At 40.5% G+C, this 144179-nt stretch overlaps 3 protein-coding genes across 6 annotated transcripts; 2 read left to right on the top strand and 1 right to left on the bottom strand.

The window, feature by feature from the left end:
- Positions 1-4351: 4351 nt before the first annotated feature.
- On the bottom strand, positions 4352-37871 carry Hsdl2 (hydroxysteroid dehydrogenase like 2). Its single transcript, XM_038347422.1, has 11 exons — positions 37763-37871; positions 30717-30880; positions 29514-29612; positions 27592-27706; positions 24798-24901; positions 23516-23614; positions 20039-20233; positions 15675-15746; positions 9337-9621; positions 7439-7567; positions 4352-5225 (listed from the first exon to the last, which is right to left on the bottom strand). The coding sequence occupies exons 1-11, from the start codon at positions 37777-37779 to the stop codon at positions 5113-5115; spliced, it is 1392 nt and encodes a 463-aa protein (XP_038203350.1). The 5' UTR covers positions 37780-37871; the 3' UTR covers positions 4352-5112.
- LOC119826269 (40S ribosomal protein S27-like) lies at positions 32889-33352 on the top strand. The gene has a single exon (XM_038347423.1). It carries the CDS (start codon positions 32940-32942, stop codon positions 33192-33194), a length of 255 nt encoding a protein of 84 aa, XP_038203351.1. The 5' UTR covers positions 32889-32939; the 3' UTR covers positions 33195-33352.
- A 24258-nt stretch (positions 37872-62129) lies between the features above and the next one.
- On the top strand, positions 62130-143569 carry Ptbp3 (polypyrimidine tract binding protein 3). Of its 4 annotated transcripts, none has more exons than XM_038347402.1 (15): positions 62153-62280; positions 65096-65129; positions 87558-87633; positions 98971-99140; positions 106546-106692; positions 117106-117270; positions 122618-122728; positions 123878-124052; positions 127695-127772; positions 130374-130513; positions 130748-130781; positions 133747-133839; positions 134870-135086; positions 138238-138315; positions 138446-143569. In XM_038347402.1, the coding sequence occupies exons 1-15, from the start codon at positions 62273-62275 to the stop codon at positions 138576-138578; spliced, it is 1659 nt and encodes a 552-aa protein (XP_038203330.1). In that variant the 5' UTR covers positions 62153-62272; the 3' UTR covers positions 138579-143569. The 4 variants fall into 4 exon arrangements, with proteins under 4 accessions (XP_038203332.1, XP_038203330.1, XP_038203329.1 ...); XM_038347401.1 differs by having other exon boundaries at positions 87558-87642; XM_038347404.1 differs by lacking the exon at positions 65096-65129 and having other exon boundaries at positions 62130-62280; positions 87558-87642.
- Positions 143570-144179: the final 610 nt, after the last annotated feature.

Raw genomic sequence — 144179 nt, 5'->3', positions numbered from 1 at the left:
CCAGAACCACCGCCCTGTAGAGCCTTCAGTCGGCAGGAAGTTTACTGTTTTCTATGTTTATGCTTTGTTTCATGTCTTTCAGTTTTGGGTACCCTTCTGTAAATGGACCCAGAATCTGTGAGAGTCTGTTGATGGTCTGAGCGGACACACATGAAAGGACCCAGGCGGGGTACCCGAGAAGACGTTCTGAAGCCCATCTGTACGGGAATGGATCCCTCTGGTTTATTTGGGTCCCAGGACCTGACCCTTCTGTACAGGATCGAATCCCTCCGGTTTCTATAAAAAGACTGAGCATGTCGCACCCGCATTACGGCATGGAGCCAGCTTCTTCATGCCTCCAGGTACCAGGAAGACTCTGTATTGTTCTGTGCGCTGTTTTATTTTTGTCTTTTGTCTGTCCTCTTTATGAATTATGAGACAGATATAATGAGACAGACTCAAAGCACAACTTCTTTGACTTTGATGTTAGATCACTTACAGGACTTTAGAGATAGGGCCATAATCATAGGGGTAGAATTTCCTTAAAGGGATAAAACAACCTCTACCGTGTTAAACATTTCACTGAAAGAAGGCAGCACTGGCCTGCAGTGTGGGGGCAACAACGGCAGGTTTGCCATATAAGCATGGGGCTGCAGGGCAGCACACTTGTGTGGGTGGGGTGGCTGGGCTATGCAGCCTTGTTATGACAATGTAGCAAGGCTGCCAGCCACAGCTTGCCAGGGGAATGTGTGCCCAATAGGAATTCAAATGCTAAACCGATAATTTGGGGTTAATTGCTATGGCTAAAAAAGTTAAAAACCTTTTGCCCCCATGCTGTGTGCTGTGGAAAGGGGGCAGCACACTGATGTGGGAAGTCCTTTTGTATATGTGTTGCTTTTATTGGTTAATGAATAAAGAAGCTGCTTTGGCCATGCTGGTGGGTGGGGGTTCCTGCAGTGTCCCCTGGGGATTGCCGGCCTCAGCTTCTGTCCAAACCTGACCACAGTTTGGCTCCATGTTGTGACGTGTAGCCAAGGCCTGTTTCAGCTCCACCAGGGATACTTTGGTCATTCAGATACCACGGGTTATAAATATCATTTAAAGGAGTCGGTATTTAAAGTTAATTGACCATATTAGGTTAATTCTGTGTGGAGGCCCAAAAATGTGAGGCTATTTCCACCTTGTCTGAAGGTCGGAGAGTTTCAGCTTGCTCACAGTTGTTGAAAACAGCTATGGCTACTACACACTGTGACCTAAGGTATGGCTACTTGGTGTTTTGGACATTAAGATGCCCCATACAGGTAGATCCTGTCCACCCTGACTAAAGGTCAGAGATTTGGAACTTACTTTTGTTCCTTTAAGGCTATTGTCTGTTTCTACCTCAAAGGTCCCACCTTGATTTAGAGAGTTCTGCTCTCTCGAGGTTATTGTCAACAGGTGTGGCTAATATCCAGACCTTGTGTTTCAGGTATAGAAAAGTAGATCTGTATCTGCCTCAAACAAAAGTCTAAGGATCCAACTAAGTTCCTACTCCCTTAGGGAGATAACCCTGGATTCTACCCAGGGAATGGTTTGTCTACAGAATATTTTTGTCTAGGGTGAGCATTGCTTGTCTTGTTCAGGCAACAGAACATTTAACTAGGAATGAATGGTCAGCTCATTCCTTGTATCATGTGAATGCAGGGTTTTTTTTTTTTTTTTTTTTTTTTTTTTTTTTTATCTTACTCCTACCTTTTGGGGTCAGGGTATTTAAGCAAATGGAAAATGAATGGGAGTGATTTTCCGTATTCACTGAAACTCCTCCCATTATTGTCCTACGTTTCTATTTTAGTATTTTCACTCACATCTTCGTTCTCTTTAATTATTTTTCTAATCCCCCTGCTCCTACCCTCGTCAATGGCATCCTCGTCAAAGCTGTCTCCAACAATTCTGATTGGAAAATATTGTCCTATTGAAAAATTTGCCCTGTTTCTTGAGAAAATGGTGTGTGTTTGTTTTATTGAAAAGTTCTGTCTGTGTTTTCTGGTGTGATCACAAGTTTTATTGCAAGCAGAGAGCTGGAACAAATGGTTCAGACTGTTTTGCTGGCAGCAGCCGATCACCACCCACTGCTGCTGTGGCTGCATGTAGGGTCAGGGCTCAAATTTTCTTTCTGAGCTCAGGTCATTGTATTTGGGTTAGCAGGAGTCCAGATATCTTTTTGATACAGATAACAATAAAACCGTTTTATGCTGTTTCATTTTGTTTATTGTTTGACCAACAACAAAGACCAGCCAAAATCTTTACCTTGCTTCTCTGCCTGCCGGTAATTCCTGCTGGCTTGTCAGCACCTGTCTCAGGACCCACGGGATCACATCCTCCACATTTCCTCTCTGACTCACCTCTAGTCTCATAAGTTGCATCCATTCCTGGGAGAATTTGAGAAGAAAGCAGTCACCAGGGAGAAAACCTTCTTCAGTGCACTGAGATCTACCGTGACATAAGAGCAAAGCACTGGCCTCCGCTCTCAAGTCCCCTCTCCCATCCCAGGCCTGAACAGACACACTCTCCACAGACACAGGGCCTCTTCTGCAGGCCCCTCCCACAGCTGTTGTGCCGCTTCCTCATCGACTGAGAGGCTTGGCATTTTCTTGTGGAGCAAAAGGGATTCCTCACCTCTTCCGTTGGAGTCTTCCCAGTTCTGCCTTTCACGGGGTGTGTCTGGTCCACATCATCGTCTTTGTCTAGCTGAGCTGTGAAGATTGGAGTTGCTGAAAGGAGAAGGGGCCAGCACTCAAGGAAGGGACCAGGGAAGTGAGCAGTGAACTGATAGGAAAGCCCATTGCTACTCACAAGCCAGGACTTCTTCTGACTCACCCTGGGGAGGGCTGCAGCAAAGGATTCTCCACTCCCCAGGAAACCAGCTCTTCAAGCATTTCCCCTCCCTCTGGCCCTCTCCAGCCACACTCCTGCTCCTCCGACAACTGTCATCTTCTGTCTTCACAGGAGAGAGTGGCCTACCAACACAGGACCTTAGCACAGGTCTGACTAGCCTGCGGGATGCAAGCAGACTTCCTACCCCTTTGGATAGCCACAGTTGCTGTCTACGACCTTTGGAAGAAAAACTCAGTAGGCATTAAGCCAGAGTAAAAGCTATCAACTACAAAGCCTTTGGCAGCAGGAAGCTAAAGAGACATAGGAAAAGGAAAGTCACACAAGGTTCAAGGCCCAAAATCCTAAAATCCATCCACATAAGAAAATGTCCCCTGCAGGGACACACGTACCCAGCCAGTGACTCAAGAACTGGCAGGTGCTCTATGCCCTTGCCTGCAGGAGAAATAATTTGGACACAGCATCTTTGCTAGAGTGCTGGTGCAGGTAAGTGGCTCAGAAGAGGACAGTGTGACGTGGAGCTGCTATCCCAAAAGTGTCTAGGACCTCAGAGAACACCCAACCCATTCCCTGGGAAGCCACCATCTTCATGGAATCCTTATTGTGGGCCAGGCCCAGCCACCTCCAAACCAGAACCACCTGGAGCTAGACTTGTGAGGGTCTGAGCAAACATGAAGGTAAAGAAGTTTGCCACATCTGAGCTCAGGCTATAACTCAGTGGGAGAGCACTTGCCGAAGGAGCGTGAGGCCCTGGGTTTGATCCTCAGCACCACAAGAAAAGAAAAAAAAAAAGATTGTCACTTCACTGACTCTATCTGCGTTCGCAGATTTCTCCTTTTTAACACCAAATTTGGCCAAAGCACCTTCAAACTCAGGAAGTCAGCTATACTACCAACCATTTTATCCAAAACACTTAAACTTCCCCTGCCCAAATCAAACAAAAGCTCAGTCTTCCATGACTTAGAGCTTCTATGAAATTACAACCACCAAAGATGTTTTCTAGAGCCAAGCCCCTGGCAGGGCACACAAACAGCCCACCCTGAGGGTTTAGCTCACCTTCTATGCTTTTCGAAGGGCGATAAACATTTTGATTGGGGCTGTAAGATGGCTAGATACACAAAGGTTCTTGTCTCCAGTCTTGATGGCCCGAGATCCCACATGGTGGAAGGGAAGAACTGATTTCTGACTCCACAAAGCAAAGAAGGGATGGAGGGAGAAGGGAAGGTAATTTGGGGGTTTTTGTTTGTTTGTTTGGAGACAGGGTTTCTCTGAGTAACAGCCCTGGCTGTAGACCAGGCTGTCCTCGAACTCACAGAAACCCACCTGCCTCTGCCTCCCGAGTGCTGGAATTAAAACTGTGTGCCACCCCGCCCGGCTATATTGTTGTATTTTTGAGACTGGTCTACTGTGTTATACAGGCTAGGGTATCTATTTTTAACATTATTATTACCACCACTATATGGGCCTAACAGTATGACAAGAAAAAAAAAGGCACAGAGAATGAAAAAGAGATAAATTCATCTTTATTCGAAGGTAACATGATTTAAAGAATCTGTTTTTAAAAAGCTGCTAAGGTAGTAAGCAGAGAGAACTACTACCTGGCATAAGGCATACTCGCAAAATTAATTCTATAAGTTAGCACTTGAAAACTGAATTTAGCTGGGCATGGTGGCTCCTGTCTGTCATCATAGCACTAAGGAAGCTGAGGCAAGAAACCTGCCCTGAGTTCAAGGCCAGCTGGGTAACCCTATCTGGAAAAAAGAGGGAAAAGCTAAAATTTTAAAGATATCTAGAATAGTATCAATAGTATAAAATGCTTGTTATAAGTTAAACAAAATTTCGCCTGCAAGTATTATACACTGACAAAAGTCCTTTTTTAAAAGGCCAGGGCAGTGGATAAGAGAGAGATTCAGTTCTTTACCCAGCTCTTTGTGAAGATAAGTGAACTTCCTTTTACATGAGAAGTTTTGTAAATAGCTAATTCTATTGCTTGATATATAATATCGCAAGAAAAGCATGAATGAAATAAAGGCTTACAGGGAAAAACTGAAAAAAGAAAAAAACACAATATATTGGGATGCCACTTAGTGAGACTTACACGTGATTGGTTAGTTGTTTTAATTACAATTTCAAGTCTTATAGATACAGAAATTCTACTTTTTCCAGAACAAACATATGTGTTCTTATAAGACAGTGGAGGAGACAACAGATTTTTAACTGTTGAGCTTTTTACTTCTAGGAGTCATTTTCGCTTCTTGCCCTTCATAGTCTGGCATTCATCTGGGTCATTAGCTTCTCCAGTTTGATTGCTAGGGCCATGTTTCCTTTAATCTTCAGTTTTCCTGACATGAATGCCATGGTTGGCTTCAGCTTCCCTAAAATGAGAAATGAGACAGAGAATGCAGCATTAGTGCCCTAAGTGGTGTGCCACTTCAAGAACATGCATTCTAAGAGGGACCCCAGAACACAGAAATTCCTATTACAGCATTGCATACTACTACCCAGGGAATCTCAGCTCCTGACTTGGATGTTAATAATATCCTGTTATATAAAAGACAATGTAAGAAACAGTCTGCAGAAGGCCGGGCAGTGGTGGTGCATGCCTTTAATCCCAGCACTCGGGAGGCAGAGGCAGGCGGATCTCTGAGTTCAAGGCCAGCCTGGTCTACAAGAGCTAGTTCCAGGACAGGCTCTAGAAACTACAGGGAAACCCTGTCTCAAAAAAAAAAAAAAAAAAAAAAAAACAGAAACAAAAACAAAACAAACATTTACTGAGTATTGCCACATAATCTCTGGTAAATCAAAAATAATAGTTTAGATACAGCAAACTACTATAAATGACTGGAAGCAAAAACTCATGAAGATGTTATAATGTACAATTTTAAAAGATCAAATATAATAATCATATAATTTTGCTTTATAAACATGTGTGTACATGTGTGTGTGTGTGTGTGTGTGTATGTGTGTGTGTGTGTATGTATATAGGATGCTAACCCAAATTAACTGATCATCTTTCAATGGTGTAGTAAAAAACGATTGAACAATTGTGCTTTCTTCTTTCTGGTGTTGTTTCTAATTTTTGCTCGATGAACACTTAATACTACTACAAAAGTTAAACAGAGTAGGGAGTGGTTTGGTAGGTAGAGTACTTGCTGCACAGCTGGAGGACCTGAGTTTGAATCCCCAAAACCTGTGTAAAAGTTGAGCATGTCTACACACACGTCTGTAACTCCAGAGCTGTGAGGACCCGAGATAGGACTGCTGGGGTTTGCTAGCTGGCAGCCAGCCCAACTCCAGATTTCAGGAGAGACCCTGTCAGAACGGAATATGTAAGAGCATGATAGAGCAGGGCCCCAGATGTCCTCATTTGCCTTCTCCATGTGTGTATATGTTTGGGCATTTGCACCTGAACACACATACAAATAATAGTTAAACTTTGGTGATTGGGTTCATATATGATGTAGCCCCCACTAGTATCCCTTAATCAGAACTGGAAAACAGAACTTTGGAGGCTCAAAATGTACTGATACCGTTCAGTAAGATTTAAAAAGAACGAACATATGAGTTTAACACTTTATAATTCATTACATGAAAGATTTTACATTTGAATATTATAAAGTCTTGAGAGTACTGTTCCTAATTTTTTAAAACTTGTGCTAACTTGCCAGTTTGAATAGTGCTCTTAGAGAAGAAAACAGAACAAATCACTCTTAAAATTATTTTGGCACTTGATGTGGGAGGTCCTACTGTGTATGTGTTGCTTTTATTGGTTGATGAATAAAGATGTTTCAGTCAATGTCTCAGCAGAGTAAAGCCAGGTGGGAAATCTGAACAGAGATAGAGAGAGTAGGCGGAGTCAAAGAGATGCCATGTAGCTGCCGAAGGAAAAGGATGCCAGAACCTTACCAGTAAGCCACAGCCTCGTGGTGATACACAGATTAATGGAAATGGGTTAATTTCAGACATAAAAGCTAGCTAGGAAAATGCCTTAGCCATTGGCCAAATGATGTAATTAGTATACTTTCTGTGTGATTATTCGGTTCTGGGTGGCCAGGAGATGAAAGCACGGTCTCTGTTTAGAGGCACTTTTAGAGCTAACTGGGCACAACATAAAATCATACAAAGGATTCCCGGGAACAGAGATTCCACAAAAGTACATGAAAAAGCTGACTCCCGGTTCCTTTATGGCATCTGGTGAGGCTGAAGCAGAACTTGACTTTAATAAGGGGGCTATTGATGAGTTCTGAGCCTCCAGTGACTACGCTTTGAAAGTACAGTACCTTAGTTCAGATAGTATTCTACCTACTTAGCAATCCTTTTTAATTATCTATTTGTTCCCAACATTACATTATTAGCTTCTCAGTGATGAGAAAGGAAAGATCTACCATCAATCTTCCATTTGTCAGATGAGGTAAAAGAGGCAGAAGAGATCACCTAAGAGCAGCCTTCCCAAGACTATATGCTTTTCAGCACAGGTAGCACCCACTGCTAGGAACATTTCTGAACCTTCATTATCTAGAAAAAGAGAGAGTAGAATATCCAAAATTCTCTACTTAAAACAAGTAAACTAAGAGAGTTGAGAACTTACCTGAAAACATTCTGACAAAGTCATCGGTGGTCATACTCATCACCACATCTGCCCGGTCGGAGGGCTCTCCATGTCCAACTTTCCCACCCTTACTCTTCAGATCGAGAAACCATGTGCCACCATCCTCACCTGCACAGATAAATGCAGAAATAAGCGCAATCATCCCTCAGTGTGAACAACCTGCTAACATGCTGGCCCTGGCTAAAATCCTCAGGCTACCATCCAACTCGGCACTTACTATGGTTCAAGTGCTGTGCTAGGTTCTGCAGACATTCAACAACAAAGAGAAAAGCCAGGCTCTTCTCCAGAGAGGAAACAGAGGTGGTGTGGGCATGTGCATAGAGGAGCGGAAAGCTGGAGCAGTGGGATTCACACAGAACTCACAACAGTGCTTAAGAGGAGCAGGAGTGAAGGAAATGGCTCCGTGTTTACTGGGTATAATGTTCAGTTTGAAGAAAACAGGCTGTGGAGGTGTTTCTAGAAGAAGTGGTCAACAGCCTCAGAACCTGCAGAGGTGCTACAGGGAGGGGCATCAAACACCCGCTGGAGGCACAGCCATCATCTAGGGCCATGGTGAAAACAAATTCTGTAGAGCAAAGAAAAACTGAAGGATCCATGTTCAACAGAGTAAGCTGCGGGTAAAGGTAAGTATGGCTCTGAAAGAAAAAGACAGGGCGCACAGTTTGGGATTACTGTTACATTCTGCTTTAATAAGAGACTAGAGCTGAGAACATTAAAATAACTGCTGGAAGGGACGCTGCAGGGTGTACACGTTGAAGAAGAGTCGGCAGAACAATTCCTGAGGAGGCCGGAGGAAATGGGACCTAGACCCCTGACGCTGCTAGAGGCACCCAGGAACTACTTTCTGTCACCATCTGTCATAAATAAAGACACTCAGATGCCCCCTACCTACTGGATCAAACTCTCCATCTGAGGAAGAGTCCAGTACAGTTAATCAAGCTTGGGATCTGAAGGAGAGAGAAGCTGTCCCACTGGGGAGAAAAGGAGGGCCCATGGCTGACTTATATCTGAGGACAGGAAGCTGACAACAGAGAAGTCTAAAGTGCCGGCTGCTTAGACCTATCTGAAGAGGGAGAATAGATGATCCCTACAAGTCCAGCTGATGTCGCTGCTTTGATTTTTGCCCAACAAGACGGGGCAGCCTTGATGCAATTGTGGGGCAACCAGACAGTTCAATGCATCCACAACTAAGCCTTTGATAGACAAGTCATTAAATAAGCACAAAAGGTTCAGCAGGTTTGGGATGTCAGGGAGAAAAAAAGACTCAAACAATAGACTATGAGTTCAGAAACAAAGAGGAAGTAAAAAGAAGGGTAGATTAAGATGTGACAGAGAATAGCATAAAGAATGACAAAGTATGCATATAGCGGAACCAAAATAGCTCTTAAAACTACTACTAACACGTGTTACTTTTATTATATGGGAAAACATGAAGAGTTGTTGATTTGGTTTTTTGAAACAGGGTTTCTTGTGTAACAATCTCAAACTCAGAGATCCTCCTGCCTTTGCCTCCCGAGTGCTGGGATTAAAGGCATGCGCTACCACAGTCTGGCTTATGTAGAGGCTTTCATACTGTACTCATACTGACCTAATTTAAAGATAAAAGTGGTCAGCTGCCCACAACTGATAAATTATTGTATTACATTACCTGTTACAATGTGTATGTCCATCTAAATATTATTTCCTAGGTTATATATGCCAAAGAGTTATTTAACACTGGAAGTATACACTGTGAAAATGTATTCTACATGTTTCCATATAAACAAATATAATTCAAAAATTACAAATCGATAATTATTTGCTAACAATCCAGGCACCAAAGGCTGGTTTTCTTCCCACTGTTTCATAAAAGCCCTATCGTCAGACACAGTTCTCACCTGAGAGTTCAAACTGATAGACTGCTTGTGTGGCTTTAACGACCTCATCGCTGAGAGAGTCCTTAACAATTCTAAATGTTTCTTCCACAGCTCCAAAATGTGGTTTAGGTGGTTGCAGTTGCTGCAGCAGTGGAGGTGGACGCTGCGGCTGCGGCTGCGGCTGCGGCTGCGGCTGAGGCTGCGGTGGTGACTGCGGCTGCGGTGGTGGCTGTGACTGCAGCTGTGGCTGCGGTGGTGGCTGCGGCTGTGACTGCGGCTTCTCTTCTTTTACTTCCGGCACGGGATCTGTAAAATATAATTTACATAAACAGCCTTAAGGCCTTAGCAGTGTAAGGTCAAACACAAAATTAAAGCAAGACAGACTTGCTAGCAAATAGCCCTATTTGATCAAATGATTTTAAATCCATTAAGGCATCTAAAGGCACAAATCTAACTGATGGGAAAAGCAGCCAACCACGTCAAGACACGGCTGTGAATGCTAAGACGGTATCTCTCTAAAGTGAAAGGCTGGCTTTTAAAACAGGTTACAAACAACCAAACCAAAGTCACTACTAAACAATACCATGTTCACACAAAGTAATTCCAATTTAAGGGATATTAATCACCCTTTTGGCTGGTCCATCTGAGCTATAAAACGAAACAAGAAAAAAAGATGCCATGGTAAGAAAGATGAAGATCTGCAAGACTTAGCTTCAATTAGTGGACAAGTAAATATTACTTTGTGAGTAAAATGTATTCACCTAATCCTTCCCCCACATACTGAACCTAAGTTCCATCCCCAAATCCTACAGGTGACAGGAGAGAACCACTTCCACGTGTGCCATGCAAACTGGGCACTCATGTGTGCATGTTTATATGCACATGCACGCACACACAAACACACACCCACAAATAATTTTAATGTACCAAAATAGGCCTGCAGATGTATTACTAGAACACTTGTTTAGAATGTGTAAGGCCTTGGCTTTAATCTCCAGAACAGGATACACACACACACACACACACACACACAAAACCTAGATCCACACACAATCTGCTGTATGAATCTAGGAAGTAACTCTACAGAACACAGAATCAGCCTAATAAACACAGGCCTGCTTGTGCTTTGGCTCAAGAGAAACCTCGAAGCAGGAACAGGTCAATCTATTTAAACAAAGGAGAAAGGCACTCACATATTTAAGCCTCTGGATTAGAGTCTGAGCTTACCCTTCTGTTTGACAGATGCTGCTTTTTGAGAATGATTCAATATTATTCTTCCTTCTCATCTTTTAACTCCGAGTTCAAAGCTTAAAGCTCTCAAAGGAGAAGAGCAGAGAGTAGAGGAGGGTGAGTTCTGTGGGGTAGGTCAAGTCTATTGGAAGAGAGCTGGGGGTGAGATTCTGTGGGAAAAGGAGCCCAGATGGGAGAAGGAATCCTGCAGTGGTACATATCATGGAAAGTACATGCCCACAGCTAGGCTGATAAAAAATGGGAAAGGCAGGATCTAGAGAGATGGTTCAGCAATTAAGAGGACCTGGGTTGAATTCTCAGCACCCACATGTTAGTTTACAACCACCTGGAACTTCAGTTCCAAGGGATCAGATGCCCTCTTATGGTCTCAGCAGGCACTGGGTACACATGTGGTATCTACAGATGCAGATAGGTAAAACCTCATACACATAAATGGGAAAAGCAAGAAGAGGATTTTCCTTAGCAGAGGCGAAGATGGGCCTATGCTGGCCTTGTACCATGGTCCTAGCTCAGAACCTACAGAGAAAGGAATTCATTAGAAGGACAGAGTGGAGCAAAAGCAATGACTCTGCCCCTGCCATATCATTACACTAGCTCTGGGGTATCTCCCACGAGAGAGCAGACCAACCAGAACGAAACAGTAACGATGCTGTGGAGACAGCATCACACTGGGGCAGGAGGAGATTATGCTGTGGAGACAGCATCACACTGGGGCAGGAGGAGATTATGCTGTGAAGACAGCATCACACTGGGGCAGGAGGAGATTATGCTGGAAAAAAAAACCAAGTCTATTTATACAATCAGTTCATTATAAAACTCAACAGTTCCTTCACATGAAAGCTATGCTTATGATGTGTTGTCTCAATTGTGACAAGCACACCACCATGGAGGATGGTGGCACCGCATCAGGCATGGGGCACAGACGGCCATCTGGCACCTTCCTCTGATTTTGTTGTGAACCTGAAGCTTCTCCAATACCTCGGGCCTTACAGACACACTGTGTGGAACAGGCGCTGAAGCCGTGCATCACAGAGGAACAAGAGATAAAGTACAGAAGCAACTCTGACCCCAGTAACATGAGAAACAAAGTACAACAGTGACTGCTCTCAGCGCAGACAACTGAACAGAGATAAACTCCAGCCAGGCAGTGGTGATGCACATCTATAATCCCAGCACTTGGGAGACAGAGGCAGGCGGATCTCTCTGAGTTAGAGGCCAGCCTGGTCTATAGAACAAGTTCTAGAACAGCTAGGACACAGACAAATCCTGTCCAAAAAAAAAAAGCCTGTAGAGAATCTTGGCAAATTATTCTCCATAATACTGAGGATAAACTTGACAGGGTTTTTCCAAATACAGAAGAAAAATGCCATAATAAATAAATATTTAAAAGAAAATGGAGCCGGGCGGTGGTGGCGCACGCCTTTAATCCCAGCACTCGGGAGGCAGAGGCAGGCGGATCTCTGTGAGTTTGAGGCCAGCCTGGTCTACAAGAGCTAGGTCCAGGACAGGCTCTAAAAAAGCTGCAGAGAAACCCTGTCTTGAAAAACCAAAAAAAAAAAAAAATGGGCTGGAGAGATGGCTCAGCGGTTAAGAACATTGCCTGCTCTTCCAAAGGTCCTGAGTTCAGTTCCCAGCAACCATATGGTGGCTCACAACCACCTGAAATGAAGACTTGTACCCTCTTCTGGCCTGCAGGCATACACACAGATGGAATATTGTATACATAATAAATAAATATTTAAAAAAAAAAAAGAAAAAGAAAGAAAAATGCAAGAAGAGAGACTAACAAAGGGTGCCGCTGACTATAGGGGACAGGGAGAGGGTAGCCAAGCTAGGAATGCACAGTTCTGAGAACTTAGAGCAAATGAACATAAGCAATCAAAACTATAACTAAGTAACAATAAAGAAATAAACTAGAAAAGACCAAGTAGGCTCCGTGTTCCAGCAGGGAGCTAAGATAAGGAACAACAAACGGCAATAATGTGCTTGCTGGAAAAAGTAAAACTCCATTCATTTAAAACCAAGTGCAGTGTTTATACTCTCTCCTCTCCCTCTATATATAACATATATTTTATCAGATAAATGTATATGTGTGTGATATGAATATATATGTAAAACATACATATGATGTATGTGTTAATCTATCATATCTCTGTACATATACAGATACATTAATCAATATTCACAGAACAAATTATCAGTAGTAGATTCAAAAGAAATGTGAATCTCTAACCAGGAAAATGAGGGCTACACACAGAGCTTTTATTAGTCAAAATACACAGTTAACATGCAATAGATCTGGATATGCACACGAAAACCCTCTGGCAGAGGCAAGCTCCACCGCAGGCCAGATCTCTAACCACTGGCTGTGTAAGTGCACCACGGTGCCTACAGGAGATGTCCACTGTGCCTGCTAGTGGTGACGAGAGAGGACAGGCAGAGAGAGCAGCAGAACTCACTGCTGTCTGGAGCACTGTGTGGAGAAGAGGCTGCCAAAAGACAGGAGTGTCCCGACCTCTGGATGAGAAGAGCACTTTGGTAAAGGAAACTGCTAATGACAAATCTACCCAGTGAAGCCCAGGGTCAGTGTCTCAGATTCCACTCTTCTAGCCCCTCGTTCTGACTCCACAGTCACAACCGACGTCTGACTGATACTGTTCCTAGTGTAATTATGCCCAAAGGGAGAGAGCTGTTGAACACAGCAACTACACAGTTAGTCTCTGTGGCAACTCCTCATTATATATTAATACATGGCACTACTGGGCAACTTTTAACATTGTAAGGGACTTTTAAGGATTCAGGCTTTAGGAACGCCAGTTGTGTACACTGGTTAAAGACACAGGCTTTGGAATTAGAAAAAAGAGAATCTAAACCCTGGTTCTGCCACCTGAAGCTGTGTGAGCACAGCTCTGCTCAGGCCCTCAGTAGTAAACGATGTACACAAATATGCTGGGAAAGCACTCAGCACACTAAGGAATGTACGATGACCAATGAAATGCTTCTTATTTGAAAACAAGAACTTAGATAAACTCAGCTCATATGTCTCCCACCAGAAGACAGATCCAACCTTAGGGTGCTGGGTCAAAACCAGGGCTTACTAAGAGTTCTGGGTGACTTCTGCTATTCTGCAAGAAACCTTTTGAGAAAGAGATTGATATCTTGTTTCCTGGGTTTTTCCTCCTGGTAAATCTGGGATCTAACTTTTAAATCCAAAGTCCCTGGACTGTAGGGCTATGAGTCACTATCTTCCTTTCTATAGCTTTTTTTTAATTGTACAAAAGAAAAATTATCCTTTTATTACCTAATTTTTAGCTTCTTCAAAAATTTAGACAAGCCGGGCGGTGGTGGCGCACGCCTTTAATCCCAGCACTCGGGAGGCAGAGGCAGGCGGATCTCTGTGAGTTCGAGACCAGCCTGGTCTACAAGAGCTAGTTCCAGGACAGGCTCCAAAGCCACAGAGAAACCCTGTCTCGAAAAACAAAAAAACAAAAAAACAAAAAAAAAATTTAGACAAAGCATAAACACAGAGAAGATGTGACTAATCTGGAAATAAAGCTTGGCAGTAAATGCATCAAGGTCCTACAGACAGCTTAAAGGCACAGAGAAAATTTGTTCCTAGAAACTTTTGTTACAAAATGTTTCTTGTGATGTGTTTCACTAAACCACGGGTATAAGTATGCTAGATAGATTACAAGGATTAAAATGTAACATACACACACACACAGGCACACATATGCCAATAATTCAAAGCCCATTGTCTCTGAGTTACAAAAACAAAATGAGGGAAGCCCAAAACCTCCTTTGAAATGAACTCCCTAGCTGGGTGGTGGTGGCACTCACCTTTAATCCCAGCACTCAGGAGATGGAGGCAGGTAGATCTCTGTGAGTTTGAGACCAGCCTGGTCTGCAAGTTCCAGGACAGCCAAGGCTACACAGAAAAACCATATCTCAATGCCCCCCCCACAAAAAAAAATCAAGAAAAAAAAAGAAATTAATTCTCTTCATAAAGTATCAATAGCACACTGTAAAAATTATGTTAGATATACTCTAATACAACACATTTTCCTCCAAATACCAACATAAACTATTCAAAGACGGCTGTCAAGAAAAAAATAAAACTTGGGAACAGTTACAAAAACAAAACAAAAATCTTTTTTTCTAGCCGGGCGGTGGTGGCGCACGCCTTTAATCCCAGCACTCGGGAGGCAGAGGCAGGCGGATCTCTGTGAGTTCGAGACCAGCCTGGTCTACAAGAGCTAGCTCCAGGACAGGCTCTAAAGCTGCAGAGAAACCCTGTCTCGAAAAACCAAAAAAAAAAAAATCTTTCTTTCTAGACTTACAGAATTTTACATAATGTGTTTAACTTACAGACTAGTTAAGAGCAGTGATTCCCAACTGTGGGTTGCAATCCCTCTGGGGGCCAAACAACCCTTCCACAGGTGTCCTCTATCAGATATCTTGCAAATAAGATATTTACATTACGATTCATAACAGAATCAAAATTACAATTATGAAGTAGCAAAGAAAGTAATTTTATGGTTGGGGTCAATCACAACATGAGGAACTGTATTAAAGGGTCATAGCTTTAGGACAGTTGAGAACCTCTGGTTTAGAGATAGAGGGCAAAAATATTATAGCATCAATTCCATGTTTTACAAGAAACAGTGTTCATAATTTTCATATTTAAAATATGGTTTGCACAGACATGGCAGTACATGCCTTTAATCCCAGCACTTGGGAGGCAGAGAAGGGTGGATCTCTGTGAGTTCAAGGCCACCCAAGGTTATATAGTGAGACCCTGTATCAATATATATGTGGGTGTATATATACACATATATATTCTAGAATCTTGGTACTAGAGAGATAACTCAGCAATAACTCAGCAGTTAGGAACATTGGCTACTTTTCCAGAGGAGCCTGCTTCAATTTCCAGCATCCACATGGCAGCTCACAACCATCTCTAACACCAGTCCATTTGGGGATCCAATACCCTCTTCTGGCCTCTGCAGCACCAGGCATGCATGTGGTATACAGACATACAGGCAGGCAAAATCCTCATACACATAAAAAATAATAATAATAAAATAAAGCATGCCCTAGAATCTTACCATGGGATTCTGTTTTCTTCACAATTTCATCAGGATGTTCATCTAAGAAGAAATCTGGTAACAAGGGATGGCCTGAAAAATTAACCACCAAATAATGTTATAATAATTATGTAATAATCATGTAATAATTATTATACTATATTACATACAAATTTAACAATTTTAATTAACATGTATATCCTTTTTAAAAAATCCTTTTGTGTCAATGGAAAGGGTCCATAGGTAACTTGAACTATTTGATCTAATTTATTATTCTTTTCTGTAACTTACTTATCCTCCTCCACTATGACAAACTTCATCTTAAAATCTAATTTTTTCTTTGTTTTTCATGACAGGGTTTCTTTGTGGAGCCTTGGTTGTCCTAAGACTAGTTCTGTAAAGCAGACTGGCCTTGAACTCACAGAGATCTCTTTTCCTCTACCTCCCAAGTGCTGGGATTAAAAGCGCACGCCACCACTGCCTGGCTAAGATCTAACTTTTTGTTTCATTTTATTTTCTGACAAAGTCTTACTAGCTCTGGCTAACCTAGAACCAGGAAACTTGCAGCAATCCTCCTGCCTCTATCTCCCACCCACTGGAATTATATGTGACTAATGCCAGGTATGTATTTGTATGCAGGGAAATAAAAGTGTGCGTGTCTACATGTATGTGTGGTTTGTCTCTCTCAGTGCATGTGTGTGCGTGCGTGTGCGTGTGTGCGTGCGTGTGAGTGTGCGTGTGTGCGTGTGAGTGTGCGTGTGTGCGCGCGCGCGTGTGTGTGCGTGTGTGTGCGCGTGCACGTGCGCGTGTGCGTAGAGGCTGGAAGTCAGCATCAGTGTCCTCCTCAGTCACTTCCCACCTTATTTTTTACAGCTCTCATTGAATCTGGAGCTCACTGATTCAGTTAGACCAATGGCCCAACAAATCTGTTTCCTGTCTCCCAGCTCTGAGATCAGAAGTGTGCAAAACATACTCAGCCTTTTACTACAGCATGGTGGTAACAGTGGTGACAACGACTTCACGGTTCTGTCACCAAAGCTGACGTATAGGTCAGCAGAGTAGACCTGAAGAGCCAGAGAGAAACGTACATGGCTACAGTCCCCTGATTTTTGACTGGATCCAAATTCAAGTCCTCATGTTTCCACAGAAAGCAATTGACACACTCAACCTTTTTCTTTTGTTTTGTTTTTCTGGTTTTTGAGACACAGTCTCACTATGTAGGCCAGGCTAGCCTTGAATTCACTATTTCCCAAATGCTGGAATTAAAGGCATGTACCACACCTGGCTGGAGATCTGACTTGCACAAACTAACCTGTCACCTCTATTGAACTGCCCATCAATTCCTTAGCCCATTTACTGGCTGTGGGATTTAAAGATATGTTAAATTTTTGCAGTTCTTTCTATTTTCCCAGCACCATATGTTGAAGAGGTTGCCTTTCCGCAGTATCAATATTTAAAATTAGGTGACTGTAGCCCTGTGGATTTATCTCGAGATCTTCAATTCTTCTCCTTCTGGCCTAGATGGCAGCTTTTGTGCCAGGATCGTGATGTCTTTGTCAGTACTGTCCTGGAGCACAATTTGAGGTCAAGTGTTGTTATACCTACAGCACGGTTCTGCTTAGGGCCGATTCGGTTGTTGGGTCTTTTGTACTGCCCTATGAATTTTAGTACTGTACAGAGGAAGTACTGTACAGGGGAAAGTAAGGGGATAAAGAGATCGATAAGAACAAGCCACATAAGAAAACACCACATTTAATTCATTACTTTGTATCTTGTCGTTGTTTTGATTCTTTTTTTTTTTTTTTTTTTTTTTTTGAGACAGGGTCTTTCTACATAGACCTGGCTGTCCTGAAACTCACTATGCAGACCAGGCTGGCCTTGAACTCAGAGACCTGCCTGCCTCTGCCTCCTGAGTGCTGGAAATAAGGGTATGTACCACTAAGCCTGGCTGTACGTTATACTGCTCGCTGGTCTTCTGACTAAGATTAGCTCTAAAACAAAATAAATAAAACCTCTTAATGCAAAGCTGTTACTCACCTACAATCTCAGGAGCCTGCATCCTCATTGTACTTATGCCCTCATCCTACATCCCCTCCAATTAACTTCTTACTCGGTGTGAGAGCCAGGGCCCTAATTAAAGTCTTGTTCCCAGCATCCATGTATTTGGATCTTTTGTCTCTTAGATTTCTTTCTATCATCATGAAAACTAAGCAAAGCTAAGCTATTTGATTTCACTGGACCTCTCTTCAACTCACAGTTGTGGTTAGGAAGTTAACTATCTTAGCATTATCTTAACATAATGACACCTACAGGACGCGTATATGAAGAGATCTGAGGGTCACAGAGCTTTCAGAAGTGTAGGACCTCTCACACCTAGGGCAAGGGTAAACTAATTTTTGTTATACCCTAAAAATCACAGTACCTCATCATGTTTCTTAATTCTTGGAAGGATTTGGGCATGGGGAGGAGACAGGATCTTGCTATTCAGTGGAAGCTGGCCTCAAACTTACGTTCCTCTTTCCTCCACTCCCCAAATGCTAAGACTGAAGGCCACAAATTTAAAAATCTATATACAAAGACATATCTTAAAACTGAAAACAAGCCAGATATGGTGGTACACACCTGCAGTCCCAGAGCTAAGGAAGCAGAGGCAAACAGAATGAGTTGACCAACCTGAACTATATAGTGAGACCCTTACTCAGAAAGCCAAGAGCTGGGAATACAGCCCAAGGGTAAGAGTGTGTGCTCGCTCATGTGCAAGGTCTAGAGGTGGATCCCACAACAATGTCCACCGACACAAAAGCCCTAAGGGAATCGTTACAGCGTTCCAAATCCAGAGGACCTAAGTGTGTCTCACTCAGGTTCTTCCACGTATTAGCCATCTTCCCACAGGCTAGATGCTAATATAGCTTTGAACCCATTCTATTACTTGTAAATATTAACTACTAAATACCACATTGCCGGTCTGCCACACACACGATCCACACTTTCGCAGTTCTGAAATCCTGTACAGACAAGGTGGCACGCTGACACTGCCCAGCTGGTGCGGGGCAGAGCTACACGCCCAGTCCAGGCGGCTTCTACCTAGGGCTTTTCAGACTCAGTTATTTAAACTTTTGTTTTCTTCAGACAGGGTCTTACTCTGTAGCTCTGGCTAGCCCAGAATTTCTTTTGTAGACCAGGCTGGCCTTAAACTCATAGAGATCTGCCTGACTCTGTCTCCTGGGTGCTGAGATGAAAGGCGTGCGCCATCATGCCCTGCTGGATTCATTTTTATTAGTTGTGTACAAGAGAGAGAGACAGAGACAGGGACAGAGATGGGGGGTAAATGCATGTGAGCACCCACAGAGTCCAGAAAGGACGCAGGATCCCCGAGAGCTGGAGTGATGGAAGTTCCCAGCTGGGAACCACACTTCAGTTCGCGGGTAGCAAGCACTCTTCTGGCTGAGCCATCTGCCCAGCCCCCATGTCCAAGCTTTCGGTCGGCTACCACTGCTTCCCTCACAGAGCTGCTAGGAAGATTACATAGATAATTCATGTGAACATGCTCTGAAATGGTAGCCAGCTATTTAATTTAATTGTAACTGAGGGATAAAAAAATATAAATATGTAATTTAGTTATGTATAAGCTCAGGTTCATGAGTAACACTTAAAATACGCTTATGTACAACTAGAATTCCAAGTTTTTTGCTACAATCTCTATTATTTAGAATATATCATTTGTTTACTTATTTAGAGAAAGGTGTAGATTGCCCAGGTTGGTGGCATACTCCTGGGCTCATGCCACCCTCTACCTCAGCTTCCTGAGGAGCTGGGAGTACAGTGGCGACCTCTGCACCCTGCATGGTATAAATATATTTCAGATAAAGTAAAAGTTCATTATCATAGTCATCTGTAATTTCAAAGGAAGAGATTTTAAAGAGTGGGAGGTTCTGGAAATTCTCAAATCAGACAACTCTTTGTAAGGCAGACTTGATCCTGCATCCTCATGGTCTACGAGGTTGTGCTTAAAAACAAACATTTTAAAAGGGGTGGATTTTTGTTTGTTTGAGAAAAAGGAGAATAAAGAACTCTACTCCTGAATCATGTGTCACACGTGTCTGAATCTTTACTCAGATTTCTAAGACTAACTTCAAAATGTTCAGTTTCCTAATTTGGAAGTGGATAACTGAGACAACTTCTGCATCCTCCTGCAGTGTCAAAAGCTCGCTTCTATTTGTTTATTGCCTTTTAAGGTAGAGGTGGTATGGAGGTTTCCCTTCAGTGGAAGATAGCTTCTAACATAATATACTCATTTTATAACCATACAAACACACACAAAACATGTCCGTTGATTGCATAAAATGTGGGAAGACATTATTACTTTAAACAGCCATAAGCATTACCTGGTTTAATTGCATAGACCTCAAAATCGTTTATTCCTTCTTCTTTTAAGATATTTTCATCAAGAATAAAGTTGCCAGTAAAACTTTTTGGCCTTTTGAAAATGGAGTATGCAGCATCTGCAATGATGTCAACTTTTCTACACTGGTTTTCAACGCCAGACCCTCCAAGCATATCCATAGCAGCGGTATGTATGGCTGTGGAGAAAACATGGACACACGATTCAATGTCAAAGAAGACTATGGAATAATAAGACGATACTCTACTCAAAATTGCCAAAGCAAATTTCTTTCTCAGATGATGAAAAATAAGGCCACGATAAGGAATTCGCTAACATTCTATAGACAGAACCAGGGAGACAAAGAAACAAACATGTCCCTTACTCAACACAGAACCAAGGAGACAAACAAGCAGATACGTCCGTTACTCAACGCAGCCTGCACCTGCAGAAATCCTTCATGAGAAGCACAGCAAACCTCCTTAGAGTTCTCATTTAGAATGTTCAAGAATTTGTACAGCAGTCTTGGGAGTTTAAAAAGCCAGGGAAGGCTAACAAAAACAGCTGGAAGTTGGGCGAGTGGGGTTTTTATACCGACTGGGCCAAGATTTTTGGCAAGCTACTGCGACCCTTTGAATCTTAACTTCCTTTCTCTAAAATATGAAGCTCTCTTCCCAGTGTTTTCGTCTCTGCTCCTTGCATTAGAAAACACATATTTCTTATTTGTTACGGTACCACCAGGAATGACAAGGCTGGAGGTGACTCTCCTCTCTGCTGCCATTATCAAACCAGCAGCTACATGGCCACCCCCGCCTGCATAAAATCTGCTCCAAAGTGGACTGTCCTGTTTCCACCACTCAGATGCAGACCTGCCAAGAGTTAAGAGGCAGCCACTCCCTCTACTCAGCAGAAATTGAAAAGATCTTGTAAAAAGAAAAAAATCACAATTGAAAACAACCTAGCTGAGAGCCCGCGACCCTCCTCTGGCCCCAGCACTTCTCTGCAAATGCTAAATCCATCAGAGGCAAAGTCTACAGCCAGGGGCACAGCTACCAGCGTGGAGGAGCAGGGCTGAGCCCAGCCAAGCCAGCAGGCAGCTGGGACACCGCTGCTATACTAATATGTTTCCTGGTGTCCATCCCACTAAGTAGGATGAATCCCTATCTCCTTGAAAGGCAGTCAGGGGAGATCACTGATGGTTCAAGTTATATAAACTTTACACAAGAGGGAATGTGTTTGTAAACGCAGACACCTCACCTCCAGCCTGGAGCACAGCTACTCTCTTGAATCACTTTCATTTGCCTTCACTCATGAATAATGCAGAAGTCTAGCTAACCGTCCAGCCTCCTGTCTCTAACTCACCCACCATGTCAGACTAAATGTCTACATAAACACCAGATGACTTTACTGCTCCTACCCCCCTGTGCTTATTACCACTCTCCTTTTAAAATCTTTCCAATAGCTCTCTACTGAATCGCTTGACACTGAAGCTGCCAGGCTAGGGAAGGAACTCTAATAGAGTACTTGCCTAGGATGTGTAAGGCCTGTGTTTAACCCTCTGTGCCAAGAAGGAAAAAAAATCAGGCTGCTTAAGTTGACATGCTAGACCAAAGTCTAGTTCACCCATTCCCACCCGCTCTACCCAGCATTCCAGTGAACCTGAAGCACTGCAGATGCTCAAATGCCATGGGAAATGACAGCCCACACCCATTATGCACACATCTCCTCAACCTCCGGGCAGTCCGTTATGCACACAGGTTTCCCATACTGCATGTGATTGTCTGTTGTTTCTACTGTCCATGAATATCTTGCCTAGTTTCCTTCCTGCTGACCCCAACGTCCCCTGGAGACCATCCTTCAATTTATACCTCCATCTGAAACTCTTTAACTCTTTAACATGGGCTGCAAGGCCTCCTTCTGTGTTTCAAGAGTGCTCTCTATGTGACTACTGTAGCAGTCATCATGAAGAACACAACTGTAAATTCAGTGGTGTCAAGGGCCTAATGAATCCAGTGGCTCCAAAGTGTCTAGTAAACCACCTAAAACAAATACCTCAGAGCTAGCAAAGACCTGATAATACCCTCCATCCTTCCTGTTATGCAATGTCTACCTATTCCACAAGCTTTGTACAGAAGGGCCAGTTTAGAGCTAGCAGAAGGCAGGCACACTGCACACTCTTTCATCCACTTACTACTCATCAACACTGAAATCTAGGGCTAGAGCGAGGGCTCAGTGGTAGACTGTACTGGCTGCTCTTCCTGAGGTCCTGAGTTCAATTCCCACCATTCACATGGCAGCCGACAACCATCTAGAACTGTAGTCTCCTGGGATCCAATGCACTCAAGTGGTGTGCAGATGTACATGCAGGCAACGCATTCATATATATAAAATACATATTTTTAAATCTACATCCTGTCACATGACTTGTTACCTCATCTCCATATGATCCATCCTGCTTCCCCCATTATCCATCTTCTTCCCAGAGTTCTCGCTCTGCCCAGAAATCCCACCCAAAACTCTTGCCTAGCTATTGACCATTCAACTTTTTATTACACCAATCTCAGTAATACATCTTCACACGGTGTACAAAGATCCTGCAACAATTAATCTTACTGTAGTCATTGTAGGTTCCAGTGAATTTTTTTAAGGTCTTCTCACTGTTCCTGGATCCTGATAACAGGCATTTCCATCCACAGAATTTTTGCATTGGCTGCATCCTTAAACACTTTTCTCTCAGCCACAAGGCTAGCTTCAATCACTTCCGAATCTTTGCTCAAAATCCACATTCTCAAAAAAGTGAAACTTTTTGAGGTATTAGGAGGTAAAACCTGGCTGGGTGCCTCCCAGCACTTATAGGCAGAGGCGGATAGATCTCTGTGATTTGAAGGCCAGCCTGGTCTACATAGTGAATTGTAGGAAAGCCAAAGCTATATGATAGAGAGACTCTGCCTCAAAAAAGTAAAATAAATGAATAAATAAGTTAAAACCTTCTCTCTTCAGTGCTAGAGAATGCTAATTTTACTGTATTTTTTACAAACAATATTACCTTCTGGCATACTGTGAAGTTCCATGCTCAAGTGAGTCTTCTGCCACTATCACCAGCGTATCTGGACAATCGCCAGATATATATGCCTAACTGCAACTACCACTTTTTCAATTAGTCTTTCAATCTGAAAAAATCTAAAAGAATTTGTTGAAACCATTTCTGTTGGCTTCCACGATACATTCTGTATGTTCTAGTGTTATGCTCCCATCATAGCTGCTGGCTAAAGAGTCAGCCACTTAGTCCAAGTTAAAGACTGTCATGCTGCACAGCGAACATCAAGATTCAGGAGACCTAAGATGTTTCACAGATGTCAAGGATAGGGCTGAGGAACTCGCTCACTGGTAGACACTCGTTCACTAAAGTGAGACAATGGGTTTGAGCCTGGTGTGGAGGAGAGGTAAAAATCAAATTAAGGGATTTCTTTTAAGTACAAACCTGTTTTAGGCCATAAGGCATTGACTGCAATTTCACCTCTAAATTCTTCTGCCATCCCAAGCACACACATAGACATGCCATATTTGGCAATAGTATAAGCTGAAAGAAAGCACAAAGAAAAATAATATAATTGAGAAACTAATCTTTGAGTGGAAACACCCAACTTTCTGCAGCTATTTTCTCCCTGGGAAAATTTTTGACAATTCTTTTCAAATTACAAAATACATAAGATAATTCTTTATGTAGACAAGAATGACTCTAAATTCCTGATTCTCCTGCCTCAGCATCCCAAGTACTGGGAGTATAGTTTACACATTGACCAAATATGCTGGGGTTGTTTGTTTGTTTTTAAAGACTTTATTGTTGTTAACTATGCATACATCTGTGTGTGCGTATGTGCCAATGCGCGCCCGAGGAGACCGGAGTTGTCAGGTGCCCCTGGGCTGGCATCACAGGCAGTTGTAGGCTGCCTGATGTGAGTGCCTGGTCTACACGGCAAGTTCCAAGACAGCCAGAGCTACACACTAGGATCCTATCTCAAAAACAAAGCAAACAAACAAAGAATGAAGGTGATTATTTACAGAGAAAGTTTCACTCACGACTCAACAACACATGTATGGTGGTGTAGCTTAACAGTGGAATATGTGTTTAGCACTTGTGAAGCCTAGATTTCAACTCCAGCACCATAAAATAAAAAGTAATCAGGGTCTGCAGAGATGGTTCAGCAGCTAAGTGCATATTGTTCTTGCAGAGGACCTGAGTCCTCATGTGAGCACCACGTCAGGCAACTCACAAGTGCCTGTAACTCCAGCTCCAGGGTATCTAATGACTTCCTGGCCACTAAGGGCACCTGCACTTACATTCACTCACACAGAGACACACACTCACATAATTTAAAAAATAAAGGCTTCCGATTCACTTAATTTCATCAACCGGAGTATAACTTCAGTCTTGCTCTCTACCCCAGAGCCTTCTTAAATGCGAATGAATTAGAATAAGAACTAAATATATGATATTACTTTAAGGGAGGTGCAACACAGAGAAACCCTATCTGGAGAAACCAAAGAAAGAAAGAAAAAGAAAGGAGGGAGGGAGGGAGGGAGGGAGAGAGGGAGGGAGGGAGGGAGGGAGAGAGAGAGAGGAAAAAAGGAAGAAAGGATTTACTATCTTGATCACTGACATTCAATATTAAGTATCATATCCAGACTGTAATTACATGATTAATACACTGATTAATTCAAAAAAATTAGCCAAACAAACTATCCCCTCAGCTAACACTTACCACAGTGCTGTTTGAACCACAAAGGATTTAGGTTCAGGGGTGGGCTGAGATTGAGAATATGAGCTACTTTGCTCTTTCTTAAAAAAGGAATACATGCTTTGGATCTGAAAATGAAAGAAAACACAAGATAAGTTAATAGCTTACGTTTTAAAGTACTTCCACAGCTGAATCTGCTCAGTGACCTGTCTAGTGCATCCTGTTGGTAGAGTACTTTTTTCCCAGAAAGAAGATAACAAATGGAACTGGTTTTCATGCTTTGAAGCCATGTTTCATGCCTGACCACATCATCTGCTTGATGGGAAAATCATATCCTTTCTCTATTAGCTTTATGCTCAACCGAGGATATCTTCAACCACAACTTCTCCCAAATTCTCCCACCCAAACACGCACAATTTCCAGACGCAGTTAATATACCTGTCAGACAGTCATAGGTTCAAATCCTGTTTCTTCCCCCTTTGTATGTCACTGGGTAAATCTGCATTCTAGTTTTTAGAAGGTTACTATAAAATGGTAATACCCACTACCAGCTAGGACTGATTAAAGGATTCAAATGAGATACTTCAGATAGGGCATATGCTCAACATGAAATAAAAAGTTACTATGAGTGACATCACATATGTTAGTTTATTTCACCGGTATAAAATGTAATATGCCTTTGAAAACAATATGGAATTCAAAGGTTTGGTTCTGATTATTGTTTTATCTTTTTTAGACAGAGTCTTAAGTCTTACATAGGTTAAGATGGCCTAGAATTCATTAAGCAGCTCAGTAGAGCCTTGAACACAAAACAATCCCACTGCTCCTGCCTCCTGGGTGTTGAGATTATGGGTATGTGTCCCTATAAGTGTTAATTTTATTTTTAATTACTTATTTAAATACACTGTTTATTTCACAAAAGATTTATATTCAATATTTTTATAATTGTTTAAGTATTAAAGTTATAACATCATATAGCTAAACAATATACTGTAGCTCAGTTATAGCCTTATTTCATATTCAAGAACATCTAAGGACATCAAGCATGACAGTACATGACTATAATCCCAGCATTCAAGAAGCTAAGGCAGGAGAATTGCAAGTTCCAGGTCAACCTGAGCTGCAAAGGAGACCTGGTCTGAAAAGTACAAGAGGAATTCTTGAGGCTGGAGCCACAGTTCAGCTGTAGAGCGTATGTCTACGATATATAAGGCACACAGGTCATGCCCCAACACTGAAATAAAAAAGGGGGTGAGAGCGGATTGTGAGCTAACCCGCCCTTCATTTATGTCAGTTTTTTTTAACTATTATTATTTCCAAATATAAAATTGTTACCAATTCTAACTTTTTTTTCCCTTTTTAGCTTTCTGAGACAGCATTTCTCTTGTGTAGCCCTGGCTGTTTTGGAACTCAATCTGAAGAACAGGCTGCCTTGAACTCAAGAGATTCTCCAGGGACTGGAGAGATGGCTCAGTGGTTAAGAGCATTGCCTGCTCTTCCAGAGGTCCCGAGTTCAAGCACATGGTGGCTCACAACCATCTGTAATGAGATCTGGCGCCCTCTTATGGCATGCAGGCATACATGGAGGCAGAATGTTGTATACATAATAAATAAATCTTTAAAAAAAAAGATTCTCCTATCTCTGTCTGCCAAGTGCTGGAATTAGAGGTGTGCACCACCACTGCTCGGTCACTGCAGTTTAGACACCAACTGCAATCAATGCCACTACAGATCGGAGGTATTAATTATATTTGTAGTGGTATTGATAGTAACCCTAACCAAAAAAAACCTTTTTTATTCCTAAAAGCATTTCACTTTTTCAAAGTATTTATTTATTCATTTATTTATTTATTATGTATACAGTGTTCTGCCTGCATGTGTGCCTGCAGGCTAAAAGAGGACACCAGAACTCATTACAGATGGCTATGAGCCACCATGTGGCTGCTGGGAATTGAACTCAGGACCTCTGGAAGAGCAACCAGTGCTCTTAACCCCGGAGCCATCTCTCCGGCCCAGTGTTTCACTTTCATAGAGTTGAAATGAGGGCAGGCAAACAATATTATAACTAATTTTCATTAAAACTAAAATTGTACCTCAACCAATCATAGGGAAAAACTGAGTCCATTCTAACAATAAGACCATACTTTGTAGTCAGAGGAAGGAGTTCATCTTGTTTACATCAAATGTGCTGGCTTTCCTGTGATCTGTTAGATAAAACCTTGCCAGCTGCAATTTGCTAACCAGCAGAGCCACTAATGCTACAAATCCACATCACACTTTTCATAACAACAAGCTCTGTCTTATACATCAAATTGAAAACTCTCAGCACTTAGACACTGTGCTGGCCAGTTTCTGTCAACTTAACACAAGCTAAGGTCACATGAGAGGAGGGAACCTGGATTAAGAAAATGACTCAATAAGATCAGGCTGTAACTAATTAGTGATTAACTAGGAGGGCCTAGCCTATTGTGGGTGGTGCCAGCCCTGGGCTAGTGGTCTTGGTTTTATAAGAAACAGACTGAGCAAGCCAGAGTGAGAAAGCCAGTAAGCAGCACCCCTTTATGCCCTCTGCACCACTTCCTGCCTCCAGGTTCCTGCCGTTACAGTTCTAGCCCTGACTTCCTTCAATGATGGACTTCAATGTAGACGTGTAAACCAATTCAACTCTTTGCTCACCAACTTGTTTATGGTCATCACAGCAATAGTAATCCTAAGACAGATACTAATATCATAAGCTTAATCATATGCCAACTAGATTTTAAGCTGTGCTGCTCTCTGGTCCCATCTGTTTATATGTAAGTTCTGGTTTCTGACTCACGTGAGGTAGGTTCCCCTCGTGTTCACATTCATCATCAAGTCCACTCTCTTTGTAGGAGTATCCAACGTGTTGGTCAAACTGATAGCACTCGCATTGTTCACCAAAATATCAATTCCTGTGTCCAAAGAAATCAGTTCCATATTGATGCAAGTCAGCGTTTCTCTCTCTCACCACACACACACACACACACACACACACACACACACACACACAAAACATTTTCTGTATGGCTTATCCCTCAGATAATTCAAAAATATAAACATACATACATATACATAGGTCTATAAAACACACACATATATAATTAGACTATATGACTGACCAATATACCAATGACAGATCCGGCAAATCTTTCAAAACTTATTTTCGCTGGCACATTGGAGATACAGCCAATGATCAGCTCCATGAAAAACTGCAAGGAGGTTTAGCATTTACAAGCTGTAGCCTCAACCCTTAAGTATCAGTCTTCTCTCACTGGCTCCAAGAACCTTGGGTCAAACCCTCTCTAGTCCTCTCTGACCTATGACCTTTCCGAGAATACTAGTCTCCCTCTCCACACAGCTCCTTTCTTTTTTTTCTTTCTTTCTGTTTTGTCTTGTTTTTCAAAACAGGGTGTCTCTGTAGCTTTGGAGCCTGGTTTAGAACTTGCTCTGTAGACCAGGCTGGCCTTAAACTCACAGAGATCTGCCTGTCTCTGCCTCCCGAGGGCTGGGATTAAAGGAGTGAGCACCATTGCCTGGTCAGAGCTCCTTTCTAAAGGGAAGGGCTCCCTTCTGGTCTTGGAAACTGAGGAAAGACAATTTTCTTGAGTTTAAGCCCCAAACAAGACTTTAGTGACTCATAACATAGAAATACAGACACACACACACACACAAAATAATTCCAATTTCTATACACTGTGTCCAGTTCCTACAAAATAATTCCAATTTCTATACACTGTGTCCAGTTCCTACAAAATAATTCCAATTTCTATACACTGTGTCCAGTTCCTACAAAATAATTCCAATTTCTATACACTGTGTCCAGTTCCTACAAAATAATTCCAATTTCTATACACTGTGTCCAGTTCCTACAAAATAATTCCAATTTCTTTTTTCTTTTTTCTTTTTTTGGTTTTTCGAGACAGGGTTTCTCTGCAGCTTTTTTGGAGCCTGTCCTGGAACTAGCTCTTGTAGACCAGGCTGGCCTCGAACTCACAGAGATCCGCCTGCCTCTGCCTCCCGAGTGCTGGGATTAAAGGCGTGCGCCACCACCGCCCGGCTTAATAATTCCAATTTCTATACACTGTGTCCAGTTCCTACAAAATAATTCCAATTTCTATACACTGTGTCCAGTTCCTACAAAATAATTCCAATTTCTATACACTGTGTCCAGTTCCTACAAAATAATTCCAATATCTATACACTGTGTCCAGTTCCTACAAAATAATTCCAATTTCTATACACTGTGTCCAGTTCCTACCTATATGCAATATGTCTTGTTTCAGTTATATGCTTAACAAAAATAACATTAGATGAAAATTTCAGTGAAAAGATAAAAGTTCTCTACTTCATTGAAAATTCTGCTATGCAGAGGGTGCTAATTAGATCTAAGGTGAGCATAACCATTTGTGACTTGTGACGCAGGCTATCCACCAGCAGGTTTCAGTGACTTAGGAATCCCGAATTGCAGGTTGCAACAAAAGAAAGACTACAGTCAGGTAACTTTCATTCCAGTACAGTATTCTCACTGCTTCATTTTACCGATGCTGTTAATCTCTAACTGGGCCTACTTTATGTAACATTTATCACAGATACACAGGTCTAGGGGGAAAAGCAGCATGCATAGGGTCACATACTACCCATGGTTTCAGGCATCCACTGGCGGTGATTACATCTATATTTTATCAATGTTCAGGAATTATTTCAGAATCCAGGGACTACCTCCAAATCTCTCGACAGCTTTTTCCACCGCACTGTTGATTTGCTGTTCATCTCTCACATCAACGACACATGGCAAGGCCTTTCCTCCAGCCGCTTCAACTACAAAGAAAACAAAAGAGCATGAAGCTGTTTGTTTTATTTTATTTTATTTTTGGTTTTTCAAGTCAGGGTTTCTCTGTAGTTTTGGAATCTGTCCTGGAACTAGATCTTGTAGACCAGGCTGGCCTCGATCTCACAGAGATCTGCTCTGCCTCCCAAGTGCTGGAATTAAAAGCATGTGCCACCACTGCCCAGCTGCATGAAGGTGTTTATAATTACACCTTCATCCTGATGCAACATCAGTAAAAAGAAAAAGCTCCCCATTTTCAGCGAAATCGAGATACATTACAAGGTCTTACAATCACAACAGACAGATGGACTAACCCAACCACCTGGGGCACTTCAGACTCCAGGCATCAACACAGTGCACACACATACATGCAGGTAAAAACACTAATGCACACAAAATAAAACACATCTAAAAAACATCTAAAAATAAAATGTTCACCCCACCTACTGTCAAATGTCTCCACCTCACTCCCATTCTACCTCCACCTCCCACCCCAGAATAACTGTCCTCAAGAAATGACTTCCCAGTGCTGGGAATGGAACCCTGGACCCTGGACCTCCAACTTACAGTCTCAGCCCCGAAATATGATAAACCTAGATAAGATTAACTAGAATCTCTCACATTGCTCAAAAGAGGTAGAGGTGAAAAAACACTCAGAACTCTCTTGGTAATAAAATTAATACTTCTTTAGGCACATTTTTTTTTAATTTTTAAGACAGGGTTTCACTATATAGCCTTGGCTGGTCTGGTTCTCACTATGTAGAGCAGGCTGGCCAGGAACTCACAGAGATCCGCTTGCCTCTGCTTCCCGAGTGCTGGGATTAAAATGTGCACCACCATTTATTTAGTTTATTGCATGTGCACATGCTATAACCTGCAGAAAGCCAGTTGTCTCCACAGTGTGGGTGTGGGGATCTAGCTCAGGCTGTCGGGCTGGGCAGCAAGCACCTTTCTTTACCTGCTGAGCCGTCTCACCAGCCCTAAACACAGTTATTTCTAGAGTAACTTTCAAACAGCTTACACTAAACCCTACATCAAACTATGTACTGAGACCACGGTAAGAGCAGCCGTGCGATGGCAGTCATCACACTCACTTTCTTCAGCAGCAGTGTAGATTGTGCCTGGGAGTTTCGGGTGTGTCTGGGTGGTTTTCGCAGCAATCACAATATTTGCTCCATCCTTCGCTGCTTTCAATGCAATAGCTTTGCCAATGCCTCGGCTTGCACCCGTGATAAAAATCGTGCATCCCGCTAGCTTCCTAAACAGAGCAAAGGTGACCTTATTAGAAACTTTACTGCTTTATCTATACCAGCTTACACACATTTTCATGATTTCCTGATTACCCCCAACCCACCTGACAGATTAGAACCCCTCTATATTTCTACTGGACACGACAATAAATTATTTATGACAATTGCAGTTGGCCAGTCTTAACTGAGATCTGACAAACACAATCTGCTCAAATACAAAGTAAATCTTGAAATAATTACAGAGTGTGAGGTAACAGGTTAGTGTACCATACCCAGCTCTTTTACAGGGGAGCTGGAGATTTCAATCAAGGTCCTCAGGTTTACCCAGCAGCCCCTTTCCCCACGGACTCATCCACCAGTCTGAGATCTTGTTTTGCTGTTGTTTGGAGACAGAGTCTCATGCAGCACAGGCTGGCCTTGAGCCCCAAGTGCTGGGATACAGGCAGGTACCACTATGCATGTCAACAAGGCTTATTTGTGAGTGACAGGTTTACACATAAAGTTTTTTTTAATATTTATTTATTTATTATGTATACAATATTCTGTCTGTGTGTATGACCGCAGACCAGAAGAGGGCACCAGACCCCATTACAGATGGTTGTGAGCCACCATGTGGTTGACTGGGAATTGAACTCAAGACCTTTGGAAGAGCAGGCAATGCTCTTAACCTCTAAGCTATCTCTCCAGCGCCTACACATAAAGTTTTATCCTTCACATTCTATAGTACTTTTCTAATTTTCTACAATAAATACATAACACATGATCTTTAAAAAGTTCTCTAAAAATAGTAGCTAGAATGGAAAAAACCAAATGCGGATTAACTAATGAAGGATGACTATAAGTGGCTTACCCCACAATGGAATAGTGTTCAGTGGTGAAATGAAGAGATTGATTTTTATGTCTTACTATATAAGTGTATCCACCTCCAACGTTGCCTTTTGGTTCACAAAACCTAGTATTTACTAGCTGACCTTTTACAAAAAAAATGTACTATCTAGGATTTTTGCCTAATTTTTAACTCTAAATAATAGATTCATAAAATATGTGATTCTGTTTAGAAAGCTACTCATATGACTTAACTATACTTATTTTTCAATACATGAATCCACACATGATACTATAAGTTAGCTATTCTACCGTCAGCAATAGTGCTATCAATGTTGCTGAATTCATCTGCTAGTCACTTGTGCTAGTGTCTCTAGAGCGCGCGCGCGCGCACACACACACACACACACACACACACACACAAACCAGTGAAACTGCTCCCTTATGAATTGGTTTCTTGTCTCAGTGTGACAAAATTCCTTTTTTTCCCAAGAATGTTTATTTTATTGATTTTATTGAGCTATACGTTTTTCTCTGCTCCCCTCCCTGCCTCTCCCCTTCAACTTTCTCCCATGGTCCCCAGCTCCGAATTTACTCAGGAGATCTTATCTTTTTCTACTTCCCATGTAGATTAAATCCACATATGTCTCTCTTAGGGTCCTCATTGTTGTCTAGGTTCTGGGATTGTGATTTGTAGGCTGGTTTTCTTTGCTTTGTGTTTAAAAACCACTTATGAGTGAGTACATGTGATATTTGTCTTTCTGGGTCTGGGTTACGTCATTCAAAATGATGTTTTCTAGCTCTATCCATTTGCCTCCAAATTTCAAGATGTCATTATTTTTTTCTGCTGTGTGGTACTCCATTGTGTCAATATACCACATTTTCCTTATCCATTATTCAGTCAAGGGGCCAATACTCCTCAAATTGTTCCACACAATAGAAAAAGAAAGAACACTGCCAAACTCTTTTTATGAGGCTGCAATTACCCTGATACCCAAATCACATAAAGACTTACTAAGAAAGAGAATTACAGACCAATCTCACTCATGGACATTATTGGAAAAATACTAAGTAAAATGTAATCCATCATATACACAAACTGAAAAATAAAAACTACATGATCATCTCGTTAGATGATGAAAAGCTTTCAAAAAATTCCTTTTAGGAAGTTGTAGCTGAGCACTCGCCAGCAAGCACCTCACCTCAGAGATCTGGAGCGCCGGTGCTGGCCGAGCCGTCACCATGCCTCTGGCTAGAGACCTTTTACACCCTTCCTTGGAAGACGAAGAGAAAAAACATAAGAAGAAACGGCTGGTTCAGAGCCCAAATTCTTACTTCATGGATGTGAAATGTCCAGGCTGCTACAAGATTACTACAGTTTTCAGCCATGCTCAGACAGTGGTTCTTTGTGTAGGTTGTTCAACAGTGTTGTGCCAGCCCACAGGAGGAAAAGCCAGGCTCACAGAAGGCTGTTCGTTTAGAAGAAAGCAGCACTAATCATCTATACGAGTCCTGAGTCTGCGTTTTTCACAGAAAGCCTTATCAAGTTTAGTGACTCTACCAAGACAATGTAACTGTGTTTGATTTTATAAAGTATACAGCAGTGATCTCCTATTTTGGTGTCAGTTTTTCAATAAAGTTTTAATTATAGACAAGTTCAAAAAAAAATTCCTTTTAAAAGCAATGCTGAGAGTTGGAGAGTTGGCTCGGCAGTTACGAGTGCTAACTGTCCTTTCGGAGAACTGAATAGGACTGAATTTGGATCCCTCTAACTCCAGGCTCGAAGGATCCGTCTCCCCCTTCTGGCCTCTGTAGGCATGCACAGACACACAGAAAAGACACACATAAAAAAATAAACATTTTTAAACAGCAACAAAGAGTTTCTTTAGGCTCCCAGTTTAAAGGGCTACAGGGCAGGGAAGGCTTGGTGGCGGGAAAGTGAGGCAGCTGGAGAGAAAGGAGAAAGCAACAGAGCAGCCTTTCTCCCTCTTGCTTAGCCCAGCCCCATCCCATACTATGGTGCGCCTCATTCTCAGGGTGGGTCTTCTATCTTCAGCTAACCCCCTTTTCAAACCCCCTGCAGACACACCCAGAGGCATGGCTCCTGGTGACTCTAAATCCAATCAAATAATTGAAATCAGGAGAGGGTGGCTGCCTCGGGTACACAGGATCCTGAGTTAGCCCCTGTAAAGGGGAGGGGTGTGTTGGTTATGCCCCTTCCCTCACAAATCAACCACTAGATCTTATATGGCACTGTTATGGATCAAAGAAAATCTCAAAGATAACCACAAATTCTGGGACACTCCTTCCACCGAGAGAAAAAGCATGTTTCCCAGTCCTGGATTCTGGCTTGACCTTCTAGCTTTTGTTGGACAAAAGACTATGATAAACCTAGCATGGTGGCACGTACTTTTAACCCCAGCACTCTGAGGCAGAGGCAGGTCGATCTGTGAGTTGGAGGGCAGCCTGCCCTGCAGATTAAGTTCCAGGACAGCCAAGGCTACACAAAGAAACCCTGTCTAAAAAACAAAACAAAAAAAATTGTTTAAAAAAATCTGGGCAGTAGAGACATAGGCCTTTAATCCCAGCACTTGGAAGGCAGAGGCAGGCAGACCTATAAATTCAAGGCCAGCATTGTCTACAAGGTAAGGGCTGTTACACAGAGAAAGCCTGTCTCAAAAGCCCAACCCCCCCCCCAAAAAAAGAAAAGAAAAAAAGTTGAGGTCTAGGGTACAGGCCAAAAGGTCAATAGATCAAAAACACATGCATGTTTTAGTAAGTATGAGGCCCTGAGTTTGATACTTAGTGCCACAAGGGAAAAAATAAACCATCATGTTAGACACGTGACACAGAAATTCCAAGCTGAGCATGATGATACACACCTGGAATCCTAGCTCTTGGAATGGTAAGGCAAAGAATTACCAAGAGTTCAAGACTAGCCTGGAATATACAGTAAGTTCCAGGCTAACCTGGGTTAGAGATTCTACCTCATAGACAGAAAGAGAGAAGGGAGGGGCAGGGAGGGAAGAAGGGGGGGGGAGGAATCACTGAGTTTTTAGATAATAATTACTAGATACCAACAGAGACCTGACTCCTCTAAATGGGACAAGGGAGGACAGGGTCTGGGAGCCTGGTTAGAGAAGATATAAAGAAGTTTTCCAGGCTCTCACCCATGTCAAAGGGGAGAACAAATATGCCATGTGATCTGTCAATAAGACCAGACAGGAGCTAAACATGTAGTGGCCTGGAGAGATGGCTCAGTCATTGAAGAGTTTGCCTCGAGTTTGAAGACCTGAATTCCATTCCTCACACTCACGTAAGAAGACAGCTGTGGTAGCGCACACTGCAGCAGAAACGTTGAGTTCAAGGCAAGCCTGGTCTACATATTGAGACCCAGGCCAGCCGGGACTACACAGTGAGACCCTGTATCAAACAAAAAGTTTACATAAACTACCAAAGAGATGTGTAGAGGCTGGCAAGATGGCTCAGAGGCTAATGAAGAGAGTTTGGCGCTTCTACAGAGGACCAGAGTTCAGTACTGAGCACCCACATTGGCAGCTCACAATCTAAACCCAGATCCAGAAAATCTGACACCCTCTTGTAGCCTACATGGGCATTGTATACTCATGCTACACACACACACATGAAAATAAAGTTAAAAATCCAAATAAAGAGATGTTTAAGGATAAGTACCCCCACAAAAATGTCTGCCAACTATTGATTTACAGGCTTATCCCTTTGCCTGTAACACAGCTGGACTGAATCCCAGTAGAATAAAGGGCACACTCGTGCTCACCCGGAGTCCAGGGCATTGGCAGCCAGAGCAGCAGAGGCAGCCAGATCTGTCTACTAGGCCCTCTAGCTGCAAAGATTAGGATAAGGATGCCAATAGCAAGGTATTAACAAATGCTTCGCTTACTTATTACTTACTCTGTCTACTCATATATTAGAACTATTTTAATTACACTAGTTTTATAAACTATTTTAAGATCTAGAAAAATCAGTTCACCTCATTTGAGTTTTTTGTTTGTTTTTGTCTTTTACTTTCCTGGCTCATCTTAAGTATTTAGTTTAGAAACTTTAGAAGCTGACACTGGCAAGTTTGGATATTGTACTCTCATTTTTGATTGCCTTTGATTGTGCAATCCTCTTGATGATGAATATCTGTCTGTCTGTTTGCTTTTTGTTTTGTTTTATTTTGTTTTGTTTTTCAAGACAGGGTTTCTATATAACAGCCCTGGCTGTCCTGGAACTCTGTAGACCAGGCTGGCCTCAAATTCAAAAAGATCTGTCTGCCTCTGCCTCCAATATCTGTCTTACAACATCAAACTTTAAAATATATATTCTCTTCGATCCAGCAATTTCATTTTCAAGAATTTATCCTAGGTACATTCATCTATGTATAAAGAGACAGAAGAAAGGAAATGAAGTCAGGCATGGTGTACAGACCTTTAATACCAGCACTTGGCAAAAGCAGGCAGATTTCTATGAGTTCAAAGCTAGTTTGGTCTACATAACAAGTTCAAAGACAGCCAGGACTACACTCAAACAAAACAGAAGAATATAATGGAAGCAAATATGGAATAAAAACAACAAAAAAGATAGTGGTGGCAGATGCCTTTAATCCCAGCACTGGGTAGAGGCAGGTGAATCTTTGTGAGTTCGAGGCCAGCCTGGTCTACAGAGTGAGTTTCATATAGGCTTCAAAGCTACACAGAGAAACCTTGTCTCTAAATAAATAAATAAATAACAAAATAACTGGAAGTGATTTAGTATCCAACAATAAGTAATAGGTTAAATACATGATGGTCTTCGATAAAAATATGCAACCATTAAAGAAGACAAGGAAGAGTTGCATGTACTTGAAACCTATGTACACCCCAAGACACAGCAGGTAAAAACAGCAAGCCTAAAATGGAGTTTGCTACTATTTTCTAAAAAGTAGGAGATGTTCCTGTAGGGTATACAAAATATGTTTATAAACGTAAAGATTACAAATATATCAGAAAGAAGTTGAATATTTAAGTTTTTTAGCTGTCTATATGTGTCAAGCTAGTTACAGAATGGGCTTGTCACTGGCTTAAGATACCCCAGCTTCATAGAACACAGTAGACTACCTGAGTTTGGCAAGGACTAAGAAGTGCGAAAGACACTGAAAGAACATTGCTTAGGGCTGGAGAGATAGCTCAGAGGTTAAGAGCATTGCCTGCTCTTCCAGAGGTCCTGAGTTCAATTCCCAGCAACCACATGGTGGCTCACAACCATCTGTAATGGGGTCTGGTGCCCTCTTCTGGCCTGTAGTCATACACACAGACAGAATATTGTATACATAATAAATAAATAAATATTTTTAAAAAAATAACATTGCTTAATGGGCATTGTTTTGATTTTCACAAGACTGAGAAGTCCTGGCGACAACCGTGTGAGGGGTTTCCTTTTTTTTTGGGGGGGGGGGTGAGGCGTAGACAGGGTCTCACTCTGTAGCCTTTGTTGACATAGCACTCACTATGTAGACCAGGATAGCCTCGATCCTTCTGTTGGGATTAAAATCTCATGCCACTATGCCTGGCTATTCTAGGGTAAATACACTTCACCTTACGTTAAAAGAAAAGAAAAAACTGCCGTCAAAGATACTTGTATTGTAACATTTTAACTCGCTGTTAACTTGAAAACCACTTTCAAAACACACCATTCTTTTATTATTCTACAATCGAGCATAGGGAACAAACAGAAAGTTTAAAGTTACTGTCCCAAGAGACCTTTCACCTAGAAGCTGAAAGCAATGCTGTCACCGGGCCAAGCAAAAGACAAGGCTGCGGCCACACAGGGGTGTCGGGGACACCGACCCTCGCGACCCTCCCTGTGGGGTAGCTAACCCCGCTGCGCCCCATCCTACACAACTTTGGGTTCCTGGGCACGCGCTGTCTCCGCGGGTCCCAGCGACTCGATCCTCGCGGCGCACCGGAGATCCGGAGCGCGCGGCAGCTTCACCGGACCTCGCCGGGGGGGCACGGCGAGCACGGGCGACCTCGCGACCCGCTCCCCACCCACCCCGAACCCCTTACCCGGTGTTGGGCAGCATGACCTTCCCAGCTCGGAGGACTTGTTAACAACGGCGGGACTGCGGCGAGCCGTGAGTGACAGGCGAACCCGCCCTCCGCATTTAGCCGCGCCCCCCGCCCCGCCCCGCCCCGCCCCGAGGCCCGCTCGGGAACCGGCTATCCCAACAAGATGGAGCTCGCTGAGTGCGCCTGCGCACGCCGGGCACCGGGCGGGACTTCCTACGGCTCCACAAACGACACCCAGGAAACCAACGCTCTGCGCATGCGCCTCAGGCGCCCCTCTCCGCCCCGCCCCTGTCCCGGGTCTGGCGATGACAATCAGTCTCTGCCCCCGACTGCTGGCGTGTCCCGAGCATCAGGCCTACGTAGGCTTTCCTCGGCAGTCCGCCGCCCGCTCGGGTCCGGCCGGATGGCCGATGGAGGGGCGCGCCGGGGACTGACCTGGGGGTGCTGAGCGTCGTCCTGCCCTGTCCTTCCCCGAGCCAACGCGCTCGCCCCGAGGTGCCTCGGGAAAGGTTGGGGGCGTCTGAAAAATGCTTTTGCATAAGCTGATCTGCGTCGCCTTTTAGCTGCCACCGAATCTGGACTTATCCCAGACCTCCAGTGTCTGTAGACAGGCGACGAGAGGGGACCTTCTGGAAGAGGTCTTTGCAAGGGTCACCCCTAAGAATTTATCGTTTATCTGGGCCACAGAAGCCAAATTTGGAGAAGGAAATCCTTAGTCCTGGAATAAGGTCGATTCTGGGATCCAGTTTCGCCTTGGAAGTTATACCTAACTCAGCCACCCTGGAAATAAAATTGTTTTGTACTTTGTAACGGTAGAAAATATGCTAAAGAGATTATCTGAAGCCTAGTTCAGGAAAACAGCTTAAGGAAAAAGAAAGTTGTGAAGTTTTTCAGTCATAAAACTGGTATCTTTCAGGGCAGTGGTGGCGCACGCCTTTAATCCAAGAGGCAGGAGGATCTCTGAGTTCGAGGCCAGCCTGGTCTACAGCGCGAGTTCCAGGACAGTCTGTGCCCACTAAGAAACTCTGTCTCTAAAACCCAGCCAGCCAAACAAACAAAAAATTGGTACCTTGTAAACCCACACCTCGACTTACATTATATTCACAAAATTATTTGTGCCAAATTTTATAGGTATATTAAAATGAAATCTTAACATTTTTATTATTTTATGTTTATGAGTGTTTTGCCTGTCTGCATGTCTGTACTCTTCCTGTGTGCACTGCCTGAAGAGGCCAGAAGTGGGTGTCAGGTTCCCTAGAACTGGAGTTACAGGCGGATGTCAGCTTAACCCTGAATCCTTTGGAAGAGCAGCCAGTGCTCTTAACTACGGAACCGTCTCTTAGCCCTAAATTAAATCTTTAAATTAAATTAAGAAGATAAATAACAAGGTTGGAGAGATGGCTCCATGGTTTAAAATGAATTCTGTGCTTGCTGAGGACCTGGGTTTGATTCCCAGCACCTGTGTCTACAGCTCCTGGGGATCTGGGGACACAAACACACACAGACACATAAAGATAGTCAGGCGTGGTGACATACACCTTTGGTTCCAGCACTCTGGAGGCCGAGGCAGGTGACACTATGTATGTAGTGAGAACCTATCTCAAAGAAATTAAATAAGTTATTGATTTAGTTAAACAATAATTAAACGGTTAAATCTACGGCATTAACTATTTTGACTAGTGTTAAAATGTGATTTAGAGCTACCCACAGCCTTCCACAGTAGTGATTAATGTAGTATACAAAGCAGGCATGGGGTGGGGCTGTGCTTCTACCTAGCCTTTAGGAGGCTGAGGTCAGCCTAAGCTGTGTAGTGAGACCCCCATCTCAAAACAGAAGCAATGCTGCAGGTGGCGAGTGGGCAAGGAAGACTCAGTCTTGTTAGCATCAGATAGGGGTTCACAAGACGAGCGGTTTCGGTTTAGACTTTCAGAGGATTTCTTCTGACTGCAGTGTGAAGAATGGTGTCAAAGAATATTGAGACCCGGAAGTCTACAATAATGTCATGAATAAGAAAAATGTTGGGTGATGTGGCCTCAAGCGCTAATGGTGGCTGGAAAGATATATATATATATATATATATATATATATATATATATATATATATATATCTTATATATATATTTGGTTTTTCGAGACAGGGTTTCCCTGTAGTTTCTAGAGCCTGTCCTGGAACTAGCTCTTGTAGACCAGACTGGCCTCGAACTCACAGAGATCCGCCTGCCTCTGCCTCCCGAGTGCTGGGATTAAAGGCGTGCGCCACCACCGCCCGGCTCTGGAAAGATATATTTAAGAAATGGAACCAACCAGATTTAGCTGATGACTCTACATGGAGAAAAGAAGATGGTGTCAGAGGTGACTGCCAGGTTCCTGTGACTATAGTGGCCCAAGACAGTAGTTCCTCAAAAAATTAAAGATCAAATTGTTGTATGACTCCGTCAACTCTAGCTCCCATAGTGACAGCCTTGGTGACACCTCTATAATCCCAGTTTCTTAGAAAAATGAAGGAAGAGAGTTAAAGACCAAAGCCCACCTGGGCTCCATAGCACACTCAGGGTTAACACTGGGTAACTGAGCAGGACTCTGTCGGAGAACTGCATGGTGAGATGCTGTCCCCAGACAAGACACACCATAAAATGTACAGCATAACACATGGACACTAATGTGAACAAACCATGGACTTCACAGATAGGTCAGTGTTGGATCATTAATTGTATAGACTATAACACACCAATTTGGGGTGTTAATGATAAAGAGGGATAACAGGTAAGTGATTGATCTTCATTGTCAACTTGGCTGAATTAGAAGCACCCTGGAAACACCTCTCTGAAAGAACAATCGAGGGTGTTTACAGAAAAGTTTGACTGGGAAGGGAGGACTCACTCTGATTAGGTGGCCCAATTCCATGGGTTGGGCTCTAGGACTGAAGGAAAAGAAGACAGTCTGAGTTCCGCTATTCATCTCTCCCTTCCTGGTTCTGCATGCAGTGACCAGCTGCCTTCCCCGACAGAACGGACTGCACCCCCAAACTGTAAGCCCAAAGAAACTCTTCTAAGTTGTCTTCACCCAGTGCCTTGTCACAGTGACAGAATACTAATGTGACAGGAAATTCAGACTTCCTTCTCAACAAAACCAACAAAAAGCTAGTAAGATACTAGTAAAGAGTAGGCCTGTAGACCAACGCAGTGGAATCAGCAGCCTAGGAATTCACCCCACTGTTGCCAATTGCTTTCATCAAGCATGTAGACGTCATTCATTTTGGGCCAAAACATCCTGTTCTGCAAGGTGTCAAGATAACTGGAAATCCACATGCATAAAACTGGAGCACACCTTCGTGGAAAAACCAGTGTACAATAGATCAAAGCCCTGAACACGAGCACTAGAGCTTCAAAGCTCTTAGATGAAGACACAGAGGTCAACGGTGGTAGCCTCGCGTCTGGCAATGGATTTTTCGATAGAGCAACAAAAGCACAAACAAGAAGTGCCAGACGCTGGGATCCATCAGAATTTAAAAGGCCTTAGGCAGAGGGTAATAGTTGCAGGACTGCCAGCCCACTCACTGCCCCTCGCCCTGTTCTCAGTAAAACCGATTTTCTCCCTACTGTGTTTAGTTTCCCCCCTTTTCCAATATTCACATGTGTGTATGCGTGCTCTTACATGTATGGGGGTGGAAGTGTGTGGTGCACATAAGCGTGTGTCTACATCCATGTGACGTCAGGAACGTTACTCCTTGAGACAGTGTCTCTAAGTCTTAATGTAGCGCACCACGCCCGTCTGCGCTCCATGCACTACCATACAGTTTGTGAACAGGGCAAGGAGCTGGAGATTGAAACACACAACGACACACAGAGACAGAGACACACAGAGACAGGTCATCCTTGATCCCAGAATGCCACAAGAATGCCCCCTTTATTGTGTACCAGAGCTGCTTATATAGAGATCCTTAACTGACAGCCACACCCCAGCCAAACGCACCAGAAACCACTCCCTGTCATCAGGAACTCCTGAGGGTCTCGTGTTCAGAGCAGCTGCAGGCTGTCTCAGAGCAGAGGAAAACAAGTTGTTTACCAGAAATTCAGGTTCTGGGGGGGTTCACAGCTCCCAACACCGCAAGACCATCCTTAACTTCACAGTGAGTTTGGTGCAGCCTAGTTACATGAGACCCTGTCTAAAATAAATAGAAATTGAAGGGACAATCGATAGAGTGGACAATCAAATTTATAAATCATCTATCTCATAAAGTACAAGTATCCAGTCGGGCGATGGAGAAAAGTGCGGTCCCGTTAAATATAAAGAAATGCACCCAAATACCACGAAACTGCATCAGTGTGCAGCTATTAAGATGGCTACAAATGAAAAAGAGAGAAGCTAACCAGTGTTCAGGGCATAGAGAAGTTGGAACTCTCAGACATTGCAGCAGAGAATGTAAAATGGTGCAGGAAGCAATAGAAAGTGGTGTCACAATCTCGGATAACCGCCTTGTTCAGCGTCCGGGCGCACATTCGAGAGATTAAGAAAAACACTCAAAACAACCGCCGCCAGGTGGCGGTGTTGCCTTAAAATTCAAGTATTATTAGCCAGGAACACTTTAATCTGTTAACATTGTGATAGATTTAGAGTTAAGGCAAAAACATGAAGGTATTTACCCTTTAAAAAATAAGACTAGCCGGGCGGTGGTGGCGCACGCCTTTAATCCCAGCACTTGGGAGGCAGAGGCAGGCGGATCTCTGTGAGTTCGAGACCAGCCTGGTCTACAAGAGCTAGTTCCAGGACAGGCTCCAAAGCCACAGAGAAACCCTGTCTCGAAAAACCAAAAAAAAAATAAAATAAAATAAAAAATAAGACTATGCCGTGCTGTGGTGGCACACACCTTTAATCCCAGCACTCAGGAGGCAGAGGCAGGCAGACCTCTGTGAGTTCAAGTATAGCCTGGGTCTACAGAGCTAGTTCCAGGCCAGCCAGAGATACACAGAGAAATCCTGTCCCAAACAGAATATGTATTTTGAGACAACAAAAAAGATTACACAAGGGGAGCTGGAGAGATGGCTCAGAGGTTAAGAGCACCAACTGCTCTTCCAGAGGTCCTGAGTTCAATTCCCAGCTACCACATGGTGGTTCAGTCATCTATTATGAGATTTGGCGCCCTCTTCTGGCGTGCAGGCATACATAGAAGGAATGTTGTATACATAATAAATAAATAAATCTTTTTTTTAAAATACACAAAATTTAAATCACTAAAAGAAATGTTTTGACCTCAAGCTCTCAATCTTCCTGTTTCTGCCTCTCAAGAACTAAAATTACAGTTACTGTGCTCAGAAAAATAATACTTTACCATTAAGTGGTCCTCCATCTGGAGGTTAACAACCACCTGTAACTTCAAATCCAGGCCACCTAAAGCCCTCTGTGTGTACCCGTGTGTGTGTGTGTGTGTGTGTGTGTGTGTGTGTGTGTGTGTGTGTGTGTGTATGCTCACACACACATGTGATTTTTGTTGTTGTTGTTGTTTGTTTGATTTTGGAGACAGGATTTCTCTGTGTAGTTTTGGAGCGTGTCCTGGAACTCGGTCTGTAGACCAGGCTGGCCTCAAACTCACAGAGATCGTCTGCCTCTGCCTCCCAAGTGCTGGGATTAAAGGCGAGGGCCACCGCCCGGCTGAAAATAAATATTTTTAAAAAGAAAAAAAAATATGTTATAACCAAGAGCAGATGTTTTCAGTGGCTTTGGGAGAGTCAAGGGTCTCTTGAAAACATTTTTCTTCCTGCATAGATAGGTCACTTTGCCCCAGGGTCACCTTGGAAGAAACCCCTGGGGGTTTAAGAGCATGGCAATTGCTTCTGCTATGGGACCAAACCTTCCACATAGAATCGTTCCATCACCACCAGTGGCTGCACAATAACTGTAGGATGGCTTCAACATTCTGTTTTCACTTGTATTCTTTCTGGTGGTATATAATTCCAACTACAAAGGGGCGTGAAGCTGGGAGTGGTGGCGCACACGCCTTTAATCCCAGCACTTGGGAAGCAGAGGCAGGCGGATCTCAGTGAGGACAGTCTGGTCTCCAAAGCCAGACCATCCCCACAGAGAAACCCTGTCTCAAAAAACAAAAAATTAAATTAGAAACAAAAAAACAAAGGAGGGGAGAACATCCTCTTCTAATACTAGTCTTGGAAGGAAATTATTACATTTTCCATCTCCTTTAAGAGTGAAACATTTACATTAATTTTGAAAGATTTTAAACCAGAGGGGAGATTTTATGTCTACCACACTGTCTTGAAATACATTTTTGTTTAAGATGGGGTCTTCCTGTGTAGCCCAGGCTGGCCTGGAAGTCACATTTCTCCTACTTCAGTCTTCCAAGCTCCAAGTGGCAGGCATACACCAGCGGGCCCACTTCTGATTGTATTTTGCTGAGTGTATCACAGATGTCTTTCCATGGTGACAACCCCAAACCTACCTTAACTGTGTGTGTATTAATAATATATATGCATATTACTTTCTGTGTATGTGTGTGTGTATGTGTGTGTGTGTGTATATACATGCCACCTATTTGTAGATGCCTACAGAAGCTAGAAGGCACGGGATCCCCTGGAGTTGGAGTCGTGAACTCCTCGACGTTGGTGCTGGGAACCAAATCCTGGTCCTCTGAAAGAGCGGTTCTGCTCTCACCCTGTAGGACTGAGACTGAGTCTAGCTGTCTCTCTGCCCCGCACCCCCATTCATTGTTTGTTTCGGTGGTGCTCATTCTAACCGTAGTGAATGATTCCTATGTGGTTTTGATCTCATCTCATGGATGATTAGCAATACTGACCATGTTTTATGCACTATTTGGCCATTTATATGTTCTCTTTTGAGAATCATCTACCCAGGTTTTTCACTTATTTTCTGATTAGATTTCCTTTCTCTGTTAAGATTCTTACATATGAAAATGAATCCTTGTGGTTTGCAAATCTTTCCTGCCATTCTGTCTGCAGTTTGGTCTTTACTCTGTGCACCATTTCCTTTTAGACGCTTCTTAGTTTGATGGAATCACGTTAGCCAATGACTGCTTTCATTTCCTGCGCTTGGAGGCTCATACCCCAAAGATCTTGGTCAAGAGCATTTCTCCTGAAGTGTTTCTCCTCTCTTCCCTTCCTGTGGCTGCAAAGTTTGGGGTCTTAAATTTAAGTCTTCCATCCCCTTTGAACAGATGATGAAAGAGCGAGGTCTAGATTTCTTTCCCATCTCTTTTCTCTCTGTGTGTCTCTTTCATTTTTGGTATGTGTTTATAGGGTGCATATATGTGATGCCCACGTGTGGTGTGCGTGTGCAGGTGTTCATGCATGTGCATTCTGAAATCAGGGTAAAGCATCAGGTGTCATTTTCTGCCACTCCACCTTGCCGCCTCCCCAACCCTATGCTGACAAGAAGTCAAAGCGGACCTCTCTGCTTGGTCACCAGTCTGAGCAGATGTAAGTTTAGCTTTCTGCATTCAATATGGCAGAGGTCTGGGGTTCATCATTCATCGCCCTCCGAGTGCAAAGCCACATTCCCACCGCTCCTGCTTTATAAAGGATATGTGTTTCTCTCACCACAGGGGCTGCCGAATTCTAACACAACATTTTTCTATAGCTGTTGAGATGGTGGGTAGCTCCATCCTTCACTCTGCTGCTGGAGTGGATGGCATTTGCTGGATTAAGTCCCCCTTGATCACGGCACGTGACCTTTTATGCATTACTGGATTGAATTTGCTAGCATTTCGTGAAGATTTTCCTTCTGCGTCTCTGTCCATTAAGAATTTGGTGTAGTTTTCTTCGTTTGGAGTACTATAGTCTGGTTTGGGGTATTGGGCTAATGTTGACTTTACAGTGTGAGTTTGGAAGGATGTACTCTCTTTCAAGCCTCTGGGATAGTTCGAGAAGAATCAAAATCAATTCTTCTTTAAACGTTTAATAAACTTTAGCAGTGAAGCCGTCTCACCTTGGTGTTCAAGACATCCTAGTCTCGTTACATTGTTGTTCTGTTTCTGTGTCCTATGACTCAGTTCTAGTAGGTTACATGTTCCATGTTTTCCAACTTCTTTACATAGAGTTGTCCCTACTGAGTCTTTCTATTTCTTATTTCTCTGGTTGCAAGTGTAATGTCTCTTCTTCTACCTCTAGATAGTATGTGTTGGGTTCTTTTCTGAGTTAGTCTAGCCAAAGACCTGCCCATTTCATTGCTACTTTCTTTCTTTTCTGTGTGTGTCTTTCTAAGTACATGTTCCTGTGCATGTTCACATGTGCGTGGTGTCCTATGTGCCTGTGCATGTAGCGGTCAGCTTTGGATATCCCTTACGAGTCATTCACTGTGTGTGTGTGGAGGGAGTCTTCCATTGACCTGGAGCTCATTGACTCTAGACTAGCTGGGCTGACCAGGGAGTCTCCCCCACACCCACCCCATCCTCTCACCCCATCCTCCGGCCCCACCTCCACCCCCGCTACAGGAACTAGCTGTCTGCCTCCCCACAGGCCATAGCTCAGGGCTTTTCGTATACAGGTACTAGGAACTAACTCAGGTCCTCACCTCCTGAGCTGTCTCCCCAGCCCCAGTCTTATTTCTTGAGTCTTGTCACGACGTCATGTACTTCTCTCTGCAGTTTCTCTCTTTCTGCTAAGTTCTGGTTTGGTCTTGTCTTTCTAGTTCCTTATGATGCACTGTTCGGCTGTGTCTGAAATCTTTCTCACTGCATTGTTGATGCAGGCACTTGCTCCTCCCGACTTCCTTCCTCTGCGTCCCGCTTTTTGTTTTCATTTATTTCTCTGGGTCCCAGAGGTTTCAATATGCTGTGTTTTCATTTTCATTTCTTTGAAGACATTTTAAATTTCCTTCTTTATCTTTCAAGGACTCATTCATTCAAGAGGATGTTGCTTAATTTACACATATTTGTACAATTTCTAGAGCTCTTCTTGCTGGCTCTTCTCTCTCAGAGAAAATAATGCCATGATTTAAATTTTATTGAATTTGCTGAGACCCAGATTATAGCCCAGCATACAGTCAGTCTGTCCTAGAGGATAATCCACTTGCTGAGGGGAAGGAAGTGTGAGCCCTGCCACTTACTCTGCAGCCTGCTGGAAGACAAACCATGCAGATATCTGTTAGAGCCATTTGGCCGATCATATAGTTTAATATTCTTTGTGGATTTTGGTATGGGGAATTATGTATTAATAGGAGAGGGATATTAAAGTGTCTGGATATCCTGTATTATAATTTGTCTCTTCCTCTATACCTAATGGCATTTGTATTCTAGAATTAAGTGCTACTGCATTCATTGTGTGCTTATGAATTTAGAATAGCGATTTCTTCCTGGTGGATTTGTCCTTTTATCATTTTATTAATTCATCAATGAAGAGCCAACTTCAACTTCATTGATTCTTTTTTTTTTCTTATTTTTAAGCTATGGTCTAATGAAGCGCAGGCTGGCCTTAAACTCACTATGTAGTTGGGAATGACATTGACATCTTCTTTTGTTTGTTTGGGGTTTCTCTGTGTAGCCTGGCTGTCCTGGAACTCAGACACATCCAGTTTTTTCAACAACATTTTTTTTTTTCAGATAGGGAGGGTCTCACTCTGTAGCTCTGGCTGGCTTAGAACTTGCTAACTTGGAATCACTGAGATCCACCTTCAGTCCTCTGCCAGGACTGGAGGCATGGACCACCACACTCAGGTCATCTTTTTAAATGTGATTTTAACATCTACTCTATCTGCGCAGTTATGATGACTCCTGTTCCCTTCTGATTTATGTTTGCCCCGTGATCTTTTCCCACCCCTTCCTTTTCTAGCTCTGTGTGTGTCTTTTCTAGCTCTGTGTGTGTCTTTTCTAGTGAAGACAGTTTCTTACAGGCCACATATCATCGCGTCTTCATTGGCTTGTGTTTTTTCATCCTTCCAGTGAGTCTCTCCCTTTCCACTGAGAAAATACATCTGTTCGTGTTCAAGGTTATTGTCGATGAGTAAAGACAAACGTCACTGATTTTCGTCCAGGTGGTTCTGCATGTACTTGTTCCTTTCTTGTGTCTCTGTGGTTTGGCGGTTTTCAGAACGCTGAGATTTGACTTTCTCTCTCTCTCACTGTGTGTGTGTGTGTGTGTGAGAGAGAGAGAGAGAGAGAGAGAGAGAGAGAGAGAGAGAGAGAGAGAGAGAGGGAGGGAGGGAGGGAGGGGGAGGGAGGGAGGAAGGGAGAGAGAGAGAGAGAGAATGGATAGTAGGTGCTTCTTTTTCTCTGTCTGTTAAAGAATTAAATGCAATGCAAAAACAAAATGTATTTTTAAGTGTCATAGACTCTCAACAGTGAGGGGTCTCAGAAATGGGTGCCTCTGAGGACCGGGGGTTTTGGGTTTTCATTTGGGTTTCTGTGTTCTGTCTGGTGATTTCCCTGGACTCACTTTCTGTATTGGTCCAAAGATGCTGACAAGCCCTTTCTACAACAGGGATTGGTTCCCTGTCTCGGTTCACAAATACAGAAGTAGGATCCCCTGTCCCGGTGTGTGGACACCTGGTAGTTACTTTTCTTTTTTTCTTTTTTTTTTTTTTTTTGGTTTTTCGAGACAGGGTTTCTCTGTGGCTTTGGAGCCTGTCCTGGAACTAGCTCTTGTAGACCAGGCTGGTCTCGAACTCACAGAGATCCACCTGCCTCTGCCTCCCAAGTGCTGGGATTAAAGGCGTGCGCCACCACCGCCCGGCACTTTTCTGTTGCTGTAAATACCATCACCAAAAGCAAATCCTAGAAGAAAGAGTTTATTTGGCTTATGGTGCCAGAGGGAGAGGGGATAAAGACAGGGGAGGAATGGCAGCAGACGCTGGAGCTGGAAGCTGGCTGATGGCATTCCCTCACACAGGAAGCCTGCGCTCAGTGATGTGCTTCCTACAACAAGGCTCCAGGTCCTAAAAGTTCCATCACCTTCCATCCTCTATTAATCCCGCTGAGCGACAATAAGACCACCCAATTTTGAGCCAAATTTGAAGCAAACTTTAATTAAATACTGGAAAGGATGATGGTCCCTGGCCAGGTCCATTCCTGATTTCCCCAGAAAATGGTGATGAGTCACATTTTGCAGAAGCTTTTAAAGGAAAACCGTAGGGTGACTTATTTCGCACCAAGTCCAGTCAGGGGAAAGCACACATCCTGACACACTTCGTGCCTACGAACCTCCCCTCTACCTGTGATCAAGCTCATCGGGTGCAATTGAGTCAACGAAACTAGTTGAGGGGGGGGGGGAATTGTAATGATTGTTCTGTCTCTTTAAGAGACAAGCCACGCCCACTCCCTCCCCCATCCACTGAGGAAGGCTAATCTTCAGCTTCAGGCCTGAGCTCTCTTTTTTCTGTCTTCCTCTTGGAGGGGCAGCTTCTGCCTCTCTTCCCATTCCCACTTCTCCCTTTCCCCCCCTTCCGCCCTTCCGTGTGTGTGTGTGTGTGTGTGTGTGTGTGTGTGTGTGTGTGTGTGTGTCTCTCTCTCTCTCTCTGTTTCTCCTCTCTCCTCTCTCTCTCTCCTCTCTCTCTCCTCTCTCCTCTCTCTCTCTCTCTCTCTCTCTCTCTCTCTCTCTCTCTCTCTCTCTCTCTCTCTCTCTCTCTCTCTCTCTCTCTCTCTCTCCCCCCCAAAGCAATAGCCTCCAGAATTTCAGGGAGTATCTTTCCTTGGGTAAGGGGCTTACAGGTTAGAGGCATTTTTGTTTTATGGACCTTTTAGGCACAGTAATTAAAACTTAAAACACAACTTTGGCTATAACTTTGATTCTCACACCTTCCACCAAAAGAGCAGCAAGGGTTTAAATACATGAGCCCTCGGAGGACATTCCTCTCGTAACCGACCCCACCCCCACCCCCGCAATACACTGACGTGGAAGCAGCTGTAATGGGTCTCTTGCACTGATGTATGAGTACACAAACAGTTGTTGGTGGCTGGGGTTACAGTTGGCCCCCAGCCCCCTCTTTTCTTTGTGGTGGAGCATGGACAGAGAGACTCATCTCAGGTAAGGGGAAGTGACCTACTTTCTGGGGAAATGGAAACTTACTGCTGGGACCAAAAAGCCACATAATAATAATAATTTTTTTAAAATCTCATGTTAACTCAAAATGTAATTAATGTTAACTCCTCATGCTAGGGGGCTACGGCCTTGTATGAAGACTCAATGTAGAATAAGGACCAATCCAGGCTGGAGAGTGGGCTCAGCGGGTAAGAGTGAGGACCACTCGTGAAAACTACTGAGTTTGTCTCCCAGCATCCATGCTGGGGAGGTGAGGGGCTCATAACCTCCTTAACTCCAGCTCCAGAGGGTTTCACATCCTCTGGCATCTGAGGTCATCCACACTCATGTGCATATGCCCACACCCATACACATAATTAAAAACAACATACATCTTTAAAAAAAAAAAGAAAATGAGAACCAATTGTGAGAGAGCATCAAACCTAGGGAGAGAGCGAAAGCCGTCAAAAGGTTTCCCAAACAAGTTGGGTGGCTCCACTTTCCCTCTCTGCCTTGTGAGGTTGTGAGGAAGAGGGCCCCCTAAATTGTCAGAAGAGCGGAACTGGACAACCCGCGCCCAGGAGTTTAAATCTGTTTCTGGCTGCCAGGGATCTTTGCAGAGTCGCTGACTTATCTGTGGTTAACTGGGGGCCATCAAAGGCTCTTTGTCCCTGAGGCTTGTACTCCAAGCTCCCACTAGGGAGCTCCAAATCTTGCTGAGACCTCCACTACACAAGAAAAGAGTTTTTCTGGATGGTGGCTGTGCCCTAGCATTCTGAGGCAGAGGCAGGCAGATCTCTGTGAGTTTGTGAGTTCCAGGCCAGCCTGGTCTGCAGAGACAGTTCCAGGACAGGTTCCAACGCTACACAGAGAAAACCTGTCCTGAAAAACAAACAAACAAACAAAAAAAGTCTTCACTTTATATGACAACAGCTTTAGCAGAAATTGCTAGTGACCTGTAGAAGTGCAGTCCGCAAAAGCACTGCCTCTGCTAGGCTCTCTTGCAACTAATCACGGTCATGAGACCAAAGTATGACTGAGAAAGAAGTTGGAAAGATTCTGGGGAAGCTTTGTTTTTCATTTCTTTTTTAAATGTGTCTGGAGAAGGGGCAGGGAAGAAGTGTTTGCAAGTGTTTAGGGGGCTGGCACCTGGGATCTTCAGGCAGGAGCCCCCCGGGTTGAACTCAGAGAGTGCCCATAGCTAGTCCAGCAACCCACTTGCTCTGGAGATCCCATCTTTGTCTTCCTGCTGCTAGGGTCATGGGTGGGCCGCCATGCCCACCTTGCATTTACCTGGGTGCTGGGGATCTGAACTCAGGTCCTCGCACTTGTGCAATAAGCCCTTTACCCGCTGCGCCATCTCTCCGGACTCAAGAAAAGTTTTCTGAAGACTTTTCAGCCACTTACGATACTGAGAGAGTCATATGCTCAACAGGATAAAACCGAAAGGAGACTGGGTTTGTAATGAACCAGCCTTGAATCCAGAACTGAACTTCTTCTGATGAAGTACAACATTAAAAACAAAAAAACAATTTTTTCCTAGTTACTCTGAGTTTTCTGTTAAATATGGGTGGACCCAATTCTTAACGGATACTCTGTCTCAAGACAAAAGGATCAGGAGACCACGAGCCATTGCCGGGTTCTTTAACACAGCCACACTCCCAGTGTTTTCCTCCGAGAACATCTCCTTCCTGCAAATTTCCTTCGTTACAATTGCCTTTCCCACCTCCATCTCCTGCTGTTCCCCACGCTCAGGGCTGCTCCCACGCCAGGGTCCAGCCTCCTTTCCAAAGTCAAACATTTTCTTGTCTGAATTACTAATTTTGTTTTGAAAATAACTAGCAAGAAAGTCCAGGGTGAGGATGTATAGCCCAACTTTCATTAGAGAGATTTCCACCTAATTCTTCCAGGTGCCCTGTCAGGAAATATTTATGGCAAATGTACCTGCATTTTCCAAAGAGAGATTTGAATTTTGAGAAACAGAATTACTGCATTTATATGTTGAGAAAGAAATATTTGACATTCCCTTGATCAGCGTAAGCTTCCTCCCTCCTCCATGAAGACCACAGGATAGTTAACATGTTCATTAACATGTCCTTTACCTTCCGGCTTTTATTTTTTTTTTTTTTTTTTTGGTTTTTCGAGACAGGGTTTCTCTGTGGCTTTGGAGCCTGTCCTGGAACTAGCTCTTGTAGACCAGGCTGGTCTCGAACTCACAGAGATCCGCCTGCCTCTGCCTCCCGAGTGCTGGGATTAAAGGCGTGCGCCACCACCGCCCGGCACCTTCCGGCTTTTAGATTGTACCTCCTGTTTGAAAGTAGTTTAAGAATCCAGCCCCAGGGCCTCTCCCTAGATCTCTTAATAGCCTGTAGTTTGCTACAGAGAGGTCAAGCTTTGGAAACACCCTGTATTTCTAGTCTCTGCCAAAACCTCCTAGGTGTCATCCTCCTGCTGCCTCCACAAAATGAAATTTTTGATTAAGGTCTTATCCTCCCTGTGTTTTGGAAGTCAGGCGGTATGAAGACCTAAGGCCCTGGTGCAAGTCACTCTGCTGCCAGGGGCGGTGGGAGGGAGGCAGGGAGGGTCGATTTTCCAGTTACATAAATAATGCATTCCCAGGGAGCAACATTCCAGAAGGGGTTCTGTTTTCCTGTGTGTGTGTGTGTGTGTGTGTGTGTGTGTGTGTGTGTGTGTGTGTGTGTGTGCGTGTGTTTTCTTCTTTTTTAGACTGACCTTTTGCTTATTTGCCTACTCAGGGTTGAACATTTGCCTGACGTCCTGTGGAATCGTCGGTGGTTAAACATTTTTCAGAGCCACACTGGGAAGGGAGAACAGCTAGCTCTAGGCAGTTGTCTCACATCCCAGGAATTTTTCCACTACCTTTTTACGTCAGGCTATTCCTTCAACAAAGGCAGGGCTGGAAACAGAAGACAGGTATATGCTAACCAACCTGCTTGGCTCTGTGCTAAAGACTTCTGGCAGACGATTATCTGGACGAGTGTGAGCCACTAACTAGGATGAAGGTTTTGTTCTAATTACAAAATAAAACTTCTATTTCCTGCTGGGTGTGGTGGTTCAAGCCTCTAATCCCAGCGTTTTGGAGGTAGAGGCAGGCTGATCTCTGGAAGTTTTAGGGCTGCCTGGTCTACAACACGTAGCAAGTTCGACACCTCCCGCCCAGGAAAAAAAAAAATAGATTTCATGCTTGTTATGTGCTCTCAGATGCTTGAAAAGAAATTATCCCCAACCCTCACCATAGACCAGTTATTATGGTAATGCTATTGTGAGCATTGTTAGGATTCAGGCAACACCCTGGCCAGTCCAGGGTCCTTGGCTTCTACATCACTACGTCTGTACACAGGTGCACACGGTCTCTTAAGAGACCAGTTCTGCCCATTCCTGCTCTCTCATTCCATTGCTCCTCTGAAGAGGCAGACTGGTCCTTGCTTCTTCTTCCTGTTGCTCTGTTTTTCTCTTTCTCTCTTCCCTCCCCGACTCCCTTTATCTCAAACTCCCACGTAAGCTCTGCCTACACGGCCTGTCTGTCCCTCACCCTCCGTGACCCCTTGGCCCGCCAAGGTCCCTCTCACGCCGTTTTACAACAGGCATCTGTAATATTTATCTACTTCATACCCCAGCAGACAGAAGGAATGCTGACTTAGCAAGAAGCTGTCTTGATACATGTATACAGGCTGGGAGGGAAGCAATTTTCTGGTACCGGAGAGCAGTTTTCCCCACCTTTGCTTCTGTGGAAAGATTAGGACCAGGCCTCAGTTTCTTGCCGGGTTAGCTCTAGGTAAGTTAGAAAAAGCTCACGGGCAAAGGCTGGAAGAGAGGAGTCAGAGGGCTTCAGTGGAAGTCATTGACAGCTGCGGAACGTCTGGGAAAGATGGCGTCCCGTCAAGGGGGTGGGGGGAGGGGGAATGAACCATGGCCCGAAGAGAACCGTCAACGGTAATGACTACAGGACACTGACACAGTACGCGCCACAGGCTATGAAGAATACTTTGCTTTGTGTCCCCAAATCAGGGAGAGCAATGGGGTTTGACGAGAATCCCCTCCAAAGGGTGGCTCAGTGCCATTTTTAGCAAGTGAGATGATCCTGAAGGCGCAGAGCAGCTTGGGAGAGTGAAGACTAGAGCTAAACCGTGGCGTCTGTAAATTAAGAACACCCCTGGGGGCCGTTCCCACGAGAGAGGTAGACCTGAAGGAGAGACAATGCACCACATGTTTCTACTTCCCAGGATTCGGTTTCCTGATCCATTATTGAAACGTGGACGTGAAGGGAGGCTGAAGAGTGGGTGAGCGGCCTGCCAAGCTGATCTGCCACTGTGGACCAGAGTAAACCCTAGTATACATTTATACTGATTGTAGTATAAAGACCCCACAGCAGAGAGTGGGATCTCAGCTGGTACCACACACAAGGACCCGAGTTTAAGCCTCAAATTTCTTTTCTCTTTTCTTCTTTTTATTTAAAGTAAGAATGAAATCTGGTGTGATGGTGTGTGTTTGTAACTTCCAGGGCTAGGGAGGCAGTGACAGGCGCACACCTGCGGCTCACTAATCAGCCAGTCTACCTTACTCCGTGAGTTCCAGGCCAGCAGAAAAACCCGTGGATATTAGGGTTGTCCTTTGGCCTACACACATGCCCACTCATATGCATGCATACCTGAACTCTCTCTCTCTCTCTCTCTCTCTCTCTCTCTCTCTCTCTCTCTCTCTCTCTCTCTCTGGATTGATCTTTGGAAATTTTCAAGTTAAGCTTTAGAAGCAGTGAACATATTTAGTACCCAGATCTTGTTTTGACAAATGACTGATCCTCACACAGGGGCAGGAAATAAACAAGATGACAGGGAAAGTCTTGTAATACCATAGAGTTAAAAGTCAAGAAGTGTTCAAGAGTAGCTGGGGACAGCAATTTGTGTCTGTGGTCCTAGGGCTCCAGTTAAGACAGAGGATTCCTTGGGTCTGTGAGTTTGAAACCAACCTGGAAATATTGAGAGACTAAAGAAAAACACACAGACATACCCCCTACCCCCATGGGAGTATATTAAGGAACAAAAAGGTCAGCTTAAATAGCTCCCACTGGCCAATGGCTAGAACAGTTTGGAAATTAAGATGAAATGGCACTAGGTTATAATATGAACGTCGCATTATAAAATGAAGGTCTGTGGCTATACATGCAAATTCATGGGGGAAGAACAACAACACATAACCCCAAATAACTTAGGCAAATGCTGTCCTTTCAAGGACAAGTGGAGAGCAATGCCCCATTCCTTAAGCATGAGCTGTGGACGATGATGTCTTTCCAGAGAATAAAATCTAGAAAAAGGATGGAGCCGGGCGGTGGTGGCGCACGCCTTTAATCCCAGCACTCGGGAGGCAGAGGCAGGCAGATCTCTGTGAGTTCGAGACCAGCCTGGTCTACAAGAGCTAGTTCCAGGACAGGCTCCAAAGCCACAGAGAAACCCTGTCTCGAAAAACCAAAAAACAAAAACCAAAAAAAAAAAAAAAAAAAGAAAAAGGATGGAGAGAAAAAAAACATAGTTTAAAAACTATATATTTTTTTCTTTTGAGACAGGGTTTCTCTGTGTAGCCCAGGCTGTCCTGGAATTCACTATGTAGACCATATGCTGGGCCTTGACCTCACACAGATGCTCCTGCCTCTATCTCCTGAGTACTGGTACCAAAGGTGTGTGAATTACGCCCAGTTAGGGGTACCAGTTTTAAGAACAGGAGGTCAATCTCTAAGTCTAATGATTCTTTTTTTTTTAAATTTTTATTTTTTGGTTTTTCGAGACAGGGTTTCTCTGCAGCTTTAGAGCCTGTCCTGGAGCTAGCTCTTGTAGACCAGGCTGGTCTCGAACTCACAGAGATCCGCCTGCCTCTGCCTCCCGAGTGCTGGGATTAAAGGCGTGCGCCACCACCGCCCGGCTCTAATAATTCTTAAAACATTAGTGTTTATCACTTGGACTACCCTCTGGTTTAAGCCCTAAAGATTTTCCTCTGAATAAAAATAAGAACAGCTGGGCAGTGGTGGTGCACGCCTTTAATCCCAGCACTTGAGAGGCAGAGACAGGTAGATCTCTGTGAGTTTGAGGCCAGCCTGGTCTACAGAGTGAGTTTCAGGATAGGTTCCAAAGCTACACAGAGAAACCTTGTCTTGAACCCCTCCCTCGCCCCAAATAAGAAGGATGATTATATTAAAAATCCTGGGCAACTCTGGGAGCCTTGTGGCATAGGATGACAAAATGACAGGACAGGGATCTCCTCCCTCTTTGGAAAAGTGCTTCAGAATGTCCAAAGCAAGTCTGGCAAGGGTTCGATACTCTACCTCCAGTGACAGGAGGTAACAATGTCTTCATCACAGGTGTGATAGACTTAGGAGTCCTCTGCACCAGGTGCTGGCCCTGTGGCTGACGTCACTAGGGCAGTTGATGGAGGAGAGTTATCTGTCTATGTTTCTTTTATTGGTTAATTAATAAAGAAAACTGCCTTGGCCCTTTAAGAGACAGAAAATTAGGTAGGTGGAGTAGACAGAACAGAATTGTGGGAACAAGGAAGTAGAGTGGGGGAGACGCTTCAGGCAGTCTCCATAGGGAGTCTCCATGCTTCTCCTCTCCGAGATGGACACAGGTTAAGATCTCTCCTGGTAAGCCACACCTCGTGGTGCTACACAGATTACTAAATATGGGTTAAAGGAAGATGTGAAAATTAACCAATAAGAGGCTACAGATAATGGGCCAGACAGTGTTTAAAAGAATACAGTTTCCGTGTAATTATTTCGGGTGTAAAGCTAGCCGGCGGCCGGGTGGAGGGACACAGCCCCACCGTTCCTTCTACAGGCAGTCACAGGAGGGCAAAATAGACATTACTCATGGTCATTTCAGGGAAAAATTTCTTAAGCAAACTAGAAGAAAACTACAAGGAAAAAATCATAAAGTATTTAAAACTGTCAGAGTGCACAGTAATCTGAAGTGAGCACACAGGAGGCACTGATGCCACCTCCTTCAATAGTGGGGAAGGAGTTTGAAGAAGGGCCGAAGCCACACAGATTCTGTATGTTTCAGCTATTATGGTTTCATTTGACAACCATAGTGAGAAAGTCTCAGGAGGAAGACCATACCGAAATGTTTTTTGTGAAGCCTTTGAACTTGGTATTGTATCAGCTCTGAGAAAATAACAAATTCTAAGGGAACAATCAGATAACATTGATCTCTTAAAACCATTGCTTTACTTTGAAATAATTGTAGTATACAGAAATGTTTCACCATTAATAAAAATCCAGAGATAGATATTGGGGTTCAATCTGAAGGTCAGAAAAGCAAGACAATCAGCCACTGGCTCTTATCTCTACCTCAGTCTGAAATGGCGATCTTGCCTCAAGGAATCTCAGAATGAGACTGTGTGAGAGCTGTCTCCTCCCATTTTACATTCCTCTCTAGTGCTGGGATTAAAGGCCTGCACCACCACTGCTTGGTTTCTACGGCAAACTAGTGTGGTTACTGGGATTAAAGGTTTGTTGGTGTGTAAGGCTAACCAGGATGTCTGTTTTACTTTCTGATCTTTGAGCAGGCTTTATTTATTGAAATATAAATGAAATATCACTACAGAGAAATTTAAAAGATAATGCAACAAGGCCCTGTGTTCCCTTGCTGCCCAGTTCCCTCTACTGGTACCATCTTTTTTAAAAAAATATTTATTTATTTATTATGTATACAATATTCTGTCTGTGTGTATGCCTGCAGGCCAGAAGAGGGCACAAGACCCCTTTACAGATGGTTGTGAGTCACCATGTGGTTGCTGGGAATTGAACTCAGGACCTTTGGAAGAGCAGGCAATGCTCTTAACCTCTGAGCCATCTCTCCAGCCCCTACTGGTACCATCTTAACTAGAGCAAATCATAAAAACCAGGAAACTGACATTGGCGTATACACATGCCTGTCCCTTTTACACGACTGGGTATCTGAAGCACCATGCAATCTTATCACGGGAAGATTTGTATAAGTACACTTCCCTTGCAAATCAGGATTCAGAATAGTTTTCATCACCGCAAATAGCCCCCTTGCATAGACTTTACAGTCACAGGCATCTACTCCCCGCCTCCTGATCATAATCTCTTCCGAACACTGACTGGTTTTTCTGCTCTACAATTTTGTGAAAATGTTATGGAAATGGAGTCACGCAGTATATAAGCTTTTGAAACTGGCTCTTTTTCCATTTAGTTTGATTTCAGAGATTTCCATTTTAAGGAACAGATGTTAATGGTTATTATTTTGGAATTGTCATGAGATAAAATGTTCATATAATGACCTTCTGAGACTCAACTAATGGCTAGTATTATTTCTGAACTATATTGGCATTTTTTAAAATGGCATCTTTTATGTCTTAAGAAGTCTTACCTATAAACATCAATGTGGGTTAAATGTTAACCATCCACTGCATAGGGGAATAGCTTAAGGCAAGTGTTCAAAGGTTACTTTTTGTGTAAACATAATAATGAAGGGGTGTGCCTCTTATCAGATAAACAAGTTTCAGGGGGGAAATTCTTAAGCAAACCAGAACAAAAACACAGGGGAAAAATTACAAACTATTCAGAACTATCTTTTTAAAAATATATAGGACTCTGCAGAGATTAACCTCTTTGGCACCAAGACAGAATATCATAATATAAAGTGCTTAAGTGTTTATTCCAAAATCATGTGGGTAATATTGAATCGTTCTGAAAACTCAGAACCTTCTGTTGAAATTACAGAAGACCTAAAAAAAAATGCAAACTCCATTCTCTCCTTGGGTGGTAATAATTGTTGTTGTTGTAGATGTGTGTACATGCCTGCAGAGAACAGGGGTCAGCATCTGGTGTTTCCTCAATAGCTCTCTACTTTATTATACATGCATACAAGCATACATATATGGTTTATTATTTACTTTTTATTTTTTTGAGACTAGGTTTCTCTGTGCAATTTTGGCTGTCTTGGAACTCACTGTGTAGCCCAGGCTAGCCTCAGACTCAGAGATCTGCCTGCCTTTGTCTCCTGAGTGTTGGGATTAAAGATGTGTGCCACCATGCTAGGTTGATAGGTTTATTTATTTTATGAGTGTTTTACCTACATGAATGTATGTGTATCACGTGTGCTATTACTCTCGGAGGTCAGAAGATGGCATCGAATACCCTAGAACTGGAATTACTGATGGCTATGAACACTGTGTGGGTATTGGGACTTCCTCAGGAGCAGCAGGTGCTCTTAGCCATCTCTCCAGGCCTTCTCCACATTGTTTTTGAGACAAGGTCTCTCACTCAACGAGCTCTCTGATTTGGTTTGACTAGGCCATCAGGACAGCACAGTGGCACTCAGATTGACACACAAGCTCACAGAGCTCAAACCTTTGAATTTAGGACACAGGGCCATGGGAAAGCAAAAGTTTTGCCTTGTTTTCTGTTATAAACGGTATCCACTTATCTATGCCTCTGTTACAAAACTGGGCTGGTGCGGAACAATTCTGTATCTGTCAATTATGTTCTGAATAAACGCTGATTGGCCAGTAGCCAGGCAGGACAACCAGACAGGAAGTAGAGGCAGGGCGATGAGAACAGGAGTATTCTGGGAAGAAGGAAGCTCTTTCTTGAGTCCTGCCCAGACCACCGAAGTAGGATGTGACCTGCCCTGCTGAAAAAGGTACTTAGGGATTTGTTAGATTATTACACAGATAATAATAATGGGCTAATAATGGGTTGATATAAGTTATAAGAGTTAGCAAGAAGGCCAGCCTGGTCTACAAGAGCTAGGTCCAGGACAGGCTCTAAAAAAGCTGCGGAGAAACCCTGTCTTGAAAAACCAAAAAAAAAAAAAAAAAAAAGAGTTAGCAAGAAGCCTGAGCTAATGGGCCAATCAGTTTATATCTAATGTAGACTTCTGTGTGATTCCTTGGGGTAAACAGCTGTGGGAACTGGGCAGCAAAGAAACCCCAACAAGCCGCCCCTCATGTCACACTGGGCTTGTTTAGGAAATAAAGTACAGCTTTGTTCGTTTTATTCAGGCATATAATCTTTTGATTATGGATTTTTTTTTTGGAATGACAAGTTGGTATAGATAATGAGTCTCGGGTCTACAAGAGCTAGCTCCAGAGCAGGCAACAAAGTGACACAGAGAAACCCTGTCTCAAAAAAAACAAACAATCAAAAAACAAAACAAAAAAAGAAGTCAATTTAGAAAGTATTATAAATTGGGTGGTGGTACATACCTTTAATCCTAGCATTTGGGAGGCAGAGGCAGGTAGGTAGGTCTCTGTGAATCTGAGGCCAGCTTGGTCACAGTGGTTAGCAAGGGGTGGGTCTGGAGATAAAAACAAAAAGCTTTTCAGGACTGCGTGATGGTACGACTCTTAATCTCAGAAGGATGGCCAGGCGGTGGTGGCCCACGCCTTTAATCTGAGCACTTGGGAGGCTGAGGCAGGAGGATCTCTGTGAGTTCAAGGCCAGTCTGGTCTACAGGAGGTAGTTCCAGGACAGGCTCCAAAACTGCAAAGAAGCCCTGTCTCAAAAAAAACAAAAAACAAAAATCTCAGGAGACTGAAGTCAGAGGATCTTATATTTGGATGCTAGTCTGAGTTCCATAGCAAGTTTCAGCCAGGCTGTTCTAGATATTAAAACTCGGTCTCAGACAAACAAAACTACTTACTGCTGTTTGAGTTTTGAAAAAAATGAGAAGCATTATATTTACATGCATATCTAAAAAGAAAAAAAGGAAACTCATAACACAATATACTCTAAATACAGCAATAGAAACACTCCACCGGCTGCTTCTCTTGATATTTTATTATTGTTTTTTTTGTTTGTTTGTTTGCTTTTTGTGAGCCAGGCTGGCCTGGAACTTAGGACAGACATAGTTCAAGGTGGCCTCAAATTCAAGTAGGAACTGCTGGCACAGCTATTTTTTAAATCCCACATAACAGGGCTGGGCGGTAGTGGCATATGCCTTTAATCCCAGCACTCGAGGCAGAGGCAGGCGAATCTCTGAGTTCGAGGCCAACCTGGTCAACAAGAGTTAGTTACAGGACAGGCTCCAAAGCTACAGAGAAACCCTGTGTCGAAAAACCCAAATAAATAAATAAAATAAATAATAAATCCCACCTAACAATGTAGGGTGGCAATGTTTCCAAACGTAACTTAATATTTAGATTTAACGTACAAAACATTTTTGACATCTTGAATAGGGGAACTGAAATTACTTTAAAAATGACATTCCTCAATTACAAACTGAAAGTGTCTACTATTCTAAAGTAGGAAATCAGGAAGGATAGATTGAAGTTGCTACTTCCTTTGAAAAGGGTGTGGGCGGTCCCCTTTTTACATTTCAGAGAGCTCGAGCCTTGGCTTAAATGGCTCGAATTTCAATGGTCTGTGACTTGGAAAAGCACTCAGTTTCACGAGCAGGTAGGCTATAAAAGTTATACGCATTATATATATTTAATTTTATGCTTTACGGATAATCTGTTTTTACTCACACTAGAGGAAAGGGCTTTGGTGCAAACGAAACGTTTTTTGGCTGTGAAATTCCGGAGATCACTCATATATTTTCATCTGAAAAAACAATAATCCTTTCCTATCACCTCCCAGCCCCCCCCTCCCCACGCCGCGCGGGAGGATGAATAAACTTATAATACTGGCAGTATAATGGCCATCCCATAACTATGCAATGAAAGTTTCATGTATATTTAGTATTTGAACGTTGGATAGAAAAGCACTCAGATTAAAACGGCAAAAATGAAGCACTTCGGTCCAGGGCAGTCTCATCTACCTAATTCCTTTCTCAACCACACCTATCCGGCCACTGCGGGTCTCAGAGGTTGACTTCCAGTCCTGGGTAGCCTGCTCTCAGGTCCCGGAAGACCACTGCCAGAGCCTGCTCCGTGGCCGTCGCGCCGGTCCCCTGCCGTGCCGCCAGCAGAGTCCCCCGCCCGCAGAAATTCCTCCCGGCTTCAAATGTCCCCAGGGGGCACCGAAGCTCGTCTCGCCTACAACAGTAAGCGTTCAGGCCCGGGCGACCTAGTGCGCCCGACTCCGGGAAGCCGGAAGGCCCGCGGGCTCGAGGGAGAGAGAGCCGCAAAGCGGGAAGCACAAGGCGCGCGTCCCCGAGGATGCGGGCGCGACGGAAGGGAGCGGGGGCGCGCAGGCGCGCCGAGTCACCGGCGGGCGGGGGCGGAGCAGGCGGGGCGGGGCGGGGCGAAGAGGCGAAGGCGGGAAGAGGGCGCCCTGGAGTCCAGCCGAGTCCGGGGAGGGCGTCGACGCCGAGGGGGCGGGGCCAGGCGAGGCGGGGACGCGCTCGCGGGCTGGGAAGGCGGGGGCGCGGCGCTGGCGAGAGCGTGCCCGGTCCCCGCCCCTGTTTCCCACTCTTCCTTCCACCTCCGACCGGCCGGAGCTGCGGAGCGGCTCCGCTCGCCGGTCCCCGGAGCCGCCGCTTGCTTTCCTCCTATCCCCGCCCGCGGCGAGCCCGTCAATCCCCGCACGACTCGCTCCTCCATCTGGGCCATGGATGGGTAAGTGCCGGGTGGCCGCTCGGGGGCTGCGCTGGCCTCGTTTCCTTTTCGGCGTCGCGTCCCGCCGAGGCCGGGGAGCAGGGCGCGGCGCCGGCTAGCGGAGGAGCTGCCCGGGGCCGAGCCCGACGGCAGGGACCCGGGGGGCGCGGGGCCGTCCGCCGCAGTCTCCGCTTCCTGCGCGCGGCGCCCCCGTCACGTCCGCCCCTTGCAGCCTCGGGGCGCCCTCGGGAAGCGGAGACGAGCCGGAGCCGGGGTGCCGGGCCAGCCTCCCCACACTTCCTCTCAGAAAATGGTGCGCGGCGCTGGCGGGGGCGGAGGCTGAGGCGGCCGCGGCGCTCGGGGAGTTGCTGTTTACCGGCGGGGTGGGGCGCGCGGCGGAGCTTTCCCCGGCGGCGGGCCCGGGCGAACGGCGACAGCCGTCTGGGCGGCGACCGGGTCTCGAACCGCGGTCGCGTGTGGGTCTCGGGACCCAGCGAGGTCTCCTGACTTGAGCTGGGAGATACGTTAACCATTTCTAAATACCGAGCGTCTGCACTTTGTCACTGGGGACGCTTCCTCCTTGCCCGCCCCTCCCCCCGAAACTTCGTGAATTCGCCACGGGCGATATCAGATATTGTGTAAGTGCAGTTTTCCGGACTCTTTCAACTGCTCCGTTTAAATGGGGTCCGTGACTAAAATTAAAGGAAAAAAGGATTTACAATCACCCTTTCCGAGTTGATAATTTCTCTTGGAACTCAGAGACATGGGGCAGGACCTGATGTATTTTAATAAAAGTGTTAATTGAAAGATTTTAGTAAGTTGGGGTTTCTATAATAGTGTTGTTCACCAATATAAATTCTCCAAGTCTATTAGATATTCTACCTCCTTTAATTTATTTAGTTCCTAGGCGTTTGAGTTGTTCTTAACCTCTTCCCCCTGCCGACTTTTGACAAGATTTCTGTAAACTGCTGGATGCTGTTTTTCAGTTAAAAAAAAAAAAAACGTAACTTACTTTTCGGTGAAAGCCATTTAACAGGTTGCCGCGTATTTGATTATTGCTTGCTACGTACTTCAGTGAAGACACTAGAATCTTCCAACAGTTTTTTGCCCTGCTTAGGTTTCGTTTATCTTAGTTTCACAATATCGTGATATGCACTATGTCATTTGAATGCAGATTGCATGCTGCTGCAGATATCAAAGTGCAATTTTAGATTTGATTTATGGTTGTGATGTTCTTGAAAGGATTCCCGTTTAATGCAGGTTACTTCGTGAAAGCTTCTTCCTCCTTGAGCATTGACTTCTCTTTACCTGGCCAATTCATGTGAAATCGTGAAATCGTTTCGGTGATTTATGCCATAATGCCCTAATGTCAGTCCGGAAGGGCCGGGAAATAATCATCAGAAGGTTCGACTTCGGGTTTGGGTAAACAAGTTAGCTTTACGTGCCGAGAGATTTACAGTTAAAAGGCTTGACTTTGCTTCCTTCTTGAGTGTGAAATGCAAACCCCTCCTCCTCTGCCCGCTCAGGGGTGGGGGCGGCGGAGTAGGAATAGTCAACCTTACTCAGCAACGTGCTTATCTGATGCAGAACATTAATTGCATAGACTTTTAGTCATCATCTGCTACTAACTACGTCTTGTTAAAATCACCTCTTTATTTGGCACACAAAGTAATAGGTTTCATTACGATATTTCATACCTACATATCATGGCGCTTTGCTCGTCTTGGCTCCTCCACGCTCACCTTCCCAAACGTACTCCTGCTAATAGTTTTAGGAATCTTGACATGCGTGTGGTATTAAAGCTAAGAAAGCACTGATGCAGATAGACGAGGTCAGAGAGGAAAAACGTTTGCTTTTTTAAAAAGTATAACTTAGCGGTTATTAGGTTTAAATTTTAGAAAAATAATACAAGTTTCAGAACTGTACAAGGGAAAATATAGGGTTATTGTTTAAAACATTGAAGTTTATACCACTTGATGCAGAGATATCTGCATATCTTTAGGAAATTATGACATTGATTAGTAACATAATACAGAACTTATTTAGCAAATATGGAGATAAACTGCTAACTGAAGATGTAGAAGAAATGAATTTTTGTATAGAATAATAACTGTATAGGGCTTTTTACACTCCTAAGGTGTGTAAAATTTCTGACTATGTGGATTGTGCGCTAGGCAAACCATCATATTTTCTCCTTGTGTGCTTTCTTTCTGTGTGTATGTGTGTGAGTGTGTGTGTTCATTTCCACCTAGGAGGAATAGTACCTTTGTACTCAAAACATAGTATTAATGTTTAACTTTTTTTTAAAGCAAATCTTACAATAAAATTTAATGTGTGAAATGATATATTTGTATTTATTCTAGCTATGGGAGACAGTCATAACAATATTTTGGTGAGTTTTGGGGGTGGTAAGATGCAGGTTTCCAAGATGGTTTTCTTGTTTCTAAACTCCAGGCCCAGGTTTTGCTTATTTAAAGCTTTATGGTTTGGTCACTCATCTCAGGGACTTGAAACGAATGAGCTTTGGTGGTTTTAGTCTTGGTTTGGATTTGTCAAAGTGAGATGAAGAAAGACATGCTTATTGTATTGACGCACAGCTGTACGTTCCTGCACACTAGAGAGTAATTTTTTTCTTGCACTGAGGTGTCGAGGCTTTGCTCTTGAACTCTGCTGTTGCTACACTGTCCATTGTTTTTTCTTTATTAACATTTCACAGTTCATTGTTTTTTTCGTTATTTATTATTATAATGCTTTTCCTTTTTCTTTAATCTTATCTGTCTTTTAAAACTTGTTCTCTAACTTTGTTTTCCATTTTCTCTTTACTTTTTCCATACAGTGTTGTTACAGATCTTATAGCAGTCGGTTTAAAGGTAGGACTCTTTTACTATCCTTTCATAATCATTTTTGTATTTATTTTTATTTTGTATTTTTATCCCCCCAAGTGGTGAAATAATTTCACCTGTTCACAAAATTGTCTTTTGTTCTGTGTGATGATAATCTTTACTTTTAACTCCAAAATTAAGTTAGCCCCATGGCTAATTTTGGATTTTATGTACCTTTCAGGAGGAACTATAGTAAAATTAAAAAAAAAAAAACATGTAAAGTTTAACTTAACTGTCAGGATTGTATTTTTTTTTTTTTTTTTTTTTTTTTTTTTTTTTTTTTTTTTTTTTTTTTTTTTTTTGGTTTTTCGAGACAGGGTTTCTCTGTGGCTTTGGAGCCTGTCCTGGAACTAGCTCTTGTAGACCAGGCTGGTCTCGAACTCACAGAGATCCGCCTGCCTCTGCCTCCCGAGTGCTGGGATTAAAGGCGTGCGCCACCACCGCCCGGCAGGATTGTATTTTTTTGTTTGGTTTTGTGGATAAAATTATCCCAGGCTCTGATTTATTTTTCTAATGAGTCTTTTTTTTTTTTTAAATCTTTTGTAGTTGTACTTAGAAATAATAAAATAACAATGTCTGGTTTTTGTGTGTTCCAACTGTGTGCCATGCGCTTTACATGTATTCTCAGTAATCATAGCGTTCCTTAAAGATAGGTAATTACTGGTCTGATTTTAAGGGTGAAAAAGCAAGTTGAGAAAGTTTGTTCAGGATGTGTGGATGTTCTGGTATTCAAATGCTTGTCTTCCCTTTCTGAAGATTTTTTTCATTTTACCTCATTGCTAGCAATGAGGCCTCTATCTAAAAGGTGGCCGTCTAGGGAACTCAATATTTTGTAGTAATGCTTTTTCTAAGGTACAAGTCTTTAGTTATACCAGAGTCCTCTCATTACTGTATTAAAAAAATACAAATCAAGTAAACAGTGCTCCTCAGTATGTGACTTTTACAATATAATTGTCTGGGAGCTGCTGAGATGGCTCACTGCTCCTGGGGATGACCCAGGTTCTGTTGACAGCACTTGTATGGTGACTCAGCCACCTAACTCCAGGTGCACATGCTTACCCAGGTGCATACACATACATGAAAATTTTAGAATAAATAAAATAATAAAAGATAATAGTCATAAAGTTTCCTTTGGTATTTTGGTATTTGATATTGATTTGGGAAATCTAGTTCTGTAGGCCACACAGTGCAGATTACTGTAGAAAGTAGAATGAAGTACTTAACCTTTGCATACATCTTAAATAAGCCAGGTTCATTTATATAGTTGTTTGATCACTTTTGAGTCTGTTTTGTTAAAGCACAAATCCTGCCACTGTCGCCCTGTTTCTGTACACTTTGCTAGCCAGTTCCATGTTTCTGTTTCTTTATACTTACTAGATCTGATGGTGGCGCTTACAGTGGTTACTTAAGAAATAAGCAAGGCAAGAAGCAGCAGCATTTAGAATGGGATGTCTGAGATGAGCATACTGGAAACTGTTGTACTGTCTTTTGGGGTTGGGTAGAGTTGATCTGCTTTGGCAAGCTTTGTGTATACGTTTATGAATAGGAAATAAATGGAGGGAGCCTTTTCTGGAACTACCCCCCCTCCATACAAATATTGTCTCATTTGAGAGTGATACTCAGAGATTCGAAATTAAGTCCTTAACTGTCTGAAGGTGCCTGTAGGAGAAGAGACATTTAAATGAATTGTTTTGGTCTTTAAAGATGTGATTTATGACTCTAGTTTTTTATCTGGCATATAAATACAGCAGACATTTTTAAAAGTTACCACTTAAATGTTAAAGAATTATGCTTGAAGAACCCATGTTTTTGTTATGGTGAAAACACATCCATAATAAAGGAAAGAAAATTTAAATGTTATGCCTAGGAGCCAGATGAGAATACAGGGCATGGTTTTCTGTCTGTATGCTTTGAAAGCAACAACTCTAAAGAGATAATAAGCTGATTAGTTGATTCAACAGGCAGCCTGAATGTGTGTTTTAAATATTCAATATTTATTTATTAAAATACTGTAGTCATGCTATAAAATCATTTATTATATGTACCTGTAGTGGCATTTCATTTGTATTTTAATAAATAAAACTTGCCTGAAGATCAGAAAAGTAAAACAGCTAGCCACTGACTCTTACCTTGACCTTCTTTTGTTTTTAGACATGGTTTCTCTGTGTAGCCTTGGATGTCCTGGAACTGCCTTTGTAAACCAGGCTGGCTTTAAACTCATTGAGATCCACCGCCCAGTTGTTATTTGTACTTTTTGGCAGAATTGTTCTTTCTTTGATCTCACCAGAGAAGTTTAGTTATTACCAAATAATGAACCATTAAGGCTTGCATTTCATGTAGAGTATATAAAAGATAAGCCAACATTTGCTTCCTCTGCTGTCTGAATATGACACAATAAATGACTTTAGTTAGTAGTAAGGATGAAATTTGGATTGTATTCCCTAAGTTTACTTTTCTGGATTAAAAAAAAATTAAATTATTTTAAAATTTATTTCATGTATGTGTTTTTCCTATGCATGTTATGTACATGTTACATGTGTGTCTGGTGTCCGTGGAGGTCAGAGAGGGCAATCTGGAACTAAAGTTGGAATGATTGTGAGCTACTGGAGTCTGAACCTGAGTGCTCTCTCCAGCCCACGGAAGTTATTTAGATTGTGGAAAAGACAATTAAAAATATTGTTAAACATAAAATTATTTTAGCAAAGGGAAACTAGTTGGGTTTAGGATGCATCACAAAGGAAAACATTTCTGATGTTTTCTTTACTACTGTATTTCCCAGTCTCTGATGTATTATAATCTCAAAAGATGTCTAATGCATGAATAACGTCAAATACACTTAAGTGGAAGACATGTTTACATTGTCAGGTGTTTAGGATTTCATATCATGGTATGTACTTGGATGTTCTTTGGGGGTTATTAATTTTTGTATCTTGGTCAAATTAAAAGATTACCTTTTTGAACTCAATCATGAAACATTTGGGGGGGGGGGTTGTTGAGACAGAATCTTGCTCGGTTAACCAAGCTGGACTTGAACCTTCTTCAGTTTCCCAATGGCTGGAGTCACAGAAATGCACTACCATGGCTGGCTATCTATGTATGTGTATATGTCTATATAAAACACACATAATTGAGAAGCGATGAGCAATGAGTTCTTATGAAGACACAATCTGGTGAAACGACACACATTTCAAGGATTTTATTATACCACATAAATCAGTGTCAGCATTGTAGGTGATTGCTTTTTCTGCGTGCCAAAGTACATTTTAAATTTCCAGCTTATGCTTCATTAGTACTAGCTGTCTAGTATTCAGAATCTTAAACACATTTCCTGTATTCCCTGTTATTTTGTCTTCCATATTAACTGTCATAGTCCTTTTTAGATGAGCATCCTATCTTTAGTGGGTCATTGAGTATAGAAAAACACATGCTTAAGAAGGACTGTAAATGGCTTCCAATAGTTACCAAGCCTCCTATGTAGAAAAGAACAATATAGCAGATTGAAATTAATTTTGAGGGTCAGTTTTCTTCATGCTTGTCATTGGGGGTTAACAAGCAGCAGCCCATGAGCACGTCCTGCTTGCCTCCTGTTTCTGTAAGTAGTTTTATTGGAACATAGCCATGCTTATTTGTTTCCATATTGTCTGTGGTTACTTTCACATTACAGTTGTAGAGCTAAGTAGTGGTCACAGTCTGCAAAGCATAATATATTCACCCCCTGGCACTTCACAGGAAGTGTTTGCTTACTGTTGTACATGACTCTTGGAAACGCAGAAGGCCTTGGCTGCAAGTTCTTACCCTTTAAAAATGAGATGTCATTTATGTAGAGAGCAGTTCAGTAACCTTTGACCAGTTTTACCACTTCACCAAAATGAGAGAATGCCGTTCTAAAACATCCCTGTTATCTCAATTCAGACACAGTCTAGGCAACTGTTCTGATTTTCTGATTTCTGTTAACGTAGATAGGTTTTACCTGGTTTTCTACCTCTTATGAATAGATTCATAGAGCATAAGCTTTCTGGTTATGACAGTTTTTTATTTAGCAAAATGATTTTTAGACTTTATCTCTGTTGTTGAATAGTAGGAGTTCTGTGTGGCTGTCCATCCTCTTTCATCTGTATTTTATTGTGTCTTAAAATTTGTTCTCATGTTGATGGGCACTTGAGTTCTTTCCAGTTTGGAAATATTACCAATAAAGTTTCTGTGAATGGGTGCGTGTGTGTTTAGCATACTGTTCTATCTCTCTTCTGAGCCCAGGAATAAAAGTGCAACTGAAAGGTGATGACATGCATGTTTAACAAAAGCTGTTTGATATTGTTTAATATTGTTTGATATTGTTTAATATTGTTTGATATTGTTTGGATCTTGAATGTTTCCCAAAGGTCTGTATGTTAAAAGGCTCGCTCTGTGGGGTAGCATTTTGGGGAATTAATGGAACCTATTAGATTTAGTCTCCTGAGAAGGTTTTAGGTTTCTCTGAGATTGTGGGATGTTGGCACTTTCCTCTTCCCCATTGCTTTCTGGCCTTCAGGTGAACTGTTTGTCTATTATGCACACATTGCCATTTCTACCTGGTCTTCTCATTAGAGACCCAAAACAGTAGTACATCTGCTTGATCTTAGACCAGAACCTCCAGACTGTGAGCTGAACAAACTTCTCTTGTAAGTTAGTTGTCCCCAGGTTTTCATTATAGTGATGGGAGCGCCTACTCATGAGCTGTTGAGCCATTTCCTAAAATGTCTGTATTTCACACAGCCTGCTTTATAGTAGAGGTCACATCTATGGCCATACTTCTTGAAAGTGCCTGATGGTCCAGTTTCGTTTATAGAGCTCAGGTTGTCTCTCATCCTTTGCAACCCTTGGTGCTGCTGGAGTTTACTTTTAGGCGCTCTAAAGGTTTATAGCCGAATAATTACTATCAGTAATATTTCATTATACTTGGAATTTTGTTATTGATTGGATAACTATAGTGGAATTTTTAGTACCCTTTTATGTGCTGTCTAGTGGTTAATTTTTTTAAAAGATTTTTTATGAATGTTTTGACTGTGCTTGCACACATGCATGCATGCTTGTGTGTGTGTGTATGTGTGTGTGTGTGTGTGTGTGTATGTGTATGTATACCACATGCATGCCTGGTGCCTTGGAGGCCAGAAGAGGTCATCAGATTCTCCAGAACTAAAGTTGCAGAAAGTTGTGAATCTTCATGTCGGTACTGGGAGTTGAACCCAGAGTAATGAGTGGTCAGTCCTTGAGCCATCTTTCTAGGCTGTCTGTTAAGTCTTCGGTGTTTCATTTTGTTCCTTTCTTTTCCTGTGTAGCCCTAGCTGTCCTGGAATTAGTTCTGTAGATCAGGCTGGCCTCTACCTGTCTCTGCCTCATGAGTGCTGGAATTAAAGATTTGTGCTCCCACCACCACCACTGGCTCTTCAGTGTTTCTTATAGACAAAATATAGCTTTTAAAAATCACATTTACTTACATTTTTATCTTAGGTAATTGTGTGTGCATGTGCCTCAGCATCCGAGTAGAGGTCAGAAGCATCCTGCTGGCGCTGATCTCACCCTCCAATCTGTTAAAATTACGTTACTTTCCTTTCCCCCTTCTCTTTCTTCCTGCCAGCTCCTATTTATTCCCTTTTGCTTTCTCTCAAATTCATGGGCTGTAATGTATTTTTTTCTTCGCCTTTTGGACATTTTGGTTTTGTCTCTCTTACTCATTTGAAATTGTCACATATTATTGGGTGCTTTGGGCTTTTTTTTCCACTCAGTATTTCAGTTTGGGAAATTTTATTGAAATATCCTTATCTTTACGCTCTGCAGTACTGGAACTAGGCTTGTAATCTATGACTGAACTTATACCCATAGCCTCTATTGAAATACTTTGAAGTTTATTGATTTATTTCTTCAGTAATATCTAGTCTAATGAACCCATCACAGATTTTATTTTTGGGGTGTGTGTGTGTGTGTGTGTGTGTGTGTGTGTACAGTGTGGCATACATGGGGGGGGGTCAGAGAATTTGTGAGAGCTCATTCTTTCCCTTCCATTATATGGGACCTAGGGATGAACTCAAGTCATCAGGTTTGGTAGTGTTTTTACTCCTTGGACCATCTTACCAGCCAAAGATTTCTTGTTTGTTTGTTTGTTTTTTTAGAAGATGTATTTATTTATTATGTATAGTGTTCTGCCTGCTTATATGCCTGGACACCAGAAGAGGGCGCCAGATCCCATTACAGTTGGTTGTGAGCCACCATGTGGTTACTGGGAATTGAACTCAGAACCTCTGCATGAGCAGCCATTGCTTTTAACCTCTGTGCCATCTCTCCAGCCATTTGTTTTTTGTTTGTTTTCTTTTTTTTCTGTTTTTCTTTTTTTTTTCATTTTTTGAGACAGGGTTTCCCAGTAGCTATGGAGCCAGTTCTGGATCTTGCTGTGTGGGACAGGCTGGCCTTGAACTCACAGAGATCCGCCTCCCTTTGCCTCCTGAGTGCTGGGATTAAAGGTGTGCGTAACCACTGCCAGGCTAAGATTTCATTTTTAATACAGTATGTATCTGTCTTTACTTCTTTCTGTCAGGGTCTTAGTATGTGACCCTAGAACTTTCTATGTGCACCAGGCTAGCCTCAACTTCACATAAATCTACTTAATTTTGCCTCCTAAGTGCTGGGGGCTGGGGTTGAAGGCATGTACAATTGTACCTGGTCAGTATTTTCTTCTAATATTTCTTTTAGAATTTACATATGTTTAAATTGTCTTTATTACATGTTTTCTATTTGTTTTTAGTAGAGAACTTTACAACATTGGTCATAGCTATTTGAAATCCCTTTTTTTTTTTTTTTTTTTTTTTTTTTAGATAGGGCTTCTCTGTGTAATAGTCCTAACTATCCTGGATCCTACTTTGTAGACCAAGCTGGCCTTGAACTCACAGAGATCCACCTGCCTCTGCCTCCTAAGTGCTAGGATTAATGGTATATGCCCACCACCAAGGGCTATTTGAAAATTTGTCATCTTAGTTTAAAAAATTTTTGTCCTAACTGGACATGGTGGGGTATTGTGCCTTCAGTACCAGCACTGGGTGGGGCAGGGCGGGGTAGACAAGAGGAAAGTAGATCTCTTAAGTTTGATGCCAGCTACATCTACACAAAGAAACTCTGTCTCAAAAGAATTTTTTTTCTTCTCATGATTCTGTTTAGGGGCTTAATACCTATCTGTGTTTATATTTGTTTACCTCTTAAGGTAACTTTTACATTGTGGAAAGCCAGATATATCGGAAGAGAAATTAGAGGCAAAAAGGTCCTTAGAGTGACAAGCTCTATGCTGATCTGTCTAGGAATTGAGTTGGGTTTGGTATTTGCCTAACCAAAAGCTTCAGTTTCCCTGTTGTCTTTGAGTCTTTAGAGCCTGACCCTAAAGCTCTTTCAGCTGTAGCCCGTTGCTGGTTTAGCAGAGCCTGAGATGTAGGGTCTTGAGAAGGGACACATTCGGAGTGTCCTTACATTCCAGCTTCCCTGGACCTCCTGCTCTGGGCTGCCTTAAATCCCCACAACCCTGTAGTTCAGCCAGGAAGGCTTTCAGGGAATAGATTTGAGGAACTGCCCTTTCTTCTTTGGATGGAGTAAAGATATTTACATGTTAGTGTAGGAATGCATTAGTCAGGGGTTTCTAAAGGAACAGACCTGCTGGTTTTTAGTCTCTGTTGGATTTAATACTGGCTATAGTAACAAGATAGATGAACTTGCCATTAAGTGTGAAGGCAAGACTTAGAAAGAAGAAAACTGCCCTTTTTTTTTTTTTTGGCTCAGTTTAGGGTGTGTCTTCCTGCTTCAAATCAGACTAAGAAAAATCCTTTACAGGAGTGTCCAACAGTTTGGAGTTTTATAAGTATTCAAGGGCTGGGTGTGGCGCCTCATGCCTTTAATTCTAGTACTTGGGAAGCAGAGACAGGAGGCTGAATTCAAGACCAATCTGGTCTACATAGAGTTTCAGATCAGCTCAGCCTACATTCTGAAATCCTGACTTAAAAGACAGCTGTGTATCTGACAATGTAAAGGAAGATTTTCTCATTTATTTGTTGAAAAAATTTTCTAGACTGAATTATTAGGCACCATGGTTGAAATCAACTTACCACGTGTGAGTTGGGCTATTCTGCTCTCTTTATCTGTTCTTATGTTAATATCACATGCTCCTAATATTAGCAGGTATGTAATATATCCCGAAGTCATGTGGTGTAGATCCTCTAAACTGCTCCAACTGTTCTAGGATATTTAAATTTTATTAAAATTTATATTGAGCTTATTTTCTACAAATAGGGTTAGACTACCTGGGTAACCATATGGAAATAAACGTATCTAAGCTGCTTACAGGAGAATTTGAGACTTATTTTAGACCTAGCCATAAAACTAATGTATAATACATGCCTGTGTATACACATATACATATACGCACACACACATATATACACACCATACATATGCATACACTAACATAAATTCCAATTTTTAAAATTGTAAATTTAAGGAAAAAATCATAAGAATAATAGAAATAACTTGTGTACCCCTTATCCATTTATTTAGCCTAAAAACAATTTGTTATAATATGGGGTGTGTGTGTGTGCGCGCACGTGCACATAAGTCAAAAGGACAACTTTGAGTCAGTTCTCTCCCTTTATGTGGGTTCTAGGAATGGAACTCAAGTGTGTCAGGCTTGAATCATTGGTTGCTCTTGTCTTTCCTTGCTGAGCCATCATCGCCCCTCTTAGCGAACATTTTCCTGTTCCCCCATTCTGAGTCTGACTCTTAACTCTCTTAAGGTGATTGCTAGTCTTTTGAACTGTAAAGCAGCCAATGTCATTTTTCTTTCACAGTCTGTAGTTTTTGGAGAGATTCTTTATAGTTTATTCCCCAGCTCTCCCACCTGGGACCTGAGCCAGGACTTCAACTGCTAGGCAAATACTATACCACCAATGTCAGTTATTGTTGCTTATTTGTTTTGTTTTAATTTTATTTTGAGACAAGCTCTGTTTAAGTTACTGAAAATGGCTTTGAAGTTTCACATAAGTGATTAATTACATTATTTCTAAGTACCTTATAATTTCCTTTTTTGTTTTTCTTTTTAACCCACCATGGCTTATTTAGTACTTTTAAAATTCTAATTTCTAAATACAATCTATTTTGTTACTACTTCTCATTCCTTCTCTTTCTCTTTCTCACTTTTCTCCCTTCTCCTTCCTTTGTCTTTCTTCCTTTCTACTGTGTAGCCCTAGCAGCCTGGAGTACAATCTTGTTTCACCTTCCTGAGTGCAGGCCTTGTAGTACTGTATGTAGCCTGCTTATTGCTTATTTGGTCACAGAAAAATAATCTCAGTAGATTCCTTTGGATGAAATTTAGACTTCTTTAACAAACTAATACAGGAATTTGCAAACTGGGAACAAAGAGCTAAATAGAGCTCACTGTCATTTGTTTTTATATGTTTTGCAAACTAAAATAGTTTTTATACATCTAAGAGCTAAAAAATAAGATTAATACTTCATAACAAGAGAAAAATATGTGAATTTTAAATCTTACTATCTACTTTTACTGGACCAGAATGGCTCATTTCTGTGTTGTACATGGTTTCCTTTTGTTCTTGCAGCAGCATACCTGAATAGTTGGCCCAAGACTCTTTATTATCTGGCCCTTGACAGATAAGCTTACCAACCTGATACAATATCTGTGCTACTCTACCTTCTTTGTGCATGTGAGATAAATGCTCTACCACTTAGTTATAACTGAAGCCCAAAATGTCTGCTTTTGTAAATGTTCTACATTCAGTATCTGTTAGCACAGATTATTGATATTATTTGTTTTCTCTTGGTCTGTCTATGTATGTATGTGTCTATACACACACAGAATTTTTTTGTTTTTCTTCTAGACAGAGTTTTACTGTGTAGCCCTAACTATTGTAGAAGTCGCTTTGTAGAGCAGGCTGGCCTCAAACTCACAGAAATCCTCCTGCCTCTGCTTCCCGAGTGCTGGGATTAAAAGCGTGCACCACCATGCTCGGGCCTCTTGTTGTATTTGTATGTTCCGCTTATTAGTCTCTAAGGATTTATTAAAATTTTGATTTTCATCTTTCAGTTTTGTATTGGCATTGTTTTCTTTGTGTTGCAACTTTTTGTTGGTAAGTGCTTTTACAGGATACCTCATTATTTTTGTGTGTTGGTATGAACGTGTATGTGCCTGTGTGTGTTTGTATCTTCATTAGTTCTTTTCTAGCTTGTGTTTATGTGTGTGTATGTGTGCTCCTGTGTGCATGAATTTTTGAGTGGAGGTGAGAGGTCTGTTGGATTTTTCCCCCAAGTTGCTTCCCACCATTCATTTATGTATTTGTTTATTCACTCATCTCTCTCTGTCTATGGTTTTTTGAGGCAGGGTTTCTCTGTGTAGTTCTGGAACTCGCTCACTCTGTAGACCAGGCTGGCCTCGAACTGGAGATCGCTGGCTTTTGCCTCCCAAGTATTCCTTATTTTTCAGTTTTAACTATGTGTTTGTGCGTGCGTGCGTGCGTGCGTGCGTGTGTGTGTGTGTGTGTGTGTGTGTGTATTGTACCTGTGCGCTCACACATGTGGAGGTATAGGATAACTGGAGTTCTTTTTAGGTTCCTACCTTTATGTGGAGTCTGGGGATGATAGAATGCAAGCTGCCATGCTTGTGAGGCTAATACCTTTATCAGCTAGCTGTCTCTCCAGCCCCACCTTGGCGGGGTCTCTCACTGAACCTGGAATTTACTGACTGTGCTATTGTGGTGGACTGGCCAACCAGGAAGTCCTAAGGATTCTTCTGTTTCTACCTCTTCAGCAGAAGGAGTATAGTAATGTGCTAGGTACTGTAGTAGACCCTTTCCATTGGTACTGGGAGTCCAAACAGATTGTCATGATTATAGCACACACACCTTCCAAGATGAACCATCTCCCCATTGCCTCCCTTTTCTTGCTTGCTTTTTAAAAGAAATTATTATTTTTTGTTATTTTTGTGCTTATTTTTTGCATTTATCTGTGCACTGCTTGGATACTCATGGAGGCCAGACTGGAGGGTAGTGAACTGCCATGTGAGCGCTGGAACTTGAACCCAGGACCCTCTGGAATAGCAACCCGTGCTAACTGTGGAGCCGTCTCTCCAGTTCCCATTTCTGTCTTTATTGAGTCACCTATTGCCTTTAGCTTTCTCTTTTGACTTGAATGTTTTTTTTTTTTTTTTTTCAACAAAATGAACGTGCTTTTGTATGGCAGGTCTTCTGAGGCTTTGTATTCTTGAGGGTTTTTTTTAAGCAACAATTTATTTTAAAAGCATCCTTCAAACATCCTTTCACTGAGTCTTTTGGTTCTTGAACCTCAGTCTGTAGCCATTTGTCTGTGTCACCCTCATATAAAGTGCTTGAAGCTGTCCTGCTTCCTCTGGGTTTTTTCTTTTAGCGTCTTAATTTCTGGAACCCATATATTCCTCTAGCTTTTGAAAATAACTATACAGTTAAATTTGAGCATGAGAGTAAGCCATTCATATTAATTTCATGCTATAGACCAAAGACCAGGTGCTTAGCTAGCACCATGAATATGAAAGACCACCACCCAAATAAGTTCTTCTATCATGAAATTGCAAAATTCCCTGAATGAGGATGTGATTCTGAAGAGTCCAGGAAGAAAGAAGTCAATTTTAAATACGTGAAGGTCTGGTTAGACTGCCAGTGGGACTGGAAACTTAGCAGCCACATTGCATACTCCATGAAAACAGTAACACCTTATAATTTTTTTGAGAAATAATTTAACCCAATATTGTAAGTCAGATAATCCTGTTTATATGTGTGGAGTTCTCACATTGGCACTGGCCTAGAAACTTGGCTGTGTTGACATTAGGGATGTGCCTAAGCAAGATGAAAAAACAAACTAAGAACAAGGAGAAAACGGTTTAAAAAAAAATGTTGAGCCACCCCAGAAGAGCAGAGAAAAGACTTTGGTAGACAGCTGTCTAGAATGCTTAGAAAGCCGTCACTCTAGACTTGTGCAAGGAAATCCTGGCAGAATGAATACTGTTATGGAAAGCTTGAAACAAAATTTGGTATGATATAGGATAAGATTATAAACAAAACCAAAAGTAAGGTCTTTAAAGATATCATGGAAATCTAAACAATTGGGGTAAGGAAATTATGGTTGTTAATGGGCCACGTTAGACTATGACCCGATGTCATGCAGTTAATGGGACTGCAGTAGTGCACGTGACCTTAAATCTAGGACCTTTTTTGTTTTTGTTGTCATGTAGCTGTTTAGATTGTGACATTGGACCACAGAAGAGAAAATGAACTGTATCAGGACTGGGATTCCTTAATAATAATGACATAGTTATAGAAGTGCTATTTCTTTTCTTTTTCTTTTGTTTTTCGAGACAGGGTTTCTCTGTAGCTTTGGAGCCTGTCCTGGAACTAGCTCTTGTAGACCAGGCTGGCCTCGAACTCACAGAGATCCGCCTGCCTCTGCCTCCCGAGTGCTGGGATTAAAGGAGTGAGCCACCACCATCCAGCTAAAAGTGATATTTCTTGATTTTCAACTTTGAGTCACTCTTTAGTCACCATAGGAGTGGACAGAGCCCAGAATGCTGTGATTGCAGAACAGAAAGTGACAATTATAATAATAAAAGTGATAGGCTGGTGGAAAGGGGTGGGAGATTGCCACCTTTAATAGCTTTCTCTTTCACAATGAGCATCAAGAGGTAATGTTCAAATGACAAGCAATAAAGATATATATTGTTAAAGATAAGAGGTGGCTAGGTGTGGTAGGGCACACCTGTTACCCTATGATTTGGGAGGCAGAGGCAGGAGGATTGTCAGTTTGAGAATTGCCAACCTGTGTAGAAAGTTCCACAGCAAGACCCTATGTGAAAAAAGTCTATTTTCATGAAATACTTGAAGTCTTTCCAAATATTAGGAAAGAGATGGATATTTAGGTCTAATAGGTTCAAAAGAGTCTTTAGATTTGACCTTTTTTTCTTTTTCTTTCTTGTTTTTTAAAGATTCTTCCCAAGGCCTATAGTAAATCCGTCAAAAGTATGAGGTAAAGAGAATTCTAAAAATAGCAAGAAAAAAGGTGTTAAGTTAGCTTGTGCATGTAGCTTAGTGGTAGAGCACTTGCCTGGCATTCACAAGAGCCGGAATTTGATCCCAGCACCACAAAAAACCAAAAAATATAATGAAGGGAAGTGCTGTTAAACTCAAAATAGATATCTCTGGGAAAAACCATTAGACCAGAATCAAATGGATGATATATATTCAAAATCCTGGGGTGCGATGAAAAGGAGCAACCAAGATTACTGTACCTACTAGAATTATTCTTTAGAATTGAAGAAGAAAAACTTTCCAAGACAACAAAAGCCAAGGGAATGACTATCGCCGGAGTAGCTGCAACAAATGAAAATTTTAAAAACAAAGTATGAAATGATGCTCAAAAGAATCAATTAGAGAAAACTACTAAAGAACGAAGGAATCAAAACAACCAAAAGTATTTTAACAGAATAGCAAGATTTTTTTTTTTTTTTGAGATGGGGTTTTTTCCTATGTATCCCTGACTGTCCTGGGACTCACTCTGTAGGCCAGGCTGGCCTCAGATTCTAGGAGATCTGCCTGCCTCTGCCTCTCAAGTGCTGGGATTAAAGGCATGGGCCACTTTGCCCAGCAAAAACATGTTGTATTAGTAATAACCTTGAATGTAAATGGATTTAGTTATTCAGCTAAAAGATATAACTATCTTTTATATGCTGCCTGTGAGAAACCCAGTTCATTAGTGAAGATACATAAAAATCAAAAATGAAAGGATCAAAAACAATTCCCCACAAGCAGAAAGCAAAAGTGAGTAGAGAAAATATACATTAAATAAGAAAAAAAATTGAAAAGAGGTTACTCTGTAATGATGAAGAGATGCAAGAATTGTCAACAAAACTAACAAATCTAGCTCAACCATACATTAATATTATACTACAATTGAAATAGGCTACATTCCAGGGATGTAAGGATGTCTCGGTGCGTATAAACTGGTAAGTGTGGCACATAACATCAGTGAGTGTGTGTGTGTGTGTGTGTGTGTGTGTGTGTGGTGGTTTTTCAAGACATGGTTTCTCTGTGTAACCGTCCTGGCTGTCCTGGGGTTTGCTTTGTAGACCAGGCTGTCCATAAACTTACTGAGATCCACCTGCCTCTGCCTTCCAAGTGCTGAGATTAAAGGCTTATGCCCACCTCCATCCAGCTAGAAATTAAGAGATTTTTTTAAAAAAAAAAAAGGCACCTAAAACCTATAAATAAATTTAACTGCCGGGCGGTGGTGGCACACGCCTTTAATCCCAGCACTCGGGAGGCAGAGGCAGGCGGATCTCTGTGAGTTCAAGACCAGCCTGGTCTACAAGAGCTAGCTCCAGGACAGGCTCTAAAGCTGCAGAGAAACCCTGTCTCGAAAACCCAAAAAAAAAAAAAAAAAAATAAATTTAACTAAGGTTGAGTTGAACATGGTGACACATACCTTGAATCCCAGCAGTCAGGAGGCAGAGACAGGTGGATCTTTCTAAGTTAGAAGCCAGATGGCCTATAAAGTGAGTTCCAGGACAGCCAGGGATAGAAATCCTGTCTCGAAAAGCCAAGCCAAATCCAACCAAAATAAATAAATAAATAAATTTAAATGAGGTTATTAGTGATTTACAATGATACTACAAAATATTTTTTTTGTTTGTTTGTTTTTCGAGACAGGGTTTCCCTGTAGTTTCTAGAGCCTGTCCTGGAACTAGCTCTTGTAGACCAGGCTGGCCTCAAACTCAGAGATCCGCCTGCCTCTGCCTCCCGAGTGCTGGGATTAAAGGTGTGCGCCACCACCGCCCGGCTACAAAATACTTTTTAAAGAAGCTTTTTTTTTTTTTTTTTTTTTTTAAAAATGTCTTTGGGTGTCAGATCCCTGGGACTGGAGTTACAGAAAGTTGTGAACTGCCATGTGGGTGCGGGGAATTGAACCAGGGTCCTGTGGAAGAGCAGCCAGTTTTCTCTAGCCCTACAAAGTACCTTTGAGGCAAAAAAATGAAAATGAAAATAGTAAGAGAGTTTTATAGATGGTAAGAATTTTACTAAATGGCAGTGCTACTCAGTATTTTGAAGATTCAGTGTAATTCCTATTAAACTATGATTTTTTTCACAGAAATTTGAGTGTTCAAGGAAATGACATGTCAGGTAATAGATATGTCATTTATCCTGATCCTGATCATTATTGTATATGTGTTGATGTATACATCAGGCTGTGTTCCACTAGTATAATTATTACACATGCATATACTATGTGTGTCATTTAAAAGTAAATACGTAATCTCGTTTGTTTGTTTGTTTGTTTGGTTTGTTTTGTTTTGTTTAGACAGGGTTTCTCTATGTAGCTCTGGCTATCCTGGTACTTTCTTTGTAGACCAGGCTGACCTAAATTCAGACATCTGCCTGCCTCTGCGTACTAAGTGCTAGGACTAAAGGTGTGCACCGCCACCACCCAGCCCTTGTTCTTATTTTTAACAGCTGTAAAAAAAGTAAGGACTTAACAGTTTTATTAAGTCCTCTATTGATGAAATTTCCAATACTGTGCTTTTTTTTTCTTTTTTTAGATTTTTGTGGCAGGTTTTACTGCGTTACTCTGACTGGCTGGCCTTGAACTAACAGATATCTACCTGCCTCCTGAGTGCTGGGATTAAAGGTGTCTGCCAGAATAAACATTTTTATAAATGTCTGTGTGTATGTCACTCATACATGAGTAGGTAGTGAAATAGAATTAAGGGATTAGAGTGCTATGTGAAAAGTTAGAGTGGGAGGGCAGGAGTGAAGAGACGGCTTAGCAGTTATGACCGTGCTGCTCGTGCAATATATTTGTATTTATTATTTGTTTTTATGTTATTCAAAACTATATGTGGGTTATGAAGCAACCTATTTTATAAATTTATATCCAGGTTTTAAAATGTGGGATTTTTTTTCAGATAAAAAACTTTTTATTTGTGTATCTGTGGGTCAGTATCCATGTACCATAGTGTTGAGTAAATCAGAGAGCAATCTGAAGAGGGAGCCAGTTCTCTTCTTTTACTATGTGGGGATCAGACTCAGGTTCTCAGGCTTGGGAACAGCACCTTTTCCCGAATATTTGACTATATTGCTGGCCCATGCTTCATTATTTAAAATAACTGCCTAGTATTTATTGCACGAATTTGCTGAAGCTCATTTAATTTTTGTAAATTTAAATGAATTTAGTAAATTACAGGCCAGATAGGGCTATGTAGTGAGACCCAGTCTCAGAAAATTAAAAACAATAATACTTCTTTAAAACACCCTCTTTGTGCAGTGGTTCACAAATTGAAAACTGTTTCTTTTTCTCTCTACTGACTTGTTTAAGCAGGGGTATTTTGTTCAGTGTATGTGTGTAGTTTTTAACAGTTACATGCAAAGAGCTGTGAGTTCTATGAAGGAAGTTGTACAGGAAGGAGAGCACTAGGGGAGAAAAGTTCACTACAGCGAGACACAAGACCCAGGATCCTGACTAGGGCTGGCAAAGGAGGGGCGAAGGGGAAACTAACGATAAACATGTAATACGGTAACATTACATAATAACACTTTCTGTTTTTGCTTTTTGTTGTTTTGCTGAGACAGGGTTTCTCTGTGTAGCCCTGGCCATTCTGGAATTTGCTCTGTAGATCAGATCCACCTGCCTCTGCCTTTGCTGGGATTAAAGGCATGCACCACCACACCCAGCCCACTTTTATTTCTGCTTGTGGAACAGTTAACAAAGAGCAGGACAAACAAATTCTCTCTCTGCCTCTCTCTCTCTGTTCCTCTCTCTCTCTGTGCCTCTCTGTCTGTCTGTCTGTCTGTCTGTCTGTCTCTCTCTCTCCCTCTCTCTCTGCCTCTCTCTCTCCCTCTCTCTCTGCCTCTCTCTTCTTTCTGATTTTCAAGATGGGGTTTCCTCTATAGTTTTTGGTACCTGTCCTGGAACTAGCTCTTGTAGACCAGGCTGGCCTCAAACTCATGGAGATCCGCCTGCCTCTGCCTCCTGAGAGTTGGGATTAAAGGCGTGTACCACCATTGCCCAACAAAACAAATTTTCTGTTCTACAAAGTTTCACAAAGGGTTAATTCATCTGCTAGAAACTTTGCTTTGTTTGAAGGTAGTACTTGGGTATTAATTGCAATAATTTAAGATTCGGTTCTTAAGAAGAAAAGTTAGAGTCCTAGAGAATTAAGAATTTTTGATCCTAGAATTTCATGTGCACGTTAGGTATGATCTGAAATTTAGATCTGGTTATTTTCAAAATCTTGCATGTTACTTAGTGGCTTTTTCTCAGTTGTACAGATTGTCTTTTAATCACATTAATATTTTCACTTGAATTGCAAATAAAACCAGTTCCTGTCACATTTGATAATGGAACATTTTATTTATACTACTTAATCACAATATTTCTTTGCTTTGTTGTCCCTGTATATTGTTTTCAGTAGGAGGGAGCATCAATAATTGATGCTGGTGGCAAATGAAGCTGATTTATGTGTTGACTTAGAGAGTTAACAAGTCCACAGGAAATTGCTGGACTTATGTAAACCGACCATGTGTTTCTAAGGAGACTGTTGATGCAGCGCTAACCTCCCTCCCACACCTGTCACATAATGGCTTCATTTTTCAACCTGTTAAGACTTCCTTGGCAATACTGTTAATTGTTTACCCATGATAGTCTTTTTCCTTCTATAAAACATTTTTGTCTTTTGAGTAGAGAACTGACTCCCTTACACACATATACATCATACAAAGTAGTAATAAACCTAACACAAGATAATAAATACTAAGTGTATTCTTAGTGATTAGCCTCTTAATATTTGAGATTACATTATTGCTTCTGTATAACCTTTGCATGCACTGATAAAGATTTATTCTGTAGTTGATGGCACTTGGTTGTTTCCTGCCACTCTAATATGAGTAATTCCCTCGAATAGCCTTACATCTAAGTGTGCATAAGTAAGCATCTCTTGAGTATGCATAGAGGTAGGTCACAGGGATCCTTTAGATGTTCATATGTTTGCTATTCATAGGTTGAATAGTGTTAAAAGTTGTACCAATGTGTATTCCCATTAAATTACACCCAGTTAAAGTTCATTTAATTTGAAGAGTTTTGTTTTTGTTGCTCTGCCTTACCAACGCTCTATTTTGCCACCTTTCTTCACATGATGGTTTCTGTTAGGGTCTTAACATGTTCCTGAAAAACAAATAAGATTAGACTTGTTTTCCCATATTGATTGCATATAATGTTAGAAAAATACTTCTTGTTCATTTCCATTGTGGGTGGATTTACTTATTCTTGTGCTGGAAATTGGGCTGCTAGAGTAGATGTCCTTCTGTGTTCTTATTACAGAGTAAAAGCAAAGAAAACAAACAACAGCAACAACAATGACAAAACAGCTTGGCAAAAAGATTAGCCAGTGCTTGTGTGAAATATACTTCGTGTTCATTCTGTAGAGGCCTAATGTCAGTGAGTCAGGAAGTTGTTCTCCTACTGCAGGCAGCACAAGTCCTGGGGCCCTGAATGGGGGGTTGGCAATCCTTTGGTCGGTGGTCCCATTCTACTGCCGCATGGTGAGAAGCTGCTCACCTGTCATCTCTTGTTTCTTGTGTTTAATGGTTATGGGTATACACTCTTTGTTGATTATTCACATACATAGTGTGCCATTATCATATTTCCTTTCACTTTTTCTTCTACTGTGAATACAAAACTGATTTTGAAGTCTGTATGTGTATTTTTCTTTGCTTTTTTTTGGGGGGGGAGTTGCTGGTTTTTTTTTTTTTTTTTTGGGTTTTTCGAGACAGGGTCTCTCCGCAGCTTTATTTTTAGAGCCTGTCCTGGAGCTAGCTCTTGTAGACCAGGCTGGCCTCGAACTCACAGAGATCCGCCTGCCTCTGCCTCCCGAGTGCTGGGATTAAAGGCGTGCGCCACCACCGCCCGGCTTGCTGTTTTGTTTTGTTTGTGACAGTTTCACCATGTTTCTTGGTCTGGAACTGCGGTCCTCCTGCCTGAGCCTCTTAAGTGCTAAGGTTATAGGCATATACCTAGCTGTTTTTTTTTTTGTTTCCTGTCTAAGAAATAGTGTCCTACTCCACAGTCACAAAGTTATTCTTTTATCTTCTGGAGTTTTCATCATTTTTCTCTTTATTATTTTAGCCTTCAATCTACATAAACTTCTTTGACATTTAGACATAATCATCTTTAGACTATTCTGTGAAAGGGTTGCCCAGATTATAACGAGAATTTCAGAACAGTTTCCACACGCTGGGCTCAACCACCTGTCCCAATTATATGAGTGAAAAAAATGAGTAATTGTGAAAAGCAGAGAAAGATTTAATCATCATGCATTAGGAAGAGGAACAAAAAGAGGGGTTCCCATGCTCATCTTTGTGGTAGTAATACAGATTTAGATACAGGAAGCATGGTGGTGGGTGGAGCAAGAGCTAAAAGCTAAGCACTGCTGATCAAGGTGTGGATTGTTTGTTTATTGTCTCTTTTTCTGGTTCTGCAAGGTGGTCAAAAAGGAGTTCTTATTACAGTAAGGGACAAGCTGGTTCTCAGATAATTAGTCATGCTCCAGGGTGCTGCCTCGCTGTTAATGGATAGTACCCCCATTTGGGTCATGGCTGTTCTGTGAGGTTCTGTTCTTTGTGGAATCCATGGTGACTGCAGGTTTAGGACACTGATTGGAGGAGGCCTTTCGACACTTGCGGGGGGGGGCCGGGGGGGTCTGGAATAGGACATTATAAGATGCCTCTCAGGTATTCTTTATTCCTTCCGCCTCAAAGTGAAATCAGGTTAGATATTGCCTACTCCTGGGTAGTGATTTAACATGCCCATGTGCATAATTAAGGAGTGTAGTTAGGAAGTAAAGGGAGACTTACCAGGATTTCCTCTTGCTCTTAGTTACTTTGTAGGCCCAAGTGAGGAGTCATTGGTGGGTTTTTTGTTTGTTTTTGTTTTCCGAGACAGGGTTTCTCTGTGGCTTTGGAACCTGTCCAGAACTAGCTCTTGTAGACCAGGCTGGACTTGAACTCACAGAGATCCACCTGCCTCTGCCTCCCAAGTGCTGGGATTAAAGGCGTGCGCCACCAACGCCCGGTTTGAGTCAGTGGTTTTTTAAGCAAAGGCAGGTTTTTAAGAACTTTTTTTTAAAAAACCAAACCAGCTCTATTTTGACATGAAACATATTGATACTAAAGACACATGTATGTAGAAGATACATACAGCAAAACACATTTTACCAAATGCTTCACTTGAAAACCATATGGGAGCCAGGTGGTGGTGGTGCACACCTTTAATCCCAGCACTCATGAGTTTGAGGCTAGCCTTGTCTGTAGAACTAGTGCCAGGATAGCCAAGGATACACAAAGAAAATACCAAAAAACCCCCAAAAACCCAAACCAAAACTAACAACAAAAACCCATGTTAGATTTGAAATTTTTTCATCCTGCTTTGTTTCCTAATTCCTTTTTTTTTTTTTTTTTTGGGTGTCTTTTATAAACTTGAGTAAAAGGGCTGAGGATAGTAATTTCTGGGTGCTTAAAATAAGAATTGTTTAAATAATTGTGTTTGTAATAATGCAGGCACTTTCAGCAGAAGCCAACATGTTTGTTGTAGGGGCTGGAGAGCTAGCTTTGTATCTAAGAGTTTTTACAGAAAACCAAAGTTTGGTTTCCAGCATCCACACTGAGCAGCTCACAATCACCTGTAACTTCATTCCAGGGAATCCAACTTCTTCTTCAGGCCTCCTTGGGCCACCCTCTACTTCCACAACATATACACACATACACACACACACACACACATACACATACACTCTCTCTCTCTCTCTTTCTCTCTCTCTCTCTCTCTCTCTCTCTCTCTCTCTCTCTCACAACACACACACACACACATACACACACATCAAAAATAAAAACAAATATTTATGGTAGTATTACTCTAAAATTTATAGTTATTTGATGATTAAGTTCTGTCACCCAGTGAGCCAAAATAACTTATTCTTAAAAATTCACCAAGATGAACAAGTTTGATCCATTTGAAATAGATTAGTTTTGACTTTTTACTACATATTTATTACCCTTTTATAACCTTCGATATAATTAGGATTGTACTGAAAAGAATTATCAGATACATTTTAGTGCTGAGACTTCAGATGTGTAAGTAGGACAGAACTCTTGCTTGGACAGGCACTATGGCTCTTCCTGCAACCTCTGCACTCAGAAGACTGAGGCAAGAGGGTAGAGAGATCACCATTTGGCCTTAACACGACTCAGAAAAACCAAGGTCTGGGACTGTGACTGAGTGGTCGGAGGATTTCCTCTCAGGCCAATACCCACCACTAGGAGACAGACTTCTCTTACCATAAAGAAATACAATTTTGAAAACGTAGTTGCTTAAGATACACACTTTCAGTTATGGTGGCATGCACATTTAATCCCAGAACTCAGAGGCAGAGGTAGCCTTGAGTTTGAAGCCAGCCTGATCTACAGAGCAAGTTCAAGGCCAGCCAGGGCTATACAGAGAAACCCTGTCTTGAAAAACCAAAAAAGGGGGGGAGGTAGGGAATTGTACTGCCTACCTGTATTACATGACAGTACGGTACTATGGTACTGCTCCTGTATTGCTGCACCTGCACTACAGGACCATTTGCCAGCCAGTCAAGGGCCTGGAGATTTAAACGCACAAAGACACACAGACAGGGTCAGGGGTCATCCTTGAAAAAGGAAATCCCCCCCTTTATGTGTCCAGGGGCAGTTTATATAGGGATCCTTAACTGATAGCCACGCCCCAGCCAAACTCACTATAAAACCACTCCCCTGCCATCAGGAACTCCTGAGGGTCTCAGAGCAGCTGCAAGCATAACACATTGTTTACAAGAAATTCAGGATCTGGGGGTTCACAGCTCCCAGCAGGGGAATAAATGTTGTATACCAAAGATAGTTTTTAGGATTGATGGTATGAAAACCAGTTAATTACACAATTTTGACCAGTATGGATATAAAATGTATCTATCCTGTAGCTCTGTTTTTAGAAATGTGTATTGAAAAATCAGGATTTTTAGAATGTATAAATTAATTATTTGCATGTAAATATATTTCATAAAAAACTTTGTCAGAAAGTAGTCTCCAACATACAGTTTTGTACTTCAGACATGTTTGGATAGTTGTAATTGGTCAGAAGCATTTGCAAAATTATGCCCCCAATGTTTTTCTCCCCCCCATGACTACACTGAGCATCTGCTGTAATTTTTCTTTATTGTACAGTTTGTTTCCGACTGTCTTTTAAAGTATCTTTATATTTAAATAAAATAATACTAACTTTTATTAATTGAGCACTAATTTTGCTTTTCAGCGGGGATCTGATGAGCTTCTTTCTCCTGGTGTCATTAACGGACCTTCTACCATGAACAATTCTACTCCTTCTGCAGGTGTGTATGGTAAGTTTTGTTCCCCTTTCCCCCATGTTTTCTTTCTGTGGATTTTTTCATTGTTCTTATGTGCCAATGTTTACAGTAAAAAGTGTAATTTTTACTCAATGAGAAATGAAAGAGTCAGTTAAAGGAAAAAGATGGTATTTGTTAGACATTTATGAATGGACCCACTATGTTTTAATCTACCAAAAAATTAATTAGAAAGATTTTGTAGGCAGAGAATATGTTAATATGAACATGTGAACAGAGTGATGCGGGATTTGAGAATAAAGCCAGCTTTGTAAAGTCGAGCTCACCATAGAGTCACTGGAGAAGAGTCTGGGGAGATGATATAGTTTAGTGCGTGAGTGTGCTTGCTGTGCAGTCTGAGGGCCTGGTTTGATTACAGTATCCATGTAAGGCAGTCACTGCCCTGTCTATAACCTAGTGTTGTGGTGTGAGGGGTGGAGAACAGTGAATCCTTGGGGCTTGCTGGCCAGCCAGTCTAGCCAAAACAGGGAGCTCTGGGTTTAGTGAGAGACCCTATCTCAAAAAATAAGGCAAAGAGTGCTAGAGGAAGACACCCACAAGTCAAGCTCTGGCTGCTGTCTGGATGCCTTGCTCAGTGAAAGATACTGCCCACGTTCAGGTTGGGTCTTCCCACTTCAGTAAAGCCTCTTTTGGAAAGCCTTCCTATACAACACCCAAGGGTTTACCTCTCAGATGATTCTAAGTGTCGTAAAGTTGACAGTCAGGATTAACTAGCACACTCAGGATAACTTGGAAGCACTGATAATGTGCAAACGGCCTGACTTACCTTTGAAGTTTCTGTGTGAGGGATATATTTACCTTTGTTTTTAGAGCTCCTAGGTGGTGCATCTGAAGTCCAGACAGGCTTAAGCAGTGTTGAACTTGTATAGGACCAGCACACCTGTCTTGTTTGGTGGTGTTAGCTTCTCTTCTATATTTGCCATTTTTTTTTTCTCAAGAAAATTCTGGTTTTGATGATTAGAATAATTTTCTGGTTCACTCATTTTGCCTTCTCCAATTTGCTTTGCAATCTGAGGGCCTGACTTAGATTAAAGTACCCATGTAGAGGCTGTCACTGCTCCTGTCTGAAACCCAGTATTGCAGCGTGAGGGGAGGAGAATGAGAAAAAGAACCTTTGGGACTCCATTGGGTATTCTGTTTTGTGGTTTGTAGTTTTAATTTCTCCATATCTTGCGGGGAACAGGGGTTGTTGTTGTTGTTAGGAATCTAATCTAGTCCTTGTAAATGCTGGGCAGGCCCTATTTATCTGACCTTGTTAGAGTCTTGCGTCTCTTCTGCAAGATAGTCCTAGATATTCAGAGCACTGTGTCCTGGTGGGGGAAGAGGGTGTGTGTGGTGTGTATGGTGGCAGGGTAGTTAGATTAGCAGTGTCTTGATTTTTGTTATGATTTCCATTTGGTAATAATGTAGAATAAACATTTTTTTCTTCACCCTGTAAATTGGACCCAAGACCTTTCATATATTAGGATGAAGTTGCATCTCTAGCACCAAAGAAACCTCTGAAAATTTATGATAACTTAATTTTTTGTAATAGCTCAAATTCAAGTTTCTCCCAACTTGTGATTTCTCCGCCTCTGCATCCAGAATGCTTTCACAGGCATTCACCACCATTGCTTAGTCGGGACACTGTGAGTGTGACTCACAGCTCCCTGTAGCGCTAGCCGCAGGGTATCTCACACTCTTCTTCGGCCTCCATGGGCATCCACATACATGTGACAGTAACACACACATGCACACACACAATTAGCAGATCATTACTAAAAAGTCAGAGTAGACTTTGATACTTTTTTAGTTAATAAGATACTTAAGTAATTTTTTAAAGACAAAAACGGTTTTTAAATAATTTTTATGATTTATTTGACTTTTATTTTATGTGCATTGGTGTGAGGTTGTAAGATCCCCTAGAACAGGAGTAACATACAGTTGTGAGCTGCCATGTGAGTGCTGGGAATTGAACCTGGGTCCTCTGGAAGAGCAGTCAGTGCTCTTAACCGCTGGAGCCATCTCCTGGCCCCACAAAAACGTTTTTAAAAAGTCATACTGTGTGCCAAAGTGAGAGCCAATTATACTGACTTGCTGAGTGATTTTTTTTTTCTTTTCAGTAGAGTAAGACAAATTTTTGTAACTAATCTGAATATCAACTTAAAATACTTTCACAAGTTTTGGAAAACCAGTTTCTGTTGGTAGAATATTCCTTATTTGAAAGTAGGAATTAGGTTTGCACCAATCCTTGCAAGTACATCACTGTCTAAAAATTTTTGCCATATGTAGAAAATAATGAACATGGCTGTGAATTAACCAAAAAGACAGAAGAAAGCTGGAAAAGAAAAAAGAAAGTTTATTACATACACTATGCTGTAGCTGCAGTAGATGAGCTTCTGAAAGGTTCGTCTCACTGAGGGGAGGGAAGTGTGTACAGCATTTGAGGGGCAGGTTGTTCAGTCCAGCTTCATGGACCATTTGTATGGGGTCCAGAGCTGAGGCACAAGCCATTTCTGAAGGAACAGACTGGCTTTCTGCCCTTGTTAAATATTAAGCTTTACATCACTAGCTGTCTTTCTGGAGACTGATCTTTGGGGGTCAGGTGCCATGATCATTGGGAATTTGTCTTGGAATATTTGGAAAGACTGCACAGGTGGTTAAAGAATGCTCCAAGTAGTTGCATTTTGTTGTTTGAAGTGTGGAGACTTTAGGATTTGTTTTTGGTCTTTGTGGCTTTTCAGTAAGAACAGTGTTCTACCTTGAGTTTGTGGCACCAATATTTTCATGTTAATATTTCTGCAAAACTTTTTTTTTTTTTTTTTTGGTAAATTTCAGCCATGACTCAGGAAGCTGAGGCAGGAGGATTTTTAATTTAGTGACAGTAAGTTCCCAGGTCAGGCTTCACTATAAAATTCTGTGCTACCTCAAAATGATGATAATAACAATTTTTATCCTTAATGTTGAACTTATAAAGCCGAATTTAAATATAGTAGGTGGAATTACTCCTCTAATGTTAAGTTGGGTTCCATTGAAAAGATTCAGAAGTATGTCAGTATTGTGTAATAATTGATTTTCTAAAGTTAGCAAGCAATGACAAACCTGAACTGTTCCTATGTCCCTTGCCCAGGAAAGGGTATGTGTGGAGGGGAGAGAATATAGGCAGTAGGCAGCAAGACTGAAAGCTGCTAGGAAGAACTACCTATTCCTGCCCATTTGTATCCTACTGTGTCTGCTGCTTTAAAATCAAAGACTCTGTATGTTGTCCCTGGATTTGTGGATGCCAGTCTGCCATTGATTAACTTTCAGATTTAATTGCTCTAAGTGAGTAGATGAGACTATAGCAGAAACCGGAATTAAATCTAGCAGATACTTTTCTGGCTTATTTTGGTACAACTACTAATACTATAGACAAATATATTTTAAGTGATTTTTATATTGCATAAAGATGGTGGAACATTGGTGCCAAGCTGTGACTTCCCCCAGGCAACTTGGGACCTATAGTTATTCTTTTTAAATGTTGTTAATATTCTTTTAAAATCTCATCTACTGTGAGCTTTTGAGATGCCTCGGAGGTAAAGGCCAAACCTGATGATGACCTGAGTTTGATCCCCAGGTCTTACCATGATGGAAGGAGAGAACTGATTCCTGTTGTCCTCTGACTTCACATGTCTGCATAAGCACACTTGTGTGCACTTTTAAAAATCAGTGAATGGGGGCTGGAGAGATGGCTCAGAGATTAAGAGCACTCATTGACTGCTCTTCCAGAGGTCTTGAGTTCAAGTCCCAACAACCACATGGTGGCTCACAGCCATCTGTAGTGAGATCTGATGCCCTCTTCTGGCCAGCAAGCATATATACAGACAGAACATTGTATACATAATAAATAAATAAATCTTTAAAAAAAATTCAGTGAATAGCTGGGCGGTGGTGGCGCACGCCTTTAATCCCAGCACTCAGGAGGCAGAGGCAGGCAGATCTCTGTGAGTTCAAGACCAGCCTGGTCTACAAGAGCTATTTCCAGGACAGGCTCCAAAGCCGCAGAGAAACCCTGTCTCGAAAAACCAAAAAAAAAAAAAAAAAAAAAAAGTTTCACACCTCATAAATCATACTGTCCCTTTAAATATAGTTGTACAAGGAGGGGAGGAGATGGAAATTTTTAATAAAAAAATGAGAAAAAAATATAGTTGTACAAACTAATAGCAGAAACTGTAATACTATTTTTTTCAACCCATTTTTACTCAGGTAAAACAGCTACTTTCAAAATCTTCCTTTTGGTTAGAGGTAGTTTTGACTGATAAGTACAAATATTGTATGGGACCTGCAGAGAGCATCTCTGTATGTTTTTCATTCTCCTATTGCTTGGAGGAGTTCTTTCATTTGAGATATTTAAGGATGAGGATTGCATTTTATCAAGAGACACAGCCTAAAGCCTGAGTCATTTATAGTTTTGTGTGTTGCTATTATAAATGTATAATAATAACTTCACAAGTATAATATTAAATGAAAATCAGTATATGTTATATTATTGGCTCATTTATGTAATGTTAAAATTACTAATCTGTGTTGTGAGAAATCAAGCTAATGATTTCTTGGAATATAAATTAAAATGGAAAGAGGAAAGACTCATGTATATGTAACACTTGTGTATTTCTATGTGAGTGAATGTCGTTGGGTGTGGCTGTTTCAGGATACCAGTAGAGGGTGTTAGAACTGGGGTTATAGGTGGTTATCAGCCACCTGGTGTGGGTGGTAGGAGCTGAACTCAGGTCCTCTGGGAAGAACATCAACATGAGGTCTTAACCTCTGAGCCTTCTTTCCAGCCCCGTGTTCTACTTCTTGATTTGGCTGCTGATTATGTAAGTCTGTTTATTTATGGAACTATGATAATAGCTATACTAAAACCCATTATATGAATACAGTACAAAATGAAAGCTATAGAGAAATACTTTGATACAGTTATGAGTTGTAACTATGTACACAAGATGAGCACAGTATATACAAGGTTGAATGTGTATGTGGATTAAGACTTAGTATTCCCTCTGATGATGTCTGTTTTCCTTTCCTTTCAAAACAGAATCCCTAAATTATTACTAGATTTGCAATCCAGAATAAAATCCCAGTCCCCCCACCCCCAAACTGGAAGGTCAGTGGAAAAAGAAGATTGACAAGGATGAAGTCCAGCTTTAACTTTCCTTTTTCCTCTTCACTTAGAAATTAGAAGGGGTGTCCTTGTTATAGAAAGTTTATCTCTGGGAGGGTGGGGGATCAGAAGCCCAGCCAGTCTCAGTGTCAGTCTCTCTGTCTCTCGGTCAGTTGAACAGGATGAAGCTCTCAGCTACTTCTCCAGCATCATGTGTGCTGCCATGCTCCCAAACATGATGGTAATGAACTAAGCCTTTGGAACTGCAAGCAAGCCCTCAAATTCTTTATTCTGTAAGAGTTGCCTTGGCTGTGGTGTCACTCCACAGCAACAGAACAGCGACTAAGAAGTGATGAGGGCTCTTTTACTATTTAAGAGAGTATATGTAAGTTATGACAAGGTTGTATTAGAAAATCCTAGTCAAGTCAAAAAGTGTATAGTTTGGAGTTTGAATTATAGCACTTTCATCTCTATTTTGAGTTAACATAACACATGAAATAATACTCCCATGATTGGCCTGGCTTAATCTGTGCATACAAGAACAAATAAAAACCAGGAAATTGTAAAGAATGTCACTACAGTAAATAAATAGAAAACCTTGTCACAAATTGATAACATAATTAGATCAGGAGGCGGTGACACACCCATCACTCAGAAGGTGGAGGCAGGTCTCTGAGTTCAAGGCCAGCCTGGTCAACAAAGTGAGTTCCAGGACTAGGACTACACAGGGAAATCTTCTCTCAAAAAACAAAACAAACAAAAATAAAAGCATAATTATAGCCATTGGTAACATATGAACTAAAAAGAAAAAGAAACTAGCAAAGTATAATGATTTATCAACAAAATCTAATAATCAAAAGAGTAAATAATATTTTCTGTGTCTCTTTGAGAAGCAACACTCATGCTGTAGGGTAGATCTTACTTTCTTCTGAGCAATCTAGTACTTAGCCATATATTGAAATATCTTTATTAAATTCCAACCCCGCTTAATTAAGAAAAGATCTAAAAATTCATTTGCATTTTAAATGACAAAATGTTATTTAAAATAAAATAAGTTATAAGTACCACTGCCATCTAACCCTCTAAATAAAGAGGGAGGTGCCAGTGAATAACTAACAAATTAGTGAAACAATCTTTCTATTTATATACTTGAAATTATCTTTATTATGAAGTCTTTAAGACTAATGACATAACATATATGAGGTCCTAGGTGCAATACTCAGAATTACAAAAATAGCAGTATACTAAAAGTACATATCTAGTTACAAATACAAGTGGAAAAACAGCAACAAAATATAAATAAGATTAGACATGGTAGTACATATCTATAGTCCTGTTACTCAGAAAGCCAAGGGAGGAAGGCAACCTTGGGGTACAAAGTGTGTTCCAGGCCAAACACATCAATAAAGCGAGACCGTCCCAGTTCTTGCCCTCAGAAAAAGTTTTTGTGCATATGACAATATTAGAAGAAACAGTTACTTGAAAGTTTGTGATTCACATAAGAAGTTCTAGGATTTGGAAAAGTAGGCTAGTCATAAAGTGCTTGTTTCATAAACATTTTAATCCCACATGAAAAGCTGAGAGCATGCTTGTAATACCAGCTTTGATATGGTAAGCCTAGGGAACGGCTGGAGTTTGCTGGCCAGCTGTTCTAGCCTAATTGAGGAACTTTAAATCAGCGAGACCCTCTCTTCTCCAAAGAACTCAGCATTTCTGAGGATGACATCCAGTGCAGACTCCATTCATGAATGTGGATCTGAACACCCGCAAGAAAGGAAAGTATAATTGGAAGGGAAACATGATGATAACAGTATTGTCTCCAGTTTTGTGTTTGTCATACACATACATAGATCTGTCAGAGATCATCAGAATCTGTATTGCTTGACTTTATTTAGTTTTGTGGTGGAAATACAAGATTGGTTTAATTCTTTGAGACACTATTTTACTGAGTAGCCCAGGCTATCCTTGAACTCTTAGTCCTCCTGGAATACAATAATGATAATAATAGTACAACAACAACACCCTTCTTAGCATTGTGGCCACATTGGGAGCTTCCCAACCAACCAGTAACTACAGTTATAGAGGTTCCAGTGCTGCTCCCTTCTGGCCTTCACAGGCACCTGCACACACTAAGTAAAACTAAAAACAAAAACAAAATTACCAGGGCAGCTCTCACCTATAATTCCCAAACTTGTGAGGTGAGGATGGAAAGATGGGTGAGCTTCAGGTTTGCCTGGGCTTTTTTTTTTTTTAAAGAGAGATGTGTTTATTTATTAAATGTACAGTGATGTTTTGCCTGTATATATCTGTTAGAGTTAGAGTTTCTGGAGCTGAAATTACAGACAGCGGTGAGCTGCCATGTGGGTGCTCGGAATTGAACCTGGGTCCTCTGGAAGGCCAGCTGGTGCTCTTGACCGTTGAGCCATTTCTCCAGCCCTTGCCTGGGCTTTTTAAAGAAGCTATCTCCAAAATCCAAAGGTTGGGGACTATAACGCTAGAGTGTTTGCCTGGTGTTTTGCTAGGCCCTGGGTTTAATCTCTGTCACATAAACAGATAAGTAAACAAAGTACAGACACTACGTCCACACACCTTTCAGAACACGATAGTTGACAACGTTTAGTGTTAATTGGCGAAATACAACATTTATAAAAAACTATATATTACTATTTTCATATTGTTTGTTAGTATCAGATTCTGTTTATTTGTTGTACATGTGTGTGGGAGTGTGTGGCATGGTGCATTCCGAGGACGACTTTCAAGTCTGTTCTCTCCTTCTACTTTGTTTTCCGGTCATACTTGGGTCATCCAGTTTGAGTAGGTACCCACTGGGCCGCCTGGAAGGGGTGCTGCTTTGGCTTCTCATGTTCCCATGGTTATTTATGAACATTTCTGCAGCTTCAGGTTTTTTTTAATCAAGTCTTTTATTAGACTTTTAGATTTTATAGATAACATTTTCAATTAGTGTGTAGCAGTGTCCTGAATTAGTAAAAATGAAAAAAACAATAGAATCATTTGACATCAGATAGTAGAAATAGTGTAATTTCTGTGTTGAAGTTTTCTTTTGGTTTTAAAGAATAACCAGATATGCAGTTGATTATTTTGTGCTAGGAATTCAAAAGATACTGAAAGTTAAGCTGATTTAGTTTTATAATTTCTGTTATATATTTATGGAAAAATTTGAAATACATATTTATGAAAATATATAAAAATTTGAAATATATACTTATGCAAAAATTAGTAATGAGTAGTTTGTCCAGAATAGAACATATGATTAAACAGCTGTCCAAGTGCACTTCTCCCTTCTTTTTTAACCTCCTTTTTCCTTAACATTGACCATGTATTTTTATTGTACAGAATAGTTACTTATTTAAAATTGCTTGTTTATGCCGGGCGATGGTGGCGCACGCCTTTAATCCCAGCACTCTGGAGGCAGAGGCAGGCGGATCTCTGTGAGTTCGAAAGCAGCCTGGTCTACAGGAGCTAGTTCCAGGACAGGCTCCAAAGCCACAGAGAAACCCTGTCTCGAAAAACCAAATAAATAAATAAATAAACAAACAAACAAATAAATAAATAAATAAATAAATAAAATTGCTTGTTTATAATTGCTTGTGCCTTGGTAAAAGTTTGTCATGTTAGGGCTCTTGATATAGTACAACGTAGTGGGAACTCAAATACTTACTTGCTTCTATCATTTAATTTTTCAAACATAGGATATCTTTGTCAAAGAAACAACCTTTTAAAAATTTTATTATTGATTTACCTATTTTATGTGTATGAGTGTTTTGCTTGCTTCTATGTCTGTGTTCCATGTCTGTACCTGATGCCCAAGCTAGTTAGAAGAGGACATTGGATTCCCTGGAGCATGAGTTATGGATGCTTGTAAGCCACCATGTGGGCATCAAACCCAGGTCCTCTACAAGTGCAGCAAGTGTTCTTCACCTCTGAGCCATCTCTCCAGCCCCAGAAACAACCTTCTTAATGTTCCTTTATTATGTTTAAAGTATTCAGGATGAACTTAGAGTAACTCCATGCCTTGAGGAGTTTCCTCAAGTACTTAATGCCATGGTGGTCGTTAGTGATGTTCAGCTTCTATCTGAATGACAGGGGTTTGGGGTTTTATTCTAGCAACAATATTGTAGAACTCCCAGTTGTTATCATGTATGTGAACCTGCGTGCTCTCTCTCTCTCTCTCTCTCTCTCTCTCTCTCTCTCTATATATATATATATATATATATATATATATATATATAAAATCTGTTGAATTTGCTTGCTCTTTTCTAGGAGTGCCAAAATAATTTTGAGATTTTTGTGATTAGCAACTGCCTTTAGAGTTAGACTTTGATTTGGATATATGGAACTAAATTAAGTCAGTTTTATGGGAAAGCTTTAATATAAGGAACTGAAGGATATTTTGGATATTTGGAAGCCTGTCAGTGTTCTTTCTTAGAGCTAGGTATTAACATGACAAACTTTTTATTAGATTGCCATACTCAATTCTAAAGACATGGGTGGGATCCATAGGAAAGGAGATGGAAAAGGGACAAGGTCAGAGGTGACATTAGTGATGTTTAGAGTGGAGAAGAAAGAAGTCATTAGTGATTTTGGAGGGACAAGGTTGTATTTTTTGATGTAATTCACCAGCAAGTATGTGAATGCCTGTTTATTGATTCTGCCAAGGATGCTTTCCACATTCATGGAAAATCTGGGAGCAGGTGTTGTGTTTGTGGGTGTTCAACTTATTCATGTATTTTTAGGTCAAGTTGTATGCCACAGACATGGCATAAAATAGTTTTATATGGTCTTCATGATACTTCTTTAGGATTATAGGTAGTATATTTTCATTAGTGTTTAAGAAAAGGATATTAAGGGTTTGGCAAGATTGTATTTTTCTGCCAATATTGGAAAATATCATTTACTTTTTTACTTTTAAATAATTATATTTAGTCTGTCTTCATTGTGTTCTGAAGAAAAATCTTTCTGAATTTCATCTGCATAAACTTGAGTAATCATTATAGCCAGGTAGGTCAATCCTAGTTAGTAAGATTTAAATAAAATCTAGGTATGTGCTAGGATATGAGTTAATCATTCTGAACTTTCAGGACAGAACAGTACTATGATAGACATGCCATACTGTAGTTGAGTAGCACATCTGTAGTTTTAAGCATGTAGAGGGTACTGGAAAATGTGGATTTAAACCAGAGTCTGTTTATTACTACTAAATAGGATTATCATAAGAACACAAAATTTAGTTAATAAAGATAAAATGAGAAAACCTATAATGGCCTAAGAAACTAAAATTTTAGATGTAACTCATCCAGATCTACTTGGTTGTGTTAGATACAAAATTTATATTATAATCTTTGGTAAAATTTATCATTTTTCAATTTTTTTTTTACCTTAGCCGTAGAACAGATTAAAAAGATCTTTAACCATGTATTTGTGGGCTGGAGACGCTGCTGAGTGGTTAAGAGCACCTGGTGATGCTGCAGAAGACTCGGGTTCAGTTGTCAGGACCCACAGCACCCATTTCTGGTCCCTTGGGCACAAGGCATGTAGATTGTATATACATGTATGCAGGAAAAAACACTCATCTATAAAAATAAACTTATATATTCTCAACATTGAATTTAGATGTATAGTTAATGATTGGCATGCATTCTGCCAGTTTTATCATTAGTAAGTAAACATCCTAGAGTGTGCCTACACAGACTGAGGCAGTAAAGTTTATTTACTACACAGTTTACATATACACATATGATGCATGGGGATTAGCCTGTGCCCCAGCTTGCAAACCTATACAGATTGTCACTGTATTGAATACTGTTGAAGTTAAAGTGTTTTGTATCTTAACGTAGAAAAGGCAGACTTGTATGTTAGGTGCTTACTTCATGGAGGTGGTATACATGACCCTTAATGAAGCAATATAATTCATTTATCCTAATACTTTTCCTTTAAAAAAAATCAGGCAACAATCAAAAAAATTAATGGCCATGGTGGAAGAAAGACCAGAAGTGGTTCATCAAGAGGCGGTTGGTTAGATTTCCACTCATATTATTTTCATCAGTCTCATAGCTCCATGAATTTGGAATCTGTTATGCCAGAAAGTCATGTGATGATTGAGTTAATGCAGTGTGTCAACCCAAATTAGTTTCACTAATTAAAAAAAAACTTATGTTTTTTAGCTAATGGGAATGACAACAAGAAATTTAAAGGAGATAGACCTCCCTGTTCGCCTTCCCGTGTTCTCCATCTTCGCAAAATTCCATGTGATGTCACCGAAGCAGAGGTCATATCATTAGGTCTACCATTTGGCAAAGTAACGAATCTTTTGATGTTGAAAGGAAAAAGCCAGGTATGTAATATTTAAAGATCGACATTGAGTGATTATCTTTTGGGTGTTAGTGTTTCAAATAATTTTTCTTTTCTTTCTTTCTTTCTTTCTTTCTTTCTTTCTTTCTTTCTTTCTTTCTTTCTTTTTTTTTTTTTTTTTTTTTGAGACAGGGTTTCCCTGTAGTTTCTAGAGCTTGTCCTGGAGCTAGCTCTTGTAGACCAGGCTGGCCTCAAAATCAGAGATCTGCCTGCCTCTGCCTCCCGAGTGCTGGGATTAAAGGCGTGCGCCACCACCGCCCGGCTCTTATTTTCTTGAATTTAAGAATTAAGTAGTTGATTTGACACAGGGTCTTTATTGCTGTGGCTGGTGTCAAATTCATAAGCTCAAGTGACTTTCCTAAAGTTCAACCCTCCAACTGTGGGGATCTCAGAGGTATGCTGCTTAGTTTTTCTTACTGTCTTTGATCACAAATTAGTTTTTAAGTAAAAAGTTTCCCTTGTATGACAATAGACAAAAATTAGCACAAGAAACAGGAGTGTATATTATCTCTTGACTTGGGGTCATTTTTAAAAGTCCTATTTCGTATTTTACTTCATGTTTTCTACTACAGGTTGGTTCTTTTTTTTTTTTTTTGGTTTTTCGAGACAGGGTTTCTCTGAGGCTTTGGAGCCTGTCCTGGAACTAGCTCTTGTAGACCAGGCTGGTCTCGAACTCACAGAGATCCGCCTGCCTCTGCCTCCCGAGTGCTGGGATTAAAGGCGTGCGCTACAGGTTGGTTCTTAAAAATACCCTGTAATTACAAGATAGCCTGGCAGTTGCAGTTACTGATAGAGAAGCTATAAATTGTGTTTTGTTTGTTCAAGTAAAGAACAGTTAAGTTTTCCATACTGTGCAGTTATCACTATAAGCTGAAGATCTAATTGGCTTTTACATGGGATTAAAGAGTTGGAAGCAGCTGGGCATAGTGGCGCACACCTTTAATCCCAGTACCAGCAGAGGCAGGTGAATCTCTGTGAGTTAGAGCCCAGTCTAGTTTACATAGTGAGTCCCAGGATAGCAGACATGTAGAAAGACCCTGTCTCAAAATCAAAACAAACAGCAATAACAACAAAAAGACTTGGGAGCTACCTTGTTTAGTAAAATAGGATTGAATGTTTAACTAAACATGACTGAACAGTTAGTAGACATAAGGAAAAAAAAATTTTAAGGTGTGCTTCTCATGCAGAGGTTGTAGGTTCAATTTCCAGCACAAGAGGAGTCTGACACCCTCTCCTGAGCTCCATGGGCACCAGGCACACACTTGGTGAACATATATGCACTTGGTGTGCATATATATAGGCAGGCAAACACATACAGAAAATAAATGTAAAGTTTGTTAATGGATTGGTTTTTACAGTAGGCCACTTTTCTTGTAAAAGCCAAAAGCGATTGATTGATTGATTGATTGATTGATTGATTGATTGATTGATTGCTATGAGTCTTCTTTGCTCTTGTCTATTGTAGACTAAAACAATGTCATGTCCCTTCATTCCATAAAATCATTGGATGCTATGTATATTCTAGTGTAGAAATATCATGTAGCTTCTTTAATAATTTGAGAGACAGAAGAGAATCTTCATTGTAAAAATGAGTTTTTACATTTTTTTAAAAATTTCATTACCTCTTTTTGATCATATGTATCCCCTCTCCCACCTCTTCTCATGTCACCTCTTCTCTACCACCACACTGGGTTCTGTTTTCTGTTTGCTTTTGTTTTTCTTTTCACCTTTCAGGACAGTTTGAATGGACACATGCAAATATACAATTTGCATGGGTGCATGGGATACTACTTGATGTTTTAATTTATGAGTATATCATATAATGTTTAAATCAGATTCAAAACATCTGAAACATTGTTATTCCTCAGTCCCATTTGGTAGGGACGGGTAGAGGGGCAGTGTTAGGAATTGACCCTAGGGTTTTGCTTATGCTAGCCAAGTACTTTACTTTTGAGCTACAACCTGCCTCTTGATTTCTGATATTTATGGTGTATACCATTATGCCAGGCCCTGCTCTTAGTCTTATCTTTTGATAATAGTCATTCTGTTATCAAACAGCTAATTATAAGTTTGATTTTTATATCCCTGATTAGTGGAACTGAGTATTTTTTTCAAATAGCTATTGACCATTTGTTTGTTTTCTTTTTTTTTTAAAGATTTATTTATTTATTATGTATACAACATTCCTTACATGTATGCTTGCATGCCAGAAGAGGGTACCAGATCTCATTATAGATGGCTGTGAGCCACCATGTGGTTGCTGGGAATTGAACTCAGGACCTCTGGAAGAGCAGTCAGTGCTCTTACCCTCTGAGCCATCTCTCCAGCCCCCATTTGTTTGTTTTCTTATGAAAAAAAATTCTAACAGATCTTTTATCTGTCTCCTACCCGCCTCTACCTCCTCCCTTCTATAATTTCACACATACAATGCCAGCGCCCTAACTCCAGAGCTATGGATACCTCACTCTACAGCTGTGTACAGACAGGCCCAATTCTGTTACCTGGTTTTTAAAATAGAATTTTTTTTTTTTAGTTTTGTAGTTGAATTTTTGAAATTCCTTCTCTATTCTGGATAATAACTTCTAATTAGATATATAGTTTGTACATATTTTCTCCTATTCGTGTATTTCTTCCTTGTCTCTGTGTCTCTCTGTCTTTGTCTCCTCTCCACCTCCCATCAAAAACCAGAAAAACAAAATTTGCATTTTTCAATGTTCCTGAAACTGAGTTTTTCTTAAGGTGATTAAGGAAGCTTCATTTTCTGGTGAATAAGGAAGCTTCATTTTCTGGTACCTGACAAAATATAGTAACCATCTTGCTCATAAAATTTAAGTGCCTTCTTGTTCCTACTTGGGCCCTACTAGAATAAATTCTCTTAACATATTTTTGATTGTACTGAAAATCTTGTATGCCCAGCATTGTAATGAAGAAGACACCAAATCTAGGCCTTAGAAATTTTGTAACATGTTATACTGTGTTACCTGTTTTTTCTGCTTTCTTGAATATTTTCATTTATAAATAATTCGGACTTGACACTGGATAATGCCTGGTTGAGTTTAGTTTGTTTAATAAACAACAGCCCTATTTAAGTTAGATGAGGTCACTGAGATTTAGAGACATTAAATAGCATTCTCTAGTATTCAGTTTGTACTTAACACATTTTTTGGAGTTGGTACATGGCTATCATTAGATCAGTCTCTGCTACTAAAAATTGCCCGGGTTGCATGTGCACATCTAAAATGAATTGTTTGTGAAAGGCAGTCTGTGCAAGTCCACAGCTTTTCTCTGTGTTTATGTTGACTCTGTAAGCTAACTCTAGCTGTTGTGTTTTATTTCATCATGGAGCTCTTGAGCAATACACTTCACCAAGAAACTGTGCTGTTACTGGACCCGCTTGCAAAGGTGGAATGTTGGGAGAGACATGGGAATAATTTCATCAGCTTTCTCCCCTGGTGGTGACTTTACAAACTTTCAGATTATGAAGTGGAACTCTATTGGTTACTTCAGAAAAACATCAGTAGTGCCTTGTCTAGATTCTATATGGAAAGCTTATCTTTTTTTTTGTTTTAAGATTTAAAAATACTTAGGTGTTTGTGTGTTTTGCCTGCATGCACATGTGCACCATGTGCATACCTAGTGCTCATGGAGGTCAGAAGAGAGTGATGGATCAGTCACTTGGTAGTAGAGTTAGAATTCTGAGCTGCCAAGTGGTACTGCTAATCAGACCAGTGTTCTTCAGTTTGTTTGAGACAGGGTTTCTCTGTTGTGTAACTCTGGTTATCCTGGAACTCGCTATGTGTAATGGAGACTGCTCATTTGTTTTTCGGCTGCCTAGACCTGAATAATCACACAAAACTATATTAATACACACAACCATTAATATAATATATTAATATTAATTAATATACTGAATATTAATATATACAACACTGTTTGGCCTATTAGCTCAGGCTTCGTATTAACTAACTCTTACATCTTAAATTAACTTATTTCTATTAATTTGTATATAACCACGAGGCTGTGACCTATCTGGGCATCCGTCTTCTTTAGCTGCTACATGACCTCTCCTTGGCTCCGCTTACTCTCTCTCTCTATCCCCTGCATTCTGGCTATATTCTGTACTGCCATAGGCCAAAGCAGTTTTATTCATTAACCAATAAAAGCAACGGATAGAGAAGACCATCCCCCATCAACTATGTAGACCAGGCTGGCCTGAAGTTCATGGAGGTCCACATACTTCTGCCTCTCAAGTGCTGGAATTAATGTTGTCCACCACCCTGCCTAGCTGTAGCCAGTGTTGTTAACCAGACTGGGCCTTGAACTCAGAGATCCACCTGCCTATCTTTGCCTCCTGAATCCTAGGATTTAAGACCTTCACCACCATGTCTGACTTACTCAACATTTATAATGTTTAATAAATCATATTACCAATGCCTATTATAGATGAATTTTAAATGGTTTATGCATAAACTAAAACTACTTAGGCTATTTTATAATGAGAAAGGATTATATAAGAAAAAGTTTACGTTGATTTTAATCAGGTTAGTTTTGCATAAATTTGAGATACTCTTGTAGGTAGTTCTGAGTGCTCAATATGGTTGGTATATTTATATTCTGTCTTTTTCATCAGCTATTATAAAAGGAGACAAACCTTGATTCATTAAAAGTTTGTGTGTTGACACATGCCTTTGACCCCAACACTCAGGAAACCAAGGCAGGGAATTGTTGAGTTCAAGGATTGCCTGGTCTACCTAGTGAGCTCAAGAACAGACAGGTCTATGTAGAGAGACCCTGGTCTCGCCAAACAGCTACAAAACCAAGAAAGTTTTATTGCCATTTTAATCCTATCACAGAAATTACAGCAGTCTACATAGCTAGAATCAGTGTATAGGATAAGATCTAAATGTCAAGAAGCTTCTTCCATCTCTGCTTTCTCACGCTATTTCTCTCATCTTGTATTAGTACAATGATTATAGGTACCAAGTGTCACTTGAGTGATTGAAATCAATATTGACTTAATGTGGGACGTTCCTAGATTTCTTTACTCCAGTATTGATCCTTTGCTTTTTTTTTTTTAATAGTCTTTATTTGGAGGATTTGAAGCTATTTTATTTTTTAATATCTCCAGGTCTTATATGAAACGTGATTATGTTTACATATGTACTATAAGTGTTTACATCTATATTTTTAAGACTCTCTCAACACTTATTTCTAAGCCCTAGAAGCATTTGCTAAAATAATGTGAGTTTATGCTAAGGCATGGATGACAATAGGGTGCTGGATAAAGTAGTAGGTATATGTTCAGAAAGATTTCTTCACAGGAGCAAAGATGGATAAATGGATATGGAATTTAGCAAGTTTTTGGTACTTTAATGCTGTTTGCTAACTACTGTTGTATACTTGATTTCTTATTCTTGGCTGGAATTTTAAGTTTTAAAGAAATTCTTATCAGAAATCTTAATTTGGGAAACGTTATCTCACATGTATAATGAAAAACGTTCACAAGTAGAGAGATTTTGTTTTTAAAAATGTGGTATTACCTCGACCTATTCTTTGCTGGTTCAAAGTACTATGTGCAGGGGTGTGTGTGTGCGCGTGCATGCGTGTGTACATATATGTACACAATATACAAATGTATAAACACAGTGCTCATGTGCATAGTGTGTAAACATAATATAGATATCTGTAAAACAGACTATAGATTTATATGTAGCTTTTGCTTAAAAGTGTACAGAATGAGTGTTGGTTGGAATTGAAAAGTGAGAAAAACTGAATGTGGGGGCTGGAGAGATGGTTCAGTGGTTAAGAGCACTGCCTGCTTTTCTAGAAGATCACCCATATGGTAGCTCACAACTACCTGTCCCTTCAGTCGAAGGGGATCCAACTCCCTTTTCTGGCATCTGACCAATATATGCATATGGTACATAACATACATGAGACAAAACACCCTGTACATGTAAAAAATTGAAACACACAAAACAATCATAAAATTAAAAAGTTTGAAGAAAACTGAGTATGTGTGCTACTATTTTGAGTGGATGCCTTCATACGCTGATATTTAATAGGTCTTTCCTACAGAGTCTCAGACAGACCACCTAACTAGTACTCTAACTGCAGTCACTTCATGTTTGGGGTATAAGAGTTATGGCTTGCTTGGATAGCTGCATATTTTAGTAGAGAAAACTGGAGCACAGAGGTGTGACAAGTTGCTGTGGGCAGGTGGAGATTTTAGTCAGGTTTTACTCAGGCTCTGACATTTCTCAAGCCCTGCTGTCAGATCAGATACATTGGCTCCTTGTTAGCAGGGTTTGATTGTGGGCTTCCAACTGAAAAAGAATGTTCCATTTCGTTTGTAGATGGCTAATTTATAAAAATGAAGAAGAGCAAATTCATATACCCAGATCCTGTTTAAGAATTTAGGCAGGGTAGTACTTTCCCGCCCTCTAACAGATTTCCGACTTTTATCACTATGCTCTCTTTGGACCAGGCTGTCCTGGAACTCAGAGATCCTCGCACTTCTGCTTCTAGTGCTGGGATTAAAGGTGTGCACTGCTGCACTCACTGTAACGTGAATTCTAATTGTCCTTAATAATAAAAACCCAGAGTCAGATACTAGAGGGTGAAAGTTGAAGCATCAGAGAAACAGATCAGTCAACCACTAAAGAGTTCTTTTTCCTTCTACCGAATCCTCAGACTGCAACTGCAGGCTGCATCTGAGCTCTTGTCTCCTCTCACTTTATACTGCTCTCTCTGCCCAGCCATATCCCTTCCTTACCTCTTGTAGGGCTGGGATTAAAGGTGTGAACCACCACTGCCTAGCCTCTATGCCTAACCTAGTGGCTTAGCTTTGTACTCTGATCTTCAGGTAAGCTTTGTTAGTTTACAATCCAAATATCACTATAACTCACACTCAGACCTTTGTTTTTAACTCCTTTTTAGCCCCTACTGGATGATATTCTATTATCTCCTCTGTGTACTCTAGTAATTTATTCCCCAATTTTAACATCAATATAAAAACCAGTAAATCATATCTCATGAAAGTATTTATTTGTAATGGTAACACAAATATTTATTTTTAACTATTTTTAGGCATTTAGAGAAACAGAAATCAAAAAACCAAACAATAATTTAATCAACTGGTAATTTTGGAACCCCCCCACCCTAGGATTTCTCTGTGTAACAGCTCTAGCTGTCCTGAAACTCACTTTATAGACCAGGCCGGCCTTGAACGCCTGCTTGAGTGCTGGGACTAAAGGTGTACACGGCCATTACCTGGCTTGAAAACTTTTATTGGACCCAACTTTCCAAGATTATTCTATCCTCTTGGGGGACAGCGTCAATGTATGCTGTATACAATAATTCTTAACCATCTTTTATGTTTATTGCAGGCCTTTTTAGAAATGGCTTCTGAAGAAGCTGCTGTTACTATGGTAAATTATTACACTCCTGTTACTCCTCATCTACGAAGTCAGCCTGTTTATATCCAGTATTCCAATCACCGAGAACTTAAGACTGACAATCTGCCTAATCAGGCTGTAAGTATTATAGGCATCTGTAAGAATAAGTATACAAACGTGGTATAATAACTTAAAATTTTATATGTTAAAGAAGAACCACCATATATTTTTCTTCATTCTAGTGTACTTGATTATGATTGAGTATATAATTTGTTCTTACAAGCCTAATAGAAACAGTTTCATTTGGAAACATAGGAAGTTATGGCATTATAAATGACATTTACTGGGCCATACATGGTGTCACATTCTTGTAATCCTAACAATGGGAAACTGGACTACATAGGAAGATTCAGAAGAGCAAGCAGTAACATTTTCTCCCCTCAAATCTGTTTTCACAATTAAAAATAGATAAAATTCTGTACCTCCTAAAATCACAGATGTCAAAGGAATGCTAAAACAAATTTAGCCTTTGTTTTGACAGAAAGTAAAAGCTTGGAATTGGCCTTCCAGGGTCTTGTGTGTTTGTCAGGCACTCTACCAGGATCTAGGCAATGGTGATGCTCCTGCTGTGATATTAAGGAGACAGTTTAAGATGTAAAGAATTTGGTCAGAAATTTTCTTTCAATTAGTTTTGACTCCTCAAGTGAATGTGGAATATTATATAACAACATAATGCTTTTATTTATGTTTTTTATTTTGATTCAGTTCATAATGAGTCTTTTGTGTCTTTCCAGGCTCATTTTAAGTAGTTAAATAGAAATTTATTTTAACATGAAAAACTTGTCTACAAAACAAATACATTTTAATAAAGTGTATTTTAATTTTTAAATACCTTTTAAAATTTAAATATAATTACACCACTTTCTCTTTTCCTTCTTCCTTCAATCCTTCCCATTTCCCCATTCCTTCTCAAATTTGCAACTGCTTTTTATTTAATTATTATTGTTATACATATGATATTAGTGTGTCTTGTCCATCACATACACCCCACACTCCACACACTTCCCTCCCCCCGCCCCGTTCAAGACAGGATCTCTCTGTGTGCCCTGGCTATCGTGGAACTAACTCTGTAAACCATACTGGACTCAAAGTCAGAGATCCACCAGCCTCTGCCTCCCAAGTACTGGGAGTAAAGCAAGCACTGCCACTTCTGAGATGCACACAGACACATACACCAAAATTTACTTAGTCTGTTTAATGTTGCTTCTGCGTATATGATTTCAGAGCTGACCGTCTGGTTTTGGATAACCAATTAGGGTACATACTCATTTCTGAGGAAGACCAAATCTGCCTTGCTTAGCTGTTGTTTATTGCTTGTGGCTCTTTGTCTAAGAGTAAGACCTGTGAAATTTCCCTCTTGCAGTTAAGCATGTCTGTTGACTGAGGTTTTTTGTCCTGCCCAGTTCCTGCAATCATTAAATCCAAAAGAAATCACACAGAGGTCTACATTAGTTATAAACTGATTGGCCCATTAGCTCAGGCTTCTTATTAACTCTTATGACTTATATTAGCCCGTTATTCTTGTCTATGCTAGCCATGTGGCTCGGTACCTTATTTAGTGAAGACACATCTTGCTTTTTCTGTGGCTGGGTCAGGACTGCGGATCAAGCTTTCCTCTTCCCAGAATTCTCCTTGTCACCCTGCCTATACTTCCTGCCTGGCTACTGGCCAATCATTGTTTTATTAAAATACAGTTGACAGGGTACAAACCATTGTCCCACAGCACATGTTTCTTGGTGTTGTCCTTGTTCAGGTCTTGCTCAGGCAGCCACATGTTGATGTAGGTATCATGGAGGTGGCTTCCCAGTCATTTCTAGGGGATACCATCTCACAGCAGACTCCCTCTTCTCTGACTCTTACAGTCTCTTCCCCCTGCCCCTTCAATGGTCCCTGAACCTTGAATGCAGGGGTTGTGTTGTAAATATAGCCCTTGGGGCTGGCTGGGCACCTGGGAGTTAGTCATTCTCTGCATTTTTTTTAATACTTTTTTTCTTAAACTTTATTTAATGCGCACTGGAGTTACAGACAGCTGTGAGCTATCATGTGGGTGCTGGGAATTGAACCCAGGTCCTCTGGAAGAGCATTCAATGCTCTTAACCACTGAGCCATCTCACCAGCCCCATTCTCTGCATTTTGAACAGTTGTTTCCTGTAATAGTCTCCCATTGGCTGCAAAGTGAAGGGTCTTTGCTGAGAGGTGATCTGTGCATATGAGAATTTAGTGTTTAGAATGCAAGAATTTTTTTAATATAAAAACAGTTTTGCATGTATTTATCTAGGCCAAGAATTCGCCAGCTTTTTAGTTCAGTTGAGAGATTATTATGGAAATTGCATTTGTAACTGTATTATATTAGTGTTTTTCACATTAGTACAGGAACATTTCCTGCACACAACCCTTATTTTAGTATATAATGACATATAATAAACTGATGCAGTATTTGATATTTTTAATTGAACAGACCTTTTACTTAGTAATCACCACTCATGCTCTTTTCCTCTCCTTTCTTGTGGATCAAATTTAGAGTCTTAAGCACGCTAAACAGGCACTGTACCGTAGAGCTGCAGCTCAGACTTTGAGAGTAGAGTTCTTCAATAAAGATTGTATTCATAGATCATAAATAAGAAAGTTGCTTAGCTGGGCTCTGGTGGTACATGTCTTTAATCCCAGCATTCAGGAGGCAGAGGCAGGAGGATCTCTGTGAGTTTGAGGCCAGCCTGGTCTACAGAGCAGGTTCCAGGACAGCTAGGGCTGTTACACAGAGAAACCCTGTCTCCAAAAAAAAAAAAAAAAATCAAAAAACAAACAAATGAAAGAAACCTGCTCATGGTTAAACATTTAAGCAATCTAGAAAAATATGGAGAAAAAAGCAAGCATCTTTTTGACCAGGATAACTGGTAATTGGTGCCAATATTCTCCTATAATAATATGTTATGGACATTGTTCTGTAGCAAGAGATATAGAGCCATTTTTGGATTCTTTAAATAACTGATTGTTATTTCCTTAATAGAAGAGCTATAATTTATCCAGGTTATGATAAACATTTAAATGTTTTTCCTGTTTTATGGTTTTAATAAATCCATAACAGTACTAATAGTGCTGCAACTGTATACATTTTGACACACTTGGGACCTTATTTTACTAGTGCTGTTTCTAACATTGAAATCCCTGGGTTCAAGCATGTGCATGTTTTAATATCTGTTCTATGATTGTGTCTTTTTGTTAAACCCTTACTAAATAACAGCTATTGGCGGTAGTTTTTCTTAGAGTCATTTCCTTTAACTTTTTAAAAATTTTCTGTATCTCTGTGAGTTCGAGGCCAGCCTGGTCTACAAGAGCTAGTTCCAGGACAGGCTCTAAAGCTACAGAGAAACCTGTCTCGAAAAACCAAAAAAAAAAAAAAAATCTGTATATGTGTGTACATGTGTGTGTGTGTATATATGGGCGTGCGATATGTTGATGTTTGTACATCTTAGTGTGGGCACAAATGTTTGACTTTTATGAGTAGAGGTCAGGATGTAGTACAAATAATAAAAATCCAGAGACAGATATTGGGGTTCAACCTGAAGATCAGCCAACCACTAGAGAGACCTTTTACCTCTACCAAATACTGTCTCTTTAGAAATTAACTTGTTATATTCCTTATAATTATTTTGTTAACTCTTGTTTTCTTTTAAAAATTGAAATTGGGTTGTTTTGCAAGTTTGGAAATGATTAACATATTCTTCTCTAATCTTTGTTAAAAGTTCTGCTTTGTTTTTCTTTTAAAGTCTTTGAGAAGAATTTAAACATTTTCTTCATGTACGTCTTTCAGTTTTTGCAATAGTCTAATTCCTAAGTATGTTAGTATAAATTGCCAGAAGAAAAGATAATTTAATACAAACTTAAAGATTGGATTATGTCAAAGGGAAACAGTGAGAAATCCCAGTTGCTTGGCAACCACAGGCACCCAAATGGCCTAGTTTATTCTTAGATGGCCTTGCTTTCTTCCCAACACTTTTTACTTTCACTTTTGTATGGTGATCAATATGAACTCTAACCAAACATTAAATCAAAATGGAAAGTACCTGTTCCATGTATTTAAAAATGTTGAGTTTTTTTGTTTGTTTTTATTCTGAAAACTAGGAAGTGGATAGATTCACATTTCTTCCCTTTTTTGTTCTCCTGAGTATCAAAATATACCCCCAAAACATGCATATGACTCTCAGCAGTAGACAGTTGGTCGAGTCCTTATGAAGTTGAAGTTTCTCAACATGTGGATCACAGCCCCCTGATGGGTCGGACTACCTTTTCACAGTGGTTTCCTAAGACCATCAGAAAACAGATATTACGATTCATAACAGGAACAAAATTACAGTTATGAAGTAGCAAGTAATTTTATGGTGGGAGTTCACAACATGAAGAATTTGTATTAAAGCATAACAAAGGTTGAGAACCATTGATATAAAGTAGTTCCACCTTCTTGATTTGCAGAAGAATTACAATTATTAAATGTAATTGTGTTGTGAAGTACAAAATTTGAAACCTTCTTTGAAGGTTTCCTTGACCTTATTAAATAGTTTATGAATCTGTAGAAACGATTTTGTAAGGATTTTACCTTTAAAATGTTCTCTCAAATAATTATTAAAATTAAAAGACTAGAGTATTCACTCCATGCTGGTTTCCATGTTTTTGACTTTGGAACTGTATTCTTCACATCACACAGACACTTTTGTTTTATTAAGATAGGGACTCACTATGATGCCCAGGTTAGGTTAACTCTCTCTAGGTCAGGCTGTCCCTCTACCCTGCCCTCCTTTATCAGCCTCTAAGTGCTGGGATTACAAGTATGTGCCACCCTGCTCCCTTGGGCACGTTTAAGCTTTATAAAAAATAAATCTCCCCACTGCAACTAACACAGTACTTGTGCTTGTTTGATTATACTACTTCTATTTTCCTTATTAATAGTATAATCATTCTAGAATTGTTGGCTCAAATGTCCAAAAGTCTTCTCCTACAGTAGTAATTTTATTGCCTCATAATTTTAAAGATCAGAAGTGTTTTCATCTTCAAACATTCTTTATTTTGCTTAAATGTTTTTGTTTCGTTAAAAATGGCTACTAAGAACTTGGTGTGGTTACATAATTTATATGCATGTCTGTATTTATATGCATATTTATAATTTCAGTACTGGATAAACTGAGAAAGATTTAATTCAAAATTGACCTTGGCTACACCATGAAAGCACGTCTTGGTACAAAACAAAAAGCTCAAAGTCTTATAATTATCAAAGTATATCATATTTTTCCCTTGTTCCCTTCGAGTTTTTATGTTCAAAAGTTCTTTTCTTTTCTTCTCTTTTCTTTTCCTCCGTCTTTTCATTCCTTCCTTTGCTTCTGCCCCTCTTTCCCCTCCATCTCTTGAGCTTTTGATACTTCAGCCTCTGTCTCCTTAGTGCTAGGTGTGTACCACCACACTCCACTTTAAAAGCCTGTCTTCACTTTCTTGCTAGTTATTTAGAAAGCTTAAATCCGTGCTCTGTGAGCACCAGTGCAGACTGTATTGACTGTTGTATGGTGACTAAGGCAGCACCATCGAGTCTCTTAGTCTCTGTCAGAGAGAAAGAGTGAAGTAAAACAGCAGCACAACCACCAGCGTCAGCCACTCATGTGGAATTAATAGACTGACTGCTGACATCATAAGTAAAGAAGTAAGTGAGATCAAATTTGTTTTTAGTTGCACATGCTTTTGATATTTAATCATTTTTACATGAGAGGAATGAATGCTCATTATGATAATGTCTTTGCCCAGGTCCTCCAGAACTAACACCCAGTGCAGAAATAATGACATATATTTAGCTACTTATAAAATTCAGCTCCCCAGTTACTGTGGCTGATAGCTGTTATATTGAACAGGGTAAAATCTAGACTTTATCATAAGAATCTATTGGCTACAGGATAGTGCTGATTAATAGCTTCCATGTCTCGTGTAGTATGTTGAATGCAATTCATACAACATTTACCTGTTGATTCTAATCCTGATTCTTTTTTGATTGGTACCCTCCACTCCATACACATCAATTCAAATTCAAACGCATGAATTCAAATGGAAATCTGAGTTAGTTTTCAAAACTGCAAAAGCAGCACCATCCTCATTTTCTAATAAAATCTTACTGAGAAGCTCACAGTGTAGTAAATGAGGTAGATTGTCATGTTTAAAGCAAGACTCAAGCAGGGGTGTCTAGGACCCCACACTATTGGCTATAAGAGAACAGTTTTGAGCACTCGGGAGGCAGAGACAGGCGGATCTCTGTGAGTTGGAGACCAGCCTGGTCTACAAGAGCTAGCTCCAAGACAGGCTCTAAAGCTGCAGAGAAACCCTGTCTCAAAAAACCAAAATAGAGAGAGAGAGAGAGAGAGAGAGAGAGAGAGAGAGAGAGAGAGAGAGAGAGAGAGAGAGAGAGATATGTCCACCTGTACAACCATGTTGTTGTACATATTGTTGTAACATATTGTTAACGGTGATGTTGCTTTGGGAGCTAAACATTGGGTGTGTTTTGTATTATCTGATATGTTAAAAAATTGCATTGTATAAAACCATTATTAAAATGTTTGTAGACTAGCATTTTTAAAAGGATTGTGGTCAGTTCAGCATGTGTACTAATGTTGGAATTGATGCAGAGATTTGTATGGTCTCTTCACACATACAGATTTATGAAGTATTCTGAATATTAAAAAGAACTTTTCTCTAACTTGTAAGGAATGAACTGTTTAAAATAGACAAAGAACATATTCATAGGCAGGTACAGCGGTGCATGCCTTTAATTCTAGCTCATGGGAGGCAAAGGCAGGCAGATCTCTGAGTTCAAGAACACCTGTTCTACATACAGAGTTCCAGACCCTGTCCTGGAAAAAAAATCAAAGAATAAAAGAACAAATACAAGTGTGAAAAAAAATGGGATTTGCTGCCAGGTGGTGGTGGTGCACGTCTTTAATCCCACAGACAGGCAGATCTCTGTGAGTTCGAGGCTAACCTGGTCCACAGAGAGAGTCCCAGGACAGATTCCAAAGCTACATGGAGAAACCTTGTCTCAAAAAACCAAGGTGTGTGTGTGGTGGGGTTGTTAAGAATACAGAAAGTAAGTAAAAGGCTCCCAAGTTTGAGAAAGGTACTTAATTTTAATTTTAACAAAGTTCATTGTAGCAAAAAGCTAAACACTCAAGCATTTCAAATTAGAAAAATTAAAACTACCATCAATTATTTAAATTAGCAATTCTGTGACTAATAGTTTGAAATTGAATATAATGTATGAAAATGAAAACCATATTAAATTTGTAGAATTTTTTATTTTGATGCACACACATTTTTCAAATTATTTCTGTTCTTAAGTAAATATGACTAATATGAAGGAACTTGTAATTTCAGCACTAGACTGCGTTTGAGGCTAGCTATGCGTTGGGAAATATTATTTTAAGGTGTGTGACTTTTGTTTAGGCTGCATTATTTTTTAACTCTGCGAAGCTGTGAGTCTTTGCTTTTCTAAAACACCTAATGGTCCTAATAAAGAACTGATGGCCAATAATGAGGCAGGAGGGGCTGGAGAGATGGCTCAGCAGTTAAGAGCATTGCCTGCTCTTCCAAAGGTCCTGAGTTCAATTCCCAGCAACCACATGGTGGCTCACAACCATCTGTAATGAGGTCTGGTGCCTTCTTCTGGCCTTCAGGCATACACGCAGACAGAATATTATATACATAATAAAAATAAATATTAAAAAAAAGTAATGAGGCAGGAGCAAGGGTAGGTGGGTCTGACAGGCAGAGAGGATAGATAGGAGGACATCAGGCACCAGCCACGCGGTCACCCTGCCAGCCATGGAGTAAGAAGGAAAGTAAGACATGAAGAAGTAAGATGAAAAGCCCAGAGGCAGAAGGTAGTTGGGAAAATTTAAGAAAAGCTGGCGAGCAACAAGCCAAGCTAATGCCAGGCGTTTATAAGAATAAGCCTCTATGTGTGATTCATGTGGGAGCTGGGTGGCCGGCCCTGAAAAGAGTCCAAGGAGCTTAATATCACAACAGCACTATGGCTGCATAATAAAACCCTGTCTCCATTGGGAGTGAGGTGCACAAGGCCTCAATCACGCACCAAGAACCACACACTAAGGAATGCTGAGAGCTAAAGAAATAGTCTTCCTTAGGGAAAAGTATACCAGATTTTTTTCAATACTATTAGGTCAGCCCTAAATCAGTTAATGTTAAACGATCGAACAGGTGGTACTCACTCTCACTTCATCTTTAAAAATAACTAGTGTAAGTTTTGAGGGAATTGCAAATGGAGAAAAATACATAAAGAGTATTAAGTTCAATTCTCAGGCTCTTTTTGAGAATGTATGACCCACCTGGTCCTTCAGTACTGACTGGTGTTTTGTGTATACCTCCTACAAATGGGGATGTTTCTTCTACCAACTAGAATAAGGTAGTGAACCCCAGTTTGGGTTGGTGACACAGACCTGTAATTGCACTTACTCAGGAGGATCATGAGTTCAAGGTTTTTTGGGACCCCACATATATTTTAATGCCAGCTCAAGTAACTCAGTGTGACTTTTTCTTGAAGTGAAAAAGTACCCCACCAAAAAGCTCAGGTGCCTGGTGTGCATGAGGCCCTGAGTTCAGTACCTATTTCTGGACTCCAAAAAGAAAAACTAAATTAATTGGTACATCTGTAGATCCCATTGGTGTTTTGCTAATTGTCCTAATAATACTTGGTATAGCTAGGTTCATGTATATGTTTCGTTTGCTTATATCTTTCTAGTCATTTTAGACAAATTCTTTTATTTTAATCTGATGTCCTTAACATGGTTGAAAATGAAAGGCAGTTTATTTCCCAAAATGTCCCTCAACTTTTGTTGGTCTTATATTTCCTTTTGGTTCAATTCAGGATATGTATCTTTGCCAAACACATCTAGAAGTGACAGTCTTGTTTGCTAGACTTCTCTACTATGTAGTTCCTATACTTCTCCCTTAATTCCTTGAGAAGGGTGGTAGGCTGCTTAGCTGTTTCTTGGACTCTCACTCTAAAGTACAAGGATGCCAAAGCCTCTTACATAAAATGGTGTGTATAATAGCTGTATACACCATAAGCACGCATTGCTGTGTATACTTTACATCCCCTCTTAGATTACTTAAAATATCCAATGCAGCGTGAATACTGTGTAATTAGTGGTAATACTCTGCCAGGTGTGGTGATACACCCTTGTAATACCCAGCACTTGGGAAGGAGGATGACAAGTTCCAGGCCAGCCTTAGCTACACAAAAACAAGACTTGGTTCCAACAGAAACCCCAAAGTTGTTATATTATTTTATTAAGGAGTGTGTGTATAGATGGAAGTTTTTTTGTCTGTTTAGTTGTCGTGCCTGCAGATATGGAGGGCCCAACTTAAAGGGAAGAAATAATATCTCATTCACAGGCATTTGAAGATATCATAAATGTTCTTTACTGTCAGTTGTTAGCATTATGGATTTAAAAGCATTTCTGTTTATTTTATGGATGGCCTTTGATGCTCAAATTTCTCGGATTGGACCAGTGGGAATCCTTTCAAGTTGTTTTCTATATTCTCTTGACATATCACCTTTATAATTTCATTGATTTCTACATTCTAGAAAGTATAACAGAAATATCACAAAATCAAAATTATTTTGCACCTGCCTCCTGCATTTCCTGCCACAGCTCTGAACCAGCTGCTCTTTAGAATTCCTTATTTCATTTCAGTGCAAATGTATTAGAAGCGTGCTTGTACGCTAACTCTCCATGCCAGGCTAACTGAGTGATGGGTTAGCCTGATCACATTCTAGCCTCTTGCCCTCCCCGCGGACCTCTTCACCGTGCTCAGGTCGTCTTCATCGCACTGGCTTTCTGTATCATTGTGGGCACCCTTCTAACTCCCTGGGCGCCAGCATGCTCTTCAGGTGATAGCTGACATAACATTGAAGGTGCTTACACACACTCCTATACCCCTCCCTCCCTCCCTCCTCTGTTTTTTTAGGTCCCGATTTCCCTTTGCAAGGCAGCCCTGGCTGTGGATTTGCTCCTCAGCTTGTTGATGATATTCTGTGGCAGGCCTGCTTTCCCCACTAACACGCCAGTCACATTTACACTTGTTTTAAGCCATCCAAAGTGTTTAGAACTGAATTGTTAAGCAATAATGCTGGGACTGAAAGCATGCATCACTGTTGCTGGCTTCTTCATGTGAGTTTTCAGGGTCAAACTCGGTCCTTATGCTCATATAACAAGTACTTGATTGGTCGAGCCATCTCCTGAGCCCCATCTAGAAAGAAAAAGAAAGACAGACAGACAGACAAATTGAAAACTTAAATTCTACAAGTTGGGATGTGTGCATCCAGATAAAGTATATGGAAATAAGTTTGTTTTATGTCATCTCGGCTTCAGGATCCATTCACTGCTTCTGTGATCAAAAGTGGTAATTTTTCTTTTTTTCTTGTTTTGGCTTGTTTTCTAGAGAGCCCAAGCTGCACTGCAGGCTGTCAGTGCTGTACAGTCAGGAAACCTGTCCCTTCCTGGAGCTCCTTCCAGTGAAGGCACAGTGCTACCTGGGCAGAGTCCTGTGCTCCGGATAATTATTGAAAACCTATTTTACCCTGTCACTTTGGAAGTTCTTCATCAGGTAAGGAAGAAGCTCTTCTGAAAGAAGAATCAACTGTGATTCCCTAAATTTAGTAAATATCTGTTTTTTAAGTTGGGTGTGATAACACAGGACTTTAATTCCAGCACTTGGGAGACAGAGACAGGCAGCTGAGTTCAAGGCCAGCCTGGTCTACACAGTGAGCTACAGTACAGCAACACTATGTACAGTAACCTCCTTCTCCCCCTCCCCCACCCCAAATCTGTTCTTATCAATTTGGTTGATATTTTCTTTTTATTATCTGCTTAAATAATAAAAGACTTACCACCCTGTTGCATAGAAGAAATTATGTCTCGTATTTTTGACAGCCTCCCCCCTTCTAAATTTCTTCATTTATTTATTTTGAGACGGGAATTGACCTTTATAGCCCTATCCTGAAAATCACTATTGACTGGTCTGGTCTCAGACTCACAGAGATATTTGCTGTCTCTGCTTCTTGAGTGCTGGTATTGAAGGGTATGTTAATACACCCGACCTAGTTTGGAATTTGTGATTTACAAAAATGCATCAAAGTGGCAAGGTTTGGGATGTAGCTGAATTGTAGAGCCATGTGAAATGAAGAACTTTCATGCATGTGGTCTTAATGTTCAGTTCCTCATACCAATAATTATGAAAGTGATACCAAACACTGGAGGGAAAACAGTGGGTGAGAAATTCTAATTTAACCAGATGTAATGGCTTGTTAATAACAAAATCCCACATCAAAACCAACAAAATGGAATTATTTTCCTGTCTAGTGATTACTCTGAAGAGACACCACGACCAAGGCAACTCTTCATAAAAGAAAACATTGGATTTGGTGCTTGCTTATATTTTCAGAGGCTTCTTAGTCTATTATCATCGTGGTGCACATACACACTCATAAATAAAAATATTTGGCAGCGCAGTGGTGGTGCACACTTTCAATCTCAGCACTCAGGAGGCAGAGGCAGGTGTATCTCTGTGAGTTCGAGACCACCCTGATCTACAGAGTAAGTTGAAGATAGCCAATGCTACACAGAGAAACCCTGTCCACCCCTAAATATGTGTGTGTGTAAGTGTGTAAATTCTGAAGGGAAGTTAAGCTTTAGTACATATACAGATATATGATATGCATTGTTAGGTAATCACTTATATCCAGTGTAATCTTTGTAGATAATTTATTAATAGATGTAAGCTGTCTTACTAATGATAATCCACTAAATAGGACTAGTGATATTTAAAATTTACAAATGGAGGGTCACCTACTTACATAATTTTTTTAGTGAGTAAAACTGAATACACCTTTCCCAATAAAGCCATACCTACTAATCCTTCCCAGACAGTTCCACCAACATGGGGCCAGAAACTCAAACATGAGCCTATAGGAGCCATTGTCTTTCAGACCACCACAGTCCACTCTGGCCACTATAGACTTGTGGTTTATGATGTAAAATGCATTTTATCCAATTTCAAAAAACCCTGTAATCTTTCAGTCTCATGTGGTTCAAGTGGGTCAGGCTCCATCCTGAGGAAGCAGCTGACCAGGACAGTGTTATCCACAGGGTTCTGGCTTTAGCATTATGAAGGGCCCGTGAGTAAAAGGATTGTGGAATCTTCTGCAGTTAAAGAGAACCCATTAGGCCAGGCAAAGTGTTGCAGCTGCCTGGTTGGGGTGGAGCCTTTCCACCTTGAAGCATGATGTCCAAAGTTCAGAGTCTCTTAAGACTAAAGTTAAGTCTCTAATTTTAATCCCCTATAAAATCAGAAAACAAATTATTTAGTGACACACACTAATTCCCTAAGGGAATAATGAAGGCATAGGTAGGAAATACTAAACCAGAGTAAGACTGAAACCCAGAAGGACTAATTCCAAATCCTATAGCTCCATGTCCAATGTCAGAGAACTTAGATGACTCCATCCCTCCAACTGTGCACCTCTTACTTGGGCTGGTTTCATTCCCCATGTGCACCTTTCCTTGGCAGATATCTCACAGCTCCAACATGTCTGACCTCTTGCTATCTCCAGTGCCGTTCACAACTGTTGCCCTCTCTGGGCCTTCGTGCGGGGCCTGTCCTGCCTGCCACACATTTCCTGGCCTCCGTGGTTTCTCCTAAACTCTGTAAGAATATCCCACAATCTTTACTCATGCCTCCTTTATGACTTTAAAGCCAGAACCACATGGATGACACTGCTGTGTTTAGCTGCTCACTTTATGCTGAAGCTAGGCCCCCTTGAACTACATTTGCAAACAACTTTCTATTGTTCTTTCTTCTCTTTCTCTTTTAATCTTATCTCTCAGCAGGCTCTTTTTTTCTTCAAACTGTACATTTTATACTTCTTGTTTTGCTTTCTCTTATTGTAGATCTCCATATGTCTGATTACTAATAACCACATGGCTGGCAATACTAGACTATCTTGAATTTCCTCCCCTAAAGAAATTAGTCTATTATTTTGGAGGATTGTTAAGACAGGATTTCTTTGTGTGGCCTTGGCTGTCCTGGAACTAGCTCTATAGACTAGGCTGGCCTCAAACTCATAGAGATCCACCTGCCTCTGTTTCCTGAGTGCTGGGATTAAAGGCGTAAGCCACCGTCACCCGTTTTTAAATTTAGCTGCAGCCAAATTTTTAGGACAAGGGCAGAAAGTAGTCACAATCTCATCAAAAATATCACAAAAATGGTCTGAAGGGAGCAATACTATCATTAAGCCAGGCTTGCGCAGCGGTCTTCCACACTTCTGCTAAAATGGCCCATTAACCTCTACTTAACAGTGTACAGTTTCTTTTCTAATTCAGAGTCCCAAAGTCTTTCACAAAAGAAAAAAAAAAAAAGCCAGCATGGTCAGGTCTGTCACTGTGGTAGCCCACTTCCTGATACTAATTTCTGGGAGCCGAGTATCCAAATATTTGAGACTTTGGGGGCATGCTCATCCAAACTACCACACGTGCCTTTGAATCTATATAACTGAAGAATTGTGAGGTGGGTGTGTATATGTTCAAACACTGAAATACATCTTATCTGAACTCAAACATTATAAATAAGCTGGGCCCTTAGATATTCTTTTAATTCCCGTCATTAGCATTTCAATTTATGATAGGACTTTTACTCATTTCCCAACGTGTTTTTCGATATGAATATAAATCCTAAATACGGAATTAGTAATACCAATGTGTTCCTTTCAATAGTTTGAGTACCAGTCTTAAAATGGAGTGTGCCTGGGAAGCGTTTCCTAGGGAATTTCAGCAGTGGTGTTTGTAGCTACCAGGTGTCCCTTCCTGAAAGTGGTTTTAGTAGTTACTTAAGTCGTTGGTTTCATTGTTCTGTTAAATTTGTTTTCTGTTTATTGAACAAAGTAGCATTTAACACTCAAGACACTGGAGGCTTGAGTTGTAACTGGTCTTTTACTGTTTATTTCACAAAGATAAGGACCTCTGTGACTGATCAGCAGAGTGTTTGCGTTTGCTTCTGTAGTAGTAATAGCTTTTATATATATTAGAAAAGATACTTTTGATTCTGTGCCTCAACATTGCCACCCCTCATCAGGTACCTTAGTCAGTTTCATGAGGTCATGACCTAATAGTTTAGTTACCATTTCCCCCAAGTAGTAACAGACTTTCTTTTTCATATAGAAAATTATGGAATCCTATGTGAGCAGGACTTTTCAATTTTCAGAACCATCAGTTGGAGTAAGACTCAGTCTTTAGTTAGAGAAGTCCTTGTTTACTTCTTCCCAGTGCAATGGGGGGAAAGTGTTTACCAAAGCTCTTAGGCGCCACATACAAGTGTTTCTTCATTTACTTACTCACAGTACCTAACATTCTTTAACACCTTGGCTTTTCTGGAACTCTCTCTATCTCTGTTTTCTGTTCTCCAGCTTAGCCCTATCTTTACTTCCCTTTCTGTTTCTTGGGCTTGTCATACTCATTCTACAAAGTCCATTGGCAGATGTCCATCATTTGGTCATCTCAAATGTTTTGTCCTTAAAAAGTCTTCATTACTTTAAGTCCTCTCCCTCAACACTGAATCTCATTCACCCTGACTTAGTCATCTATTGCTGTGAAGAGACACCAAGACCATAACAACTCTTATAAAAGAAGACATTTAATTGGGGACTTGCATACAGTATCCGAAGTTTAGCCCATGATCATCAGTGTGGACCTGGCTGCATGCAAGCAAGTGCTGGACCAGTAGCAAAGAGCTACATTCTGATCTGTAGGCAGAGAGAGAGACCCCGAGGTTGGCATGGACTTTTAAAACCTCAAAGCCCACCCCCCAGTGACACTTCATTCAGCAAGGTTCCATCTCTCAGTCCTTTTGATCCTTTCAGGTAGTACCACTCCCTGGTGACTACATTCAAATATTCAGTGAGCCCGAGAGGGGCGTTCTTACTCAAACCACCACCCTGCTAGAGGAGCTGCAGCTGGTTTGAATTTTGCTCTAATGTGCACTCTGTTTAATCTCACTCCTCTCTCTTCCTTTTATTTTTCTTATAATACTTAAATATAACCAAACATGGTTTCCTTTCCCTCTTTATTGTCTTAATTAAGGAAGAAATTTTTATTGCTCTTTAACTTGCCAGCACTTAAAAAAAACTATCTTGTAATTTGAACAAGTCTGATTTTGAACTCTTGTTTCTGCCTATAGAAGCCTCCAGAAGTAGTTGGTGATTTACAGGGGTGAAATTAATCACTGACTCATTTGATTTCTTGTTTTTTTAAAATTATTTATTTATTATGTATACGACATTCTGTCTGTGTGTATGGCTGCAGGCCAGAAGAGGGCACCAGACCCCATTATAGATGGTTGTGAGCCACCATGTGGTTGCTGGGAATTGAACTCAGGACCTTTGGAAGAGCAGGCAATGCTCTTAACCTCTGAGCCATCTCTCCAGCCCCCTGATTTCTTGTTTTAATTCATACACTGGTGAGCATCATTGTATCCTTCTGTTAGAATTGTACCATTTGTACATACTATAAAATTGTTTGTGGGTGGCGGCGGCGCATGCCTTTAATCCAGAAATCCAGAGACAGGTGGTTCTCTGTGAGCTTGAGGCCAGCCTGTTCTATAGAGTGAGTTCCAGGACAGGCTCCAAAGCTACAGAGAAACTGTTCGAAAAACAAAACAAATCAAAACAAAAATTTAGTTAAATATTTGAGTACCTGTTGTGTGCCAGGATCATGCATAGGTATTGAAATATTAACATCTTACACTTGTTTTGAGACATTTTTGTCCCAGAAATTTTAATGGAGAAAATTGTTTGTATTTTATATATTAATATGACTCATTGATAAGGTAAGAAGATCATGAATTTGAAGCCTGCCTGAGCTACAGAACAAGAGATTGTCTTAAAACAAACCCTTTTTTCCAGATATTTTCTAAGTTTGGCACAGTCTTGAAGATTATCACCTTTACAAAGAATAATCAGTTTCAAGCCTTGCTTCAATATGCTGATCCACTGAATGCACATTATGCCAAAATGGTAATTATACTTTTCATTTTTTATTATTAGTCATTTGCTTTGGAAACATCTGAAGAGCCTTCACATCTCACTTGCTCCAGTTTATCTTGTGTTTAATTAAATGTGCCTTTTGATCATATCATTGTAAGCTGTATTGTTCCCTTCTAAGCTAAAATTTACTGCTTTCCCATTGGAAGCAGCTTTAGTCTTATGTCTCAGATCTCTGAGACCCATTGCTGTTCGTCACATTGAAAATCTGTACTTAAACATAGCACTCCTGATGCAGTCTGACTGCTAAGCAGATGGTTGGCCTTGTGGTTTCATATTTGTCTCCAATCAGGCAGAGATCGATTTCACCACTTTTATAACCATATTCAGCTCTCATTGTTATTGTGCTCTGAATTAGTAAAGACATTAAAACTTAAGAAATGTGGTGCTGTTTATTTATGGCTTTTTTTGTGCATGAATTGTTGGTTTTGTTTTAATGAGACAAAACACTTGATCATTAGATACAGCTCTCTTTGAGAGCTTCGTTAACCTTAATTTTGATTTGTTGTTTGGGGAATACAGCCTTTTCATTTGCTGTACCCTCTAGCTGCATGTTTATCATACAGTTGCCATATTCTTTGGGTTTTGTGTCTGTTTTTATAAATTTGACTATTTGTGAAAGCAGGCAATAGCCACAAATAGCCCACTGGTAAATTTTATTCTAGTAAAGGGACGGATTACTGATCTTTGATCACAGGTGACTCCCTTCGTTTTTTTTTATTCAAAAAAGCAAATACAAAAAAGCGCAAATAATTTATATATATATATATTATGATTAGCATACTATTTATAGTGGTGTTTCATCAATACTTTATATTCACCCATATAAATTATACTAAAATGAAATTTAAGTATGAAATTAACGCCTTTAAATATTTACTGTGGGCAAAGTAGCCATAATAGTGTTTCTATAATTTTATTCAATAGTTTTCCAAGCTTTTTTATATTTTCTTTTTTCATTTGGTGTGACCACTTCAGATAATAAAAGTAAACTTCTTAAGTCTTTGGCATTTTGTCCTTTGCACTTTGCTCAGTGTTGGATTGTTGCTGTCTCAAAGAAGAGACTGCTCAGTGAGTCATGTGGTCTTGACAAAACACCAGTCCCTGTCTCATCTACTTTAGGCTTTGGATGGCCAGAATATCTATAATGCATGCTGCACTCTGCGTATTGACTTCTCCAAACTTACCAGCCTTAATGTGAAATATAATAATGACAAAAGCAGAGACTTTACTCGCATAGACCTTCCTACTGGTGATGGTCAGCCACCCCTTGAACCTCCTATGGCTGCTGCTTTTGGTGAGTAGTTCCTTTTACAGTCACAAAGCAAATTTTCTGAAGTTACAAGTTTTACTTATTTATGTCAGCCTTTTTCTTCTTGGGTTCTCTTGGGACTTCTAAAGAAAAGCCTATATTCTAAAAAAAAAATATGCCCATATATTAAACCTTAATATGAGATAATTCTGTTACTTCACAAAACACCGAGAAGTATGAAATTGCGTTCCAAGTTTATTTTCTAACATTAGTACATTAATATTACCCAAAAGCTACTTACTTTAAATTAATTATCTTAATGGTAATCTTGATTTTAAATATGCAGATTTCTAAGCAGAATTAAGTGCTCTTGAAAAATACTTTTTTTCTTTTAACAATGGTATTTACTTATACCCGCTGGTATAAGTTTATGGTAGTTTATGTACCTAGTACCCAGGGGGCTGAGACAGGATTGTGAGTCCAAGGGTATCCTTAGCTACATGAAGAGGGCCTGTTTCAAAAAACAAATATTTTTTTCAAAACAAAAGGTTATTACTTATATTCTAAATGTTTATAGTAATTTAAGTGGCTTTGTTTTTAAAATAACATAAGCTGCAGGAATAGCACAAATAACTCCATATTTCTCAATTGTTTGCATCATGCCTCATTTACTTTATCATTTCCAGTTGTATTTGTATATATTTATAGCTGTGTCTCCCACTTGACACTGTTGGAGAGTAAGTAACAAATATGATAGACTTGACATCTAAGTATCCACTGAATGTTTACTAAGAACAAAGATAATTCTGTGTGTGTGTATTTTGTGTATTTGAGACAGGGTAGCCCAGGATGGCCTTGAGCTCACAGCAGTTTTCCTCAGCCTTCTAATACAGTATTACTGGTTTGAGCCAACATGCTTGGCAATCAGTATTCTTACATAAATAAAATTCATTTGTCAAAATAAGGAAATCAATACCTATACTGCAGTATCTAAACCAATAGAACTTTTGAAATTTTGCAATTACAAAAATAATATATTGCTATTTTTTTCTAAAAACTTGAAAATTGTCAGACTAGTATACTGAGCCATTTCTCCAACTCAATAATGAAAACTTTTAATGGCACTTCGTGTGTGTGTGTGTGTGTGTGTGAGTGTGTGAGTGTGTGAGTTGGAGTTGGAGTTGTTTTACTCTTTTTACTCTTTTGGCTTTTTGGAGTGGCCTGCCACCCAGCTCCTAAATGAATCATACACAGCGGCTTATTCTTACTTATGAATGCCCGGCCTTAGCTTGATTTATTTCTTTCCAACTTTTCCTAACTTTAAATTATCCTGTCTAACTTTTGCCTCTGGACTTTTATCTTTCTCTATTTCTGTATACCTTTCTTTGTTTCTTACTCTGTGACTTGCAGTGTAGCTGTTCCCAGAGTCCTCCTCCTCTCTCAGTCTTCCTTCTCTTCCAGATTTCTCCTATTTATACTCTCTTTTTGCCAGCCCTGCCTATCCTTTCTCCTGCCTTGCTATTGGCCTTTCAGCTCTTTTTTAGACTACAAGTGTTATAGACAGGCAGAGGATCACAGCTTCACAGAGTTAAACAAGGGCAACATAAACAAAAGTAACACATCTTAAAATAATATCCCCCAACATTTACTAGCATGTACAAATATGTACTTGCCTGTGGAACAAACTTAGGTATCATTCTGGAGACACCATCTACCTTTTGGTTTGGTTTTTGGTTTTTTAAGACTGTTTCTCTGTGTAACTTTGGTATCTGTCCTGGAACTCACTCTGTAGACCAGGCTGGCCTTGAACTCACAGAGATCCTCCTGCTTCTGCTTCCTGAGTGCTGGAATTAAAGGTGTGCACCACCATCACCCGGTTTATCTACCTTCTTTTCAGTACAGGATCTCTCACTGGTGTGAAGTTCAGCAGTTAAGCTAGGCTGACTGGCCAGTGCTGAGTATCTGCTTCTGTCTGTCTGTGGAGGGTTTAGGGTAGGCTCAGCTTTTTAATGTGAATTCCGGAGATCAAATACAAGGCAAGCACTTTACTGTCTTAACCATCTTGCCTGCTCTTAATGCTATTTTTTTTAAATGTAATAAGTAAGTACATGATATGTAATGCGGAATGATCACACCAGGCTACTTAGTATTCCTTTGAGTTGGGAAAACTTTCCATAGTGCATGATGACTTCGAAACAGGTTTTGTCTTAATTTGTATTACCTTAGTTTCTGTCATTGGACATTTTTCAGATGCATGCAGATTACCTGTTCTTAATTATTAATAATTATAATGGTTTCCAACCATTTTTCTTAGAATTTTGCGTGTTCTCTTAATAAGATGAAAATACGTAGGTTGTTTTCTTACAGATTATTCCATCTGGAAATACAAATGGAAACAGCTCCTTCTTTGCTTGGATTTTTGCAATCTCATTTCTTTTTATTCCTTGAAAACTGTTCCCTTCTCTTTATTTCTTGTGTAACTTCTGTTGAAAGGCCTCCTCACATGTCCAGTGTATTTCATAAGGTTCCAGGGGTCACTGTTTTCCCGTTCCCATTGTTGTCTTTCTCTATAGGATATAGGATATTTTCCTCCCATCACCTTAGGCCTGACCATCCTATTGTCTTATGCCCTTTTAACCAGAGCTTTCGTCTGTAGGCACTCAAAGCTAAGTCAACATAATTACAAGTCTGTATGTTGCCTATAATAATTCCGAGCTTGCCATGCTGTTTCCAGTTGAGTATCTTACAGTCATCTCACTTGATTCTTTCCTTGGAACCGACTCCTGTTTTATTGACACTGTCACCAGGCTTCCTACGGAAAGAGTGGCATTGCTTGTCCAAATACACAGCACCATACTTTGCAGTAACATACTGTCTAGCTCAGACTTTCCCTTAACTTCCAGAGATGTCTTCTCTGAGCCATCCTAGTGAAGTCTCTATGGCGCCTCTTTAGTCCACTTGCTCTATTATATACCTGGAGGACCCTCGGCATGTGAATCTCTGTAATCCATACTTGTATCTTTTTTTTTTTTTTTTTTTTTTTTTTTTTTTTTGGTTTTTCGAGACAGGGTTTCTCTGTGGCTTTGGAGCCTGTCCTGGAACTAGCTCTTGTAGACCAGGCTGGTCTCGAACTCACAGAGATCCGCCTGCCTCTGCCTCCCGAGTGCTGGGATTAAAGGCGTGCGCCACCACCGCCCGGCTCATACTTGTATCTTTAAACATTTCAATGACAAAAATTTATCTCAGGTTTGTTTGTTTAAACAAAATCACACCTTAGATTCACGACCCTCCTGCTTCAGTAATGGAATTAAAAGCATGTGCCGTAATGTCCAGCTTCATTATTTCTTCTTGTCAGCCCAGTACTACTTCAATACATTACAGTTTAACAAACATTTGATGGCTTTTCATACAGGAAAAAAAAATGGCTCTAGATAAACACCAGAATCTTAGCCTAGTCCAGACTTAATAGCTAAGCTCTGCTCTGTTCTTCATCCTTGAACCCAGTTGAAAGGGCTCAACCTCTCTAGATAGCAAGGGCTTTTATACTTTAGGGATTACCTACTGAACAACTATGATTCCATAATGGTTCAGTTCCATTTATAATGTACTTTCATATGGGCATTTCATATTGTGTTGGTAAGCATAGTTAGCAGACAGTGTATTTATTATAGCCTCTCTTCTTCCTAGGTGCACCAGGTATAATTTCCTCTCCATATGCAGGGGCTGCTGGATTTGCCCCCACCATTGGATTTCCTCAAGCTACAGGTGAATTCTTTCAGGTTGAATTTGAAATGTTTCTTTAAATGAAATTCTTTGTTTTCTAGGAGCTCACCAAAATTTGAATGATTTAAAATAGAGGCCTTAAGGTGTAATAACAACCATGGAGTAACTTGTATGGTCAAGCATCTTTCTATTTACAAACAATTCTCTCTAGTTTCACTGTGCACTCAGTAATTCCACTTTGTGTTTTAAATCACTTAATTTCTCTTGGCACAAATAACTATAGATTAATTACATTAAACTAGCCTTTATCACGTTGGTAGATGGTATGTATGATCTGCTTCTTTCCTTATTGATAAGCTTGTTATATGAACAAACCTGATTTTTGCTATCTTTTGTCTCTTTGACATCTTTGAAGGCAGCATAGAAAATAAAAACATAAACAACTTGGGAAAATGTTTTACCATTCATGACTTCTGAAAAGTATTTATCAGTGAAGGGTATGAGTGTCATTTATTTCAAGAAATGCTTTTTTCCCCCCCTATAATGGGAATAAAGAAGGGGAACTAGTCCTGACTGTCCTGGAACTCACTCTGTAGACAGATTACCCTTGAACTCACAGTGACCCTTCTGCTCTACCCTCTTGAATAGTGGGATTTAAGGTGTGTACTACCACCTGGCTTTGATTACGACTTTTTATTTGATTATATAGTTGGTAATTTTGTGTCTATAAACAGGTTTGTGATTAAGAATTGTATGCCATAAATCTGATTTTACATACTACATTTCTCATTTACAACACTGTAGTTTAAAACAGTATAATGTACATGGGGGGGATGAAAAAGCCAATGAATGCTTCTAATTTGAGAAGCCTTACAAAGCTAAGCAGAGCACATACATACACACTGTAGTGTTGGAGGGAGGTCGCTTGTTGGTTCCCTGCCGTCCGGCTAGCTTGGACCCGAAATAATCACACAGAAACTGTATTAATTAAATCACCGCTTGGCCCATTAGCTCCAGCTTCTTATTGGCTTACTCTTATTATATTAATTTAACCCATTTCTATTGATCTGTGTATCGCCATGCGGCAGTGGCTTACTGGCAAAGTTTCAGCATGTCTGACTCTGGCGGCTGCTCCATGGCTTCTCTCTAACTCGGCCCTTCTTTCTCCCAGCATTCCGCCTAGCTTTCCCTGCCTACCTAAGTTCTGCCTTGCTCTAGGTCCAGAGCAGTTTGTTTATTCATTATGGTAATCACAGCACAGAGGGGACTCCCGCATCACTGTAGTTCTACTTTAGTGGATATATGACTGACTTATACATAGTAGCAAAAATTGCATGGTGATTAGAAGGGCATGGGAAGTGGATCATATAAAGGAGAAAGGTTCCTGTAAAAAGAATTCAAGCTAGGTGTGGTGTTGCACACCTTCATTTGTAGCAGTCAGACCGAGGATCTCAAGAGTTCCAGGCCGGCCAGAGATATAAAGTGACCCTATCCCCTGCCTCCTCCCTTCCAAGGGCATTTAATTGGAGAATGCCATCTGCACAGTCTTAAAATTCTTATATTGGGGGCTGGAGAAATGGCTCAGCGGTTAAGAGCACTGCCTGCTCTTCCAAAAGTCCTGAGTTCAATTCTCGGCAACCACATGGTGGCTCACAACCATCTGTAGTGAGATCTGGAGCCCTCTTCTGGCCTGCAGGCACACACACTGACAGAATATTGTATACATAATAAATAAATAAATAAATAAATATTTAAAAAATGTTAAAAAAACTTATATTGTCAAACAAAATAAGGTGAATTTCAAGTCCGTTGCAATTTAATTACAGAATGTATATTAGAGTGATCAGATAAACATAAAAAAATGTTAAACTGAAAGAGCCAAAATGAGACAGGAGATGTAACTAAGTGATAGTGTGTGCCTAACACACGAGGCCTTGGTTCCATTCCAGGTACAGTAAGATAGATAAATAAATTGGCTCCTTTTATAGTACCAGAAGTTCCTATGTCCTTAAGTTCTTTTAAAGCAAAGATAGAAGTAGTGGAACTTCTGAGACAGTGCTGTTTTAAGTATAGTGTCAATATATAAGCCTTTGCTGTAGTTTAAGAATATCCTGGGCAGTAAAAATTCTAAAATAAGATAAACTTATTGTTGATCATAATCTGTATATATAGCACTTTACACAGTTAAAAATATTTTCACATGTAAGCATACATTTGATACTTTGGTTGAAGGACTATATATTAATATCTGTAACATTTACATATGTGTGTCATAAATATTAGGTAAAATATATAGCTGATTTTATTTATGGTCAATATGAAAATTACATCCACTTGACCTGAAGGTACTGGATAGAAAAGTGGTCTCAGGTGATAGGCTTTCTGTGAAGCTTAATTGATTTTTAAGATCAATGAGTCCAGTTACTATGTAGAGCCAATATGAATGGTATTAATTAAAAATAATATCAACAAATAAGGAACTCATCTTTCAAACAGACTATGGACAAAAGCTGTTCTTGGATAGCCTTTATGATAATCTGTACACTTTTTAAAAAATGTTCAATTACTTTGCTTAAGTTGTATCTATCAAATGTTATTCTCCAGATAACTATAATGTAAGATGATATTTTTGTGTTTTAAAAGGTCTGTCTGTCCCAGCTGTTCCCGGAGCCCTTGGTCCCCTCACACTCACCTCCTCTGCTGTCACTGGAAGGATGGCCATTCCTGGGACAAGTGGCATACCAGGGAATTCTGTTCTGCTTGTCACCAACCTCAATCCTGATGTGAGTTGAGAAGTGGTCTAAGTAGTCTTTCAGGAAGTAGGATGGTGGTTCTTTCATATTGTCTAGGTCTGTGTTAAAATGCTTAAATCTGTTTTAGGATTTTAAATAAAATGTATCACCAGAATATATAGAAACAAAACAGTGCTTTAACAGAATAAACTGTCCTTATTACACTGTAAATAAACTTGTTTTAAAATTGTGCTATATTTATTATGTTTTGTGTTATCTTTTCAGTTTATCACACCACATGGACTTTTTATCCTATTTGGTAAGTTCTTTTATGTTTGTTTTTAATATCATCTGTGAATGTGAAATGAGCATATATGATTCATTTAGTAATATTTGTTGATTGATTTTATATGCTTAGTAATATTGTTTGACACTAAAGACAGCAAAGATTATAATCGGGGTACTTAAGTTTGTAAGTGGTGGCATAAAGCAGGGAGTGTTTATCTAGCTGACTAAGCAGAAATGTTAGTTGACTTGTGAAAAATGAGGAAGAATCAACCAAGGAGACGTGGAGGGTACACGTCTTCACAAACAGTTGCCAGTTGCTGGTAGAGCTTTCCTGTCCCACAGTTGCACACTGAGAGCTCAGGCTAATTACTAACTCACTCTTACATTTAAAATTAACCCATATTTCTTATTTATGCTCTGCCATGTGGCATACCTTTATTAGCATGGCATATTCATTCTTGCTCCCTGTGCATCTGGCTGGTGTCTCTCTGACTCCACCCTTTTTTTCCCCAGCTTCCTTAGTTTGGTTGTTCTGCCTATACTTCCTGTGTGGCTACCCGCCAATCGGCTTTTTATTAACATTTCTTCATGGTGTACCAAAGGATTGGATTATCTACAGCAAACATAGCATTAGAGATTTCCTAGAATAGGGAAGGTAAAGGAAGCCCAATGAAGAACATAAGACAGACCTGTTGAACCAAGGCTGAAGGACTGGTGAAGAGTCATAAAGTGTATGAAGAAATTGGATACAGTAAGGAAAATGGGAAACACTATGATTTTAAGCAAGATTAAGATGTAGTGATTTTCAGGTATGGTTTTGTTTTTAGAGTACTGCAAATCAAACCCAGGATCTCTTTCATGCAAGCACTGAACTACCAAGTTACATCCTTTAGTCTTTCTCAGTCTAGTGAGACCTTACCTTTAAAAAAAAAAAAAAGCTGGGAGCCTTCTAACAATCTTCCTCTCTCAGTTAAAAGCATAATAATTAAGCATGCATTCCAGTTTCATACAATTTCTACATTTATCTTTTATTATACTCACATACAGTATTAGTACTCAAACATAGAAATGGGAATAGTGAAATAAGCAGCACGTCAAAATTTAAAGAACTTAATACAAAGCTTTTCTCTATTAAAATATTAGTATTTCACAAGGTACATTGTTTATTTATATTTATTTTAAAGAAATTGGTTTCATTTTTGCATACCTCATTAATTATTTTACTAATATTTTTAGTTAAATCTAGTCCTTTTTGATATACTTTATCTAGGATAGTTCTATGTCTTACTGTTAACAGATTTTAAAAATCGTTGTATTTGAATGTTTAACAAATAGGGCAGGTGCTCATTTGTAAATTTGTAAAGTGGTAATAGGTTGTTGTTTTTTTCAGACCTGGAGTTTCAACCTAAGTCCTCATGCTTGTTAGGCAAGGCATCTACCACTGAAATGGAGTCCTGTTTTATTTCATTTATTTTTATTATTGTGTGTGTATATGGTGTATGTGTGAGCACACGCCATTCCATCATACGTATACTTGTGGCGGTTAAAGAACAACAGTATAGTCAGCTCTCCGTCTGCCTTCATAGAGTTCTGGCAGTTGATCTCACTGGCTCTAAGATCTTAAAAAATAGTTTAACATGTGTTTATTTATTACTTTATGTATTAAGGGCATGGTTTAGTCAGTGTTCTGTTTCTGTGAAGAGACACAGTGACCATGGTAATTCTTGTAAAGAAGCTTTTAGCTGGGCCTTGCTTAGGGTTTCAGAGGTTTTAGTCCATTGTCGTCATGGTGGGGAACATAGTAGCAGGCAGGCAGACATGGTGCTGGAAAAGTAACGGAGAGGTCTACGTTTAAATCCAGACTATAGGATGAGAGAGAGAATCTGGGCTTGGAATGGGCTTTTTGAAATCTTAAAGCCCACCCCCCAGTGACACACTTCCTCCAACAAGGCCACGCCTCCTAATCTTTTAAATAGTACCACTCCAGGTGACCAAGTAGTCAGATCTGACCAAATAGTCAAATCTATGAGTTTATTGGGGCCATTATCATTCAAACCAGCACAGAGCAAGTGTGTGCTGTGGTGTGCCTTTGAATGTCAGAAGCTAACCTGGCTTGAGTAGGCTCTCTACCTTGTGGGTCCTGAAGATCAAACTCAGGTTGTCAGGCACCGTTTCTAGTTCCAAAGTTTTCATTATATGTTCACAGTTGTTCAGGATCACACAGTCCAGTTTTCTCATTTGTTTTCTTTGAAGATTTTCATAGCCGTTTTCTCATTGAATTACAAGTATAGTGAGGTTCCTTTATACAGGGCTCTGCTTTTATATGCTGTGGAAATCGCAGTGCATTAGACAGAAGGAAATGAAAGAATGCTTTTCACATTGTAGACCCTCTTTCATTTTTGTAGAGTAAAAGCGATCAGCTGTGGTGTTTCATTGTCTTCCCACACCCAGATTAATTATTTTACCTGTCTTCTGTGATAGAGGACCTACTCTGGGAATTACTAGTAATTAAAAAAGAATTCATGTAATGAGATGAGCGAGAAGGTGAGTTAGGTAGTCCTTGAGTGCACACTCACAACAGTTGTGAAGGTAGTCCTTGAGTGCACACTCACAACAGTTGTGAAGGTAGTCCTTGAGTGCACACTCACAACAGTTGTGAGAAGGGCGAAGTGGACAATGATGAGTGCTTAGGCCGTAAATTCCAAAGGTGCTGGCGATTAGGTGAAAGATTTTAAGAACCGTGTCAAAAGTGGGCGTGGAGAGGAGCAGTTGTGTGCATAGTGCTCCCTTTTATCTTTTGCCAGGGCTGTTCAACACTAGATGTAGGAAGAGGTAAGGAGGAGTCAGTTCATTGGGTTTATACGGATTGATGTATTGACAAGATATCTGAGAGATGAAAAGCTGTGACACTTACTAGGACAGGATGCATGAAATTGCCACAGGATGGTATGTGGTATACCCAGGCATTTGAATGCAGTGTTTTATGTTTTAATTAGGAGTGTATGGTGATGTCCATCGAGTGAAGATCATGTTTAACAAGAAAGAAAACGCTTTGGTGCAGATGGCAGACGCGAGTCAAGCTCAGCTAGGTACTGACAGTGGTGATGCCCGTTTTGCATGTGGATTTTCCCTCAGGGCGGGCAGTGTGGAACTGGGAGGGATGTGGTTTTGCAGCAGCACTTTCTGATAGTGTTTCCCTTCTTATTTGCACCTGCTTTACTTGAAGCTCTGAAGTTCATTATCTAAAACACATAACACACTTCCAGTGTTTACAGTTTGGACTCTAGGGCTTCCCATTCACTTTAAACTAATAAACCTTACTTGTCATGTGGCTTTATGGGTCTTCACTTTTCTTTTAAAGTCTGAAAAATAACATGATCTGAAGAGAAATGAGAATATTCCTTTTTTTCTAAATTAGATTTTCTAGAGCTGTTGAATAATTTAAAAGGGGCAGATTTCCTAAGAATGGTACAAGAATGTTTCATTCCCTTGCCACTAAAATATAATTATTCAGATATCTTACAGAAATACTTTGCTTACCTTGAGAGCTTTATATGTCCTTAGAACACTCTGCTCAGAAGTTATTTTGTTTGGTTAGGTTAATTTTTAGTTGCTTTTATTCTAACAAAATGAAGTTATTTAATACTTCTTACTATGAGCACTTGGGTTTTTTGTTTTGTTTTTCTGTGTGTCATGCCTGGCTCCTGGAACTTGCTCTTTAAACCAGGCTGTCCTTGAACTCAAAGAGATCCACTTGCCTCTCTCTCCTAAGTGCTGGAATTGAAGTTGTGCGCCACTACCGCCCAGCACTGGTAATTTTTTTCGTTCATAAAATTTGATGTGTGTACCCATTTTGTCTGTATATTTGTTTGCACATCACGTGTGTACTGGCAGAAGCCAGAGAATTGAATTGGAGTTAAAGACAATCTGAAGTTGACATGTACAGGCTGAGCACTGAACATGGGGTTTCTGGAAAAAGCAGCAAGTGCTCTTAACTTATGAGCCATCTTTCCAGCCCCTGAGCTCAAACTTTTAAATGAGAAAATGAAAAAAAAAATGGCAACATATTATTAAGAATCTCAATATTCAAACTTTCCTCATTTTCTTCCTGTTCTGTAGCAATGAACCATCTAAGTGGCCAGAGACTTTATGGAAAAGTACTTCGTGCTACACTGTCCAAACACCAAGCAGTCCAGCTCCCTAGAGAGGGACAGGAAGACCAAGGTCTGACTAAGGACTTCAGCAATAGTCCCCTGCATCGCTTTAAAAAGCCCGGCTCAAAGAACTTCCAGAATATCTTCCCGCCATCAGCCACTCTACATCTTTCCAACATCCCGTATGTATCTAATAAGCTCTTTTGATGATTAATCTGTAATATATGGCTTGGGAGAAGCAAAAGCTACAAGATTGTTCTTAACTTCATAGTTCTCATTTATTGCCAACTTCTTTTATATGCCATCATGCTGTGGAGAGCCTTTATTTCCAATCATACCTTTTTTTCCCAAGACATTTTTAATGATTTAATGATTCCTGTGTATTTTATGTACATTGGTGTTTTACTTTCATGTATGTCTGCACAAAGATGTCAAATCCCCTGGAACTGGAGTTATAGACAATTGTAAACTGCCACGTGGGTGCTGGGAATTGAACCCACATCCTCTGGAAAAGTAGTCAGTGCTCTTAACCTCTGAGTCACCTCTCCAGTCCATAAATCTACCCTTAAAATTGAAATTTTCAGCACTTGAGGATTTTCAAATAAAGAATTTTAGTTACTAGCTTCTCTATTTAAAGTGAGGATAGAAATAAGTATATGTAGCCTAGTGGTGGTTCTCTGAGTTTGAGGCCAGCATGGCCTACAGAGCGAGTTCCAGGACAGGCTCCAAAGCTACGCAGAGAAACCCTGTCTCGGGGGGGGGGGGGGGGGGGGGGTTGGGGGGGGGGAAATACATGTAGATATTCCTTTGGTAGACACATAAGATGTAAATGTGATGTGAAACCACTGTACTCATTCATGAACACAGTAGCTCTGTTGCCTTGGAGCTACGTAAGAAATTGAGTTCTTGCAACAGAGATTGTATAGTTCACACACAACATGAGATATTTAGTCTCTGACCTCTCAAAGAAAAAATGTATTGTAATTCCTAAATGTTAAAAAAACAACAACAATTTTTGTCTACTTTAAACTTACTCATGAAAGGAGTAAGTTTTGGAACTAGTGCTAAAAGTTATAGTTGACCTCTCTCCCCCCAAAAAAGGAACAGCCTAGCTAGAAAGCCATGAAAGAGAACTCTTAAGAAATTGTGATGGGGGTGCTGAGAGTGTGGTTCTCCACAGCTGGCGGCTCCTGGCGGGGGTGTGGGTGGGGAAGCCCTCCGTGGTCTTTATGGCTTCCAAGAGTGTGCCCATGCCACAGTGAGTATATGGCACACAGATTGGACCCCTCCCCCTTTATTCTTTTGGAGGTCAGGTCAGAAGGGATGAGGACGGGAAAGTGCGTGTGCTGGGTTCGTGATGTGAAATATCAATAAAAATAGTGTGAGAAGGAAAAAAGGTTGTGGGAGTGTGTATGTGTGTATAGTTTAAAAACCAAGGGGTTGGCTGGGTCAAGTTTTGGAATATAATTCTAAGAACCCGAGGTAACTAGGAAATAAAAATAATTACTCAATAGTTTTAGCTATTCAGTTTCTCTGCTGGTGTACAGTCAGGCATGATGAGAAACTTTTTATCTCAGTTAGGCTATAAAATCAAACCTCATTCCAATTAGGCAATGGAGGAGTCACTCTAAGAAATGAATACCTGTCTTGCGGTGGTGGTGCTTCGGGGTCAGCCTGGTCTACAGAGCAAGTTGAAGGACAGCCAGGGCTACGCAGAAACCTTCCTTGAAAAACCAAACAGTAACATGTGCCAGCTAATCACTACGTACTATCTAAAGGGGCTTGTTATTATTAGGTATCTCTGTGTGTGGTTGGTTAATTGGTTGGTGAATTTTTTTGTTTTGTTTTTATTTGTCTCTTCCCCCCCCCCCCCCCCAGACAGGGTTTCTCTAGCTCTGGAGCCTTTTTTGGAACTCATTCTGTAGACCAGGCTGGCCTCGAACGCACAGAGATCTGCCTGCCTCTCCCTCCTGCGTGCTGGGATTAAAGGTGTACGGCACTGCCACCCAATAATTTTTTTTTAATCTCTGTATCCAGTCCTCATGTATAATTAGTAAGTTCTCTACCATTGAGCTAGACACCCAGTCCTTTTCTTTCTTGAAGCTTCTCGAACTTGAGACTCATTGGCTTTTAGGATTATGCCCAGTTTGTTCCTTAAGTATAGAATTATGCAGGAGCTGGTCACTGATTATAAACCACATAGGACATTATAAGTGAAAAAAGAAACAATACTGGTATTTCTGAATTTTCTCCATATTCTGAGTTCTTTAAGCATGATCATGGTGCTTTACATGTGTAACTTCATTGTATTTTTTTTACATGTGTAACTTCATTGTATCATTTTTGTTTTGTTTATCTAAAATCTGTATAATGATGTTATTTTGACTTCAGTATATAGTGCTGTGCACACTTTATGTTAAGAACATTGCATATTTTTGTGTAACTATTCACTCTTATCTGCATTTACCTTTTTATTATTCAAATTGAAACAATTAAGCAGTAACACTCCACTTTTCTGTGAGCTCTAGTCTGATAACTGTTATGCCCCTTACTAGTTATTTATAATAGTCTTTGGAATAAGGTCATTAGTTTCAGTCTATTGATGGAACTCAGATTAGGAATAATTAATTCACAGGGTACACAAATGAGTAAGGTATATGGTGTGAGCACAGGTCCGCTGCCCCGAGGAGTCAGTGATGCCATTTCATCCTGTGCTGCCTACATGGTAGACCCCGTACTAGTTACTGTGATGTATAACACTACCCCAGACACAGGAGTCAATATCTGTCACACTGTTAACTAAGAATGTGGAGATGGCCCAACTAAGTGGTCTCTGAGTATGGCTCGTAAAGTTGTAGTCAAAATGCCAGGCAAAGAGGTATCAGAGAATGTAGCTCAGTGGTTGAGCTTGTACTTGACATATGGAAAACCCCGGATTCAGTTCTCAGCATGTATCGTCATTTCTGTGCTATCCTAAGGGATACAGAGGACATCTCTGTGCAGCATGAGAGGAGAATAGCCCAGGTGTAAATATCTTAGAAACTGGCCAACCCATACACCTTCCAAACACCATGAAAGCTATAAAGAGTATATAATTCTGGGCTATAGCTAGTAAGCCAGAGCTGGAGAAGTAGCTTTACTAGAGTTAATCACTAATGCCAATAGTGTAAGAAATAATCATTTTGAAAGAATACATTTTTTAAAAGTTTTCTTTATATACTATCTCCAAAGAGATTGTTGAACACAAGTGCTCTAGGGATCCGATGGTGATCGGAGCGCATCTGTGACTTTTGCCAGTAGAACTAATGTAGTTGATACTCTGATATTTTGCAGCCCTTCTGTTACAATGGATGATTTGAAGAACCTTTTCATAGAGGCTGGATGCACAGTGAAGGCTTTTAAATTCTTTCAGTAAGTCCTTGCTTTCAAAAGTAATTAACATTATTTAACATGGTTTCTAGCTTTTTAAAGTAGTTCTGCAAAGTCCTTTGGTTTAAAACCAAAATTAATTGTACTTTGTATTTTTTTCTTGTCATTTTAGGAAAGATCGTAAGATGGCACTCATTCAGCTGGGGTCTGTGGAAGAAGCAATCCAGGCCCTTATTGAGCTTCACAATCATGATCTTGGCGAGAATCACCACCTCAGAGTTTCCTTCTCAAAGTCCACCATCTGAGGTCTCTGAATGTTCTCCTGAAACTGGACCATAATTTCAGTAAAGTCTTCAGGCACAGACTTTAGCAGCTCAAGACCAATTCTGCCTCTTTCACAAAAGTAACTCTTTGGGAGTTTAATATTCAAGTACATTCAAAACAAGAGTTATTCCTTTTTTTCTCCAATTTTTCCCACCAATGTTGATCAAAAGTTTGCTTTTCCTTTGTACTGCAGTTTCTATGAAAATAACTTTCAGGAAAAAAGATCAGGAAAATATTTTTAAATAATTTAATTCCCTGAATTAGATTTCAAAAGGACAGACTTTGTTTAAGTTTGGGTCCAGATCAGCCTTACATGACATTTCTAGTATCCTTTGTACTTTGAGGAATTTAGGCATACAGACTTTTACAATTTCTTGATGTAATTTAAACCACTTATAACCAAGTTTTTAACTTTATGATTCAGCAGTTTCCCTGTAGAAAATGATGTTCACTTATAAATTATATCAGATATTTGCATCTATTGATAGTTATTATACATAACCACATGGAGTTATATTGGAAGCAGGTTTATAAACATGCATGCTTTCTTTCAATGATTTTTTTTTCACTGTATGACACTTTTGAATAATGCATATCTTCTCTTTCAAAGACTTTTTGGAAACGCAAAGTGTTGCAATTGTCCCCAGGGAAACAGAAGTGGAATTCAGCCTAGATCTGTTACAATATAAGAATAATGAACCATTTTAGAAAAAAAAATTATGTTTTGAATTTCAAAATGACATTTGTCAAGTAATGTAATATGATCTTGGAAAATTTTAAAAGAAAAATAATCCTACTTTTTTATAATTGTTTTCAGAAAAAAAGTTTACAGTCTTAAGGAAAATATTCAGGTCTATCATATGGTTTGACAGATTTTTTAAAAGTTATTTTTGGTAAGGTCTTCTTTTAGAAAAAATCTCAAGGGTTTTTTGTACCACTATAATCTCTAATACTCAGAATTACTGTGTATTTACTTAATTTCTTATTATGTGCCTTATTATGTGCTTAAGATATAATAGATTAGAATTTTATCTAAATATCTAGAAAGATAAATTGTGGGCTTGGTGAGCATTCTGTTATTTCTTTCCTTGTCTTGGATCTTAAGGGTTTTCCCCCCTTTTTTCATTGCAATTTTAAGTGGTTTCAATAAGTAATAGTTTCTATTCAAATTTTTGGTGCTTTGGTGTAGTGATGGGCTAGGGAAGGGTGAGTGGTTTGGGAATAACTCAGTGTGCACCTGTAGGCCTCTGTTGTGACCGCTGGTTGCCTCCAGCCTTCTTGTAAAGTCAGAGCTGCAGAACTGTGTCTCAGTTCACATCTGTCTGACCTTTACCACCCGTTAGGATTTGTCTCAGGATTACTTGGTTCTTTCTCAGCACTCAAGGACTTGATTATCTTTGTTAATGGAACTTCGTTACTGAATGTCCACACATTTGGAGTATGAGAAAGTGGGTTGTTTTTTATACTCTGACCCTCTTAAGTTTTTGGTTGAATGTAAGGTACATGTTAATGTTGCTTCAGTGATTATATCATGTAAAACTGTTTCTTAATATAAAACTGCTTTTGTTAATTATCCCTTCAATGCTTAATCGGCTGCTGAAATACAGAATTGTGAAAGGGATCAATTTTGTCCACCCCTTTTCACTTGTAATATTCTCAGATTTGACCATCTCATCTTTTAAAGAGTGTCTCATTCTTCTGTTTTCAGCCATTAATTTGAACATACATTTTTCATTTTTTTTTAAAAGAAAAACTTTTATAGAAAATAGAAGCTGAAAGAGATAATTATAGATTGTCAATAAGAAGCAACAGTTCGTAGAACAGACAGAGAGATGCTAGCTTGGGACATTTCAGATGGGTGACCTTAGTGTTGGCTGAAGAGATAGACATGATAATCATCCAGTTGGGTGTTTTCCCACTTACATTTGAGGTGTGTTTTCACCTGAATACCGAATAAAGGAGGGGAAATTGGAACTGTCTCCCCAAATTTGCTCTTTTCACACAGACACTATATTAATTTTCAGTGACATTTTAAATTGGATTGCTTCCTTTATTTTGAGTTGGGAACTATGTAATTTATTGATTCATGACATAATATCCAGCATACGTGTAGCAAAAGTTACTGATAACAGAAGGGAAATCATAATAGTGTTGAATGTAATTCTGAAGTAGGGATGGCCTTTAAATTGAGAGAACACTGAAATCCTTTTCAGGGATTTGTGTAGATATGTGTGCGTGTGTGTGTGTGTGTATAAATAAGTGTATATACATACATATACTCTTTTAATGTTATATATACATATGCACATTACGTACATTTTAATTTATTGACAAAATTAACAAAATTAAGATTTGGGAATGTAGGATATGCTTATTTTAAAAAAGCATGTTTGAAGTCATCCAGTTGTGTCTAAAATTAGCTGTAGCATATGGATGCTGTCCATATTGAGGTCTTTATTGTTTGAATTATAGAGGTCTACATATTTGTGTTGGCATAGTTTTAAATACTGGGGTGATGGGAAATTTTGATCTGTATTTTTGTTTTGGCATGCACTTACTCAGTATCTTTTAGCAGTGGTTTATTTTTGCTGTTGATCTTTGAGACTGCCTTGCTGAGTTAATCTACTTTTCTGGGGGAGTGTTGTCATATCACTTTTCAAGGTATCCTAACTAAGCATATATAAATTCAGGACTTAAGGAAATAGCAGTACACATTTAAAAACAGTGCTATATAGCAAGATGTTTTACTTTGGGGTTTGCATAACTCATATACTGGTAAAATGTGTTTGTGATAAATGAGAATAAACAAAGTCATGTATTCTCTTAATTGACAATTTGCTAGAGTTTCAGGATTACTCCATATCCCCATAAAGTGACATGAGACCTTCGGGACTAAATACTAGATGCAATTCTTTGTAGCGGTGTTTGAACTGAATGTTTTAGAGTTATAGCTGCTATCTTTTCAATTCCTTCTTTGTCCTTTCCTGTTGTGGTGATTAAGGGCCTGTTGAAGGTTAGGAACTAGCCCTTATGAGCCAGGAGGCATGGTAGCACACAGCTATAGTCGTGGTGCTGGAGGAGCTGAATGTTGTGTTTGAAACTCAGCCTTGCTACATAAGACTGTGTCCCCATCTACCCCCGAGATAAAACCAACAAATAGCTATTAGGAATCTATAAAGTGTCAATTTTTAAAGTCTTCATTTCATCACACAGAGCATTTATATTTGAATGAATATATTATCATGCAGTTTCTTGTCTAGTTTCACTAAATATTCTTGGACAGAAAATGACAAAGAAATAACAATCTTTTGTGCCTCAGTGAATCCACTTGTAAACCCCAGATTACCTCCTGAAAAGCCAGTGTGTACTGCTATTTTGAAAACCAAGAGCATGACTGTGGCAAGAGCATTTTTCCTCAGCTTTTCCTTTGTCTTGATCTACTGTCAGTGAGAAGAAAACTGCCAGACTCTGTTCACTGTTGTGCTAAAACAAACCCAGTTTAGATTGTACATAACTTTAAAGTATAACTCGGCTGTTTTTTTAAAGGGTTGTTTTAGTAGAAGACTGTTTGCAGTCTTTTTCAGAGCAAATCCTAACAGGTACTTGGGAATTTTTTTTTTTTTTAAAGAAAATTACAGAAATGTTAATTGGGGGGTGTGAAGGAGAAAAACACAACAGGACCAAAGTTTATGTGCCTTCCTCAGTGGTCTCACTGACCTTTTCTTCCTATTGGAGCCTAAGGCAGCATTGGCATTTTGATTTTCAGGAAATGTGTACTATACAGTTTAAGAGAATGTTGTTCTACAAACTTGTCATCCAAGCAAACAGTCCTGAGTAAACAAACGCTCACTGCATGTCTGCTTCCGCACAGAAAGCAGAGAGCATTGTATGGTACAGGAGCAGATCTGCTTTCCGTCTTTATGGTGGTCGCCTTAGCTGTCGCAGGCTGAGGCACATGCTCCAGAGAACAGGGACCTTGATGATGTCATGCCTGAAAGCTGCTTATGGCAAACTTCACTTAATGCTGCCAACAGAATTTTTTATGTTGATAGTAGTTCTGAGAACAGGTCTTCTAAGTAGTTGTTTTTGGTGTCATTAAGAAAATCATACTCTAGTCTTTCCTTTTTCCTCACCACTCCTTGTTACCCAGATCTTTAAAAATACATCCCACATCCAGGAAGTACTGATTACAAAGATTGCTGACCACACCAAGTTTTACATTGAAATTTCACCTCATTGCTCTGACCAAAGACTGCCTGTTCTGGTTGTAACTCATCTGTGAAGCATTTTCCCTGAGCTCTTTTCTGAAAGATCCCACGCAGAGCGGCCTTGACCTTCCATTTCCTCCTGATGAATAGACTGCTTAGAGAAAATGGGAATTTTACTGTGAACAGAATGAGTGGACAGCAAGGATGGTCATTTCCAGTACTGTATTTGAGGGGGGAATAGCACAGCTAAAAACCTCTAATATTGTCTAGTGTTTTACATGGTCTGTTCATAAAATTCCCTTTTTCTGTTTGTAAGAATGTTCATCTAACAGAAGAAAATGCTGTAAATATTTGTAACAACATTTTTTTAAGCCAGGCCAAAAAGGAAAAAAAAAAAAGGTTTTTGGGAACAAGTTAACATATAAAGTGGTTTTATAGAAAATAGCAATTGTCTTGTATATTTTGATAAGCAGCAGTACCAGATTTCATTTGTAATACAGTTTGTGGTATTGGAAGAAAAGGATTCTGTGATTGTCTAAGTGAATTATGTTATAAATGCAAAGAGGAGAAAATATTAAAAACCATATTTTCTAACTGTGTAGTGCATGGTTAATTCAAGCTTCTGTACACTACAATATTGATTCCGTTTTCCTTCGGTTTGTATATTTGATACCTGTTACATGGAATCTCAGTCTCTTTTCCTAACAAGTATAGCATTGTAGCATGCCTTTTAATAAATGTCATGGCATCTGTACTCTCTTAAAGTTTTTCTGTGTTATCGTCTGTGCTTTGGGTTCCTCCCCTTGTCTTACCTGTAATTCTAACGATGTCATAGTTTCCTTTACTTCCCATGGCCATCCATCTCAAGTTACCGTGCTGAATCGCAAATACTTAAACAACTTTAATAGCCGGGATTTAAAGAAAAAAATAAAATTGTCTGCTCCTTAGGTATAATTCTCATTTTAAGGAGCAAAACACTTCTCAGATCTTAAAATACACCACCTTGTTGGGATGTTCTCCAGTGCATATACAAATCAGAGTGCTCACAGCCTCCCTCCCTCCCTCCCTCCCTCCCTCCCTCCCTCCCTCCCTCCCTCCCTCCCTCCCTCCCTCCTTCCCTCCCTCCCTCCCTCCCTCCCTCCAGGCCTTTGTATACAGCTGGAGACAGTGTGGCCTTCAGTGAGCTTGCGGCCTTTGAGTTAAAGGTTAACAGTTTAACCTTTCTGTACTTTCTGTAAAAAAAAGTTACACTGCTTTTCTGTAGGCAAGGCCTCTGCTGCTCATTTCTGTATTGCAGTTCAGGAGGAGTACGTCTATTTTACTCTCTTACTCAAAGATCTCCAGGAAGTGGAAATGTTATAATACTACTCTTGT

This window comes from Arvicola amphibius, chromosome 11 (assembly GCF_903992535.2).
Source record: "Arvicola amphibius chromosome 11, mArvAmp1.2, whole genome shotgun sequence".
Taxonomy (NCBI): domain Eukaryota; kingdom Metazoa; phylum Chordata; class Mammalia; order Rodentia; family Cricetidae; genus Arvicola; species Arvicola amphibius.
Note: the sequence above shows the minus strand (reverse complement) of the source record. Positions and strands in the feature narration are given on the sequence as shown.

Coding starts and splice junctions, on each gene's coding strand:
- LOC119826269 (XM_038347423.1), top strand. CDS start 32,940: ATGCCTCTGGCTAGAGACCTTTTACACCCTTCCTTGGAAGACGAAGAG.
- Hsdl2 (XM_038347422.1), bottom strand. Junction 27,707..29,513: donor AGCTGTCGAGAGATTTGGAG/GTAGTCCCTGGA, acceptor CTTTGGACACAG/GAATTGATATTTTGGTGAAC. Junction 24,902..27,591: donor ACGAGGGGAACCTACCTCAC/GTGAGTCAGAAA, acceptor TTTCATTTTCAG/ATCCAAAGCATGTATTCCTT.
- Ptbp3 (XM_038347401.1), top strand. Junction 124,053..127,694: donor TCCTATGGCTGCTGCTTTTG/GTGAGTAGTTCC, acceptor TCTTCTTCCTAG/GTGCACCAGGTATAATTTCC. Junction 135,087..138,237: donor CTACATCTTTCCAACATCCC/GTATGTATCTAA, acceptor GATATTTTGCAG/CCCTTCTGTTACAATGGATG.